The following is a 144,179-nucleotide window of genomic DNA, read 5'->3' as shown; positions in this document are numbered from 1 at the left end:
ATGGATAAATTCATATCTGGAAACTTGAAATCATTCAGTAGTCCCACCCTCCAGTTTTATTTAAGTCACCCACAGTTAAATACAGTTTTTAAATGCTAAGAATGATAAGAGAGACACAGCACAGCCACTTTAACAAATAACTTTAATTAAAATGTTTCTATAATGTTCTATTTTATTACTTGTCATGTTGTTTATCTCTTATGATGCCTAATTTACAAATTAAAATTTATCATAGGTATATATAGGAAAATATGTAAAATGTATAATACACCAGATTTTCTGCCATTAACGACCTTCACTGAAGGTCTTGGAACATTATCTCTGACAGGTAAGGTTAACTATTCTCTGTCTTCTTATAAGTCTGGTTGTGCTGTGTTCATTTTAGTCCTTTAAAAACTGTTTCCACTTTATCAAGACTAGACAGTTGTTTAGTCAGAATCAAGAGGTCACATCTAATAGAAGTAGCTCATTCTCTACCTCTTTGTCCACCAAGAATGATTTGGAAAAGGGCTTTGACTGGAAACTCCAAGACAGTGGGTCTCACCTCCTTTGAGAAGTAGAAATGAGTCTATCGTAGCTGGGTAAATGATCTTCCAGCATTTATCTAGTACTTTGAGTCTTGGGTTTCTCATCTGAAATATATAAAAGAGGGGCCTTGGGAAGAGGCTTGAGGATAGTTGAAGCTCTGGGTTTGATCCCCTTTACAGAACCACTAGGTGATGGGGGTGGGGTATGAGAGAGAGATAAAGAGAGTGAGACTAATGCAAAGGGACAGGAATAAATAGACTGCAAAGAAGCAGTAATTATTTAAAAACTTAAAGGTGTCATTAAAAACTTTCTCCGAGCAGCAGGGCTGGAGCAATAGCACAGTGGGTAGGGTGTTTGCCTTGCACACAGCCAACCCAGCTTCAATTCCTGGCATCCCATATGGTCTCCCGAGAACCGCCAGGAGTGATTCCTGAGTGCAGAGCCAGGAGTAACCCCTGTGCATCGCTGGGTGTGACACAAAAAGAAAAAAAATTCTCCCAGGGGCACATTAACTGTGTTTTTCATTCCGTTTATCAAATGTAAACTAGAACATTTTTATACTTTAATTGTTCTTTCTTAATACAGGAAATTCTGCTCAGTTTGCATATACCAAGCTCAGCAACTGATTCCAGTCTTCTCTCTGTCACTCTTTCAAACCTGAGCTGGTTAAATTCTCACCTGCCTCGAGGAGAGGGAGAATTTCAGGGTAATACACTGGGAAGCAGTGAAGCTGAGGCTGTCTCTTCCACTCCCATAGCTCCCCCACTCACACCCACCAGTCCACTTTCCTTCCAGCCAGTCCATGCAGGGAGGTATGATTATCTGGGAGATTTTGAAATCACTGTTTACTGTCTTGTCAGCTACAAGGCTAGAATTATCCCAATCAATATATATGCTAAAGTGAAAAATTGTCACAGGTGGTACCAGCCTAACAGATGAGAAAGGACTGAATTCCTTTCATTGTTTGTTGTTACCTCAAAAAAACAGGGAAACAGACTTTCCCAGACTATTTCCCTATAATCCTGTGAATTGTTTTTCCACCAATTAACTTTTTCAACAGCCTCCCTCCACATCATGGTGGGGAATGATGACCAAAATGGGTTTAAATGGTATGGAATTCAAGATCTCTCTCTCTCTCTCTGCTTGTGCCCTGAAGTGCTTGGTGGTGAGGAAATGAAAGAATCTAGTGCACTGACTTTCTAGCAAAGTTTTAGAAGGGGGTTCAGTGCCACATAATGAAATCTAGAATTCATAACCAAATGACAATCTTAGAACGGAGCAATATTTTTGTTTGGTTTCTGGGTCACACCTGGCAGATCTTAGTCCTGGCTCTGCATTTAGAAATAACTCCTGGTGAGGCTTTGAGGGACTAACTGGGATGCTGAGGATTAAACCCGAGTCAACTGTATGCAAGGCAAATGCCCTGCCCAGTGTACTATCTCTCCAGCCCCCCAAACAGAAGAGTCTTCCGAAGCCATCTTTGAACTTACAGACACTAAGTATCTCTTGCCTCACTGATTAGAACCTGAGAAATAACCTTGTAGGGTTCAAAAATCAAGAATAAGTCAACTAGGGTTCTCACATCTCTCTGAGGTGGCTACTCTGCTATAAATATCATAGTGGTGGTCACATGCAAACCAAGAATATGCACATTTCTGGCTTTTGGTAGAAAGTGCCATTTTACAGAGCTCTCCAGCATATTTCAAAAGCAGATACAGTTACAGAATGCTTAGAGAGTGAGTATGACCAATAGCTCGTCAGATAGCCACTTCGAGCAGTTAAAATAAGTGAGAGAAATGGAAATGTTAGCCGTCAGCAGCCGGTACTATCCTCCTTCAGGCCACCGATATGAGTTATGATCAAAGGGAAGGCAATTTAAATTTGTTGGGCAGAAATTTTCCCCTCAGCCTATGGGCAAGACTGTTTTATTTGCTTGACCCTCTCTAGTCCTAAAACTATTTATGGTCAGATATTACCAAACGTGTGAAGAGCCACAGAACAAAATTACATTTCTTTTAACCAAGGGTAGGGGAAGGAAGTTCATTTCATGCTATTTCTTGAGGTCAGATAACAAAATGCACTTACCGCAGGAAGAGGAATCACAGGCATTTCTTCACAAGACAGTGCGACCTGAAAGCGAGAGTGCCATGAGCCGCATGCGGTTGGCTCGGTGGTTTGGTGACTCAGAGTGGGCTGTCAGGGGATTCAGCCCCCAGTGGTGCCAGTTGGGCTGTTTCCAGCACAACCCTGCTGGTGTGGCTCCTTCCTTGCATGACCCTGAGGGATGCCCCTGATGATGGTCATTTTTACTTCAAATGAAATCAGGACAGAAAGCAGATGGTCATCACCTCCCAGGTCACTGAACAGATGCTCTCAAACTTGAGTGAACACCAGAATCAGAAGGAGAACCTGTTAACACAGGTTACTGGTCCCTACTCCCAGAGTCCCTGATCCAGAAGTTCTTGGGTACAGCTGTGACATTTGCATTTTGAACAAGTCCCACATATGCAGCTGCTGGTCTGGGGCTCCCACCTGGAGAAGCACTGCCTTAGTCAAGAGTAGGAGGGTGTAGGGGAAAAGACAAATACGCCCCTCTATTTCCTACTGACTTGTGATGGCATAGGTAGTACTGATTGGCACCAACCATTAGTCCTACCGATAGCTCCTGCTCAGAGATCATCATGGATCAATGTTTTGAGAGGCTTGGATAGCCACAGAAAATTATGGCTCAAGAAAGGAAATGCAGGAGGGCAGAAACATTGTACCTGAGATGATGATTTTTAGAGAAAAGTTTGCGCCCTTTATTTTCAGAAAATACCAGGGCCATTCTGATGATCACAAACTGAAATTACTTAATTGCTGACCCTAAAGTCAGAGGCCAAAATCAAACAGTCCTTACAGATATCTCTGAAGTCCGATTCTGGGACAAAGCATCCAACATGTGGTGTGACTTTTAAGTCATAGCCCCAGTCAGGCCATTTGTTCTGAATGATCCCTTGACCAAGGGCCAGTGCTTTATGGATAATCCCCCAAATAATCAAGCCCTTGTTTTTGTGATGCTATAGAGCCTTAATAAGATTTACCCATGGGCTGGGTTAGAGAAGGTGGAAAATACCTGGCTTAGTAATCTTCCCATGCATTGCCAATTATCCTAATTCTGCCAATATAGGAGCCTCATTCCCATTTCACAGATAAGGACATGGACATTGGTGAGGTTTCCCCAAGAGTCCAGACCAAGTCACATACCTGATACCACACTGCCTCTCACAGGCTATGGCACAACTATACAGTCACCTCACAAGATTGAGGACAATGACCCACAAATCCTTCAGGTCAAGTCAGGGGACACTAAAAGAAAAGGGCTAACTGTTGGGCCAAAAAATGACAAAGAAACAAATAAAATAGAATGCTATTGGATTTTTTAAAAAGAGACCTCAAGTGATTTCATAATAACAAACTAAGACATTCCCCTGAGAACATACTTTTAAGGTTCTTACATTAACTATCCCGAGGAACCCTCATGGAAATATTTTCATCCTCAAATTTGTATTAAGTTTTGGATTTTCCAGAAAGAATCATTACTCAAGGAACTGAAACTGCTTTGTTAGAGATGGTCAATTTTCAAAAGCTAGTGATGTTGAGACAGTTTTAAATATGTATTCATGAAGATGCACTTTCACATAAGCTCCTTCTCCTCCTAGCTTCTTATCTCTCTCATGTCCTGGGTCAGAGCTAGCCCTAAGCAACACTAACAAATAGAAGTTTATATTCAATATCACCACCTCATCCCTAATCTCCACTCTTCCCCTCTTCCTATAAAACCCCAGGAACTTCTTCCTACCTCCCTTTGCCCAAGGATGCATTTTTTTTCCTTCCCAATAAAAATCTTCCCTTCAAAAAAAAAATAAGACCAAGTTTCACACTCTTAGTACCGACAGTTTAATTTTAATTACCGTCAGTTTAAAGAGTATTAAAAATACTCTTCCCCCGCGACATATACTAAGGTCTGGACAATGGAACTCATTTTCATATTTAAAAACAAACCCCCCAAAACACCTTCAAAGTGGTTCTATGAAGCCAGGGTTGAGAATCTCTGTCTACGTAGCCAGGGTTGGGAATCTCTGTCTATGCATTAACAGGAAGGATTATGATATTATCTTTTGTAGACATAGTCTTTTGTAGATAAATTATCTTGTAGATATATTTTATAACACATCAGTGTTGTTGCAGAAATGGAATTTTCAAGCAGGCTGTGATGTTGAGCAAGAGTTGGAGGGAGAGAGAAAACAGCCCTGTGATGACTCTGTCCTCTGTTCAGTGGGTATCCAGTGCTTGTAATCTCTACTAATAAACTTCATAGGACTCGTAAGTGGGTCTTTGGACACGTACTTTGGGCTCAGAGTTACTATGTCTACTGGTTTGCCTCTCATACACTTGACCCTTTACTGGGGGTTATGTTCATGCACTTGAATCCTTTAGTTTTAATTTATATGCTGCCACAGTACTTTCCTTTTTAGACCTGATTTAAACACCTGTTCATGATTTCCAACGTTCAATGAAGGGGCACTACTGACTAACGACTACTATCCTTCATATTGTAAAATCTGTGGCAACAGTACCCAGATCTTTCTGGAAAGAGATGAACTGAAACCGGCTGTCCCTTTCAAGACAAACTTAAGGGTGACAACTTGATGAGACCGTGAATAAAGTAGGGTCTTTGCTCTGTGGGTTCTGCATCGGTGTTATCACATCACCTGAGAGTGATCAGGCCTACTCATACCTGAAAGGTTCCAGAGAAGTAGAGACCAAGGCTGAGGTCTATTTATTGGGGGCATACCCAGGCGAACTTCATGGATCTCTAAAGAGATCCGTGAAGTTCCTCCCAAAGTGGGACTGCACCTTATAGGGCAGTTTGCCAGGGGAGAAAGGGTAGAATGAAATGAGGAAGTCGGAGCTTCTGTGCAAGATGTTGCCAGAGACAAGAGTCTGTGCAAGTTCCCAGAAAGGAGCTTCTGTGCAAGTTTCAGGAATTCCAATGGGATGAAAAAAATCTTCAGATGGTTTCATGAGCCCCAACTGCAGGTGCTCACCTGTGTTTCAAGGTCCCTTCTACCCTGAGCCCCCTGGGCCGACCCCAAAAATAACTAATCCACCAACAAGTTGCATCAAACATTTTCATGTTTCTTGGGAAAAAAAAAAGATGGCCAAATGGATTGCTTCTGTTGACTAGACTATCTCCTAGTTTAGGAAATTAAGTCAAATTCAAGAACATTCTTAATGATAATAATGACAGAGCAAAGGTGTCTAACATAGAAGGGAATCTGCAAAATCCTCCCTGAAATTCCATCTGCACATCTAGAGACCCAGAGACGCCTGCATTTTAGCTATATCCAGTGCTTCTCCTGGCCTTTGAAGAAGAGTTGCTTCTCTGAGCTTAAAACCTATCAGTTTCCTGATTGAGGTGACAATGCCAGAAAGAATTAATGATCTCATGTTTTTGTTAATCTCTTCAACCAGAAAGGTAGTTCTTAAAATTTTCCATACACTATACTCACCTGGAAGCTCTAAACTAGTATTTCTCAGTTAAGGTTCCAGAATATTCTAAGGACCCACTCATGCCAATGAGTGCTAAGGCTCCAGACTAAGAAGGCAATCCAGTAGGATGCAGGGCATGGGGAGGAGCATCCACAGGAAGGAAAGAAAATCTAAAGACAGCTATGATCCGAACAGCTTGAGAGACACTGATCTAAACTTGATTCCTTATACGCTAGGCCACACCACAATCAGTTAGGTGTGGGTGTGAGAACCCTTGCATGCATCTATTAGGAGTTCTACAAATACCATAGAACTGTGTGGCAGTGTTTCTGTTTGAACTGTCCAAGGTAATTCTGAAGAAAAGCTAAGTTTGTGAATCACTGCTCTCTATCTGTGAAACCAATTAGCAGGCACATCATCAGATTTGCCCCATTCCCTTTTTCTGTCTGCTGTCCTGTGTAGGAGGATTTTAGACAAGGGAAGTTTACATATAATATATATATGTAATTATTTTATTTTTGTTAATTGAATCACAGTGAGATACAGTTACAAAGTTGTTCATGATTGGGTTTCAGTCATATAATGTTCCAACAACTATCCCCTTCACCAGTGTACATTTCCCAGCACCAGTGACCTCAGTTTCCCTCCATCCCCCAGCCTGCCTCTATGGCAGGCACTTTTTATTCTTCTCTCTCTCTCTCTCTCTCTCTCTCTCTCTCTCTCTCTCTCTCTCTCCCTCCCTCCCTCCCTCCCTCTCTCTCTCTCTCCCTATCTCCTTTTGGGTCTTATGGATTGCGATACAGATACTGAAAATTTATCAGGTATATCCTTTTACCTACTTTCAACACTCAGTTCCTGTTCAAAACGACCATTTCCAGGAAGCTTATATTTTTATAGACATGCCCAGCACTGAAGGAGCCTTTGCATTGTCACAAGGGTGCCAGGGTGGAGGCTCTAAGTTTGACCCAAAGCATTGCATGTTCCCGAGTACTAAGTCACTCCCCTCTCCTCCAAAGACTGCAAAGAACTCATTTCAGACACCTTTGTCAGCTCCCAGCAGCTAGGATATTGACTTAAGACATACATTTTAGGCTTCAACTTTTAATTTTGTGGGCTTAGAGATATAGCATAGCAGATAGGGTTCTTGTCTTGCATGAGTCTGACCCACCAGGTTTGGATCCCTAGCACTGAGTTCCCTACCAGGAGTGATCTCCTGAGCTCAGAGCCAGGAGTAAACCCTGAGAATCGGCCAGGAGTGGCCACAAAACAAAAACAAACAAAACAAATTTTTAAATTTGAATCTTGTAACACATAAGGGAAAAGTTGAACAAATGGATATGAATGCTTATTTCTGTAAGTTGTGGTTAAGAGTGTGGGGTCGAAAAGATACAATTGTGCTCATGGCTGTATGTAGTACTGTGGCCAGAGAGACAACAGAGCAGGCAGAGCAACCTGGGATCAATCCTACCAGGAGTGATCCCTGAGCATGGAGTTAAGCGTAAGTACTGAGCACCACTAATTGTATTCCCTGCCCCCTATAAAGAGAAATATGTAATTTTTAATTCCTTTTCTTATTTCCCAATTGTCCAATAATATATATTTTTATAATTCTTAACATATGCCCCAAAGTATAAAATTAAATACATTAAGTGAAATCACAGTGCCTAAGTCACCTGTATATCACATAGTCTTTCTTTTGTTTCTTAAAAACTACAGAAACAGAAACATTAATATTAGCAATTGCTTATGTGCTTTCAAAAAGCTCAATCTTCACTGTTACCATTGTAAGATTCATCTATTATCTTTCATTCCTGTGCACTTTCTTTTTCTAGTTATATCTTATTTTGAAGCTTATGATTTAATCAGTTATATTTTAATCACGAGTGCTTTTAAATCAATTTACTGTCACAGCTGAGAAAACAAAAGGAACACAATGGCTGAACATCGATCTATTCCATACAAAAGCTTCACTAAAAATCTTGTAAAGAAACAGGAGACTTGGAGGTAATTAACTAAAATTTCTACCATAACCACAAGAAGTCAGTAAGGACGACATTTTTAGTTATTTTGGAAATACCAACAACTGTTATATTTTGAGAATCAAGTCAGGATGAACATCATCATATAGACGGCTATTCATATCAAGAAATTAAATTATAGGGGAAAAACCAACATCTCCTGCTAATACATAGTTTTATACAGCAAGAAACATTTAAATTGTAAATGTGCTTTGTCAAGCCTTTAAATTTCAAAAGAGGAGGAGGATGGATGGATCTCATGTACTTACTAATCTGTAAATAGAGTACCAGGCCAGGAATCAATTCTGAAATGCAGCATCAATTGCACAGGCTTCCCACTTAGTTTTAGTTGAATAAAAGCCGTACTAGATACGCAAATAATATCAAACTTGCCAGATTAAAGAGAGGCCCCTCATACTCTAAATCATGATTGTCAATCATCACCCAGGATTAAGGGATATATTTTAAAAACCTAAAAGCAAGCGCTTCCTTTTAACTTCTGCCTACTGCACATTTTGGATTATCGCCCAGAAAAAGTATTACTTGAAACAAGACTGCCTCCCTCCTACCATCCATGCGAAGTGCATTGTTACCATCTGCTGTTGTCTGTGGAATAAAACTCAGTGAGGCCGGCAGTCTAATGTTCAGAGCCCTTCAGCAGACTGCTTGTATTTAGAATACAGCTTCACATTTAAATGGATCTGATTTTCGGGTTAGCCTTTTCTCAGTATTGCTATCCTCCTTGCCAGAAAAAAAGCAAATTAGTCTAAGAACTAAGACGATCACAACAATGTCACATTGTAAAGTGGAAACTTCCTTTAAATACTGCAGTGAGCAGCAAAGCTTTGCTTGTAAACTCTCCAGCTTTATTCAAGTGAATAATTTTCTCATTTGTATTTTCTCATTAGCATTATCCTCTTCAGGCATTCATATTACTTTCCCTATTAGAAAATATTCTCTTAAAATGCAGGTGTACTTAGTGAATAAAACCTTAAAATATAATTATTGAAGGGGAAATGTATGTGTATACATACATATGTGTGTATAATGTATATTTCTAAAAGTTGCATTAGCTCTACCAAGCAACATAATTTTCATGAGAGATGTGCAAATAATATTGCTAATGTATATTCATGTAACTAATGTCAGGTGTCTCCAATTGGGCTAGGAAAGATATTTACTCATATTTTTTCTGTTTCTTATTTTAACATAAAAATGTGTTTCTTTAATATTTTGCGACCTATAGTGTCATTTTTTAAAACTTATGAAAAAGAAAGAAAATATATACTGGTTCTTTAAATTTAAAATAAAATCATATTCCAGAACTAATCTTATCAAGAAATAACCTTTTAATAAGATTATTAAAACAAAGTGTTAATTTATGAAAAGTTTAGCATTCTATTAAATTGCTAACAAAACACTGAATTACAACCCAACAGGTTGCTTCTTTGAATTCATTCATCCACTCCTGGCAAAGACATTCCAAATTTGAACTTAATTAATATTCCTTCTCCTGGTTTCCATAGTTTCTTTTTAAACATGAGTACCAGCAGAAACTGGCAGTAACTTTACCCATATTCTCAATAATAACCCCCTCTGGCTGTCAATATGTATGAAAAGAACATTTTTTCCATACCCAGAAGCGCTGCCGTTTTTTGTCTTTTGTTTAAAAAAATATATGCTGGTAACATATATTTCTTCCTCTTTCTTATTTTGTGATTCTATTAACCATTAACTCTTTCTCTGTCTGTGGTTCACACAATGCTGAGTTGAAAAGTGAATACTGGAAATTAGTATTGTTCTGATCCAAATATCTCCCATTCTACTTTCTGACCTCCAAACAGCAGTGCTGTATGAAACCAGGACATGGCACTTAAATGTTCTCTCATGGTTAGAAATTTAGCCAGGTCCAGAAGATTCTCTTTTTTTCTATTCTAACACTTGAATAAAGATCTCCTTAGACATTTCTAAACAAAATAAGGAATGATAGAGAATTCTACCTACCTGAGTGCCATTGAGTAAATAGCTTGTGGATCCATACAAGTGGACACACTAATTCATTGTATTACACATTTTCTTTAGAGCCAGCAATGTTGCAGCTCAAGGCAAACAAGCCATTTCAGACCATGTAATGCACCTACTCTCTCAGCCTTAGCTTCTCTTGGGTGCTTGCTTTCTTTTCTGGGCAGATAGTCTTCTGTGAGCTACAAGGCTCTACCAGCTTTAGAATTGACTGCAGTAGCCTGTACACCAAATAGTGTCCATTTCACTCTAATCTAGAATGTCTACCTCTTCTTGCTATGATGCTGTCACTATTTTCTATTTTGTTTTTATGCTACACCCGGCAGTGCTCAGGATTTACTCCTGGCTCTGCACTCAGAGATCACTCCTGGTAGGGCTTGGGGGATCATATGGTATGCTGGGGATTGAACCTGGGTCAGTCATGTGCAAAGCAAGTACCTTACCCACTGTATTATTGATTCAGTCCTGCCATCATTATTTTCTCTAATTTTTTCTTTTAATTATTATTCAGTCACTTGACCTGTGTGCATTGGCATATTCTAAGTCGCATGTGGAAAATACTTCTGTGGACTAAATGTGCTATGGTTTGCAATATGATTTACAGTTCTGTTGACCAGGGAAAGAGTCCCATTTCTCTCAGTTTGCATAAATCAAGCCTGGACCACACATCCTATCAGTCCCTGTGATCTCTGCTTAGGTTGTTCTCGGCATTCAGTTCTAACTTATCATCAGTGTCAAAGGCACAAATGTGGACTCTACCCAAAAGGCCACAAGGTCAGTGACCTCTCTAGCTCTTTGTCTTTCTTTGGTCTTATTGACAACACGGTTCTCCCAACATGCAACTACACAGGGGAGTCTTTTCTCATGGGCATCAGAGGCAAGAGTCTTGCCCACTGCTACTCTTAACCTGAAGACTCACTGATCCCTCTGTTTAAGCTTTAATGAAATTATTTATGCAATTGCAATGAATCTGAATGATAATAACTTGTAAGCAAATGACTGCCAAACTATAACATACCAGGAAAGAAAAGATTTCTTTGTTTTTTCAAAATAGATTACTTTGTTTATTCAGAATATTCTTTTGCTTCTGAGCAAAATATAATGCCCAACCGAAATGCATCTGGACTGTGTATTTAACTATGGTGCTATGCTGCCCTGGAAGGGGAAAAGTGTCTGTTCCTCTGCCTGTCCCCCTTTGCGGTGGCGGCACGGTGACCTGCATCTTTTAGAGCCTAATTAACAGTCAGGTATGAGACTGCATTGACGAGGCACATGTAGCTTCATGGGATGGGGGGGTGGAATCAGCCCTGCTCCCTGCCATGACAATGCTCTGGGTTCCCACCCTCAAATGCCTCCTCTGGCTTCTATCTGACCATGAACCCAGAGCCACACATACCAATCTTGGAACCCAGAGGCTTCTGGCAGCAATTCCTCTAGGTTTATTACTAAAATATCAGAAATCCAAATTCGTGTGGTCGCTATTGTGGCCACATGACATCATATGCTCTTCATAATCAGCAATAGAAAACAAATTATCTAATGATGTCTTTGTGGCAGGTCTGAATGTTGGGGAAAAATCCAAATAACAATGTTGAGTCTTTTGTCCTAATATTGAATGTGATCAATGTAGAGAGAAAGAGAGAGAGAGGGGAGAGAGAGAGAGAGAGAGAGAGAGAGAGAGAGAGAGAGAGAGAGAGAGAGAGAGAGAGAGAGAGAGAGGAAACTGCCACACAGGCGGGGGTGGGTGGGAGGGGGGGGTTATACTAGGGTTCTTGGTGGTGGAAACTGTGCACTGGTGAAGGTATGCATTTTTGATCATTGTATGACCAGCAGAGAATTGAACTGAAAGACTTTGTGACTGTTCTTACAGTGATTCAATAAATAAATAAATAAATAATTCTTTTGTAAGGTAAAAAAGCAAATGCAAAGTTTTAATATACATATGTGCCTTGGGCCTGAGAGATATAGGAGTTAAGACACTTGCCTTGCTTGTGGCCAGCTCCCATTTGGTACTTCATGGTTCCCTGAGCACTACCTGGAACCACCCCCAAACACAGAGGTAGGAGTTAAGTCTCAAAGGGGTGTGCTTAAGCCCCTTCAGCCATCCCTTCCACCTCCCCAACAAACAAAGAAAAAACTAAGTGCCTTGCTTTGAAGCTTGAAACTAGTATTTCCCTGAAAGGTCCTTGGAGTAAATTTAAAAATCTTTCAAATTTTCAACTTTGTAAACCACAGTGTTTATATATAAAAGGTAAGTGGAAAACTTACATATGTAGGCCTTAGCTATTCCATGTAGACTTCAAAATATATTAACACAGAATTGCTTTAAAAATATTATTAGTGGGGCTGGAGTGATAGCACAGCAGGTAGGGCATTTGCCTTGCACAAGACCGACCAGGGTTTGATTCCCAGCATCCCATATGGCCCCCTGAGCACCGCACGGTTAATTCCTGAATGCAAAGCCAGGAATGACCCCTGAGCATCGCCAGGTGTGACCCAAAAAGCAAAAAAAAAAATGTTATTAGTGACAGATGAGACATGATTATTACCACAATGAGATCCAAGTATAAAATTTAGAATTTTTAAATTAATTTTTAAATTGTATCACAGTGATAGATCAAAATTGTTCGTGATTGGGTTTCAGTCATATAACGTTCCAACATCCATCCCTTCAGCAGTGTGCATTTTCCACCAATATAAAATAAAATTTAGATTCTAGAGTTGAAAGTGTACATATGTAAATGAGAATAGGCATTCTATTATATTTGTATTACATGGTATTAATTTTTTAACATAGGTCGAAATCATATAATAATGATTAATGGGTTCCTACTGATTTATTTCTGTTCATTCTATTTGCCAGTTTTCAAAGTTTTGTTGAAATAAGCACTATAAAATAAATTTGTTAAATGCTGAAGGGCACAGGTTGAGATTGGGAAGGTAACTGGGGATACTGGTGGAGGGAAGGTCACACTCGTTGTGTTGGAACACTAAATAATTGAAACAACTGTATAATGAACTAATTTGTAAACCATGGTGTTTTTAATATAAATTGCTTTTTAAAATATTCAAATTTATATAAAAAGTAAATATGCCAAGCCTAAATAAAAAACACCTATTTAGCATCACTGAATACACAAAATACACTCGAGAAGCATAACATCTTGGCTGGAAATAATAATATTATTAAAAGCCAGTTCTCCCCAAAAATAATTTGCCAGAGCAAAGTAGTGTTGTTAGACTATCAATACACTGGGCAAACTAGCAAGCATATCTTCTCTACTAAAACACACACTCCATCATCCCATCAGACTTCACTTAAAAAAAAAAACAAACTCAAGTTGGGGGTATGGTGCCGCCAGCAGGTCAATCTGTACCTGTGAGGCGATTGCATCAGCAGCCTGATGGCACCTCAGACTTCAGATACCCCAAAATCACTGCTGTGCCTTTGGCCAGACCCCAAAATGTTGGGGCAAAGTTTACCAAGAAAGTAAATGGCCAAAAGTTAGGTATGTGGGAGACACACCCACAAACTACCTTCGGCATGGCCTCTCTGGTTCCTGATCAAACTGCTTAATGACCATGATCCCAGAGACTCAGAAACAAATCTTGAAACCCAATGGCTTTTGGCAGAAATACGTACAATTCCTGCAGTAAGTTACTGGCGCTGGGCCACCCCAGATGGGAATAGGTTTCGTGCCTTGGCTTGTTTCCCCTGGTGGCCCGGTGGCCGCCAATCTAGAGGCCACTGTCAGGTTTGGGCCCACAGTGACGATATACGCATAGGGCCTCATGAGATGGGGGTGGATCCGGCCCTTTCCTCCCCACCCCAACGAGACCCCACATCCTCGCTCACACCGCTCTCTGGCTCCTGATCAAGCTGCTTAATGGCCATGATCCAAGAGATTCAGGAACAAATCTCGGAACCCAGCAGGTTTTGGCAGAAATCCCTCCAGATTTAATTGTTAAAATTTTGGAATTCCAAAATCGCGTAGCCACTACTGAAGCTGTGTGACATCAGATGCTATTCATAACCAGCAATAGAAAACAAATTGTCTACTGTTGTCTTTTCACCAGATCTGAGTGTTGGGGTAAAATTCCAAATAATAATGGTGGGTCTGGTGTCAAAATATTGAATGTAATCAAAGTAGAGAGAGAGTAATGTGGAAATTATCTGTCCCACAGGTAGGGGGAGGGTGTGAGATGGGGGTTACTAGGGTTTTTGGTGGTGGAGAATGGGCACTGGTGAAGGTACGGGTGCTTCATTGTATGGCTGAGACTTAAACCCAAAAGCTTTGTAACTGCTCTCATGGTGATTCAATAAATAAAATTATAAAAAATGAAAAAAACCCTCAAGTTTTAAAAAAATATTAAGTTCAGAGATAAGATTATTAAAAATTTTCAGGTTGGGATAGGAAATAGGTCAAGTGGTAAAACACACTGAGTTCCATCCCCTGAACACCACTGGGTGTAGCTCTGACAGACTCCTTGGACACCATTGCCAAGAGTACTGAGCTGTCAGGCCCACTCTGCTGTGGGGTTGAACATTTTCCAGGAGTTCCCCTGGATTCCCTAAACACAGCTGGATGTTGTCTGTAACACACACACACACACACACACACACACACACACACACACACTCATCAGCAACAAAAGAATTTCAAGATGATATCAGCAGAACATTAAACCAAGTATAGGCCCATGTACAGGTTATTCAAAAAGCAAGCTGACCCTGTTCCCATCATGCCCACCACATTTTAACGGGAAACGCTCCCCTGCCCTTTTCCCTCTAATATTCTGATCTGTTTCCCCCAAAGCACTGGCCACTTTCTAATGTTTTGTGAAATTTAATATTGTCTTCTGCGGTGAGGATGTAAACTCAGTAACATTTGGGTCTTTGTTCTTTGATGTAGTCCAGGCACATTTCATGTACTCCTTGGATGATTCTGAGGTACAATGTTGGTGGTCAGTAAATATTTATTCAATTCACAGAAAAAAAAAACCCACCAAATCTTTGAACACTGACAGGGCCTCTATTCTAGGCTAAATAAAGCACTGAGGGAGTTTAGTGGTGGTTCCTAACTGGAAAGGTTGACCCCTGAACTTTGGGCACTCTTCCATGAAAAACTTCTAAAGAAGATATTTCAGGCCCCTCCACTCACACTTGTTTTCCTGCTTATTTTTTGGCTTTCTTTTGGGTAGTGTAATTTTAAAGTAGGCCCAATTTTTCTGCATTGCCCACTCTGGATATGGGACTGAGATTGATCTAGATCAATATTTAGCTAACACCATTCTTCTCTGGGCTTGAATTCTTCTCCACTTGCTTTAAATAACAAAAGGAAAGATTCATCCCTAAACTTCTCAGGTTTGTCCATATGCTTATAATCTATGTTCTTGCTATGAAGGGCAACAGCAAGGCTCAATTTGCTGCATAAATATGTGTAAAATTATGGATTTTGTAATAGTTTGAGAAGCTAAGCCTCGTCAAAATTCATGGCATGGTCCTTACCAAGAGTTGAGCTCTGAAAGGCACGATTATTGGGGCTTTTTTCACTTTTTAAATGTCATAGTTTGCTTTGTGACATAATCTGCCTTTGGAGGTTGTAAGATAGTTTGTTTTCCTGGTGATACATCCACTTTATTCTGAGATATAACTTTGGGAAAACCTAATAGGTTCCTTTGTTTTTAAAGGGTTGCTATTGGAGAAACAAGAGCACCAAAAATTCAAATACAGCTGTTATAATCAGAGGAACTGATTTTTCAATAAATACAGCATGGTGGTTAACCATGTATTACTGCCCACATTCAATCATGGCTCCATCTTTTTCTATCTGGTGGATTTGCATTAGATTTCTCCATACCTTGACATTTCCATGGATAAGACATTGATGATAATATCCTTCAAGGATAATATCCAGGATTATAAAACTATTCATGGATTTTTTTTGTAGACTGAAAAAAATCATTGAAACAATGTTTAGCACAAAATACTGCTGTGTTAATTATCATCATTAGAGAGTGACAGCTGTACATTAGAGAGTGAGTTTTTGAAGCCTTGGAGAAATGTTTTCCTATACACAGATTTTTAGATAGGAATCTTGTGTTTTTATGTAATGTTTTTAAAATAAGCCATATTGGGCTTTGAGATACACACTCTATTGTGACTGGTCTTCTACTGCCTTTCCCACTCATTTTAAAGCAGAAAAATGAATGAACCTTGAAATAAGGGTGCGGGAGATGGGAAAGGAAAAGTGTTTGGATATGAAGCATGAAAGTTCTTGGTAAGGTTTGTTGGTGAGCATTAAATTGGCCTCAATATCTGGAAATATTGGGGCTGGAGCAATAGCACAGCGGGTAGGGCGTTTGCCTTGCATGCAGTCGACCTAGGTTCAATTCCCAGCATCCCATATGGTCCCCCAAACATCGCCAGGAGTAATTCCTGAGTGAACCAGGACTAACTCCTGTGCATTGCCGGGTGTGATCCAAAAAGCAAAACAAAACAAAACAAAACAAAAAAATCTGGGAGTCTCAGAGAAACTTCACAAGGTCCCTGAGAGTTGTATTTGGGGTTCGTGATTCTGAGAAAAGTCACTGATTTAGGTGGAGCAAATAACTTTTTGAGTTATTCTCTGGATATGCCCCAACATGCTATAAAGTTTTATTAACGACTATGACCTTAGGCTTGGGAAAAATTCAAGATGTTGAAATGGAGTTGTTAGAATTTTAATACTTTAAAATATTTTTTTAAATTGTAGACTAAGTCAGCATAGCAGGAGGATATTGTATATTTCTGGTAATACTACACTGTATATTTCTGAAATCTTTGCAGTATTTATAGTCTGTATACTATAAATTACTTTACAAAAAGAAAAATATACATATAACTATCTTATTATTACAAGAATAGCAAGTGCAAGTATAGTCTGAGGTGAGATGTTAATAAACAAGCCTGGATTACAGACCAAGAAAGTTCTAGAAAATATGCCTCTGGATTCTGTATTTTTTAAAAATGTATGATTAATGACTATGAACCAAACTTTAATTTTATAAATTTAATTACTTTTAAAAATGAACTTTTTATTAGAATGTAACTTAAATTTATAAAAGTGCACATTATAGGCTGGAAATAGTACAGTGGGTAGGGTACTTGCCTTGCCTTATATGCAATGGATCCGACACTTTAGCTAATCCCCCAAACCTGCCAGGAGTATTTCCTGAGTGCAGAGTTAAGAGTAACTCCTGAGTGAGCACCCCTGGGTGTGGCCTCCAAATAAACCTAAATTGTGCATATTATAAAAGCACTTTATTTTATGGAAAAATAACTTTCTATAAGTTATTATGTGATGCCACACCAGTAAATAAAACTCCTCAGAAATTACCCTCTTATCACACACCTCTCTTCAGAGATGATTTTTCTTTTGTTACTCTTCAAAAGGAAATTCAAAATTGCTGGACTAGCAAATGCAGAAAAAACTAGCAAATAGTCATCCAAATAACTCTATCCTTTTTCATGGATGTCTTAAATTTTTCCTATTGAAATATAGGACAAAGATATTTTTGTGATACCAACTTGAAAACAAATGCCAATGATCATCTAGAAGACTTATCTTTCACATTAGGGTGTATAATTCATGATTTTTGTGTATGGAATTTAGCAGGAGTCAAAATGCAATTATTTCTTTGATATTGTATATATATTATTCCTTAGCAGCAGTATTATCTTAAAGAACTGTCAGTCCATTTCAAACCATCTATTTTGCTTTATTGGTATATTTTCTATCCTTTTGTCATCATCACTCTTAATTACTATAACTAAAATAAATGTTATCTAGGGCAAGAGAGCTCAATGGGCTGGGCACGTTTTGCAGGCAGAAGACTCAGGCTTGATCCCTGATATTGCATGATACCTTAAGGCCCACAGGGACCAACACTCTACACCAAGCAAAAAATAGCTTTTGAGTATCACCTCGTATGGCCCAAAAGTCATAAATAAATATTGGTTATCACGTAGTTAAGATTTACCAACCTCTTCACTAAAAATATCTTGGGAGCCAAAAAGATAGTACTGGAGCTAAGGTTGTTGCCTTGCTTTAGTGCCTGTCACCATCAAGCACTCCCAGGTGTCTCCTGTGCCCCATACCAACAAAAATAATATCTGCACAATTACTGGATGTTTGCATTTCTTATGAATATCATAATGCTTTTCCAAATTCTCAACAAACCACTAGAGATTTCTAAATAACTTCTTAACTATTAATCATACAGTTTGCATCCCGTTAAAAAGTTATTTTCAGTTGGGTTCAGACTTTTACTTTATTTCTGAAATCACTAAACATTCTTAACGTCTCTGAAGTCTGACATTTAGAATTGTAGGATTTTAGTCCTAATAGTGATTTTAGACATCAAAACAAGTAATGAGTTCAGTAATTTGCTTGCACATAGCCTCCTATTCAAAGTTATCATGTATTAAATTCAATCCAGATAAACTCCATTCACACAGGACAATGATCTTGCTTACACTTAATATTTTTTGGCCTACAAAAAACAGCAATTTATGATCATCTTTCTTTGTTAGATTTTCATTCACACAATGTTTCTCTGCTGTACTCATTAGCAACTCCTCAACTAAATAAGATCTATTAATAGAAAAATACATGGTATGAATCTCAAACTTAACTCCTTCAAAGTATAGTTCTGAGTTTCGAGCAACATGCTCGGCTCTTAATTCTAAAATTAAGACTCTTAGTTCTAAATTTGCTCACCATAGTAAAAAAATATCAAAATATAGTTGCTCCTGAATGAAACTATAATTTTTATTTAAATTTTTAAATCTTTACATGTTACATACATATAATGACCATTTTCATTCCCACTATTTTATCCTTAAGTATTTGGTGACTGAAGAACTCCTCCTGAATCAGGGAGAAGCATCCAATAGAGAGTGAAGAGCTCAAGTGGGGTAAAAAGGATGTCACAGAGGGAAACAGTATTTGTGTGCCAATTTAGATATAGCTTAATGTGTTGTGCTCATTCTTTGTAAGTGGGAGTTCCAGGCTTGATTCCCAGCATGGCATGGTTCCTGAGCACACCAGCCATAATTTCTGATGCTGTCAGGTGTGAACCCCAAAGTAATAAATACATGAATACACCCTTTCACCCCATTCACTGGCAAGGATGAGAACAATGACATCCCAAACATTGTAAACACATCTCATGCATACTTTATGATTTCTAAAATAAGGGTATGCTTAAACGATGGGAAAATGTCAAAAGAATACAGAAGTCAATCCGAAGAGACTCCCATTGGCCAAATTTGAGATAGTATGATTCAAAGTAACATAATCTGTTGACTAGAAAATTGTAATCTATAATACACTGACTAAAACTTATTTTTAGTTTCCAAAACTTTTTAGTTTAGCTTTACTATACTGATAGCAAAAATTAAAATTTTGATAAAGCTCAAAATGCATTAACTTCAAAGTAGTTGCATAAAATACTTATAAAGGGAAACCACACAATACCTCTAACTTCAGTGATAGTACCTTGAACTTATGTGGGGCAAAATGAAACTATTCATTTCCTGACAGAATAGTCATTTCTGAGTATTCCTGCCAAAGAAACAAAACCAGGGGTTGTAGAGATAGTACAGTAGGAAGGGTTCTTGCTTTGCATGCAGGTGACCTGGGTTCATTCCCTGGCATACTGTATGACCCCCAAGCCCTACCAGAAGTGATCTCTGAGTGTAGAGCCAGGCAGTAAGCCCTAGGCAAAGCTGGGTGTGGCCCCAAACCCAAAACAAACCAACCAAATGAGGAAAACCAAAGTCTAGACTTGAGGGAACAATACACCGAAATTCAGGAATGCATTACAAAATAATTGGTCTATAATCTACATCATGCCAACTTAAGTCAAGGAAAGAGTGCATGAAAGAAACAGGGTAGGGAAACAGCTCAAAGCATTGTAGTCATGTCTGATACTTACAAATCCTCTGGTTTGGTCTCCAACACTGCAAGCTCCTACAGCATCACCAAGTCAAGTACTGCAGTGTATGGTGCTGGGCTCCCCAGCACTCCTGAGGATGACCCATCTTCCCCAACCTTTCCCCAAAACACAGGCTATCATAAGCTATACTCAGCTATGCTCAGGCCTTAGATGTGAATAGTGTATCGATTTTAATTTACTAACATTATGTTTTGAGAATGTAATATAAATATTTTAGAAATGCAAAAGTACTTGAGGGGGCATCATGATGGGAACTTACTCTGAGTAAAAATATTTGTACAGCGTTTTGTTTAAAAACTTTAAAATATATAAAAGGCTAGAGCCATGTAGTACAGCAGGTAGGGTGTTTGCTTTGCATGCACCTGAGCCCTCCAGGAGTGATCACTGACTGCAGAGCCAGGAATAAGCCCTGAGCAACGCCGTGATGCAAAAAGTAGAAATAAGATGCAGAATGATTGCACTTATTTGCAGGACATAAATACAATAGGAAAAAAATGCCCCCAAACAATAGGCAAAACAAAAGGCAGGAGAACTGCATTCAGTAGAAAACTTGCCACAGTGAAGGTTAGGACAGGCAAGGGACCACTGTGACAATGATAGAGGAAGTGGTCACTCTGGATGAGAACTGGGTGCTAAAAGGAGGTAATGATATAAAGAAAGTGATATGCCCTTTCAGGAACAGTAATTTGCATTATTCATAATATATATGTATATAAAGTAATGTAGCACTGTCGTCCTGTTGTTCATCGATTTGCTTGAGCGGGCACCAGTAATGTCTCCATCACGAGACTTATTGTTACTGTTTTTGGCATTTTAAATATTCCAAGGACAGCTTGCCAGGCTCTGCCTGGTGGGTTGGATACTCTCAGTAGCTTGCCAGGCTCTGAGAAGAATGGAGAAATTGAACCCGGGTCAGCCACGTGCAAGGCAAACACTCTACCCACTGTGCTATTCAGCCCAGCAATATATATATATATATATATATATATATATATATATATATATATATAAAGCAAGCTGAAGGGTGTGCCCTCACCCTTCAGTGGTAGACACTGAAGACAGTGGTAGAGAGAAGGGAATACTGGTCGAGGGGCTGGTGCTCAACATACTCCTGAAACTCAACCATAAATAACTTTGCAACTCATGGTGATTCAAACGTCAAGAAAATAAAATAGTAAAATGCAGAATGCAGAAAATGAGTTGATTCTTATTAAAAGTTTGATAAAGTTCAGTGAAATATGTCTCTAAAATTTAATTATGGTTCAGTTCTTATGTCTATACATGTTTTTTTTAAAACTGGTTTAATTTTATTAATTTCCCCTAGGAACGTACTCACTTTCTGACTTTAAGTACACGTAGGCACACAATCCTCCTAATTAGAACAGTGACATGCTCATTGGTGTTGTTCTCTCCTGTAGAGTTCTGCTTTTAAAACAAAATTAAAATGTAAATATTCCTATGAAAATAACTTCTCCCTCTTGTGGCAAAAATTAAAAATACATTCTACTGGAGAATCTCGTGGAGAGTCACTTAAAATTTCCTATATTTTTACATAATTTCCTGTGAACCTCCCATGTTATTCTCTAAATAGTACACAGTATTTGCAAACAATATACTGAGAGGAAGTTTCACAATTTGTTTTGGTTTGGGGGCCACACCTGGCTATGCTCAGGGCGTACTCCTCTCTCTAGCTCTCAGGAATCAACTCCTGATGGGTTCAGGGTGCTAAACTGGGTTCCAGTGATTGAACCCAGGTTGGCTGCAAGCAAGGCCAATTGCCCCAACCTCTGTACTCTCCCTGGCACCAGTTTCAGTTTTAAAGGTAGCACTATCCAGACTCTATTTGGATAATATTCTCTGTAGCAAAAATTGCAGATTTAGCAGAATTGCCATATGAAACACCAGAGTTCAAATCAAATTTACGCACAGTATAGATTAAACATATCTAACAAGCAAATAAACAAACAGCTTCATTCAAGGCACCTGACTACTTAGTGTAGGAATTTCAGCAGGGCTTCCTACCTCTCAAGGTTAATCTAAAAGAACTGGAAGTACACCATTGGAGATAAATTCCTGAAAGCTGGTTCTGTTCAACCCAAGATTTATTCAATATTTATGAAAAGACACAGGAAGGAATAAAACATTTTTCTTCATTTGAGATTGCCAGTGGCAAAAACAAAAAAAAATCACTCATTTGAGGATAAACATGAACTTACTCATTTCTGATACTTAAAACCTCCTTATTTTGCCCTATTAAACTACCAGTCACAGATAATTCTGTATTTCACTAACCTTCCATTGACTATACAGTAATTTAAGAGTTTTGAAAGTAAACTTAATTCCTGTTTGAGACTTTTAAATTAAAAGTGGCCCAGTTGGATACTGTCTCTTAAACACAGTAATATAAATATTAGTATCTTGGTTAAAATGAATTATTGACAATTTAAATACATGTTGCACAGTACATATTAATATAGAAAACTACATGTTATCAGCAGCATAATGTTGACAATGTTCTAATCCATTCCACCTGCTCAAATATTGGTGCAAATAATTATATATTTGTAATGCACCACTGCTGTCTAACACAAATCTATGTCATGTGAATAAATGACTTTTCTCTGAGGCTGTTTGCTATTTGGAGTATAATGTGATATAGTCATATTAAATTGGCTTTGTATGGCGAGGCACAATGTAACCTTCTAAAGCACTTAGAAAATGAGCAAGTACGGGCAATTACTTGTCTTTTCCCCCAGAAGTAGATATTAATCACAAGAACTAAATTTTACAAGTCCTTCCTAAATAACAGTAATAAGTATACAGAGTTTAACTATAAAATATAAGTATTGTTAAGCCCAGGGTTATTTGTCTACCTGCTCTAGATGACCAACTAAAAATCTTTTTCTCTGATGTGCCAGCTTTCTCCTCCAAAAAAAAAAAAAAATACGAGGGGCTGTTTCAGCACTAAATTTGAAAAGACGAAGGGATTTTCAGTGGTAGGAATAAAAATAAAGAGTTAAAGCATTTTTGAAAGGCTAAACACGTAGCGTCTAATTACATTATAATAACCTCTGAATCACTGGGTAAATTTTTTTCTCCATACATTTTCACTCTAGCAATAGCTATTTAAAACAGTTTAAAGCACTAAGAATTAATAGAACTGGCAAGGTATGGCACTTAATATAATCAGTTTTTGAAGATAGGAATACTGGCTTCTTCATCTCTGCCAAGCTAGGGCTTTACTACCTTTATTTCCATATTTCAAAATATGGTACAAAGTAGCCAGACTCTTGCTACTATAAGAATTAAAAAGCAGAGCATTACATGAAATAGTACTAAGGATAACGTTCCTGATAGCAAGATTTCTATTAGGTGCAAATTTAGTATTCAGCAAAAATGTCATATTCACCTGTAAATCAAATACAGAGTCTGATCACACACTGGACACACACACACACACACACACACACACACACACACGCACACACACACACAGTATATTAGATACTCTCTGTATATAAACTTTGTAATCTTTAAGTTTACAAAGAGAACCAAACATTGAGAACTAAACATTAGATAAAATTGGATTAAATGACCCTTTCCAACTAAAGACCTATTTAATATTACATAAAGAGAATAGTGTATAGTATATAAAAGCAAGCAAGAAAGTTATCAGTTTTTAAACTGGCTGGGGATCTTGTGCAAGTATACTCAATCTTTTTTTATCTTAGGTTTTCATGTGTCAAATGAAAACACTGCACAACAATTAGGATTGCTTTGGAATCAAACAATATGTGCAAAAAAAAATACAGTGCAGGGGAATAAGTCAATATACTGTCATATTATCTTTATTTTACATTAAAAGATCCTTTCTAACTTCATATGGAATTAGTCTAAAAGTATGAACTAATCTGGTTTTAATCCCCAGCACCATTCATGATCCCCTGAGCAACACAAGAAATGACTCTGTAATGCTAAACCCTGAGCACTGCTGGGTGTCACCCCCAAATAAAAACAAACACTAAGTAAAAGGATAAACTGGTCTTTTCCTCCACAGTACACAATATAATTCAGGACCAACATTTTCAGGTAGGTAAGTGGTACAAAAACAGGAGAACATAAACTGCATGGATGAGAGTAAAGCTTTGAATGTCAAATTCCCCACTAGAAATTAGGAGCATTCACCATGCTTACAGAGATATCTCAGGGTCTGAAGTCAATGGCAATATATGAGTAACATGCAGAATATTTTTACTTTTTTTAATAAAAAAGTTAAATTCCAGATGTAACCTTTTTGAGGTAATTCACAAATGAACCGAACCTCATTTAGACTGACAATTTAAAATAAACTCTAAGCACTTAAATATGACTTCCCCTTAAGGGGTTGTGGCATTTCAGAAACCAAATGTTTAATTGAATACTTAAAATATTTCCCATTACAGATAAGAAAAAAAGCTCTTTAAGTCAGCAGTAAATTCTTCTGTTACTCAGTCAAACAATCAGCTGGTTATTTCACTGAGTAAGAAGGTTGATGTTAATAAAACAAAAGGAAAAATTGGTCTAAAATACATAATAAATTAACCTACTTCAGGCATTTCATTGTAAAACAAGAAAAATTCTAGGGACGTGCAACTCAAAAGGAGGCTAATAATTATTTTGGAAAAGCAGATAATCAGCTAATGATCCACTTACTTCTTAATTCTTCCTAAGGACTACTCATCTACATTGGTCTGCTGTCACTTTTTTAATTTACAGAAACTAGATTTCCTTCTTAAATGTATTTTATTTCACTTTCTATAACATTTTATGTAGACATGCCCAAATTTCATAATTTGTTTTCATAAATTAGTAATGTTTTAGAAGATATTTTCAACCTTTAAATATAATGCTAGCTCATGTGGAATAGTGGAGCATTTTGAGACCCCAATCACTACAACTTTCTTATACATCTGAGCATGTATACGAAAAAAAATTTTTTCCCCACACACCCACCCCCCGCTTGTATTGAAAATTTTACTGATAATCTGACATAAATTTTGGGCAAAATTCTGCAGTGGCAAGAAATGTAAAAAATACTTTAAAAATCATAATAAAGAATGCATGTGATTTTATAAATTAAGTTTTATATTTGTTATTGTTCTGCTGCCACTCTAGCAGTGCTTGGCCTGGAAATGCTATGAGGCCATAAGGATCATATGCTTAGGGTACCAATAGTACCCTATCATCTGAATTTGTATCACTTGAGCCACACATCCCCGGGACAAAATTTTATTTCTTAGAGAAAGACAATCTACTTAAGCCAAATTTCTAATCTTGGATTTGTAGTCAAGTACTTTTCTGAAAAAACATGGAACTGAGAAAGAATACTTACCTACAACTATGTAAAATTAGGAACATCTTAAAATTTCAATAAATATATAAAATTCAACATAGATATCCTTAGAATGTAAAAATAGAGTGAAATAAAAAACAACTACAGGGAATTTGTTTATTGAGCAATATGTTAACACTTCTAAATTAAGTATTTACTCATGAATTTTGTCACTGCTCTGTCAATGGACATAATAGAAAATATTGCACAGACTCAAGCAAGGAAAAAGTAATTAACAAAATATCTAAGCAACATTAATTTTTCACATGTAAAGAATTAATTCAAACAAAATAATTTGAATCGCTTCTCTGATTTGAGGTCGTCAAGTGTTCTCTCATATTTATTTGAGATTTTTTTCCTTTTTTTTTTTTTTTTTACAAATTGACACCATGTACAAAGAGTTCAAATGGCCAGTAAAACTACTGCCTAAAAATTGTTGGCTTTAAGTAACAGAGGTATAATTTGAATTCACATCAGAGCTTTCTAAAATAACAAAAGTACAAGCATATGACTTTTTCTTAGTATCCAAAACTTGTTCTGGCTCTCCCTTACCTAAGGAATAGAAAACTAGACAGCCTTTAGAGCTGCCACAATTTCCACAAATGCTTTGATAAAAGTTGGCATACTTCATTTCTCTTGCTTAACTTGATTAACACTGGGTTAAACAGAAAATGAAGAATATTCAGTCAACTGTAAGTTAAATAATAGCTAGCTCTGGAGTTGGAACTTTTGGTAAAGTTGATGACCACTCAGAAACATACACTTAAAAGTAGGCTGAAAAGCCACTTTAAAGAAAAAAAAATTTACAAGTTTATCTGTTGCTAGAAGACTATGAACATCAATATGGAATTTGCAATGCAACATATTATGAATGCATTCTTGCAGAGCAAGTTTATAGATTAATGGCCTTTCTGAATTTCCACAATGTTCTAAGTTTTATGTGATTTATTACATCACGATATTAAGTCAATTTACATTCATTGGAATAACTTCAGAAATGTTTTAGAAAACAATGACAGAAGTAATAGTTTTGGAAAGCAGTCTTAGCAAAAATCATCCTATATTTAGAACATATAATGTTATCTGTGAATTCCCAGACCCTCTTAAAATAGAAGCTACCTGCATGTTTAGCCATCCCATATTTAAGTTTAGCATTAACAATAAAATCTTAAAAGAATTGCATCGTTGCTAAACATTGTCAATATTCTCATATGCACCATTTAGACTATACTTCAAATTTCCACTTCCTTTATAATATTAAAATAATGAATAAATATGGTCCTTTAGTTACATTTCTCCACCTTCTCTTAAATGAAATATAAAATAAGGTAGTTTCATTAATTTCTTGCTAGCATTGGTTTAAAATCTGTTTACTAAATAATAATAAACTTTCTCATTTTTTTTCTCCAGAAAGCAGATCTATTCTGACCTACTTCTATAACTACATAAAATATTTAATCAATTTTAGTTTATAACATTTTTTTCCTGGAACAGTGTTATTTTAGTGTTATTTTATTTCAGAAATATCCAATCAACCAACTACAGAAATGATGTTGAATTGTTAAACAACCTTCTGGAAAAAGGCTAAATGTTCTCTAGGAAACCTAAAATAATTGATTAGTAATGACCAGTGCTGGAAAGAGAAATAGAAATTGATAAATAATAAATACATTTTTGCTGTATTTTATCATTAATGGAAAAACAGGATGGTGAAATATTCCAAAGGAACATATTAGAATAGAACTTGGAACACTGAAAATGACCCCATTTTCCTTCTGACACCAACATTTTCTAGATGAATCAGTAACATGTATTTTCACGGATTTCAAAATTTATAAGTTCAGAATGGAACAATTCTGAACATAAGTTCAGAATTCAACATCAGGGTAAAAAAGAAAAATATGGCTAGTAGTGTCCAAATTTCAAATAAATACTCAGCTTTAAGTATGGCTGCTGTTTTTTCTAAACAGTCATTTATTTCCCCCCCCTAAAATGTTGGCTGTGTTGTAAGAAATCTCCTGTGCTTTCTATCAACCAAGGCCTGTTAATACAGCTCATTTTCCTGGTAAATTCAACCTCAGCTGAAATGTCGAGCAAGGCGAGCAGATCTATAGTCAGCACGAAGTTGTACGAAGGAGTGAAGAATGTTCTTGTCCAGATTAGCAAGTTGCTCTCCTGAACAGACTTGCTTTAAATTATCTGGGGCAACTACCAGAAGATTGCAAAGTGCATGCAGAGTATCAAAAAGCTGTAATACCAGTGGAATCTAAATTGAGATAAGAGAAAGAAAAAATGTAATATTGAAACAAAATAATTTCTAGTTTTACAATTACTCCATTTAAATTATTTTGCTAGCTATTACAAAAGTCAGGACTTACAAATTTAAAGCATTTGATATATTTGAATTTTTTAAAGTTCCTTAAGTGTTAACATTCAAATACTTCAGATGTTACATAAACTTGTCACAATCTTTCTGAAAAGATTTATGATTGTATAAATATTCTTAAAAAGTAACAATTATTTTTACTTTTTTAGTCTAAAGCTACTTATCACTACTTTAGCACATTATTTAGCAAATTAATTTAATATTTAATAAGCAATTTAAACTTTATAAAGAAAACTTATTTCAGAGTGTACATTAAGAAAGAACATGCTTATGTGTGACATAAGCTGTGTTAGTTAAAGAGTAAGGTTATTTGGTCTACAAACCTGAAATATAGCTTTATTTAAAATAAAATTCAAGTCAATTTGTTACTAATGAAAATAAAAAGTTTTTGAAGGAGGAAATGTTAGATCCATCTCACTACAACATCAACAAAGTTATAAACTTTCTAGTAATGACTTAGTACAATTTTTTTTTATTTTTAAAAATTATTATTTTGGTTTTGGGGCCACAGCCCACGATGCTCAGGGGTTACTCCGGACTCTGCACTCATATATTACTCCTGGTGGTGCTAAGGTTATCATATGGGTTTCTGGGGATGGAAACCAGGTTGACTGTGTGCAAAACAAATGCCCTATCCCCTGTACTATTCTCTAGAGCCTGCAGGTACAAGTTTTGAATGGTCTAACATATTCTTTAGGTTATTTATAATACAATTATCTGTGTATACATACCTTGAAGTCTTTGGCACACTTCCTATATTCAGCAACATCACAAATTGCTAACATGCCACCCATACAGCTGTAGGAATATTGTTGAAGATGCTCAAAAATAAGTCGATGAAAACGTACTCCAAGTTCCATCAGAACTGTATCCACATTCTTCCCATCCATGGAATTTTTAATCTTCTCTACTTGCTTTCTTACATAAGCACAGACTTTAACACAGGCCTGTAAAATTATTTCTGCATTTATTATATAGAAATGTGTATACAACTTAAATTCCAGTTTCTCATTAATCTCTAAGAAAGAGAAAAAGAAAGCATCCAGAAAGATGCACCAATGAAAATGTTAACAAAAGTAGTAACAAGGCAGATATTCTTACTAGTAAATTGAATCATTTTACTTACATTAGTATATTGAATCAGAACATTGTTTTCATCTTCTGGCTTAAAGTCTGTTTTCTTTTGTTCTGCAGCTAAGATATGCTTCATCTGTCCAATCATACAATTTAATGTCCTACAGAATGGAAAATACAATCTACTTGATCCATTAAGTCTGTTTACATTTTTACATTTGTACCAAATTAACAAACCATTTTGCTACCATGTATCTTTGATTTTAGAAAAAAGTTAATTCCAGGTCCTGTTGTCAGAGAGCTATTGGGTTTTATTGTTTCCCTTCAAATAAAAAGGCAAAAATTAATTTGTCTAAAATCTATTTGAAGAAAATCTTATTTATGGGACCCTCTCTTTTCCTTGCTCCTCAGACTCCCTTAAAAGAACAATGTGGGGGTTGGAGCGATAGCACAGCGGGTAAGGTGTTTGCCTTGCACGCGGCCAACCCAGGTTCAATTCCCAGCATCCCATATGGTCCCCTGAGCACCACCAGGAGTAATTACTGAGTGCAGAGCCAGGAGTAACCCCTGTGCATTGCCGGGTGTGACCCAAAAAGCAAAAAAAAAAAAAAAGTGAAACACACACACACACACACACACACACACACACACACACACACCAGCCCCACCTCCCCCCCACTCCCCAATGTAAGATACAAAACTCAAGATTACTAAGTAAGCAATAGAGGAGGACGTGGAAGAGTGTGAGGAGGCAAGAAAAGGCAGACTAAAGAGGTGACACAGGAATAGTGTTAACAGGGTCCTGACACCTTTGGTGGTGGTGTAGCACTGTGGCACTGTCCTCTTGTTGTTCATCGATTTTCTCGAGCAGGCACCGGTAACGTCTCCATTGTGAGACTTGTTACTGTTTTTGGCATATGGAATACGCCACAGGGAGCTTGCCAGGCTCTGCCTTGCGGGCAGGACACTCTCAGTAGCTTGCTGGGCTCTCTGAGAGGGACAGAGGAATCGAATCTGGGTCAGCCGCATACAAGACAAATGTCCTACCTGCAGTGCTTGGTGGTGGTGAGGTGTAGTAAACGTACATCGGAACCATAACAGTATTTTAACTATGTTGTCTAAATTATAATAGAAATTTTTAATAAGAAAGAAAGCTACATGGAGAGATGCTTAAAAAGGAGGGCAGGAGGGCAGGCTTATAAAAAAAATACCAGGGTTTGGAGAACTGGAGTGATAGTATAGCAAGTAAGGTGTTTACTTTGCACATGGCAGACCCAGGTTCAATTCCTGGCATCCCATGTGGTAGCCCCAAGCACCAATAGGAGTAATTCCTGAGCCCAGAGCCAGGAGACTCCTGAGTATCGCTGAATGAGGCCCCAAAACAAACAAGCAAACAATTTTCAAATGCCAAGGTTTGGAAGAATAATTGAGTTTCCCAAATTTAACCTTTCAGTCTCAGCACAAGCAGGAGGCTGGGACAAGCAGTACCAAAGACCCTACTGAGATATAAGAGCAAGAGATTATAATAGCATCACTTATGTTTAAGTAATCTAACAGTAATTGGCCACCCAGTTAAGGGAATCACAGTCACGGTCCTCCCGTTGTTCATCGATTTGCTCGAGCGGGCCCAGTAACATTGTGAGACTTGTTACTGTGTTTGGCATAACGAATACGTCATGGGTAGCTTGCCAGACTCTGCCGTGTGGGCGGGATACTCTCGGTAGCTTGCCGGGCTCTCAGAGAGGGGCGGAGGAATCGAACTCAGGTCGGCCATGTTGGCTGCGTGCAAGGCAAACGCCCTACCCGCTATGCTATCGCTCCAGCCCAGTTAAGGGAATAAGAGACTATAATGAGGCCTGACATACATATGACCCTGGGTTCAAACCGCACATCATGTGGTCTCCATTACACAATTTTGGTAGCCTTAGTGGTCCCCAGCATACCTGCAGAGCCCTACTCTGATCCTACAAAAAAATAGAGAAACTATAATGAATCAGAGTTTAGAAATGGTAATAAAATGGATTTTAGGACAATTATGAGGGGCTATTCAAGGCATGGAATTAATAATCTAAGCATAAAGATGAATAGGAAAAGCAGGAAAAGGTAACAGATTGACAAATGATGAAGACGCTAAGGTCTAGAATTTCTGCTGAGATCAGAAAACGGCATACAGAATGGAAACAAGGTTGTAAGCACCAAGCAGGATCTTTATGTTCAAAGATTTTTGTTTTCAATGTAAAAAAAGTCCAGTCAGATACAGGAGTAAGTGGCTAGAGGTGATCAAGAAAACAAACCAATCACACACATATACAACAGTAGAAAAAAAAAAATAAATGCTCCATGAATGAATGGTCTGATATAAAGGATTGAGCAACAAGAGCAATAACGGAAGATGATGAATGTGAGCTATAAAGGCCACAGAGTTTTGGCCTAACAGTAGATGGTTAATAGTTTGAAAACAGAAGCAGGGAAACAGATAAATGCTTAGTTTACCTTTTACCCCAATGAACAGTAGTAGATGATGATTACAAATTCAAGAAATCACTATAGACAACTGTCATTTTCAGTTAATCAAGAAATTTAAAGACTTGGAAATAGATTTAAACTAAAATACAAAATTAATATATATTAAGATAGTAAAAAAAATGTATATTAATGTAGTTCTAAAGGTCTAATGTATCCAATCTCACCCTCAGGCCCCTTGCCAAAATCATTTTCAAATATTCTAAGCAAAACTATCTTAGTTTTTGTTTGATTATTTTTGGGCCAGACTTGCTGTGCTTAGGGCTTACTCCCAGCTCTGTGCTCTGGGATCCCTCCTGACTAGGCTCAGGGATCCATATATAGTGTCACAGATAGAATGTGGGTTGGACACACACATGTCCTACGTAGTATACTATATCTCTTCAGCCCCAAAGTTATCTTACATTTACGTCAGAAATTTAGATTAGGAAAATAAACTTTTGAAAGTGATAAATATAATGTGATTGTATTACACAGGATAACATTTAATGAAGTTCAATATATGCAAAATGTTAAAAAAAAACTAAAAACTAAAAACAAAAGGAAAGAATGCACTTTAAGTTTCTTAAAAAGAAGCCAATTATTCAGCAAACTAATATGAGTAATATTATAAATATCTCTATTTTTCCAGCTTTATTCTTCAATTTTATTTTTCCTTATCATATACTCTGGTTGTTCTTGATCTTGTGAGAAAACAACTGGGAGGTGAATTTCAAGTAATTTATTGTTATAGTTCAATGAAAGTTCTTTTCATAAATTTTACTGAATTTCAGATATTCTTACAACAGCATATATACAATATGCATTCTAATATGTTTCCTTGAATAGAATTACAGTAAAGACAAACCCAAACCAAGTAGCATGGGCTTTAGAATGAGTACTACCTTAAAATGTGTGATGCTGAACAAATTATATCATTAAGTCTCTGTCCTTCATCTGTAAAATGGAAATACTTCCTACCTAAAATGTGAAATAATATAGCTATAGTATCTGACTCTTGAACTATGCTTTATAAACGATAGCTGTTATAATCATCAGCAAAATATATTCCTACCACCGTCTCAAAAAAAGCAGCAACCCTTCTTTTTAGAATTATAAGCAATTAACTAATAGGTGCATGGCAGAGCCTGGCAAGCTACCCGGGGTGTATTCGATAAGCCACAAACAGTAACAATAACAGGTCTCATTCCCCTGACCCTGAAAAGAGCGTCCAATATGGCAGCATAGGGAAAGACGAGTAAGGAGAGGCTGCTAAAATCTCAGGGCTGGGATGAATAGAGATGTTACTGGTGCCTGCTCAAGTAAATCAATGATCAACAGGATAACAGTGATACAGTACTAACTAAGAAGCAATTAAAAAATTTATAGTAGAATTTACAAATTCACTTACTAGGAATTATTTTTAAAATTTGGTGTATTTATTGAAAACATTTCAAATACAAGTCTGGAAACTGTAAATAAAAATACAGATCTTTTTGGGGCTGAAGTGATAGTACAGTGGGTAGGGCGTTTGCCTTGCATGTGGCCGACCTGGGTTCGATTCCCAGCATCCCATATGGTCCCCTGAGCACCGCCAGGAGTAATTCCTGAGTGCATGAGCCAGGAGTAAGCCCTGTGCATCGCCAGGTGTGACCCAAAAAGCAAAAAAAAAAAAAAAAATATATATATATATAGATCTTTATATCATATTTCTGACTCATTTTGGGGGGACATACAGGGCAAACTCAGGGCTCACTCCTAGAAGTGCTCAGGAATGATATGGAGTGCCAGGGATTGAATCCAGATCAGACATGTGTAAGGCAAGGGCCCTGCTCAGCATACTATCTCTCTGGACTCCATACCATTTTTTAGTTTGTATGTGCATGTGTACAAAGGAGGAGGGAACTGACTAAAATGGTTATAAATTAAATCTTGATGTTAAAGTAAATACAATATAATAACTTCGAGAAATAACTAAGCAATCCAATAAAAACAACATTCCAATACATATTAAGATAATAAACCATTTTTATGCTCCTTTAATGGTATTTCTACAATTTAAAAAAAAAAGGTGAAACCAGTAACTTGCCTATCAATGCCAGTATCCAGTTTCATCTCCATTTGTTCAATTATTTCTTTTTTCTTCTGAAGGCATTCAGATAATTTTGGAGAAGAGCTATCAAATGTTTAGAAAAAAATCATTATTAATAACCATACAATTCTGTTTTTCCATACACTGGAATAACATATATTGTTACATACACTTATAAATATTCAATACAAAAACATACTATATTAATTTGCTCACAAACCCAAGAAGGATATGAATGGCAAAGTAGTTAATTAGCATTCACTTTGTCCAATACATTATAATTATCACTAAGAAAAATTAACAAGTTAAAAGGTTTAGATTTGTTTTTATGTCCTAAGAGACATCTGTAAGAATATGAACATGATTTTTAAAATTCTGAATGATTTGGGAATTTGAAATTGTTTTAAATTAAACATGTGATATAAAAAAAATCCACAAGGTAAAACCAGAGTATTAAGAATATAGTTAATCTTTAAATACTTATTAGATTTCAAGATTAACAGTCAATGCAATTATATTTAGTTTTCCTGCATTAAAATAACAAATTGTTAATCATAGTTGCGTTTTAAATGTTGCTTTCTAAAACACTGAAAATATTAAGGAATGTACAATCCAAATAAATGCAAACTCTTTTTGCATTTGCACAGCGGGTAGGGAGTTTGCCTTGCACGTGACCAACCTGGGTCGCCCAGGTTCGATTTCTCTGCCCCTCTCAGAGAGCCCGGCAAGCTACTGAGAATCTCTCACCCGCATGGTAGAGCCTGGCAAGCTACCTGTGGTGTATACGATATGCCAGAAACAGTAATAAGTCTCACAATGGAGACATTACTGGTGCTGACTCAAGCAAATCGATGAACAACAGGAGGACAGTGCTACAGCTCTTAAAATTTCCAAGGCCAAGGGAACTCAGCTGCTAAAAACACAGAGGCCATGCAAGCATGCAGCTATGAGTTCCATCCCCAGTGCTGCCCTCTGCTCCTAACCACACCTCCCGCAGGCCCCTGCACCACACCCAACTTCCCCAGTGGTCCTGGCATGGTCCTGGTAGCCCTGCTGTCTGGGATTGCTGGCAAATAACAGGGTGTGCAACCTCCAGCACACAGATATATGAGAAGAAACAAAAATTAAAAAATTATGATTCCAGTAAGCTCAACAACTACAGATATGCAGCACTACTATCAGGAATGCAACCTCTGGTAAACACATGTGTGATTTTACAGAGATTTCCAGAGGACTACAACCATTAATGTGTATAAGCAGTACAATCAGAGGAATATTACCTTTGCAGCACCTGCAGCCAAGTGTGTAGGCATCGCAACCAGATCTGTAACCTCTGGTGAGCATAGTAACCAAATATGTGCAACCAGCATCATTGTAAGAAGAAAAAAAATGGTGTGTGTGGTGGAAAGGTAGTGTTGAGAAGAGATATAAAGTTTCTTCTCAAAGATCACAAGTTAACATTAAGAATGTTTCTAGATTAGTAGTTTTGGGGGTTTTGGGGTTATACCCAGCTCAAAGGTTTACTCCTGGCTCTGCACTCAAGAAATCACTCCTGGTGGGGCCTGGGAGACTATATGCGTTACTGAAGATTGAGCCTGGTTCAATCACATGCAGAGCAGGAGTTCTATACAATCTACTAGCTCTCTCGTCCCTAACTAATTTCTTAACACATTTTATTACATGTAAATTTCATAAAGTATGCTCATGACACACTAATTCTTACATGCTTTAAAATTCCCATAAATTGACATTAGGATATCAGACAAATGTTAATACCTCATCAAAATCCGTTCCATATAACTTTTATTGTCTTTACACTGTGGAACATGTGTAAAAGTAGAGTGCCTAGTAGATATTCTAAAAAAGATCAAACTTTATGACTGTCACAGAGCTCCTCTTTGGCATATTTAGGTTTACAACAGATTCAGCCTTTACAAATGATAATACCACAGACAAAGATAAACAGAAACGTGAAGAAGCAAAATTTCTTTTACTTTTTAATTTCATACAGGACAGATATACTGTCCTGTATACCTTTTTGTAAGCATGCATTACTTTTAAAATTTAACAAGATAAGCATATTATAATATCATGTAAGTATTGATGAAAATAAGATGTGACTAACCTTATTAGTGGCATAAGGTGATCATTAAACTGCTTGTCAAAAAGATGAAAAACTGTATTGGCCTGTTGCACAACATCCAAAAAATACAGATTTGCATTCCTAGAATCTGAAGAAGGAATTCCTAAAATACGGAAGTATACAAAAGAATTAAATTTTAAATAATCAATTATTTTTATAAATAGAAGAGTAAATTTAAGCTTGATTGAGATTAATGAAATATATCCAAAATTATTCCGGGGGATGGGGAGACAGAAAAACAGGTATGGCTTCTGTATACATGCAGTTGACTCAGGCTTGATCCCCAGCATCCCATACTGTCACCTGAGTGCAGAGCAAGGAGTAAAATCCTGAGCACAGCCAGGTGTGATTTAAGCCCTAAGTACCACGTGGTGCGGCCCAAAAAACAATAATAATTCTTGTTATGTCCAATTTTCACTGCCTTCATTATTTGAGATAAACTGAAAAATAAATTAATAAATGAATCAAACTAGACTGTATCTTCTCCATCTCTTTCTAACTCAAGCCTAATAATTTGCATGAATCATGAAGAAATTTTCCCACTTTTCTTATAACTAGGCCTGCTTATCTGATAAAACAATTTTCTTAATGGTTTCTTGATAACATATTTTCATTTTGTCATACATCGTTGCCATAATAACGCATGTAAACTTACACATTTCACTCACTATACTCTTTTCATTATTTCCTTGAAGTTATTCAAAGGGTCAGGGAGATAGCAGAGCAGTTAAGGTGCCTGTCTTGCACACAGCTAATCCCCAGCACCATATATTGTCACCCAAGTGCCACCAGAAGTGATCTCTGGGGGCAGAGTTAGTAGTTAGCTTGGGCACAGCAGTGAGGCCTCCCCAAAAACAAAAAATAAAATAAATTATATTGGGGGCTGAGCAATAGTACAGCGGGATAAGGGTTTGTCTTGCACAAGGCTGACCCAGGTTCAATTCTCAGTCCCCCAGACCCCACCCCATTGCTCCCAGAGCCTACCAGGAGTGATCTCTGAATGTAGAGACTAGAGTTAAGACCTAAACACTGTTGGATGAGGCCATAAATAAATAAATAAATAAATAAATAAATTCTCCTCCTAAAGAATACTAATTATCAGCATAGTGTTCAAGTCACTTCACATTCTGTCTCCAAAAGAGAAAGCTGATCTCAGAGAATTTATCCGTCATTTTTCTGTTTTTATTAAAATACATAAATGATAAAAATTATTCATAGGAACAAAATGAATGTTTAATACTTACATTTCTTTACAGATAAGGATTTTTGATGTTTAAAAGAGACAAAATCAACAATAAGTATAAAAATTAAAGACACCAGGAGAAATGAGAAAAATGTTAGTACATATTCACTGTTACTGTCCTCCCATTGTTCATCGATTTGCCCCAGCGGGTACCAGTAACGTCTCCATTGTGAGACTTGTTGTTATTCTTTTTGGCATATCAAATAATATGCCATGGGTAGCTTGCCAGGCTTTGCTGTGCGGGCCAGATACTCTTGGTAGCGTGCTGGGCTCTCTGAGAGGGGTGGAAGAATTGAACCCTCATTGGTCACGTGCAAGGCAAAGGCCCTACCTGCTGTGCTCCAGCCTGGCCCCAAAACTAGTAATAATAATTCAGAATAAAAACTCACCAAGCATTGTTATGTACATTTTAGTATTATTTACATTATTAAATTCCTATAAAGAAACAAGATAGCTTACTATAAGTGATGGGTAAACTTGTATATGCATAATAGAATTATAAGCAATCCTTTGAAATTATTGCAATATAAAGTTAATAGCTGTAAGTTGTCATCCTACCAGGAATATTCCTAAACCTTTCCAAATTGATAGTACTGCTATTAATGAAAATGCAATATAAATTACTCAATAAAAATTACTTTACACTTTATTTTTAAATTCAAGTCATTTTTCATTTATTTACTTTTTTGTTTTATGGCCACACATGGCTGTGCTCAGGGCTTACTCCTGGCTCTGCTCAGGGACCACTCCTGGCAAGCTTAGGGGAACCATATGGACTGTTGGGGAGTGAACCAGGCAGGCCAACTGCAAAGCAAATGTCTAACCTGCTATACTATCTCTCCAGCCATACTTTTCATATCTTTATAAATATTATTTCAAAACAAATGAAAAATTTGAGAAAGCAAGTTTTAAATACTGAGGTTAGAAGCACACTGTAAGTTGAAAAAAAACAAAGCAGGGTATAACACTTATCTAGATTATGAAAAACTATGTAAAGAATAGGTAAGATCAGTTATTGTTACTGCATTATGGATAATACATTTTATGGTTAAAAACTTATTGACTGTCTGAATATTAAAAAAAACCCTTATGGAATGATGGTTTTATATAGTCGCTAAGGAAATTTTAAGTATCTGTCCTTTCTAGGTGTTAGACTGTAAGAGAATAAAACAAGTTAGCATCCTAGTCATAAAAACTTAAACTACTGTTTTCATCTCAGAGACACTTTCTCCCTATATTCAGTTTACTCCCTCACTTCATGCAGCTCAGTTTTGTTTATCACCTCAGAGAACTTCTTCTGTAATCATCTTTTCTTAGAAAGTCCTCTGTCCCTAATCTACCCACACCACTTCATCATTACTCTCTTCACTGTGCTTCTTTACCATTTGTCTATCTTTTCCTCAGGAATATAAGCAACAGCAGCACAGAAGCAAGCACTCAGTGTGTGCTGAATACATTTATTTAGATGAAGAGGCAGATATTAACAGATGAAAAATTCACTCTGAAAAGTGATATGAAAAAAGCCATTTAGTGATGAAACACTAAATGGCTATGCTGGGAAAGGTCTATTTCAGCTAGAATGATAATAAAGGCTTCTCTGAAAAGGTGGTATCTTAGTTGAGATGTGAAGACTCAAAAAAAAGTCTATCTGAGAACAAAAAAGGACTTTTAAGATAGAGAAAAAACAAAGGTAAAAAGCCTGAACAAGTCATAATCACAATAGTCAAGGACAGTCATAGTCAGGATAGTAAAGGATCCTCTCTCCCCCTCCTCCTATTCTTCTGGGAGCCTGGCAGTCACACCCATGAACTGCCTCCGGTGCCATATAAACTTATTAACTGGCCATGATTCAGACATTCACAAATAAATCTCGAAAGAGATCAACAAGATGCAGAGATGCTTCCAGACCCCAAAGTCACCATCCAGTTAAAATTTTAACTTCAGGGCTGGAACGATAGTACAGCAGGTAGAGCGTTTCCCTTGCATGAGCTCTACCTGGGTTTGATTACCTGCATCCCATGTGGTCCCTCAAGCACCGCCAGGAGTAATTCCCGAGTGCAAATTCCTGTGCAAAGCCAGGAGTAACCCCTGTGTATCACCAGGTGTGACCCAAAAAGCAAAAACAAAACAAAACAAAAAAAAACCCTTCAATTGTAACACCCTATTCAAAATTTTAGAATTTCTGGAGCATGCAGCCATGTGACATCTCATACTCTGTATCACTGCAATATAACCAGGAGTAGTACACCACATTAGAGGGGATGTAAAGTAGAAGGCAACCAATCTCAATCAAGAAAATATTAACACACAGGCTTAACCTGTAACATAAGTGTTAGTAACTTCTTATATAAGGGCCTAGTTGTTCCAGGGTTAGATACAAGAATCTTCACACACTTTATTGTAAGGAAACCTTTTTTTTTGGACAATTTTTAGTGAAATACTCATAATAAATAATACAAAATAAATTATTTAGGGCATGCTATTGGGGCAGACTTAGGTGGTAGTTGGGGAAACTGGAAACAATGGTGTTGGAATATTTTATGCAATAAATCATTGTGAACAACTTTATTCAATTAATTTTTTAAAAAGAGTCTGAGCAAGTAAAAGAAATGGATGCAGGTCAGAATGACTGAGGCAGTGAGAAACGTACAAGATGGTGAGTGAGGGCAGTATACGATGAAGATGACTACATCAGGAATAATCCACACCTACATATGTTGGTAGTGGCCCCAACATAGGTAGGTGTGGTCCCCAAATACAAACCAAACCAAAGCCAGGCTTTATAAAATGTCTGTTTTTCTTTAAGAAGAAAAGGAAATCACTGAAGGGTCTTCATGAAAACTTTAATCAATCTATTATGTGGAGGAAGATATACAGAGGAAGAAATGTACACAGGAAAATAAGATACGAATGTTCGGAAATAAGATATGAACAGATGGTGTTTAATTTGGGAGGCATCAACACAGACAAAAAAAGTAAGATGTATTTGAGTTTTATTGAAAATATACTAAAAGGATCTGCTGAAAGACTATTGGGTTGATGGAAAAGGAGAATTAGGGTAATTCCTGAATTTGGGACTTCAAATAAACAGCAATTCCTTTGAAAGATATGTTAAGGAATGGATGAAACTAGGTTTAGGTGAAAGATGGAAGTTTCATTTCAGATGTCAAATTTAAAATGTAACATACTGATAGGCAGGTTGGTTATGAGGACAATTAGATTACTGAGAGGAGAATTTAAGGAATAAAACATTATTATACTATTCCGGTATAAAAGACCAAAGGAAAAAACATTTAAAACAATTTTAAATTTACTCCTTATAGACTTAATTTGGAATATTTCCCCCCTCTATACTTATATTACTCAAGTCCTTTAATTATTAACTACTATCACTTTGTTTCCTTAATATTTTATAACTTATAGCACTGTACTATACTCTGCTATTCAACTGAAGGACTTAAGTAGTTTATCCCTGCCCTGCTAAATATAAGTAATATGAAGAGATCATTTTACAGCTTTTTAGTACCTGAAAAATCCTGGCATTATAGAACCTCAAAAAGAACTGTTCATTACACTGCTGAATTTACAGTATATGAGATAAAATATGCTTTAAAAATTGTACATATAAATTTAATCAAATGGGATCAAAGGAGTTAACACAAATATACTTACCAGCAAGACCTGTCTCCAAAGCATAATCAATATGCTCAATACATAAAAATTCCACAAGAATGGTAAAAATTCTAAAGGCATTCCTTGGTAAATCAGAAGGATCAGAGAGCTTTCAAAAACAAACAAAAAATATTACTGAAGTCTACCTTTTAAAAACCAACATTTTAAAAGCAATCAACTTCGTATAAGCAGTCAGAAATTCCAAATATCAATCAAAATGGTAATTTATATCTCCTCCTCCCCACTCCAATAGCTCTCCTCACATACACACACGTTTAGTTACAATGTTCTCCAATCTGTCTACAGCTCTTCAGCTTCTGCTATTCAAAATTCTTTTCAAATTTGTAACTGTACCCATTATAGCTGGAGCGATAGCACAGCAGTAGGGAATTTGCCTTGCACAATTCCTCCACCTCTCTCAGAGAGCCCGGCAAGCTACTGGGCCTGCATGGCAAAGCCTGGCAAGCCACCTGTGACGTATTGGATAAGCCAAACACAGTAACAACAAATCTCCCAATGGAGACGTTACTGGGCCCGCTCGAGCATATCAATGAACAATGGGAGGACAGTGCTACAGTGCTACCCATTAGTGGACTACTAGAAAGAGAAGAAAATCGATAGAAAATATATATAAATATATATACAACAAAAACAAGTTTAGTTCCATAAAATGCAATCCACTAAACAAACATCACACACACACACACACATACACACACACACACACACACACAAAGCATGCACACATACATGTAGAAGCTGTCGTGTAAAATACAGTTCTCATTTCAAAGATTCTTAAAAGTCATTAACTAAATAAGAGCTACTCTAGCAACTCTGACCAAGAGTTTGGGGATATGACTGAGTGGCAGAGATCATGCCTTCTTTATGTGAGGTCCTGGGCACCATCCCTAGTACCTTGCAAAAATGAAAAAAAAAAAAAGAAAGAAAAAGAAAACCCTACAGCTTACTCTTCAAGTTCATGTTCTCCCTTGAATACGTATCTTGCTTGCTTGTCTATGTTTCTTTGATTACCTATACCCACTGTGGAAAAAGCCTGTGTTCTTTCTTGAACACACACTTCTCCCTTTCTCTCCCCTTATATCTTTCTAAATAAGATTCAATAAAAACTTTCTTGCTTCACAAAGAAAAAAGAAAGGAAAAGGAAGAGGGTAAAGAAAAAGGAGAAGGAAGGAAGGAAGGAAGGAAGGAAGGAAGGAAGGAAGGAAGGAAGAGAAGCAGGGAGGGAGGGAGGGAGGGAAGGAGGGAGGAAGAAAACCGCACAAAATCTGGATGAAAAGGTTCTTCTATGGCAAAGTTAAAATAGTAAAATTAGTAACAGATGCACTATAAAAATAGAGCAAGCTCGAATCCCAGATTGATTATTTCCTGTCTGGGTGAACCCTCGACATGATACTCTGCCCTATCAAATCTCAACTTCATAAGGCAGAAATATATCTTCAGCTATATATAACATCCTAACATTCTTAGCACAGTTTGCCATGTAATAAACTTACAGTAAGAAATGTCATTTTCATGTTGATGCTGCTGAGGACTTGTTATGCTGAAAAAAATGTGAGAAACCAGAAACCAAAGCTTAATAGTACAGGGGGTATGACGTTTGCCTTGCACATACCTGATCTGGGTCTGACAGCTAGCATACCAAGTACTGGCAGAAATGATTCTGAACGGAGAGTCAGAAGTAACCCCTGAGCACTGCAAGGTATGACCCCAAAACAAAACAAAATAAAAAACTACCTCTCAATTTTTTTTATAACTGCTACCTAATTACCAATTGATGTCTGCCTATTTACTGTCTCCATTCACGCACCTTCTCATAAGAATTCTTAATTATTGATGTGTAGAGTTAGGAGTTGATGAAATCCAGTTATTTTATATACCCTCTAAACCTTGATTATAAATACTGATTTGATATTACCCATTTCCCTTCCTGGTCTTAAAATTGTGCAGTATTTGTTCCTCATCAGTCTATTGTAACATTCACATTCCTTTTATTTGCTCACTTATATTCATTAAAATTGTGCAAACAATACAAATTTCACCCTCCTCCTGTTCACAAATATCCGTGAATAGCTAGTAAGAGGACAAAGAATTTCTAAGTATACAGACGCCTTAAACAATCTTCTAATTCACTAAGCAATATAATTTCACTAATGAATTCTATAAAACATGTAAGGAAGAAATAAAATAAAATTTACAAACAGAAAATTAAAGATTAAAGGATATTTTTCAACTCATTCTATGAGGCCAAAGATTCTATTAAATACCCTAAAACTAAATTTAAATAGAATTTCTTAAAATATTATGTTCGTACTATGGGATGCAGCGAAAGCCATATTAAGGGGAAAATTTATAGCTCTGCATATCTTAGAACTGTAGGAAGGATGCACATAAACAACTTAACCTCACAGCTGAAGACCTTAGAAAAGGATCAACAGAAAGAGCCTAAATCAGGCAGAAGAAAAGAGATCATAAAACTTAGAGCAGAAATCAATGACATGGAAACCAAAGAAACAATCTGAAAAATCAATGAAACCAAGAGCTGGTTCCTCAAGAAAATAAACAAGATAGATAAACCACTAGCAACACTCACAAAGAAACAGAGAGAGAGAACCCTAATAAACCGAATCAGAAATGAGAAGGGGGATATCACAACAGAAACCAAAAAAGTCCCGAATATCATCAGAAACTACTCTGAAAGTCTGTATGCCACGAAACAAGAGAACCTAGAAGAAATGGATAAATTCCTGGATTCCTATAATCTCCCAAAGCTGAATCAAGATACAGAGTACCTGAATAGACCTATTAACATCAAGGAAATTGAAACTAATCAAAAGTCTTTCCAAAAACAAAAGCCCAGGTCCAGATGGATTCTCTAGCGAATTTTTCCAACCATTTAAAGAGGACCTACTGCCAGTCCTTCTCAAGCTTTTCCAGGAAATTGAAAAATCAGGAACTCTCCCAAACAGTTTCTATGAAGCCCATATCTCTCTAATATCAAAAGGAAACAAAGACACCACAAGAAAAGAAAACTAGGGGCTGGAGAGATAGCACAGTGGGTAGGGCGTTTGCCTTGCACGCGGCCGACCTGGGTTTGATTCCCAGCATCCCATATGGTCCCCTGAGCACTGCCAGGGGTAACTCCTGAGTGCAGAGCCAGGAGTAACCCCTGTGCATCGCCGGGTGTGACCCAAAAAGCAAAAAAAAAAAAAAAAAAGAAAGAAAAAAAGAAAACTACAGGACGATATCCCTGAAGAACACAGATGCGAAGATTCTCAACAAAATACTAGCAAATATAATTCAACAACTCATCAAGAAGATCATACACCATGACCAAGTGGGATTCATCCCGGGGATGCAAGGATGGTATAACATTCAGAAATCGATCAACATAATCCATCATATCAACAAAAGCAAAGGTAGAAACCATATGATCATATCAATAGACGGAGAAAAAGCATTTGACAAGATCCAGCACCTGTTTATGATGAAAACCCTCATCAAAATGGGGACAGAGGGGACTTTCCTTAATATAGTTAAAGCCATCTACCACAAGCCTACTGGTAGGGGCTGGAGCGATAGCACAGCGGGAGGGCGTTTGCCTTGCACGCAGCCAACATGGCCGACCAGAGTTCGATTCCTTCGCCCCTCTCGGAGAGCCCGGCAAGCTACCGAGAGTATCTCGCCCGCACGGCAGAGCCTGGCAAGCTCCCCGTGATGTATTCGATATGCCAGACACAGTAACAACAAAGTCTCCAATGGAGACATTACTGGGCCCGCTCGAGCAAATCGATGATCAATGGGAGGGCCTTTACTTTACTTTACTTACCACAAGCCTACAGCAAGCATTATCCTCAATGGGGAAACACTGAGAGCCTTCCCCCTAAGATCAGGGACGAGACAAGGATGTCCACTCTCTCCACTGCTGTTCAATATAGTACTGGAAGTACTTACAACAGCGATTAGGCAAGAAACAGACATTAAGGGCATCCAGGTAAGAAAGGAAGAAATCAAGCTCTCATATTTGCAGATGATATGATATTATACTTAGAGAACCCTAAAACCTCTACCAAGAAACTCCTAGAAACAACAGACTTGTATAGTAAAGTCGCAGAATATAAAATCAATACCCAAAAGTCCATGGCTTTCCTATACGCAAATAGTGAAAGAGAAGAAAGTGACATGAAGAAAACAATCCCGTTCACAATTGTGCCCCAGAAAATCAAGTACCTAGGAATCAACTTGACTAAGGAAGTAAAGGACCTGTACAAAGAAAACTACAAAACGCTACTTCAGGAAATAAAAGAGGACATGAGGAAATGGAAAAATACCCCCTGTTCATGGATCAGGAGAATTAACATTGTTAAAATGGCATTACTTCCAAAAGTACTGTACAAATTCAACGCAATCCCTATTAGGATACCCATGACATTCTTCAAAGAAATGGAGCAAACACTCCTGAAATTTATCATAAATCACAAATCATCCTGTTATTCGTCGACTGCCTCGAGCAGGCCCCAGTAACGTCTCCTTCATCCTAGCCCCGAGATTATATTCAAGGCTCTTTAGGAGAATGAGACCCATCATTGTTACTGGTATTTGGCATATTGGGTACGCCACAGGGAGTTTGCCAGACTATGCCGTGTTGTGTAAAAAGAAAAAAAAAAAGACCCGAAATTTATATGGAACAAATAAGACCCCACGAATAGCTAAAGCAATTCTTGGGAAAAAGAAAATGGGAGGAATCAACCTCCCTAACTTCAAACTCTACTACAAAGCAGTAATAATAAAACAGCATGGTACTGGAACAAAGGCAGAGCTGTAGACCAATGGAACAGGGTTGAATTTACTGACATCTCTCCCCAAGCATACGACCATCTAATCTTTGATAAGGGGGCAAGAAAAGTGAAGTGGAGCAAGGAAAGCCTCTTTAACAAACTGTGCTGGCAAAACTGGATGGCTACATGCAAAGAATTGGGCTCAGATCTCTGCCTAACACCACGTACAAAAGGAAGATTAAAGTGGATTAAAGACCTCAACATCAGACCGGAATCCATAAGGTACATTGAAGAAAAAGTTTGTAAAACCCTCCATGACATTGAAGCTAATGGTATCTTCAAAGATGTCACACCACTGGCCAACCAAGTGAAAACAGAGATAGATAAATGGGACTATCTTAAACTAAGAAGTTTCTGCACCTCAAAAGAAACAGTGACCAAAATACAAAGACAGTCTACAGAACGGGAAAGGATCTTTGCCGAATACACATCTGACAAGGGGTTGATATCAAGGATATACAAAGTACTAGTTGAACTCCACAAGAAGAAAACATCCAACCCCATCAAAAAATGGGGCGATGAAATGAACAGAAACTTTCTCAAAGAAGAAATCCGAATGTCTAAAAGGCACATGAGAAAATGCTCCACATCATTAATCATCAGGGAGATGCAGATCAAAACCACAATGAGATATCATTTCATACCACAGAAACAGGCCCACATCCACAAGAACAAAAGCAACCAGTGCTGGCGCGGATGTGGCGAGAAAGGGACACTCCTTCACTGTTGGTGGGAATGCCGACTAGTTAAGCCCTTTTGGAATACAGTATGGATGATTCTCAAAAAATTAGAAATTGAGCTCCCATCTGACCCAGCAATATCACTCCTGGGAATATATCCCAGAGAGGCAAAAAAGTATAGTCGAAGTGACATCTGCACTTGTTTGTTCATTGCAGCACTCTTTACAGTAGCCAGAATCTGGAAAAAACCTGAGTGCCCGAGAATAGATGACTGGTTAAAGAAACTTTGGTACATTTACACAATGGAGTACTATGTAGCTGTTAGAAAAGATGAAGTCATGAAATTTACATACAAGTGGTACTACATGGAAAGTTATCATGTTAATAAAATGACTCAGAAAGAGAGGAACAGACATAGAAAGATTGCATTCATCTGGGGAACATAAAGTAACAAAATAGGAGACTAACACCCAAGAATGGCCGAGATTAGTACCAGGAATTTTACTCCATGGCTTCGAGGCCAGCCACACATGCCAGGGAAAAAGGGAGCTCAGATAGAGAAGGGAACACCAAATAAAGAGAAGCATGCTGAAAGTAGACTAAAGACCAAATATGATTGCCACCCATTGCCTCTTTTGCAAACCACAGCACCTAATAGGAGAGAACAAAAGGGAATGCTCTGCCACAGAGGAGGGATGGGGGGTATGGGGGGTGGGAAGGATACTGGGATCCACAGTGGTGGGAAATGGGCACTGGTGGAGGGATGGGTATTTGATCGTTGTATAATTGTATAATTGAAACCCAAGCACAAAAATTTGTAAGTCTACAAGTGTTATCTCATGGTGTCTCACTAATAAAAATTAAAAAAAAAAATTACGTTCATTTCCTTCATGAACACAAACATTTTTAAAAGTTTTTTGGCAACATCCAGTGGTGCTCAGGTCTTACTTCTGGCTCTGCACTTAGGAATCACTTCTGGTGGGGCTGGGGGATCATATGAGGGGTGGCAATCAAAACGGGTTGGCTGCCTGCAAAGAAAGCACCTGACCTGCTATACTATCTCTCTAGCCCACAAATACAAATTTTTTATAAACATTTAGCAAGCCTAACAACATATAAAACGAATAATACAAAATGACCAAGTGGAGATTATCCAGTATGAGCAAGGTTAACATTGGAAATCAATGTAATTCACCACATAAATGAAGCATTTGACAAATCCAACATCAAAACCTCATACAAACAACTTAAAAAACAAATTATAAAAGAATTTTCTAAATCTAAATCTCATAGTGTATCTTTAAAAATCCCACAGTAAACGCTCAATTAATGAAAAAAAAAAACTGAATTTTTTACTCAAGATCAAAAATGATGCAAGTTAGTCTGGAAAGAAAGATGGCGGCCGCACGGGAGCCTTGTGGAAAGCGGGTTTGAGCCGGGCTCGGGGGAGCGGCGGGGACCTCATGGGAAGGGGGGCTTTGTGGGCCGTCCCCCACGTCCCACCGAGGTCGCCAGCTGCCCCCCACGAGCGGCTCTCCGGCACGGCCACGGCCCCGGAGGCACAAGGACTTAGCACAGAGAACCAGCCGCTTGGAGCAGAAAAGCAAATGGACTTGTGTTGATCCGCGCCACCAAGCCTGCCCGGAGGGGGAAGGGCGTTGACCAGCCCGCCCGCTCCTCTCTGGAAAGAAAGATGGCGGCCGCACGGGAGCCTTGTGGAAAGCGGGTTTGAGCCGGGCTCGGGGGAGCGGCGGGGACCTCATGGGAAGGGGGGCTTTGTGGGCCGTCCCCCACGCCCCACCGAGGTCGCCAGCTGCCCCCCACGAGCGGCTCTCCGGCACGGCCACGACTCCAGGGCACAGAAACCAATCTCTTAACTAGCTAACTTTTAATAGAAATTCTTCCAGGGTCAATAAGTAAAATAGCAGAAATTCAAAACCACGCGGCCGCGATAGCTGCCGCGCGACATCATTTTATTCTTAAACCAAGTTGTAGAAAGCAAATCATTTCACAACGCTGTTTCAGCATGTCTGATTGGGGGAGGGGTGGGTCGTAAACTCTAAACAATAATTGTGCATCTTCTATCGAAATAATCTATCTAGTCAAAGTAGATAGAGTATTAACTAGAACTCATCTGCCTCACAAAGAATTGGGAGGGGTGGGAGGTGGGGGTCTATTGGGGTTCGGGGTTAAAAATGAGTATTGGTAAAGGGAAATGTGTTTGGTATCTACATGACTGAGACCTAAACCTGAAAGCTCTGTAACTTTTCCCACAGTGATTCAATAAATAAATAAATTATAAAAAAAAACAAAAAAACAAAAAAAACAAAAATGATGCAAGTTATTTTTCTCACTACTTTTATTCAACTGATTCATCTACAGAAGTACTGAAAAATCTGACAAGGGAAGAGAACAAAATAAGGCATCTACACTGAAAAGAAGTAAAAACTTTAAAAAAAAAAAAAGGGCAATATGCTGTAGATATGCCTCTGGACCCTGTGCCAGGCTGTCTCTTCTGGGGCAACCCAAAGAGAAGTGGGTGAGTTCCCCTTCTTGCCCTGACATATGAAAACCTCCAGAATTCAATTAATGCCATGTTCATGTCTGATCTCCATAGGCTCAGATGAGCCTCATCCATGAGTGAATCTGCTGAAAAACCCAGGTATGCGGGACTTGTGAATGAAATCCCCAGGCTGGCATGGAGTCGGAAACAAGTTACCTCCCCCATTTACGTGTGCTTTCGGTAGCTTGGCTGTCATACGCACGAACTGCCTCCAGCACCATCTAAACTATAACAACCATAATCCAGAGACTCACAAATAAATCGCTCAGAAGAGAGCAACACATTGCAGAGATGACTCTGGACCCCAAAGTCACCATCAAGTTTTAAAAAATTTTTTTAAATTACTCTTAGCTGTATAGTTAAAATTTTAGAATTCCTGGAGCACCTGGCCACGAATGTGGTTGTATTAACATCTCATAATGTACACCACAGATGTACCAAGACTAGAACACCACATTTGATGGGGTGTAAAGTAGAAAGCAACTAATAGTGGGGAGGAAAAATGCGTCTATACACACACATGCGCACACAAACACACAAAACACACACACAAGCACACAAGGCTCAACCTTTAACAACATGTTAGTAATCTCTTATACAAGGGCTTAATGGCTCCAGGATGAAATACAACGATCTTCACACACTTTCTTCTGAGGAAACTTTTTTGGTTTTTTTTTTTTATTTTTAGCTGATTATTTGTAACAAGCAATACAAAATAAAATATTTAGGGGGCAGACCCCCAAACCCTGCTTTGGGGGCAGGGTTTGGGGGTCTGGGTGGAAACACTCAAAATATGATGGTAAAAAGGTGTACTGTGGTGGGATTGGAATATTAAATGTAATAAAGTTGTGAACAACTTTATAAAAATTAAATTTTAAAAAATTAAAAGATAATATATAAACCCTGGGCTCATCTGTTCCCTTATTTTTTGAACATTACCCAAAATGGCATACAGTAGTTCACTGGTTCCTTGAAGACAGATATGGAGGTTTATAAAGGCAAGACGAGGCTTTTGGAATGTGTATTATCTGTTCACTGTCTTGACATCAGTTATAGCTTCACAAATGTGTACATATACCATAAATATCAAACTGTACTGTTTGCCACAGTTTACTGAAGGTCAATTAATTGTTATCTTTGAAAAAGGGGAAAAACTACCCACCATTACACGGTCCTCTTTAATATCTTTTAACATTTGCATTATTATCTTTGACCTCTTCTCATTACTTTTCAAACTCTTCTCTTACTATTCTTCCCATGAACTGAGGCACTTTATGCTGAATGACTGATCTTTGTATATGCCTATGCCTTTATATGCCTATGCCTTTGTTCACTTACTGCTCTCTATGCCTAAAATCAGAGAACAGAAAGCCTACCTTACCTAAGCCTACCAGCTAAGCCTACCAGAATAATCATCTTAAAAATACCCAAATCTTCTAAGATTCAGGCCTCAATGCCATTCTTTTGAAAATACTTCCTGATAAATAGTATGCTCCAATTCCCTAACCACTCAATGAGTTGTTTTTTCATGGTTCAAGCAGTATATACCTACCTTGAACTAATTATTTATAGGTGTTCCTACTTGAAAAGGTCCATGTATTATATTTACATCCTCAGTATTTAACACAAAAGATGGTTTGAAGTAAACACATAGTAATACTTGTTGGAATAGACTGCAGTGAATCTAACCAAATTTCAATATTGTAATTTTCTAGACAGGTCCTTTCCAGACAGGACAATCTTGTAAGTAACCAGATAGCTAATTGCTATGACTAATAATGCTGAAAACTTAATGTTTGATGATTTCAGGCTTATAAAATTGTTTAACACTCCCACTATTCAAAAAAAAAAAAAAGCGAAGGTATTGATCAAATACTCATTACCCACCTAGATGTGTCATATCTTTTTTTTTTTTTTTGCTTTTTTGGGTCACACCCAACGATGCACAGGAGTTACTCCTGGTTCATGCACTCAGGAATTACTCCTGGCGGTGCTCAGGGGACCATATGGGATGCTGGGAATCAAACCTAGGTCAGCTGCGTGCAAGGCAAACACCGTACCCGCTGCGCTATTGCTCCAGCCTTAGATGTGTCATATCTTAACATTTTTCCAAATGTACTGATTTTTCTACTTTATTAAAGTGTGTGAGTGGAGGAGTCCAATATAAATATGGCTCAAATAGCTTGGGAACATGTCCCTCATCCCTCAAGGCCATCTCTAGTCTTAATGTATTTCGAATGTAATATTATAAAGTATTCACTGCCACTGTCCTCCCGTTGTTCATCGATTTGCTCAAGCGGGCCCAGTAACATTGTGAGACTTGTTACTGTGTTTGACATATCGAATACATCACGGGTAGCTTGCCAGGCTTTGCCATGCGGGTGAGATACTCTCGATAGCTTGCCAGGCTCTCCAACAGGGGCAGAGGAATCGAATTCAGGTTGGCCACGTTGGTTTTGTGCAAGGCAAACGTCCTACCCGCTGTGCTATCGCTCCAGCCCAATATAAAGTATTATTTTACTTTATTATAGAGTGGTATTATACTGAACATATCTTTCCATCAGCTTGCTAATAATGTATTTTTGAGATTAATATCGTCACATGTAACTCTACTTTAGCCATTTAAAATTCCCTCAGCAGGGCCAAAAGGACTGCTGAATGATTAGAAGCCTGCCTCATGAGCTAGGGGAGAAGGCAGTTGGCATAAAGAAAGGATCACTAAGTCAATCATGGTTGGAGGGATTGCTCAGAATGGGAGATGTGTGCTGAAAGTAGACTAAGGACCAAACATGATGGCCTCTCTGTATCTGTATTGCAAACCATAATGCGCAAAAGAGAGAGAGAGAGAGAGAGAGAGATAGAGAGAGAGAGAGAGAGAGAGAAATTATCTGCCATAGAGGCAAGGGGTGGGTGGTGGATGGGGTGATAGGAGGGACACTGGGGACGCTGGTGGTGCAAAATGTACTAATTGACTGAAATTCAATAATAAAAGCTTTGTGACTATATTGCATGGTGATTCAATATAAATAAAAATAAACTTATCTGTTTTCTAGTGTACAATTAATGTTATGAATATGATCATCAATTCTAGAAACACACCAGGTATGCTTGTAAATTTTCACTCTGACAATCTAAGGAGTTTCCAAATTACTCTCAAAATTAACTATACCATTTTTTCTCTTTCTCTGGCATTAGATTTCTATTGTTCCACATCTCTGACACCTGTTTACCCTTAAACCTTAATTTCTGCCAACCCAATGAAAAAGACAATTTTTCCCTTTTCTGAATTTAATTTCCCTTAATAATTTAGATTGCATGTAAGTACACAGTTCAAAATTTATTGATTTATATGCTTAATGTAAATACCTATTATCCATCAATATAAGAAATACTAGTCCATCAACTCTCAACTCCACTACTTAAGAACTATATTTTCTACTTCTTCAACTATTAAAATGGAATAAATCCAACTTCACAAAATTGTTACAATGTTATATAACTGCAGCACAGTCCTGTTGTTCACTGATTTGCTCCAGTGGGCACTAGTAATGTCTCCATTGTTAGACTTGTTACTGTTTTTGGCATATCCAATATGCCACAGGGAGCTTGCCAGGCTCTTGTCGCACGGACGGGACACTCTCGGTAGCTTGCCAGGCTCTCCGAGAGGGGCGGAGGAATCGAACCCAGGTTGGCCACATACAAGGTGAACATCCTATCGCTGTGCTATCGCTCTAGCCACTTAGTAATTAAAAAAAAAAAATCTTGTGGGAACAAAGCAATAATATAGGAGGTAGGGCATTTGCCTTGTATGCTACTGACCTGGGTTCAATTCCTCGAACCCAAAACGGTCTCCTGTGTTAGCCAAGAATAATTTCTGAGTGTAGAGCCAAGAGCAACTTCTGAGTACTTCTGGGTATGACCCCAAAGCCAAAAGATTTAAAAACTAGTAATAAAAATCTTGCTTCAAAAACAAAAATCCTATTCTATTTTTGGGGGGAGAGGTTTCCCTGTGGTTCTCAGATGACCATGTGATGCTAGAAATCAAACCCAGGAATTCACATATTTAAGACATGTGCCAATCTCCAGGTGCCATCTCAGCGCACTGGACAGCCTTGAACCTGAGACTCAGCAATGAATCCCAGAAGACAGCAGCTCACCAGAGCTCTCTCCAGACAGTACCAAGCCAATTCCACTGGGGCACCTCAGATGGAGTGGGTGTTCCTTCTCCGCCCACTCCAGATGAACTTTTGGTGGCCACATGCTTCCAGAAGAAAAACCCAAGTATGCGGGATAAGGGACTAAGACTCCAAGCCACATGGTGGCAGCGGGGATGGGCTGTCCTTTCCTGTCTCCCAACTGCTTGGGATCCTGGCTGTCATGCCCACAAACTGCCTCTGGGCACCATCTCAGCACGTTAATGGCCCTGATCCAGAGACTCACAAATGAATCTCAAAAATGGATTAGCTCCCTACAGAGATGTCTCTGCAGCTCAATCATTTACAATTTTCGAATCCAGAGGCGATCTCTCATGATATTCATAATAAGGAATAGAAAATAAATTATCTAATGTCTGCCCTGGCAGGCAGGTTGAATAGCGAGGGAAAAATTTGAAATAATGGTGGTGGGAAGGTGTGATGCTGGGTGGTATTGGTGTTGAAATATTGAATGTAATCACTGTTAACAACCTTATGAAAATAAAAGTTTTTAAAAAAGGAAAAATAAAAAGACATGTGCCACACTCGACTCATATTCCTATCTCAAAATCTGATCCAAATCTAATTAACAAGAAATAACTATTCTTAGCCAGAGAGCAGATTTTTATCTTAGTATAACCAAGACAATATATAAAACAAATTTTATATAATTCTTACCCTATGACATCTTTCAAAGGCTTGTTTGGTTTCTTGTAAAAGATTAACCGCCACTTCTTGGGATAGGAAAGTTTCCCCATGAGTATCAATACTTGGTCCCAGTGGTAAATTGGTACGTTGTCTAATTCTCTCTTTCAAATCTTGAATACTAGTGCATCATATTGACAAAGGGGCGGGGGAGAGAGATTACATAGATTTCAATCAAATACTCTTAAATTTAGTACATTACAGATCAATTAAAAAAATCAATTTTTTCTTAAATTAGTTTAAGAAAATCCATGAGACTCTAACTTTCTAATTCCAATATATTAGTTCTGTGAAGTAAAGCAAACATTTCTAAAAGAAGACTCTTCTGAAAAAATAAGTGCATCTGCAATTATCTTTAAGTTCTACAATTCTGAATCAGTAGACAAAAACTAATTGCTTGGTTACCTGAAAAAGTGAGACACCCTAGTTTAGCTCATATTCATAATAATGAAATGATTCTGCTTAAAATAATACTGACAAATTTTAAATGTCTATAATTATACTGAATCGCTTAAAACATTTACACATTTCTCCATTATTATTAAACAAGATATATTAACCATGGGGCTAGAGAGAGAATACAGCAGGTAAGGCACTTGCCTTGCATGTAGCTAACCCAGATTCTCAGTACCCCTTTTGGTATCCCGAACCCTGCCAGAAGTGATCTTTGACACAAAGCCAGGAGTAAGTTCTGAGAACTGTGAAGCATGGTTCCAAATACCAAAATAAGGGGAAATAAAAGCGGGGGCAAGACGGTGAGATATTAAACATAATTTAGCTTTTCTTAATGACTAACAGTTAAATGGTCACTGAGTATCTGATGCAGGTATTCTATGAAAGTCAGCTTTTTTTGTTTGCTTCTAGAATATATAGATTTGATTTGTTAACGAAGTTCTTAACTATTCCTGTTTTCTTTTCTTTCACAAGTTATTTATAATTTTTAATTATATCCTCCCCCATCACTAAGAAGACAAATTGAGGACACACACAAAGAAGTCTATTGCCTAGCAAGTAGCTGAATTCGATCTCCGGTACCACATATGATACCATAGGCAATATCAATAGTGACTCACTGAGCACAGAGCCAGCATTGCTGGGTGTTAACTCAAAAACAATAAAATACAAAATACAAAAAATATGAATTTATATATATGTATATATATACACACACACATACACAAATTGAGAAACTGGTTTGAATGTGCATACATATTTGTGTAACCTACAGTCTGAATGTATAGCACACATTAGGATAAAGTCATTTTGCTTCATCCTAGACTCAAGTGAGTTCCAGATAATTGAGATTTTGAAAACTAGAATGCCAACAACTTTTATAGAAAGCAATTTTCCAGTATGAGATTAATTATAGGCTTTAATGTATTGGTCAAAAAAAAAATCTTATGACCAGAGATATATACAGTGGAATGGTTAATGCCTTGATTGAAGTTAAACGGGGCTTGCACCCTCGCACCACATATGGTCCCTGGAGATCTGCCAGGAGTAATCCCTGAATACAGAGTCAAGAGTAAGACCTGAGCACAGCCAGGTGTGGCTCCCACCAAAAGAAAAAAAAATGTTTGATACCCCAAAATCTAAGCATACCTAAACTGTCAACTATTTGCTCAGTTTTCTTAACATACCAACACCAACAAAAAATTATGTACTTTCCTACTTCCCATTTAATAATGTGAAAAAATTTACTGTTTAAAACTACACAACTCTACATAGTACTTGTCTACTTTATATTTTAATCCTATCAGGTAATTTCATTTTATATGTTTAGTTCAAGAAAACAGAATTTTACCAATAGTATAAACAAGTTCTTAACATTTTAATGACTATCATATTTGACAAATAAGTTTGTCCAGTATATTAAAGTTTTTACCTTTCTAACATTATATAAAAAAACTCACCCTCCTGTGCCAATCGATCTCTTCTGATGGTTTTTTGATTCATAATAGCGTTGCAGAATCAAAGCACTTCTGCTTTTCAAATATCCAGTCTCCACTTCAATATAGTTCTCCAAATAGGAAATGAAAATGGATTTGATAAGCTTAGACAAGAAAGTCTGTTTATCAGTACCTAAATTAAACTCCATCAATTTGCTGGAAAGATTGGAGGTTCTTTTTATGAAAAAGAGGAAAAAAGATTAATACACATTTTAGATAAGTAAAGAATACTAAAGATCATGTGTGTGTGTGTGAGTGTGTGTGTGTGTGTGTGTGTACACACACAGTGTAACTTTAACTGTATTCGAACCTTGAGAAGAACTTTTTAGGATAGGCAAAGCAGTCATAGGTTCATTTAAAGGAGAATATCTAATACTAACAATATAGAATACTTCTATAAACTCCCAGGGATGACTGAGGAAGAAAGTGACACAATAAACCAGTCTAGATATAGCAACCATGGCAGTGTGACTTCAATATGCTCAATGCCATTCAAGAGTCGGTACTCAAGTAAAGAACTGACAGGCATGTAATTACTCTCTGATCATGCTGTTTTGTCTTCATCTATTTGAACTTTCCTATAACTTTTTGTATCACACTGCTGAAGAAAAATCACTACCAATACTGCTGAGATGGACTTTCTAACAATGACTACTTTTCAAAGCCCTCCTTCAAAATTATGCATATCCCCAACCACAGGCAATTTTATTTCTCAAACTGAATCGCCATGAGACATACAGTTACCAAGTTGTTCATGATGGCAGAGAACAGGAAAAAAGGTTGGAAAAGCACTCTAATACAAAGCTTCTGATAAAGTATTTCTAAATGTAACACTGCCATTTACAAAAAGTCAAATTTTTACATCAAAATTCAAGATAGAACCCATTTGTTAGAATTTCTGTCACTTTCTTTTTCAATATCTAAAGTGATAACTGCAAATAGACGCAATTATACTAGCTTTTAGGAAACAAAGAATAGAGAACTACTTCAGAAGTAAAATCAGACACAAAATTCCTCAAGATTTTATTATACATAATATAAAGCATAATTCTAAACTCTTAAAGTGGGCATGCTACTCATATATATGCATTTAATGCTTAAAGATATAATGCTAAAAATATTATTTAAAAGTAACTAATCACACTTCCATTTCCTATTTAAAAATAAGAAAATCTGAGAAGTTACTATTTTCAAACAATTGAAAATATACCTTGTATATAGATCATAAAGATTTTTGAGATACTGTTCTGCATCAGACTTCCTACATTCTTCTAATTGGTCTTTCACAAAACTCTAAAAAAGAAAAAGTCATCTGTCAATAAAGTCAGTATTAATTTATACAGTCCAAAATATGTATACACTTAGAAGCTGCTGGTGGGGGATACTTATTACTATCTCTTCAGAAACTATTAAACATAGATGCACAGGGTATAATTTTGGAGTACAGATAAGTATGCCCACAATCCAAGAGTAAAACATTCATATTTGGCATGATTCGGTAGATTATTTTCTGAGTCTAAAATTGCTCAATAATTTTTCCATATAAATTAATAACATTAGCATTCCTGGGCCAAAAGGATGACCTGTTTAGTGATAACAAAATGGGAATATTTTATTTTTGAGCAATGAAGGAAATCTGTATATTCTCTCACAAGAAATGAATCCTTAAGTTCAGTGAAACATGTACAAGAATATTCACAAAGAACTGGTTTTGTAATAGCTTAAATCAGAAACCACTGAGAAGCTACCATTAGTAGTAAAATAGATAAAAAAAATTGTTATTATATAGAGGAATTCAAAACAAAATTAAAATCTGTAATCTACAGCTATTAGCAAAAGCAATTATGAATTTCACAGAAATACTGATTAGAGAGTGTCAATAAGCTCTTTAAAAGAAGTACATATATGATTTATTCTATATGAAATATCAAAAGTGAAACTATTCAATATCATTAGAGTTCAAGATAGTGGCTAACCCCAGGAACAAGAGAGAACAGACTGGAGCAGAAAAAAAGGTGAACTTCTAGGATGCTGAACACATTTTGTTTCTGACTAGTTTCTAGTTGTACAGCTAGTTTTGCGGTGTAAAAATTCTTGTATATCTCTGCTCATGAAAAATATTTTCATGTAATAATGAAATGCTTAGAAAATCTCCCATATAATAGTAATAACATTCATAGGTCAAAAGAATGATCTACTTAGTGATAAAAAATGGGATTATTTCATTTTTGAATAGTGGAGGAAACCTGTATATCCTCACAAGAATACATGTGTAACCTTATGTGTATAAATGAATACACTTAACAATTTAAGATGTTATAATGAAAATATTAGTCAAGGATTTTTTCTCTAAAATTATTTTTGATTGTACAATCTTAAACTCCAATAAAAAGGGCAACATACAGAAAATAGACCTTTAATAAAAATAGAAATATTTCTAAGTTTTACTGCTTCTAATATTTAACTACAGAAATAACTCAGACTTGACATTAAAGAATATCAAAATATCTCCTTCTGAAACTTATCCTGTCTTGCGAAGTATATTTAAAAAGGAAAAAAAAAACAAAGAGACCAAGGCAATCTCAAAAGGCTAGAGCAAATGCTTTGCATAACGGGGTGTGATCCCTGGCACTAACTCTGAGTATCACCAGCAGTCACTGCTGAATAATGCACTGGAGTAGCTTGGGAGCACTGCTGGGTGTGGTCTAAAAGCTGAAACAAAACAAATCAAATCCTGGGGTAGAACCAAAAGAGTCAGTTCCTTAAAACACCATTTCCCAATCATTAGTGTCCCTTAAGACAGTTACAGGCAATACCATAAAATTGGGAAATTGTATCCTGCTTTAGAATCATAACATATATCCATATTTTTAAACACCTTTACAAGCCCTGCATTGTGTTCTAAAAATAAACATTTAATGTTGCTTAGTGACAAAGACAGTTTAGGAAATGTAGTCTTAAAAAACAGTACCACACAAAAATAAGTAAGTGCTAAAAGATATGATTTTTCTTTGTTACAAAATTATCTTACTATGAAACATGAAGTATTAAACAATGACCTTTAATAAATAGCCTGAAGAGGCTATAAATAGGAAAATAAGTCATTTAGAATTATAATTTTCAAACACTACTGTTGCAAAAATAAATGTTAAAAATATATGCACTATTTCCTGAAAGGTGCTTTCTGAAATAAATCAGTGAGATTTATAACCAAAAAAAAAAAAAAATAGTACCACAAAGCATTGGAGAATAGCATGGCAGGTCACACAGCTGACACAGGTTTGAACCGCTTATGGTCCATTAGGTGTGGCAGGAGTGATTCCTTAGCTCAGAGCCAGAAGCAAGCCCTGAGAACAAATGGGTGTTGCCCCCAAACAAACAAAAAATTGGTGCCACAGGGGAACTGGAGAGAGAACAGCGGGTAAGGTGCTTCCCTTGTGTGCAGCCTACCCAGGTTCAATACCCAATACAGTTCCCTGAGCACCGCCACGTGTGCCATCCTCCTCCCTCCAATCCCATCTTCATACCCCTAAACAAATAACAAAAATGAAAAAATGTGGATGTCAAGATTGTAAGTGAGATACGTGGGATTTTTCTTTCTCTTCTGGTGCTGGGTATTAAAGCCAGTGCACCTCATATATGCAAAAATGTGCTCTACCTGTGTTTTTCTTTTCATGTTGGTAACAATTCACTGAACTTTCAACAGAAAGCACTTGTAATTCCTATTTAATTTCATATATATCATCCTGGACAAGGCAAACCTAATTAAAAAAAAATCCAAGGCTACCCTAATTAAAATTTATTACTACCACTACTGCTACTGCAACAAAACAAAACCTATCTTCAAACAAATGACCTGATAACAGGTTCTGGACTTTCTCTGGAAAAACAATTTTAAAGCATGATATTATCATTCCTTTCTCTTTTATTATTATTCCCCAAAATGTTATCTGAATAAACTATATTTTTAAAAAATTTTTTTATTAGTGAAACACCATGAGGTACAGTTATAGACTTATAAATTTTTGTGCTTGGGTTTCAGTTATAAAATGATCAAGTACCCATCCCTCCACCAGTGCCCATCCTCCACCACCACGGGTCCCAGCATCCCTCCCACCCCCCATCTTCCCCGTCCCACCCTGCCTCTGTGGCAGGGCATTCCCCCTTGTTCTCTCTCTCTTCTTTTGGGTCCTGTGTTTTGCAAGAGAGGCATTGAGTGGCAATCATGTTTGGTCTATAGACTACTTTTAGCATGCTTCTCCCACCCTGGGAGGGTCCTCACAACACCCTTTATTTGGTACTATCTTCTCTATCTGAGCTTCCTTTTCACCTGTGGCTGGCCTTGAAGTCATGGAGCAAAATTCCTGGTATAATCTCAGCCATTCCTGGGTGTTAATTTCCCGTTTTGTTGCTTTATGTTCCCCAGATGAATGCAACCTTTCTGTGTCTATCCCGCTCTTTCTGACTCATTTCGCTCAACATGATACTTTCCAAGTAGTACCACCTGTATGTAAATTTCATAACTTCATCTTTTCTAACAGCTACATAGTACTTCACTGTGTAAATGTACCAAAGTTTCTTTAACCAGTCATCTGTTCTCGGGCACTCAGGTTTTTTCCAGATTCTGGCTATTGTAAAGAGTGCTGCAATGAACAAACAATTGCAGATGTCACTTCCACTATACCTTTTTGCCTCTCTGGGATATTTTACTCAGATGCAAAACTTGAAGCCAATAGATAGAACATAAGTCAAATCTCTAGATGGAAAACTGAAGAAATATACTGTACTTATACTTTAGGCCTATTCCATCTCCAAAAAAAAAATTATATAATAAAAGAAATACTCAGAACCAGAGACAGTTTGGGGGTGAAAGTTATTATCTTGCTTTTAGCTGACCCCTGTTCAATCCTGGGCACTGGGAAATCTCCCCAAGTAGACTTACAGTAATGCCTAAGGAATTGCCAGATGTGACCCAAATACCACCCCTGGCCCTGCCCTTCAAAAATAATCTCACTGTCATAAGAACTAGGCAAATTATTTATAATTTTAATCACCAGTTATTTAAAATTACCTGTAGTTTGATTTCAAATACATTTTGAATAAGTTTGGCCAGCACTGTTTCTGGATTACTAAAGATATCTCCAACTTGTTTGTTCACCCGTTGACAGAGTATTGCAGCATCTTCAAATATATCATTTCTCAAGTAAGCACCCTAAAAAAGAAGTATTTTACGTAGTAAGTCTATAACTATGTATAATTTTAAAATAGCTTTTAAAATACAAATGAGAAAAAAATCCAATAAATTAATGTAGTTATGTTACCTCCTGGCACTGCTTTATATAGACATCTACACAATGGGAATAACCCTGTGAAGAAGAAATAAATACATAATTACTCTTCTTGTTCAACAAAAATAATAATCAAAAAAAGTATTATATGTAAAAATGAAATAAGTTTGCCAGTAAGTGGTCAATAGTAATAATAACTATCAAACTTCAAACTGTGATCCAAAACTTCATACACATATCTTTACTTTGGCATATTTCATCTTTAATAGACATATCTGACTTCATAACATATTGATCTAGACTAGTCAATCTTGCACTTTTTCTATAGTATTTACCTTGAAATGAAGTAAAACTGCTGCTACTTCTCTCATTCTGGAGATTTCACCTCTTCTTTGAGCATTTGTAAATTCCTGAATCAACTGACATTCTAAATCATGGTATTTACCTAAAAACAATAAAGTCATTCAGAGAGCCAAATCTAAATTATTAACAGCATATGAGTAATAAATGACTAAGGATTTGCCAACTTTTGAAAGTATAAACATATTATGGGGTCACAGTAGATCTAGTCTCTATAAGGTACTGTGGTATATATATATTTCTATTTTCAAGACACAAAAATCTTCCAAACCAGAAAATAGATGGGATTCCCAAAGGCGGCCATTTTCCATTGTTATTTTAAAAAGCTCTTGCTGGAAAAAAAAAATCTTCTGGATGTTATTTCTGAAATTAACAGATGGAAAAAACATAAGCCTGAAGTTATGGAAAATAGGAAGAGAATCATAGAACTCTACTAGAATAAAAGTCTACAGCACCAAAATTTCATCTTAAAATTTTATGTGAAGGGTCAGGGATGTGCTCTGTGCTCAGTGTTACCAGCAGAATGAGACATGGATCTCAGCCCTGGCACAAAATAAAATAAAATAAAGTAATGAAAAATAAATGACAATATGTGATACTTAATTCACTACATTCTTAAAATTATTGTGATTCTGAATTGGAATTCTGGATTATGCTGTGGTGATCAAAAAACACTGTCAAGAGGTCCAACTATACATAGAATCCTTTTTCAAATACTTGTGGACAATAGGTAGTTCTTTCTACTTCTTTGTAATCTTTTATTACAATTGCCTCCCAAACAGCAGCCCAAGCTACAATGAAGTCTGAAAATAATAGCTTTTTCAAAAAACCTAAAATGATCTGTCTAAAATACACTTCAAAGATTGGCAAACACCAATCATAAAAACAAATTAGGAGTAAAACATTTATCTGACCTTAAGATTTAAAAAAAAACCTGAAAGTTTATATTAGAAAAATATTTGTGGACACAAAACATTCCATAAGACTTATTATTAGTTGAAAAAATACAAGGTATAAAAGGTATTTGTATAGTGTGCTACCATTATTTTTAAATAAGGGTGATAATAGAAATTACATTATATACACATATGCATATATACAAATCACATACTTGTGATAACAGAAGTTACATTACATATACACATATGCATTATATAGCACAGCGGTAGGGCGTTTGCCTTGCACGCAGCCAACATGGCCGACACGAGTTCGATTCCTCTGCCCCTCTCGGAGAGCCCGGCAAGCTACCAAGAGTATATCGCCCGCACGGCAGAGCCTGGCAAGCTCCCCGTGACGTATTCGATATGCCAAACACAGTAACAACAAAGTCTCCAATGGAGACATTACTGGGCCCGCTCGAGCAAATCGATGAACAACGGGAGGGACTTTACCTTACCTTTACCATTATATACACACATGCATCTATGTATATAATGATTTATGATTTGCATATGACTTATATCCTATACTTGTATATACAAAGAATACCCAAGAAAATTGGTAATGACTATGTAAAGGAAGAGGAATCAAGTCAGGGACAGAGTAAGAGGATTTTAGTCACATTATTGCTCCTTTTAATGTTAGTTTGTTTTTTTTCTTTGAAACTAGTAGTTTTACTAGTACCTACACAAAACAGTTAAATAAGCAGAACCCCACTTACTTGCAATTTTGGACTTTACTTCTGAAAATCTGAAAATTAAAAACCAATAATGAGGTTTATTAGATGTTTCAAAAATACCATAGAAACCTAAGATGTTAATAAAAAGGAAAATAAGTTTGGGTATATATGGGACTACTATATGAGGGGAGGAAGTTATGGAAATTCATTATTCCTCATTTTTTGAAAAATAACACCCCAAGTTTGAATATACACTTATTGTCTACCTTTATAAACTTCTAGGTATTAAAAAAAAAGAAAACTGTATATAGGATGAAGCGATAACTAGAGCTATGACATTAAGATTTTATTAAGCAATAAGATTCTGTGGGCTAATGGAAATCCTTAAAAAATTCTTGGGTGGATGACGTTGAAGCTAATGGTACCTTCAAAGATGTCACGCCACTAGCCAAGCAAGTGAAAACAGAGATAGATAAATGAGACTATCTTAAACTAAGAAGCTTCTGCACCTCCAAAGAAACAGTGACCAAAATACAAAGACAGTCTACAGAATGGGAAAGGATATTCGCCGAATACACATCTGACAATGGGTTGATATCAAGGATATGTAAAGTACTGGTTGAACTCCACAAGAAGAAAACATCCAACCCCATCAAAAAATGGGGCAATGAAATGAACAGAAACTTTCTCAAAGAAGAAATCCAAATGGCAAAAAAGCACATGAGAAAATGCTCTACATCATTAATCATCAGGGAGATGCAGATCAAAACCACAATGAGATACCACCTCACACCTCAGATACTGGCCCACATCCACAAGAACAAAAGCAACCAGTGCTGGCGCAGATGTGGCGAGAAAGGGACACTCCTTCACTGTTGGTGGGAATGCCGACTGGTTCAGTCATTTTGGAAAACAGTATGGACCATTCTCAAAAAATTAGAAATTGAGCTCCCATTTGACCCAGCTATACCACTCCTGGGAATATATCCCAGAGAGGCAAAAATGTATAGTCGAAGTGACATCTGCACTTGTTTGTTCATTGCAGCACTCTTTACAATAGCCAGAATCTGGAAAAAACCTGAGTGCCCGCGAACAGATGATTAGTTAAAGAAACTTTGGTATATCTACACAATGGAGTACTATGTAGCTCTTAGAAAAGATGAAGTCATGAATTTTACATACAAGTGGTACTACATGGAAAGTATCATGCTAAGCGAAATGAGTCAAAAAGAGAGGGATAGACATAAAAAGATTGCATTCATCTGGAGGACATAAAGTAACAAAATAGGAGATTAATACCCAAGAATAGCCAAGATCAGTACCAGGAGGATTACTCCATGGCTAAGAGGCCAGCGGGCATTCTAGGGGAAAGGGCAGCTCGGATAGAGAAGGGAGCACCAAAAAAAGGGTGTTTGGAGGATCCTCCCAGGAGGGGAGATGCATGTTGAAAGTAGACTATGGACTGAACATGACTGCCACTCAATGCCTCTCTTGCAGACCACAACACCCAAAAGGAGAGAGAGAACAAAAGGGAATGCCCTGCCACAGAGGCAGGGTGGGATGGGTGGGATGGGTGTGGGAGGGATACTGGGATCCATGGTGGTGGAAAATGGGCACTGGTGGAGGGATGGGTACTTGATCATTGTATAATCAAAACCCAAGCACAAAAATTTGTAAATCTACAAATGTACTTCATGGTGTTTCACTAATAAAAAATAAAAATAAAAAAAATTTTAAAAAATTAAAAAAAAAATTCTCGGGTGGGCTGGGAATACCCCAGTGGACTGGAGTCTAGGCTTTCCATAAAGGAGGCCTGGGTTTGATCCTGGTACTACCTGAACCACTGAACACCCCTGTGTCTGGCCTCTCAAACAACAGAAATAAAAATCAGTGGGCAAAGATTTGCCTCCTAGGTCAAACATGGCTGACTGTAAGAGGCTGTTGGAGGCCTGAACAGGATGAAGTGAGAAAAGCCAACCAACTCCCTGGATGGTGGGAGTGCGGCCTAGCTTCATGGATCAGATGTAGATCATAAGATCTTCCATCTGGAATTCCATACCCAATAATTAACCAGATCATAATCCAGTTTTCCATTTAACTGCCTCTTGGAAGAAAATGTACGGTTCGGGGCTGGAGCGATAGCACAGCGGGTAGGACGTTTGCCTTGCACGCAGCCAACATGGCCGACACAGGTTCGATTCCCAGCATCCCATATAGTCCCCCGAGTACCGCCAGGAGTGATTCCTGAGTGCATGAGCCAGGAGTAACCCCTGAGCATCGCCGGGTGTGACCCAAAAAGCAAAAAAAAAAAAAAGTACGGTTCATGCTGATGTAGGTGCTTTACTCTGCAGAGTAAAACTTAAACGGTTTAACAAAATAATAAAATGGCTGGTTTAAAAAAGATCCTCTTGAGGGAAAAGAAATAGCTCAAAGATCTAGAGCATGTGCTTTGCATTCAAGAGCCTCAGTTCAATCTCTGCCATGGCATGATGCTAAGCACCACTGGGAATAACCCCCAAGCAACACCTGGTATGGCCAAAAATAAAAAATAACATTTTTCCCAGTAAAGGTTCTTTGAAAAACATTTACTGAAGTGGGGGATGAGGGTGAGGGTGACAAATACACTTGGCAATGCACAGGTGCTATTACTGACTCTGTGCTCAGGAATGACCACTGGAGACGCTCAGGGGGACCACTATGTGGTGCCAGGGATTCGAACCAAGGTCATAATCAATGTGGCTATATGAAGGAAAGTGTGTTACCGCCTCGATATTTTCTCCAGTACTCCCCCTACCCCCACAGCTATTATTAAAATAAAACCATTAATATATCTTATTTAGTAATGGCCTCAGGATTTTCCATCAAAAGAAGATTTTTTTTAAAAACTTTAAGTCTATAAAGATGTCTGAGGGCAAAAGAATTGAAAGTGCTATACAACTGTATACAACAATTTATAGGTCTGAGTATTTAACTAGTATTGCTTTTTGAGGTGTCTCAGATCCTAAAATTTTATAAACTTTAATCTAGGTAAGAAAAATCAACTAAATGGTCCCATGTTTAAACTCTTCCCATCACTCCCATTTAGGTTTTAGCAACAAAGTTGAAAAAAGAAATTAAGAAATCTTACTTTAATCAATTTCAAAATTCATCATTTTTTTCCAAAACAAAAAAACCTGAAATTATTTCAATGTATAACATTAAATTTAGATTATTAGACCATCTTTCTTCAATTAATTATTGTATACTGTATCTTGTACAAAGGAGATAATTTATATTCTTAATAAATTTATAAGCAAAATTATACAAGGAAAAATAAAATTTTATTCCACAAATGCCATATGCAAATAAATGAAAAACAAACTTGCCTATCAAATGGTAACTCCTGGGCAATTAGGTGCAATTTCTGAATAATGTCGGCAGCCTCCTTTATCTATTAAAAAATAAATAAAAGCAGTTAACCCTAATCAAGTATATATTAAATCTTATTTTGATAATGCTAATAATGCCCTATCTATGCCCACAGATCTTCACCCAAACATTTCTCTAGAACCTACCACAACAAACAAAATCTTGTGAACTATAGGAATATATCTGAGGTATCACCAATAATGAGTCAATGAAACATTTATACTGAAATCTTGATCTATGCAAAGAGTAAAAAAATTATTAAGATGCAGATATTTGGCATTTTTATACTAATATTTAGAAAGTGATTTAATGTTTCTCATGTTAAATTTACATATAATCTATTCTTTAAATTTCCAATTACTACTGAGTTTTATTTTGGTATATATTTAATAATTCGTTTTATGATCATTCACTTTTTGATTGTTTAGGGGCCACACTTGGTGATGCTGAGGGGTTACTCCTGGCTCTGCACTCAGGAATCACTCCTGGTGATGCTGGGGGACCATATGGGATACTGAGCATTGAACCTGGTTCAGCTGCAAGCAAGACAAGCACCTCAACCACCATAGCATCTCTCGCACCCCTATAATCACTAACTTTGACAAGAAGACTACTACGAAAAAGAAGAGCTAGGATTATTATAGATCTTTAAAAATCTACCGTAAGATTTTCTGACAATACAGATTTAGTCCTTTTCTTCACTCAAGTCTGACATGCTCTAGGGGGTTGAACACTATCACAATGGCTAAATAATAGTGAAATTCATCTTTCTGTGTCTCATCTAGTCAATATGTCACCATCACTCTCAATAACCACACATTCACTCTGTGCTGTTGCACATCAACACAGGTATCAACTCCAGTATCATTTTCCTTTTTCAGTGTTTTTTGGGCCACACCCAGTACTCAGTTCTTACTCTTCGCAGAGCCCGGGGACCATATGGGTGCTGGGAATCAAACTCAAGTCAGCGTCCTGCAAGGCAAGCACCTTACCATTATACTATCTCTCCGATCCCTGCAGTATCATTTTTCACCATGTCACCTAGTTGTATAGCAATGTCCCTCCTGTTCTCAGAATAAAGCTACCTAGTACAAAGCCAGCTCCATGCTATCAAGTAAAGTAAGTAAAGTAAAGGCGCTCCCATTGATCATCGATTTGCTCGAGCGGGCCCAGTAACGTCTCCATTGGAGACTTTGTTGTTACTGTGTCTGGCATATTGAATGCTCTCGGTAGCTTGCTGGGCTCTCCGAGAGGGGCGGAGGAATCGAACTCGGGTCGGCCATGTTGGCTGTGTGCAAGGCAACCGCCCTACCGCTGTGCTAGCTAAGGCAGACCAATTTCCAGGTTTATTCTTATTCATTTAAGAAATGGAAATTCCAAAGTATACTGTTTGCAAATTGGTTAAGGTAGCAAAGATCGCAGCAATAAGCTGCTACTAGAGTTCCCACAGGTATCCTTTTGTATAACTGTTTAAAGCACTACCTTTGAAAGCCATCAATTAAAACATACCATTGGGGTTGGGAGATGGTACAGTGGTTAGGGCACAAGTCCAGTATTTGTCTGACCCTTTCGGTACCCTCAGCACTGCTAGGAGCATTCCTGGAGGACAGGGCTGGAAGTTACATTGGTGCTCCGGCCCTTGCACTGAACCACTGGCCTGACGGCCCAGAATCACCAGAATCACCCCATCAGAAAAAAAAAAAAAAAAAAAAAAAAAAAATATATATATATATATATATACATACGCACACACAATAGTAAATACAGAAGTTGCCAAAATTAGTAATTTGTGTATATCTGTCATTGATACTAGAGTGAGATGAGTAACCTAAAATACTAAAAATGCTAAAGATCACTAGAGTCAGGTCTGAGTAATAACTGCAACAAGGGATGTTACCCCTGGTGAGCACTGTAATTCAAAGGAAGCATGAGCACTACAGAAATATGACCTCTGGTGAGTACTTGGATGATCACCACAACCATAACTTCTGCACCTTAATGAAGACTGCTGACCCTGGCAAGCATGAGTACAAGCACCACAACTTAAGGAGTGCAAAACTTAACAAGGACCATGATGAAGTATGTGAATAACACAACCTGATTTGCAACCCCCAACAAGCACCACAGCTAAGAATATGTAAACATTGCAGTCAGGAATGCGTACATCACTCACCTGTAGCAATGATAACAGAAACAACAGTAAAGGCAAAGAGGAAGAGAGAAGGAAATTTTTTTTAATCTATTTTTTTTTATTTTATTTTTTTTTTCCCATGAAGGGAAGTGAGATTCTTTTGTATTTGGAGAACAGTCAATACCATGCACCCTTAGACCAGTATTGGGGCTGGAGCAGCAGTGCAGCGGGTGGGCACTTTTCTTGCACATGGCTGTCCTGGAGTCAATCCCTAGCATCCCATACGATCCCCCAAGCACTTCCAGGACTAATTCCTGAGTGCAGAGCCAGGAGTAACGGCCATGCATCACCAAGTGTGGCCCATAGACCAGTATTAAATAACCTACGCTCTGAAGGGGATTAGCAATTAACTCCAGGTACGAGAAAGATCTTAACTACCGGACACATGTAGGAGGCCCAGGGCTCAATCTCCACTACCACATGATACCCTGAGCACATCTGGAAGTGACCTCCAAGCACAGAGCCAGGTGTTGTTCTGAGTGTCTAGTCGCCACAAAAAAACAACCAAATAAAAAGGTCAATTAGTTAAGATTTTCCAATTTTCCTTGGTCAAAACTATGCTTACCCTTTTATAAAAACTTTGTTCGAGTAATAAATACTAAAAGCTCTCAATTCCTTATACACATAAGTATTTCCTTAACAAAAAAAGCTTATAAAACAGGTTGAACAACCTCCTCACTCAAAAGAATACAACTACTCAAAACAACAGAAATTATATTACTATTACAAGTCAGTACAGGGGCCAACAGATACTTGCCTTGCATGCAGCCGACCCGGGTTGGATCCCCAGCAACCTATATGGCCCCCAGAGGATGGCCAGGAGTGATCCCTGAGCACAGAGCCAGGAGAAATCCCTAAGCACCACTGGGTGTGGCCCAAAAAACCAAATAAATAAATGAATAAAGTCAGTTATAAAAAAGAAGCAATTACGAATAGAATTATCTCAGTACTTCTAAGCCACTGAAATCTGAAATTTCATGAACAAATATGCCAGGCAATCCAGTGGGATTGGGGTAGGGTGAGGGCAAAGGAATCTGGGGTGAGGGGAAGAAAGAGCTCAAGGGGCAGAATGCATGCCTTGCATGTTCTATGTCTCAAATTCTATTCCCAACACTGCATGACCCCACAAACATTTCAGGAGGCAGTAGACTGAGTGGTTCCTGAGAACTGTGAGTGTGGCCCTGGGAACCTCAAATACAGTCAGGATAACCCTTGTGGCGCCTGAGCTGAGTGTAGTTATCATCAATTTCAAGCACTAAACCATCAAATCTAAACGCTGGTCTGAGTATGACCAAGAATAGTTCCTAGACACTCTCTCAAAAGAAAAAATTGCAATCTTGCAATCTGTGGGTAAGTATTCTAATCTCAGAACAATGTACTTCATAACAACAAAAACTTTTTAAGGGTAGTATTTTAATGGTTTGAATTTAGTCTGTGAAAAAGTCATAACAACAATTCATAATTAGGGTGTTATTAATATTATGTTTTTAACCCTTCTAACAGTGCTTACCTTCTCAGAATTTGTAAAAACATCAGATCTCAATTCTCCATCTAAAAACTCATTGAAGTATTTCATCAATTTCTGAGCCTCTACTGCCCGTTGTCTGGGTGTGTTTACCCCTTCCAACTGGTCTCCAAGGTGACAGACTTTGGTTGCTACATAACTGATGTGTTCATCAAGTTCTTGGAAATGTTGAAAGGCAACCTAAGAAAAAATGTGTACATAAGCATAAAATGCAACCTGTAAACTCAGTTTAAAGGTTAGTAAATATGAAAACTATAACTACTTCTAATCTGTAATTTAAGTGTCTAAAAATAACTGTGGCCTGGAGAGAGAACACAATGAACAAGGTGCTTGCCTTGCACAAAGCTGAGGTTCCATCCTTGGCACCAAATGCTCCCCCTGCACTGCTAGGGGTGATCCCTGAGGACAGAGGCAGGAATAAGACCTGAACACCATCAGGTGTGGCACCAAATCAAAAAAAAAAAACAACAAAACCAACAAAACATAACAAAAAAAAATTCTATTTTATGGATGAAAAACCTGAGACGCAGAGAGATTAGACTGCCTGATAATAGACAACTAAAAAGTAGCAGAACAGAAGACACTAGCATGTTAGATGAATTGTCAATTTCATTTTGAGTATTTGAAATCTACCTCTTAAAATAATAATCTTTTTAAAAACTATCTTTGTAAATTAGACTTTGTTATTAAATATTTCCTGTCGTATATGCGTAAAGGATCATTTTTTAAAAAGCAAGCAGAAATCTACTTATTAATATATAACATTTATGAACAAACATTCTGGGGAAGTAGCAGAACTAAACAATGTTCCTTAAGTGCTCTTATAAAGAACAATCAAGTTACAGATTACACCCAGACTGAAAGAGGTTCAGGAATTTCACATTAATTTTAGGGCGTAAAAAGGGCTTACGTCTGGCTTAGTTAGCCCTAGAACCTGTTTCATTATTATTTTATTCTAAAATAAACTGAGGGAATATTCTGCATCTACTTTTCCTAATTATACTTTGCTTCTCACTGGAGCATATAGACTCATGACTACTGAAACTTCCCAGACTAGCTTTCCACTAAAAAGATGATGGAGTGAAACAGTTGGTACGGTATTTGTTTTATGATTAAACAAAAATGAAAATGACTATGTTATTATCAACACTAATAATGATGATGATGATGATAATGATAAAGAGCACCTAAAAATAAGTCTGCTGAGCTATCATTTTCAAAGTCTGCACTATTAGAAAGGAAGCAAGGACCACACTATACTGGATATAATCCAATTCTAAGAAAGTACTGTTATGATTTCAAACTAACATTCATTAGCAAGCCAGTGTCAAGAGTGCTCATGAGGAATTCATTAATATTTTATCCCATGGGATAGGCACGCTAGAGAGAAACCTTACAATTATTTTCATTTAACACTTTTTTAAAGAACTTAAACAGGAAAGAAATAAAAATCGCCTATTCACTGCTTAACTTAAAGTTTACCTGATTGCTTTTCTGGAGCTCTTGAACCTTCTTGGCAAATTCCTTGGATTCTTTCTGACACTGTTGCTCTAGTTTCTCTACTTTCCTTTGAATCCTTTCATCCATTTTCTGAAGTTCGTGAATATGATTTATAAATTCTTCTAATAATCTAATAAGAAATTAGAATATATATAAATCCATCTATGACTAATCACAAGAAATTGGCCAGTTCACTTACAATTGCAAATATTTTGGAAGTGGGGAGTTTGGGCCACACCTAGAGGTGTTTATGAGCTAATCCTGGTTCTATGCTCAAGGGATACTTCTAGTGATGCTCAGAGAATCATATGTGGTGCCAGGGTCAGGCACCTGCAAGGCAAGTGCCTTATCCCACATATTCTCTCTCTGATTCCTGTAATAATATCTTAATATGCATTCTTAAATTAGTGACAATAATTTACTCTTAATGTGTTAATCAAAAATTTCTTCAGTCTGGGTCACAGTTGTAACACAAATGGCAGAGCACATGTCTAGCATGTATGAGGCCCTGGGGTTGATTCCTGGCACAGTAAGGGTCTTCCTTAACCACCAGGTATGGTGCTGGTGGACTCTAAGTACCACTTAGCAGGCCCTCCCCAATACCCCAAAAAGAATTTTTACAGTCAATAACACCAAGTCTCTGTGATTTCATGACTTCTTCATAGCTTTGTAGAGACCACAACACTTTACAATAAATAAAAATACAGCTTATTTTTAATTAGTTTATTTTTTATTTAATCACCGTGAGATAGTTACAAAGCTTTCATGATTGAGTTTCAGTCATACAAAGTTCCACCATTTCCTCCAACAGTGTACACTTCCCACCATCAATATCCCCCGTATCCCTCCTGCCAATCTCCCCACCCCACCCACAGTCTGCCTCTATGGCAAGCTCACTCTAGCCATTACTCCCGCCCTCCCCTTCCTCCTTCTCCTCCTCTCCCTCTCTCTCTCCTTTTGGGCATTATGGTTTGCAATATAGACACTGAGAGGCCATCATGTTTAGTCGTTTGCCCATTTTCAGCACACATGTCCAATCCAGAGCAATCCCCTTCAACCATTATTGTCATAATGTTCCCATCTCCGTCCCAACTACCCTCACCCCCAGTCCTTGAGGCAGGCTTTCAATCATGGACCATTTGTCCTGACTCTTGCTCAAAATGGAAATTTGGCAAGGGGAGATTATTAAATCATTTCATCAACTTTACAGTCACTTTTTCCTTTTCCTATATTTGTCACTTGTCAATACAAAGTCTGCATAGAAATTCTTAAAGGAATACTCCTAAAATTGGGGCTGGAGCGATAGCACAGTAGGTAGGTCATTTGCCTTGCACGCGGCCGACCCAGGTTCGATTCCCAGAATCCCATATGGTCCCCTGAGCACCGCCATGGGTAATTCCTGAGTGCAGAACCAGGAGTAGCCCCTGTGCATCGCCGGGTATGACCCAAAAAAGCAAAAAAAATAAAATAAAATAAAATTTTAAAAAAATACTCCTAAAATCCCAACAATAATTTTCTTCTCTTTGTCTCCATAGTAGACCTTGGATCTATGTAGCTGGGAAATCTAACAATTCATTGGTTTTGAATTTTTGCAGCTCTTAAATTGATGTTTAATTGTTATACACTTTTTACTTGTTTCAGAAGTATAATACAATAATCTGCTATTTGTAGTCCTTAGCTACTTTGATATAATTTCATTTTGTTCTTAGATGTCGTTATGAGAAAAGTTAAAAAATACTGGAAAAATACTTAGGGTCTTAGTAGAAATTTCTGATCAGTGGCAAACCACATACATGTCCCTAGTATAGTATCGTGTTTCTACTTCATTTCACTGAGGAATGACCTTACTCTGAACATTAATATTCGCATTCTGTTAAATAAGTGGTTTGCTTTGGGAAAAAAGGGACCAGATGTTTTCTTCTAGATACTGAAATATAATTCTGCCAGGGAGTTTTAAAGATTCAAGTATGATACTTCAAAGGAATAACTCTCTTGGAGTAGAATGGTATAGGAAATGTCAAATACGCATCTGGTACCTTGTGGCAGTGAGGGTTTACACACATATGAGTAATAGAGAAATAACCCCCACCCTCTTGATCTAAAAAATAACCAAACAAACAAAAATACCACAATAAATTTAGAAAAAAAATTTTTTTGGTTCTGTACTGGGGCCATACTCAGTGGTACTTAGTGTTTACCTGGCTCTGTGCTCAGGTATCACTCTTGGCAGGGCTATGGGACTACATGAGGAGTCAAGCCCAAGTCTGCTGATGCTGAATAAAGCAAGAGACTTATTCATTGTACTATTACCCTGACCTCTGAAATCATTTTTATCTCCGGCAAAATCAGACTGGAGACAGGCAGTTTAGGCCTCACACAGTAACTTCATGATATATCAAGGAGAAACTTCTAACTACAGACTTTTAAATGGCCTCTCTGATGTAAATATAAACCTCACCTAGAATCTCCATTAACCCCAGAATAAAAATCAATTACAGCTAAAAAAAATTATGAAAAGTATTGTGCATGTGCTTTATATACCAAAGGTCAAGATGATTCCCATCACCACAAAGTCCTATGCACTAAGCTAGGAGTAGTTTTTGTACATTGTTTTTATATAGGCAAAAACCAAAACAAAATATTTAACTCTGACAGTTTAATAAAATCCGTCATTCAAACCAGTTAAATAATCTTTAAAATAAGATGATTAACATGAAAAAAAATCATAAACTCCTAATGCTTACATCCTTCATTGGCCATGTGCTAACTAAAATTTTTTTTAGCTAAATATTAAAAGCACATTTCTACTCCATACAGAAATTTGCACTACAGATTGAGTCTATGGAAAAAAGCATTATTTTTACTTCACCTTTTTGGATCAAATGCTTCAGGGCCCCCTCTGGAGCCTCCTCCTGGGGTTCGCCATACAAGACGTTCGATATACTCATCGGCCACAAAAGGTTCCTGGTTTATAAAATAAATATTACTTTAAAGTTTCACAGAAGATAAAAAGTAAAAAAGCTTCTCATGCTAAAAGTAGTCTATAGACCAAACATGATTGCCACTCAATGCCTCTCTTGCAAAACACAGTACCCAAAAGAAGGGAGAGAGAACAAGGGGGAATGCCCTGCCACAGAGGCAGGGTGGGGGGTGGGGGGGGGAGATGGTGGGACCCGTGGTGGTGGAGGATGGGCACTGGTGGAGGGATGGGTACTTGATCACTGTATAACTGAAACCCAAGCACAAAAATTTATAAATCTATAACTGTACCTCATGGTGTTTCACTAATAAAAAAAATTTTTAAAAAAAGCTTCTAATATGTGAGAACTTAAAAGTGAATTAAGTAATTACTTAAGTACATGTATTATCAAAATTGCAAAAACTTTTTTCAATTAAAAATCTTAATGAAAATTAAGATTAAATTTTTAGAATGGCAATAAAGTCGGAGCATCCCAATGAAAAATTTAGCAAAGGGCATGGAGGTATGGTGTCACCAGCAGATCAACTGTAGCTGCAGGGCGAGTGCATCAGCAGCCTGATGTGCCTTCAGGTTTCCTAATATCCCAAACTCAAAGCTGGTGCCTCTGGCCAGATCCCAACAACTCAGGACCAAGTTCCCCGAGAAATTATATAGCCAAAAGTTAGGTATGTGAAGTCATGCCCACAAAATACCTCCGGCTCAGCTACACAAGTTCATTTATCAGTCTTGCTTCAGAGACCCATAAATAAATCTTTCAAGAGATCAACAGTCTCAGTTAATCTCAAACCCGCTCAAGGTTGAATAGAACAGGAGGGGGGAGTGGAGGGGTGGGGTGGGTGGGGTGTCAACCTGGTGCCACACAAGCAGAGTCCTGGCGGCCACGTGCTCCCACAATCCAAAATCGCCACCATGCCCCCCAAGCCAGACTCCACCAACCTGGGCCAGACCTCACAGAGATATAATCTGCTAAAATAGCAAGCATGCAGACTTTGTGTCCGAAATCTCCAGACTTTCTCAGGGTTGGGAGGGGCGCCCTCCCCTGACTTCCCTGTACTTTCCAGAAGCCTCGGGAATCATGTCAATACCCCAAAGTTGCCACCAAATTTAAAAAGCTACTCTAGCCTTACCTTCCCAATAAAAATACTGAACATCCTGAACAAAGATGACCTCTTAGTAAAATCATAACATGAGAAATCGTAATGCACAAAAGGAGAGAAAGAAGAAAAGTGCTTGCCATAGAGGTAGGTGGGGTGGGAGGGGGAGTGTAGGAAGGAAACAGGGGACATTGGTAGTGGGAAATGTACAATGGTGGAGGGATGGGTGTTGGATCATTGTATGAAACCCAATCTTGAACAGCTTTGTAATGGTCTATCTCATGGACAGTCAATACAAACAAACACTGTTCTCCCGTTGTTCATCAATTTTGCTCGAGCGGGCCCAGTAACATCTCCATTTTGAGACTTGTTGGTACTGTGTTTGGCATATCGAATATGTCATAGGTAGTTTGTCAGGCTTTGCCGTGCGGGCGAGATACTCTTGATAGCTTGCTGGGCTCTCTGAGAGGGGCGGAGAAATCGAAGCCGGCTCGGCGGGCTGGCTGCACGCAACGCAAACGGCCTACTGCAGTCAATAGAAAACTTTTTTTAAAAAAAAACATAAGCAAAGGACATAATTTATCCAATACAAATGACCAAGAATGAGTAAATTAAAAAATGTGATCTCACTAGTAAGCACATGAGATCAAGTTATCATTTTTTTAAACCTCACAATGCAAAAAATTACAATACACCATATTGAAGAGGGTAAACTGAAATTCACACTCATTCACATCACGATCATCCCGTTGTTCATCGATTTCCTCGAGCAGGCACCAGTAACGTCTCCTTTTTCCTAGCCCTGAGACTTTACAAGAGCCATTTCAATGCTCTTTCAGTATTAGGAGAATGAGACCCATCATTGTTACTGGTATTTGGCATACTGAATACAACACGGGAAATTTGCGAGACTCTGCCATTTGGGCAGGATACTTTTGGTAGCCTGCCAGGTTCTCCAAAGGAAAAATAAGATAATAACCCGGGAGCTGGATTTTATAGTCTCTGCGTCTTGGCTGTTGATGGGACCAACCTGGCATTGGTGACAGCTAGTGGGTATGACGCCTACCTACTGGAAGATGGGGGGGGTCTGGTTGGAGAAGGCCCAGCCCCAATCCAAGTAGGCTTGGAGACCTCAGCCCCAGGACCCGCATGCCTGGGTTCCTCTGCCAGTTCTTTCATGCATGAGGCCCATCCGGATGTGTGGAGAGTGGTCCCAGCATGGCCGTGGCTGGCTCCAGAGGTTCTCAGCTGCTGGGGCTCTGCTCAGGGCAGGGGGGCGGGGGAGAGAAACTCAACCCTCCCCCCTCCAATGGGCCCCGGTGAGGACAGCCAGGTGCGGGGGCAGGAGACTCTGTTGTCAGTTTAATATCTCACACTCATTATTTTCAGAAATATTAACACACATAATATTGGAAGCCAATAAGTAACAATTTAGTAACATCAACACTGTTACAAGTGTTTATAATCCAAGCCCTATAATTCTTTCACAATTCTAAGGATAATGTATACATCAATACAAATATTTTTGAAGACTGCAATATAAATGGCACTAAAAAAATTAAGTATGTAGTGCATATGTAGTCAAATTAACATTCAATAAAATTACTACTGAAAATTTATGCTAGTAAGTCTAAATTTATATTAAAAACTATTCATGTTAAAATTATGTAGTAAAAAAATTAGTAAAATGAGAAAACTGCTCAAATACAATAAATACCTGATAAAAATTGAAGCGTACAAAACGTTATAAATTTTCGGGGCTGGAGCAATAGCACAGCAGGTAGGGCATTTGCCTTGCACACGGTCGACCTGGGTCCGATTCCCAGCATCCCATATGGTCCCCTGAGCACCACCAGGGGTAAATCCTGAGTGCAGAGCCAGGAGTAACCCCTGAGCATCGCTGGGTGTGATCCAAAAATTTAAAAAAAAATTTTTTTTTAAGTTATAAATTTTCTCTAGGAAAAATCGCATTTTTTTTTATAGAGATGAACTCTTTGGGCCTTACAGATAGGACAGTGAGCAGGAAAACACTGTTCAATAACCAGCACCCTTATAGGGTCCCAAGGAGAGATCCCTGAGCAGAGCCATGAATACACTCTGAGCACTGCCAGGTGTGACCCAAAAACAGAGAGAGAGAGAAAGAAAGAGAGAGAGAGAGAGAGAGAGAGAGAGAGAGAGAGAGAGAGAGAGAAATGAACTCTACCTTTTGCTACACTCTGGATAGAGTTACAGTGATGTTATATTAAGTGAAATAAGTCAGAGGGAGAAAAACAAATCAAGATCATCTCACTCATATATAATGTATTAGGAAACAATGCAAACAATGCAGTAAAGGATATCAAAGTGTATCTTTGGACTTCGAATCCAAAATTGAGGTTATTCTTGTTGGTAGGGCATGAAAAGCAAGTGCACTAGCAGTGACACGAAAAGTGTGGTAGGTGGTCTTGGACACATTGATGGTGACATAGGGATATTACTTTGCACATGGTAAGTATAAAAGCAAACATTATTGTGACCATGCTATCCTGGCTACAAATAAAAAAATTAAAAAATTTAAGAACATTTGAATTAAAAAGCCAAATCAAGAAGAAAACATTGTGCCAGAGAGATAATATATCGTGGATACAGTGTTTGCCCTGCATAGGGGCGACCCAGGTTTGATCCCAGCATCATATACAGTCCCCCTGAGCACCACCAGAAGTGATCCCTGAGCAAAGCCAGGAGTAAGTTCTGAGCCACCACCAAGAGTGACCCAAAAACCAAAAAAAAAAAAAAAAAAATTGCAAAGAAAATAAACAATGAGGACCAGGAATATAATTCAGCAAGAACCAGGATATGATTCCCAACATTACAAGCCCTACTCCCAGCAGCACCAGGTGCAGCCCTGGAAACCCCCAGGTAACATCAGAATCACCTAAACATCCCTAGGCTCAATCACTGACATACTACCTTTAGCACAAACTATCCAACTTGGTCGACTAAGACAGCACCAGTGTAGCCTCCAGGTTTTTAGACCACTGCTTAGAACACCCAGAAAATGAAATGAGAAAATAAGAAAACAGTGGGCCCAGAATAACTCAACGGCACAGCACCTGCATTGAAGGAATAAGGGAGTGTTTATGCATTCCAGGCAGCTCTGCTTTGAGATCCCTGGCACCCAATGAAAAAGTGAGTTGTGGCTGCAAGCACCACAACTACGTGCTGAATCCCAGTCATAATAACAGAAGGAAAAATAGCACTGTAGCACTGTCCTCCCGTTGTTCATCGATTTCCTTGAGCAGGCACCAGTAATGTCTCCATTGTGAGACTTGTTACTGTTTTTGGTATATCGAATACACCATGGGGAGCTTGCCAGGCTCTGCCATGCAGGCGGGATATTCTCAGAAGCTTGCTGGGCTCTCTGATAGGGATGGAGGAATCGAACCAGGGTTGGCTGCGTGCAAGGCACATGCCCTACCCGCTGTGCTATTGCTCCAGAAGGAAAAGTAAAGGGAAGTAAAAGGGAAATAAAATTATATAAATACATATATCCTCGATTAAAATGACAAGAACAATTATCTTGTTTTTTTAATCATCATTATACCACACTGAAACATGAGTGAATGATTAACAAGCCTAAAATGAAGAAAAATAGAAGGAATAATCAAAATAAGAATAATCATGCTAGAGCAAAAGTATAGCAGATAGGGTGTTTGCCTTTCACATGGCCAATTCAGGTGCAATTCCAGCACCATACGGCCCCCTGAGCCCAGCCAGCAGTGATCCCTAAGCACCAAGTAAGGAGTAAGCTCTGAGCAATGCTGATTGTGGCCCCCAAACACACAAAAAGCAAAAAAATTAATAATCATAAGAACAGGAAAAAGCAACAAAAAAGTCTCACATAAACACCTTATATGTATTATCTCATTTAGTAAGTACTCTCAAAGAGATCAACAGAGATCCTGTTTTATCCCTATATTATTGAGCACACCAAGATCTGGTTAATTATTTGCTCAAGATAATACAAAGCAGAGCTGAGATTTAAATCACTCTGCTCCATTATTGCTATGTAAAATTAAATGGCAAGTTTGGGAAACTGTAAGCAGTTCACTGTGTCTAAATTTTACGGAAGATAAGAGGTGAGGTTTGGGGAGATGTTTTAGGAGTTAGTCTGCAGAACTTGCACATATAGGACCCTTATTTATTCCCAGCAGCACCTGACCCCTAGAGGTCCTCAAGTACTACTGGATGTACTCCTGGTGAGCCCTAGAAGTACCTCATTCTTCTGGCCTCACGACTGGCCTAGCTGGCTGTTAAGTCACTGTAAGTACTTCCCACATAGCCCTGAGCTCCACTTGGGAGCCCTCCTCCTACATCCCAAACAAAAAGGTAACAGGTAAAGCTTAAAAGATGAAAACTGTCACTGAAGGGACATTACCCTTTATCTTTTAAATTTTCTACTTATATCCTTTAACATTCCATTCATATGATACATCAATACTGAAAATTAAAGATTTTATCAAATAACTGACAGTCACCTTTCTGTACATAAAATTCATTATCAATTTACAAAGTAGAACACAAAATAATGCAAACTGATGGCTGAAAATGTTTATTCTGATTTCTTGTTGGTTTAGCCCAGTTGTGCTCCGGGCTTATTTCTGGCTTTGTGTTCAGGGATCACTTTTGGCAGACTTGGGAAATTATGGAGAGCCAAAGATTGAATCCGGGTCAGCCTCCTGACCCGGATTCAAGTAACCTACTATTGCTGACTCAGCAAAATGTTTAAAAACTTTATACATTTCAGTATAAAAAGTACTTTCATAACTGTCAAGTTAAGTCAAAAGAAACAGTTACAATAATATAGTTCTCCTGGTAAGATTTCTTTTTTGGGAAGCCATTTATTCAAGTAAAGATTGCTAGTGCTTAAAAAAAAAATCTCATTTATTTATGAGTGTATTTCAGAATGAAGTCCTAGGGATAAATTAGATACGCTGCAAAACAGTTTTTTTTTACATGTGTAGCCTTTGAAATCTGAACAGTACAGAGGGTAGGGCACTTGCCTTGCATGCAGCTGACTGCATTTGATCCTGATATTCCATAAGGTCTTCAGAGCCTACCAGGAGTGATCCCTGAGTGCAGTCAAGAGAAAGACGCGAGCACCAAAATAAATAAATAAATAAATAAAAAACAAAAGTGTAGCTTTTTAAAATATAACCTATCTAGCAAATATCATTGAAATTGTCATGTCTACCTCGTTCTTACAAGATAAAAGAACTGATGCATGTACGATAATTTTTCATTAACAAATATGGGGAACAGTAACTCAAGATAAATTTGTGTTTTCAAACTTTAGAAACTGAGCTACTTGAAAACCTAACACACACAAAATTCTTCTAAATAACTATAAGATAGTGGTGAGCATTTTTTAAAAGGGCTTACTCTAAGCCAAGCCTATGCTCAGCACTGTACAAACTTGATCTCATTTAATACTCTTAAGTCTATTAGTATTGACTCATTCTTTACCTGTGAAACTGTGTGATTAAAAAAAATTACTTAATCCACATTCACACAGACTTACCTGATTTCAAATGCCCAAATCTTCACCAAAAAAAAAAAAAAGTCAAAAACAAATTTTAAAAGAAACTAATTTAGGAAATAGCTCTTCCAAAAGTTGACAATACTTCCTTTAAATAAGAGCGATAGCACAGCGGTAGGGCATTTGCCTTACAAGCGGCCAACATGGCCGACCCGAGTTCGATTCCTCTGCCCCTCTCGGAGAGCCCGGCAAGCTACCGAGAGTATCTCGTCCACACAGCAGAGCCTAGCAAGCTCCCCGTGACGTATTCGATATGCCAGACACAGTAACAACAAAGTCTCCAATGGAGACGTTACTGGGCCCGCTCGAGCTCGCTCGAGCAACTTGGTACTGTAATTGTGCTCTTTTACTTGTCATTTTTTGGGGGATATGCTCGATAAAAAAATAGTCATCTTAGTTCTAATTCTATTATTAATTTTATTGATTCAGTAATGGCACTTTTAAACAGATCATATTGTTCAAAATTCTAATGTGTCAGTTTTATCAAATGATGCATTCTCAAGAACAAAATCAAAATGTCATTCATGAAATTTTTTATAAAAACAAACGTTTTTCAGATCATTTTCACTGTAGCACTGTCCTCCTGTTGTTCATCAATTTGCTCCAGCGGGCACCAACAATGTCTCCATTTGAGACTTGTTACTGTTTTTAGCATATCAGATACACCACGGGAAGTTTGCCAGGCTCTGCCATGCAGACGGGATACTCTCGGTAGCTTGCCGGGCTCTCTGAGAGGGAGGGAGGAATCAAACCCGGGCTGGCCACGTGCAAGGCAAACACCCTAACCGCTATGCTATTGCTCCAGCCCCAGATGACTTTCAATTCTCAAAAATTACAGTATTTTTTCTTTCAACATTTTCAATTTCAATATTTTTAGAGCCTAGCAAATACTAGAAACTACCCTAAATACCCATGAAAGGGGCTGGGGATGTGACTCAGTGATGGAGTACTTCTTGCCTTTGACATGTGGGTTTGATCTCCAGCAATGTTATCATCCTCCAAGTACTAATGGGAGCAACCCCAAGCACTACTGAGCGTGATTCACAAGGAGTGACACTATAGTAACTTCCAATTCACACTTGTTATTCCTGCAACTTTAGATCGATAGGATTAGAGGTCTTGACAACTGAAGTGTTACTGGTATTTGGCATATTGGGTACGCCACGGGGAGTTTGCCAGTCTCTGCCGTGTGGGCAGGCTACATTCGGTAGACTGCCAGTTTGTCCAAAGTAGGAGTGAGATAATAAGATGTCATAATAAGATGTCGGTAACCGGGAGCTGGTTTTTATAGTCTCTGAGTGTTGGCCGTTGATGGGATTACATGGCGCCAGGGGGCCAGTTGGTGGGTGAAAGAGACGTTACTGGGGCCTGCTTGAGGCAATCAACAAATAACAGGATGATTTGTGATTGACAACTGAAGTGGGAACTTTTGCCTAACAGCCACAAAAAATGTTAACTACACGTGCGTGGTGCTTGAGAATTTAATTACTTGTATCCAGGGAATAATAGGCAAGAAAAGGAATAACCTTCAAGTCAACCTAATCTGCATCTTCCGCCCACCCACCCCCAATATACTTCACTGTCTAGCCTTATTAACTAAACTATAATAAAAACATTTTTGGAAGGAAAGAAAAGAGTGGCCACCTTTGGCAGAGACCACTGTCCCTGATCATTAGAAGGCAGGTGTACTACACAGTGAGATGGAGGGGTAAAGGAGGACAGAGTAGGGGTATAGAATACAACATCCAAATCTTTTCAGGATCACCTGACCAATTCTGTAAATACATTAACAAGTGTAGCAATCCTGGTCTAAAAAAGGTATAGTAATACTCAAATCAGCAAGAGCACCAGAGGTTCTAGCTGAAAAGTGGTAAGGAGTCAGTATGAGTTGGAATATACTGAAGAGTAGGGGACAATGAGTTCAACTGCAACCCCAAACCAGCAGGAGCAGAAGTGGTCGTAATTCACACGAAAGCATCTTCTAATTTTTCTCCAGGATAAGAACCCTAATCAAAATACTAGAAGGGCTGTTTTTCAGATGTTCATATAGAAGCAGAGTCACAAGGTGGTCTGTGGTGGACATAAGATCTCACTTTAAGGGTCTGTAGATAGTACTGTGAACAAAATGTTTGCTTTGCACATGTGGCCAACCAGAGTTTGATCCTCAGGGTGCTTTAGAGCCCCTGTACCCTAAGCAGTAGTGATTCCTGAACACTGCCAAGTGTGCTTCTTCTGCCCACCAAATGATCTCATTAGAATTGCCCCAGCTGCTAGCAGAGAACTATCACCTGGCAGCATTTGTTTAGTTTAGGTGCCACACGTGGTAGTGCTCTGAATACTCCTGGCTCAGTGCTCAAAGGCAACTCCTGGCAGTACTCAGAGGACTGTGAGATGCCAGGGACCAAATGCAGGCCTCCTTCAAAGCATGTAGCTCCAGCCCACAGAGCTCGAGCTCACTCTCCAGACTCTGGTGGTATTTTAAGGATCCGTTCAGCTACACAGAATTCACTCAGTAACATTCTTTTGTTAGCATCTATAACCAAAGATTAAGACTAACTACAGATTAGCCCAAAAGACAATTCCAACAGATCATTTAGTTACAGGGGAAGTGAAGGAAGCAAGTGCCTCGATATATATACTACCTGAATGGTACATGTAAGAGTAATTCTGATTGGACTTTATCTAGGTGATCTGGTTGTTTTTGTGTAACAAATCAGAATGATCGGTTTCCAAACCCTTGCTAATATTTGGCATAATCAGATTACAGGAATAAGGGATACTTAAACACAGGTTAAAGTTGCTGGAAATTGCACAATACAGAAGAGAAATAAGCTTCTGCAGGAAGCTGCTGCTGTGAAAGGGAGTCACTGGGGCCACTTTCCTAAACAGAGGCTGTCGTTAATCTCTCCTGAGCTGATCTTTGGACCATGCATGGCTAGAGTTTATTACTGTGGTCGTTCATGGTACTGGAGATTAAATCTGGGTAGACCACAAGCAAACCAAGCCCCTTACCCACAGTATTAATTCTGCAGCCCTGTCCCCATTATTTCATAGACAAGTCACTGAACCTTGGAAAAGTTAGGTCAGGGTCACAAATGCAGAGTGACTAAATCACATTTTAAAATTGGTATTAACAAAAGGAGGGAGAAAGGAAACAATGAAGAAACACAGAGAGGGAGAGGTGAGAGAGGAGGAAAGTACCTGTGAAGACTGGGGTAAGAGGGTGGGGGCAGGAGGGAAACTGGGGACACTGATGGTGGGATATGTACACTGCTGAAGGGGCAGTATTGAAACACTGGATGGCTGAAACCCAATCATGGACAACTTTGTTAACTGTGTATCCCACAGTGATTCGACTAAACAAGAAAAAATATTTTAGAGCAGTATCAAAAAAATTAAAATCATGAAAAATAAACAAAATCAACACTGGGGCTAAAGCAATAGTGCAATGGCTGGGGCATTTGTCTAGCATGTGGCTGACCTGGGTCCAATTCTGGGCACCATCTAGAGGTTTCTCTTATCTAAAATTATAGCAATCGTATCATTTAGTATCACCATTAATTTATGCAGAATTTAATTTTTTGCTTGCCTTCTAATATGCAAATTATAAAGCACTGCTTCCTTTTAATATGCAATTCTAAAGTTTATTGGACATAAAGTTTCTTAACATTTATTGGACATAAAGTTTCTTTATGTCATCTACCTTTTTTGTTCTTCTTCCTCTTTTTGGGGGGTAGGGAGGTTGGGGAAACTGTCAGAAGTAAACCCTGGTGATTAAAGCACAGTCAGTAGCATACAAATGCCTTGACTCCTGTACTACCTCTCCAAGCCTAGCCCTTCAAAAATTTTTTTTTGCTACCAGTCGAAATTTCTCTGCCACCCAAAATGAATAGCAAAACTATCATCTTATCCCAGCCTTTTCTGCAACTCTATTTTAAATCTGCTTTTCCTTGTGGCCAGGTAATTCATTCCCTCTGTCCTCTTAATAGTTGAAACATCTCTATACCATTACAAAAAGTCCAGCTCAACCGAACACTACCTGAATGGTACATGAAAGACTGAGTACATGAGTCACTCAATGCCTCTATTGCAAACCACAACACCCTAAAAGAAAGAAAGAGCAAAAGGGAATGCCCTGCCATAGAGGTGGGATAGGGTTGGGGATGGGAGGGCTACTGGGTTCATTGGTGGTGGAGAATGGGCACTGGTGGAGGGATGGGTACTTGATCATTGTACAACTGAAACTCAAACATGAAAATATGTAAATCTACAACTGTACCTCATGGTGTTTCACTAATAAAAAAAAGTCCAGCTCAATTCCCATTTCCTCCTTTACAGAATCCTTCAATAAGCACATCTAGTAATTTTCTGCACTTGCAAAGCCTTAATAAGGCTTAACAATAAAAATTCAAACACAAAAATATTATCAATTGTCAGTTTTCATTTATCATTTCCTAATGACTTTTTACAAGTTTTACCCTTCTTTACACAAAAAAGTGAAAAAGAAGAGTATAATTGTCATGATTTCATTCTTTACAGTTGTGGTCAACAGAACAATAAGGCGAAACATTTATTTGGAAAAAGGCCAAGTCCATGTGGAGGAAAACCAGTCTTAATCCATATTCAAAAATAAAATGGATGGACTACTATACCACAAGTCAGAGAAAGGCACTGGTATCCTGAAAGGGATTTACCTAAAGAGGAAGAAGAGGAGAAGGAGAAGAGGAAGAGGAGACAGCATCTTATGGTGTGATAAAAATCCAAGATTCTAACAGAAACTAAATATGGCACTGAAATCTGATGAATTTTACTTTATCTAGTGTTCCCTTTTAAATCCCATTGATTTGGTTTACATGAGACTGTTTCATGGTGGATTAATTTATTGAGCACCAATTACTTTTATTTTTCTCGGTTTCATATTTTTTCCCAACAAAATGGCCCCCTCTTTTTCTTGGTTTTATTTTTTTTCTTCAACTAACAAAATGAAATTCATTCTACTAATGGGAAGGTAAAGCAATTCAAAACCCAATCAAGGCAAACTTTGAAAAAAACATGTTTGAAAACTACATATAACATGAAGAAATGAATAATTTTACTGTTTAAGATGAAATTTAATCATGGGAGCTGAGAAAGATATCTCCCTCTGAGCACACCTTTGCATGCCCTGCATGGAGACCCAGGTTTGATCTCTCACATGACTAAGAGTAGGACCTAGCGCTACCAGGTTTGATCCCGGCATTCCATATGATCCCCTGAGCACTGCCAGGAGTAATTCCTGAGTGCAGAGCCAGGAATAACAACTGAGCATCACCAGTGTGACCCCAAAACCAAAAGCAACAACAAAGACAGTGATCAGCTCATATTCCAGTTATCTATTGAAGTGGCTGTTATATCACTTGAATAGACCAGTGACTCACAATATTGATAAACATTATTTTGCTCATAAATCTATAATTTAGATAGAATTTAGAAGGTAAATCTAGTCTCTGCCCCATATGACATTAGGTAGTGCAGTTCAACTTGGGGCAGAACACCTACTTGCCTCATGTCGTGCTGATGCTAACCACTGAATGGGAGTTCAGCCAGTGCTGAAAGCCATGGTTTTCTCAAAGAGCTCATTGACACAGCTGTTCGGGCCAAGAAATTAGAGGTATCACAGATTATCTTTTCTGACCTAACCTTACAAATCAAATAGCATCAATTACATTGTAGTTGAGGCCAGCCCAAGTTCAAGAAGGGAGCACAGACCCTATCTGTCCGCATCACATTGTAGGATGGCAAATCTCATGGCCATCCTGGAAAACAAAACCTGTCACAGCTACTTTTTAAATATCTCCTACTATAACCTCTTAACCTTTGTTTTGGGGCCACACCCAGAAATGTTCAGGGATTACTACTGACTCTGCAAACCAGGAATTATACCCGGTTGTGCTTGGGGAATAGAACCTATGTATATATAAGGCAAGTCCCCATGTACAATTAATCCAGCCCCATATAACTTCTTCCCTCTTAAGATGATTTTCTTTAAATTTCTGCTTTCTTCCTTGTAGAGCCCCAATCTAGTCCTTTTCTCACTCCACCATTGCTCTGTCCTGTAGTAGCACTGTCCTTCTGTTATTCATGGATTGGCTCGAATGGGCATCATTAACGTCTCCATTGTGAGACTTGTTGCTGTTTTTTGGCATATCGAATACGTCATGGGTAGCTTGCCAGGCTTTGCCGTGCGGGCGAAATACTCTTGGTAGCTTGCCAGGCTCTCCGAGAGGGGCAGAGGAATTGAACCCAGGTTAGGCGCATGCAAGGCAAATGCCCTACACACTATGCTATCGCTCTGGCCCCACTCCACTATTACCAATATTAATTTTAAAAGGCCAGAGCCATTCATGGTTGGGTTTTAGTCATACAATGTAATATTTTAATATCTAAAATCATTTCCCTCATTTACAGAGAAGAAAATAGCACCAAAAAGTCTAGTAATTTGGGCCAGAACAATAGTCCAATGGACAGGGTGCTTGCCTTACACAGGGTTTGCCTAGGTTTAATACTTGACACCCAATATGGTCCTGAACCCACCAGAACCTACCAGGAGTGATCCCTGAGCACAGAGCCAGCAGTTAGTCTTAAGCTTCACCAAGTCACAAGTTAAGTAATTTATCCAAGTTCATATAATTAGTAAAGGGCAGAGCTGAGATCAATAACACAGCGGTTGGGCATTTGCCTTGCGCGCAGTTGGCCCAGCTGAGCCGGGTTCGATTTCTCCATCCCTCTTGGAGAGCCCAGCAAGCTACTGAGAGTACCTCGCCCACACAGCAAAGCCTGGCAAGCTACCCGTGATGTATTCAATATGCCAAACACAGTAACAACAATGGAGACGTTACTGGGCCCGCTTGAGCAAATCGATGAACAATGGGAGGACAGTGCTACAGTACAAAATCAAATTAATCCTAGCAATTAATTAAATCGCTGCTGATATTCAGATAACTTTCATGAAGTCAAAATACAACCTCCAGCTATGACCTGTTTATGAATTGTAGCACTGTCCTCTCATTGTTTTCTCGATTTGTTGAGTGGGCACCAGTAACATGTCCATTGTGGGACTTATTGTTACTGTTTTTGGCATATTGAATAAACCATGGGGAGCTTATGAATTAGTTTATGAATTACTAATTCATATTTCTCACTGCCCTGTTAATCACCAGGATGCCATGCTGAAAACTCAAAATGTAATTAAAAACAAACAAACAAAAAAACACATATTTACTTCCTCCCCCTGAAAGGGTCATTCCTATTTTTGCTGTTGTAGGTAATGAGTCACCACACACCCACTTTCAGTATCCAAAATCTTTCTATTTCTTTCTATTTTACAGTGACAGTACAGCACACGGAAGTTATTTGGCTTACATGAAGAACCAGGTTTTATCCCTGGTACCACATACGGTTCCCTAAATCCACCACGAGTGATTCCAGAACAAGGAAGCAGGAGTGAGCACAGAGCACAGTTGATGTGGCCCAAAAAACAAACAAAACCAATAAAAATAATCTTTCAAATTTTTGTATCTTTTCTTTCTTCACCAAATTAGACTCAGGATATCACAGGCCTAGAATAATCGATGAACAGACCATTCCAGAACACATATTACTTCCAGTTTGTCTATGACCCATTTTCCAAATAAACTCTCACTGAAATTCTTTTATCACTGTTTATCTTTCCTCACCCACAAAAAGCTAAAACACAAAAAGTCAGGCTTTAGTATACAAAGCTTTCTCAAAGTTTCCCCCAAACTGTTTCTGTAGTGTCAATGGCTTATTATGAGCTACCATTATCAATGCCTAAAACACAGCATACTTCATTTCCTCAACACACTTCACCTTATTAGAATCATTTGTCTCTACCTTAAATGCTCACCTACAGCTAGAAAAGTTTCCATTCATCTATCAACATTCAATTTATGTCATACAATATGCAATCTCTTATTATTCCAGAATAAGATTCCTCTGCACTGAATTTTTTATAACATCTGTGATACTATGAAAAGAAACATGTTTGGTCTTTGTACTCAGTTCCTGGTCTTATCTCCTAAAGCCATTCTTATTTCCAGTGATAAAAGTATTAACACACACTTTTCTTTTAATATTGGTCTCTGATCCTGGATTCTAATCCAGAACTCCTAAATTCCTTGGACTTCTCTGGGACATAGGAGCAACTTTTGTTCTACTTAAGTGCGTACAGATGGGCTCCTAGATGGGGCTGATCATCAGAATGAAGAAGCACTGATTAAGAGCCTGGAACTTTTATCTCATACCCTACTCTGGGAAACAGACCAGGTCTAAAGATTGAGTTAATAATTGATGGTCCTTATGTGATTAAAGCCTACACACACACACACACACACACACACACACACACACACACACACACACACCCCTAAACTATGGGGTTCTGGGAGTTTCCTGATTCTAAACACACTAAGGTGCCAGGACTATGACATACATAAGAAACAAACTACACTCCTTCTCTTCTTCTTTGAACTACACATCTCTTCCACCTTGCTACTCCTGAATTTTTATTCTTTTAAAAATAAGCCCATAATATAATTTAGTAAACTGTTTCCTCTCCATCTTCTAAGCCGGTTTAGCAATTACAAACCTGAGAGAAAAAGGTTATAAGAACCTCTAGTCCATAGCTGGTCAGTGAAAAGAACAGGTGGCAACCTGAATTTACAATTAGTATCCTGAAAGGGAATTCAAATCAGTCTGAATCTTTAATCCATGTGATCTGATATTTACTCCAAATATATGACAGAATTCAATACATAAAGTCTGCTGAAAAATGGAACTGAATTGTGTGGGAAATCCTCATACATCTGATGTCAGAGTATTGAGAGTAGTAGTAGAGTAAGAAAGAGTTCTTTTCCTTTAATTCCATCTAGATCCTTAACTCAAAACCATCTTTTAGCTTCAATATTTTGAATGAGTTCTAAGGGTAAGATATTCAATAAGTATTTGTTAAATAAATACATTTTCTTATTAAAAGCAATATTATGATGGCCAGGTCTGAAAAACATTTTACAGTAAATACAGCTAAAACAGGAAGCACTTCCACTTCTGGAAGGTAATGGGGTCATACTCATTTCATTAACATACATTTAGTTAACCAAATAAGAGACGGTTTCAACAAGTTTTATTGCTTCTGTAACTTAAGTTTGAAAATCTAAAAGACATAAACGTGAGAAAGTGTGCTTGTGGCTTTTCAAATTATAGTGTGAAAGTCAAGTGGTTAATATCACCAAATTATCAAGGTATTATATTTACAAAAAAAGTCAAATTCCTAGTTTTGGTATCTAAGAATTCCATAATTAATTTCCAATTTACTTTCATGCCACTCCTCTTCATGCATGCTCTGCTCCAGTCAAAATCAACCCTTACATTGATTCCAGCCTCTATATTTAAACCTTCTTTAATTTTCAATTTTATTGAGAAGTTCTTATACCTAGTTAAACAAATTAAAACCTAACTTCTCTCTTTTTTTTATTGAGTCACCATGAAATACAGTTACAAAATTGTTCCTGACTAGATTTCAGCCATAAAATTCTCCAACACCTGTCCCTGCACCACTGTACATTTCCCACCACCATGTCCACAGTTCCCACCACCCAAATCACCAGCCTGTCTCTTCAGCAGGCACTTTTCTCTCTCTGTCTTTCCTTTTGGGCATTATGGTTTGCAATGCAGGTACTGAAAGGTTATCATGTATATGCCTTTACCTTTCAGCACTCAGTTCTTGTTCAGAGTGATCTTTTTCATTTATCATTGTCATGGTGGTCCCTTCTCTGTCCTAAATGCCCTTCCCCACCCCCACTTGTGGCAAGCTTAAAACCATGGACCATCCTTCTGGCTCTCGTTCCTAATGTCTCATAGTATGGTGTCCCACAAACGAGTGCAATCAGTCTCTGACTGTCCCTTCTCTGATTCATTTCACTCAGCATGATGCTCTCCTTTTTCATCCACTTATAACTTTATTTCATGATTTCACTTTTCCTGACAGCTGTGTAGTATTTCATTGTGTAGATGTAGCATAGTTCCTTTAGCCAGTCCTCTGTTCCCAGGCACTTGGTTTGTTTCCTGATTCTGGTTATTGTGAATAGTGTTGCAATGAACATGAGTGCAGATGGATTTTCTGCATTGTTTTTTGACCCCTTTGGCATATTCCCAGAAGTGATATTGCTAGGTCACATGGAAGCTCAATTTCTAGTTTTTTTGATGAATGTTCATAGTGTTTTCCAAAAAGGCTGCTCAGTCGGCATGCCCACCAACAATGAAGGGGAGAGTCCCTTTCTCCCTGCATCCACGCCAGAAGTTCATTTTGGTGTACATCAGTCTCTATTGCATGAGATTGTTTCTCATTGTTGTTCTAATTTGTATCTCCCTGATGATTAGTGATACACAGCATTTTTTCATGTACCTTTCAAATACCAGTGGTATTTCTACCACTGCCTTATATATCTTTCATATTAACCACTTATCAGGTGGGTATTGGGTAAATAATTTTTCCCATTTCAGAAGCTGTCTTTGTGTCCTAGTCTCTGTTTCTTTTGAGGTGCAGAAGCTTTATAGTTTAACGTAGTCCCATTTGTTAATATTTGCTTCCACTTGCTTGGTCAGTGGTGTTTCATCTTTGAAGATGCCTTCAGCTTCGAAGTCAGAGGGGATTCTGTCTATGTTTTCTTCCATGTACCTTATGGATTCAGGTGTTGAGGTCTTTAATTCATTTTGATCTGACTTTTGAGCATGGTGAAAAATCTAACCTATCTTTCACAGAATATTCATATAATATCTCAATATTTTTCTTCAGGTTATCTTCCTATCCTTTCTACTTCGAAAGATTTTATCTAGACCTCTTTTACTATACTTATTTCAAAATTATGTAGTTTTTAATCGGTAAGGTCACCTTCTCCCCCCAAGTTTAATAACAAGGAAAAGTTCTATATATAATTCAAGATTTTCAAAGATTTTCCTTAGAATTGACAAACCGAATAAGTAGAAAACATAACAGCCTCATGGGTCAAAAATATTTGGGAAGTGAACTTCTCAGGTTCTTTTATGTACTAAATTTTGCAAATCTCTAATGAAATAAGGCATGCCCATTTCTAAAACTTAACTGGTCTCGGAATCATTTTTTTATTGTATCCTTCAATTAGGATTAATATTTCTCTGGCATACAGCATCTGTATTAATCATAGAACCTTATTTTGAATAACAAATTACAAATAATAGTTGAATACATAAAAATTTAACTTCTTTAATAGTATAGTAAAAGAAGAATTGCCACAACAGAAAAATAATTTATTACTTCATAATTTTTTATATGTAGAGGCATTATGTGGAATCAAAGGTACATAGAAATTCCTGCTCAGAATATCCATCCTGAGGTGATGATAGAAATACTACCAGAAGATCCTTTTAAAACATCTGTCAACAACAGTTTGAAACTAAGAACGTATTCTGGTCAACTTCCATGCTAAACACAATTAAAACAACTGAATCATTTATTACTAAGGAAATTTATCGTAAGTTGCTTTGGTTGATTAAAGGTGTTTATATTTGAAAGGGGAAGTCTCAGAACCAACAAATTTTTCTGGTATGCAGTTTATACTTACAAGATTTCATAAGATCAATGTTTAGTAACTTTGCATTAATTTAACTTATTTTTTCTGAGTGAACAATGAAAGGTAAACAGTGCCTTAAAACCAAATAAAAGTGAAATATCCACAACTGTTTCTTGATGTTTCCCAGTTCTTCAGTTGTAACCAAGAAAGGAAATAAGAGGAAAAGAAACTTCCTGACGTGTCATATAACCTAGATCTTATGGAAGCAGAAACAGGAAATGGGAGCAACAGAATAAAGATTGGTTTGTTTTCTACTCGGCTCTAAACATATCAACTCTTCACTTGAAAATTTATTCAAGAATAAGGTAGGGATGAAAAGATGAACCTGTTTCTTAAACATTACTTTGAATTCATATGAAGTAGAACCAGAGAGATAGTAAGCAGGTAAGGCATTTTTGCCCTGCACCAGACTGACTCCAGGTTCAATAGTCAATAACACAAGGAGAGATCCCTGAGCACAGAGTCAGGAGTCACAATCACAATCACAACCATCCTGTTATTTGTCCATTGCCTCGAGCAGGCCTCAGTAACGCCTCTTCGTCGTAGCCCTGAGATTTTTGTTTTAAAAAGTGCCATATTCAAGGCTCTTTCAGAGTTAAGAGAATGAGACCCTTCATTGTTACTGGGATTTGGCATATTGGGTACGCCACGGGGAGTTTGCCAGACTCTGCCATGTGGGCAGGTTATATTCGGTAGCCTGCCAGTTTGTCTGAGTCAGGAGTAAGGCTGAACAAAGTCAGGGTAAGCCCTGAGCACAGCCAGTATGGCTTAAAAACAATAAATAAATAAATAAATAAATAAAATTCTGATGAAATGGTAAACTCACCAGAGTTTGGAAAGATATGTAAAGAGAAAGTTCCAAGATCAGTAATGCGTATGCTTGAGGTTGCCTTATGAGTCCCTATGCCACAGGGCTTTTCTCTGGTAAGTGAAAAATTACCTGCTACCTGCTAAATAGAATCTGAGAGTTGGTTACATTTAAGTCCTAATTCTCTTTATCTGCTTTATTAACTGATAAGACCACTGAAAGCAAAACATGTATTTCTCTTCTTCCCTCCCCTGCAGATGGAGGTAGTAGGTCAGATCAAAGTCAAATCTATTTTTAAACTACTTTTGTGGACTAATGTGATCAAACATTTAAAGAAAAAGAGACACAATGAGCTTCAAGACACAACTGAGAATGTCCAGCTGTAATTGTATGGCAAATAATAATTTCCTATTAATAAATGGCGAGTCCTTGAATTCATTCAGGTTCAAAAACCTGTTCAAAAGGTGAAACAAAACTTTTGACCTTAAAAAGATGTTAAAAAAAAAAAAAAGTTGATTCCCCAGTAGCTCAGGGCCAGAGCAATAGTACAGCAGGGAGGGCATTTGCCTTGTATGCAGCTGACCCGGGTTCAATCCCCAGCATCCCATATGATACCACAAGCACCACCAGGAGTAATTCCTGAGTGCAAAGCCAGGAATAACCCCTGAGCATCTGCGAGGTGTGACCCAAAAAGCAAAAAATTAATTTTTAAATTTTTTTTAAAAATAAAAAATGAAGAACTACATATTGAACTAGTCTCTTGCCCATAGTCAGAAGCAATCGGCTGGCAACAAAATGTCTCCCGAGTTACTTACTGAACAGAAGACAAGATTTTGAAACCTGGGATGTCAATGCAACATATCGCACAGCAAGCAGATCTGTGGAAACTCAATCAAGCGTATGTTGCCATTAACAATCCTTAATTCACAACTTTTATATGAGATGCTTTTTCCCCCCCAAAAGCAACACTCAGCAAGCGGCCAGGATCCCCAGATACAGCAACAGTACCGTAAACCACGAAAGCAGCTGCAATTGGAACTGAAGAGGGATCCAATTTCTACTTGTGGAGAACTCATGGTTAACTCCAGCTGACTAGCAATGAGTTTCCTCATCCCACCCCAGGATGCGAGTTTTCATTTCACAGGAGATTTTCTCTCCAAACGTTCGTTGTTGGATGCTCTAATTAGACAATCCCTTCCCACCTCCCAGCCCCTCTGCCCCCCACCCCGCCCCCATTCTCTCCATTAGCCTCTAGCACCGGCATGCATTTAACTCGGCGTTAACTTTCAGAGCCGGAAAACGTTCCAAGACAACCCGGGAAACGCCCGGGGCATTTCAGCAGGCGATCGGGCCGGCCCTCGCCGCCCTCCAAGACCCAAGAGCCGGTGTTCTCCGCCAGAAGTCAGTCAGGGAGCCGCCTCCCGCGGCCCTGCCCGCAACCCCCTCTCCCCCCTCCCTGTCGGAAGGACCCGGTAGGCCTTGATGGTCCTAAAACATCCACCACCGAGGGCAGCTCATAACGATTGTCCCGCCACCCCTCCACCCCCTAGCCTGATAGAAAATTCCCCAGGTGTTGCAAGTGGGAGGCAACCCCCAGGCCGGACTGGCCCGACGCGGGGTTCCGCGCTCGCGCTTCGGCGCCCCGTGTCAGCTCCGCCGGGTCTCCCAGCAGCCGAGAGCCCCAACCTCCGAGTCTCCCCGCCCAGCCCCGCGGAGAGGTTCCCCCTACCCCACCTTTCTCCTCTCAGACTCGGGGCTCCGGGCCCTGACGGCCTCCCACCCTGCTCCCGCGACCCTCCTCCTCCCCCGGCTCCGCTCCGCCCCGGAGCCGGACACCGGAGCCGCCCCCCACCCGGTGGCAGGGCGCACCCCGCAGCTGTGCCCGCCTCCCTCGCGGCCCGCCCCGGTGCACCCCGCGCCGGGCCTGCCACTTCCCCGGGCGAGCCGCCGGGACCTACCTCGAACAGCTCGGCCGTCGTAGCCATCCCGGCCGGCTGAGAGGCTCGCCGCGCGCTGCCTGCCGTCTCCTCTTTACATGCTGCGCCTCAGCGGCGCCGCACCCAGGTCCCCCGCTCGCCACGCCAGCTCGGGCTCCGGGCCGCCGCGGGCTCTCCCACTGCCACCCGAGCCCAGGCGGGGCGGCAGAGCGGCCATGAAGCGAAGTCGTAGACGCCTGTCAGCTGCCTCCCGGCGCCGCCCGCGCCGCTCCCATTGTCACCGCCTCGCACGCCGGAAGTGAAGCTGCGCGCGCCCGGGAGGCTGTCGGGAGGGGAGGGCGAGGGAAGCGCGCCGCTGGCGAACCGCAGCCAAGTTCGCCGCTCCGCTGAGCGAGGAAGCGTGAGCCTTGCGGGCCACCATCCCGGAAGTAATCTGGCGAGGAAGAAAGTCTCTGGGTTGCTGGGATGCTAGGTGCGGCTTCCCCGAATCTGGCGCGGGGGAGGGGGTGGGTGCAGAGGTGGGGGTGGGGTGGCAAGCGTTGGCTTGAAGATATAATTTAGTCACTCCTCCTGCCGGCGCTGTACGTCTGCCGCAGCCGACGTGTTGGTGAGGAGCCGAAGGTGACTCAGATTAAGTGCGCCGAGGGACTTTGCGAAGAGTCCATCTGAGGAAGCGGGACCGCGCTCTTCCTTCCAGGCTACCTAAGGGATGAACTGATGCTTTAGTGGTTTATCATGGCCCAGCGGGCAGTGTGGCTCATAAGCCACGATCCAGGAACGCCACTCGGTGGCACCGTCCGATTCTCCAGGTAATTATCTGCATCCAAGTGAATGCTGGAAAGGAAGATGGATGGTTTGTGTGGCAGTGCATCCCCCAGGTCCGCCACAGTGGGCAAATTACTTAGCCTGTGTTTCATTCCCTTTATCTCATCAGAGTGAAGGAGAATTTTTCTGTAATTCTGCCTCACGGTGTTGTGAGGATTGAGAGCTCCCTGGATATTGTATTTCCTTATATTGAGTTTCCTTAAACTTGATTTCACCTGCTTCATTTGGAGCTGATGAAAAGAAAGGGAAAAAATTGTGGAGCTCACATGCAAGGGCACTAGAAATTTTAGGTTCTAACCCCAACACACACACACACCACGTCGAATTGTTTAAGATTTCTCTTTGTAGAGGGAAATTGAAAGCTATTTTGAGAAGTATTAACTTTTTTCTTATATAGTATGCATTGATCTATTTCTTTGCCACTTTCTGTCCAAATAGTTTAGTGGAGAGTTTAGCAAATAGTTTAGAAAAATAACGCATCGTACACTGGGGGTGTGATTCAGGGATAGAGCACTTGAAAGTTTACCTGTGACGTCCTGAATTCAGTTCCTGTGATCGCTTAAAAAAACATGTGGCAATTGAGTAATCTAATTTCTCAATTTTTTTCTAGGGTCTATTGAGTATTATTTTTTACCACGATTTTATTCCCAGGGTAAAGCTCTACAGTGAGGTAGCAAGTAACTCTTTAAGTTGTGATTGAGATAAAAATGAGTGTAATTCTAAATGAAAGTGGCTGGTAGTGGAAAAATTTTTCTGTGCAAACAGATTGTGCTAGTGAAAGCATCATAATTGGATTTAAATATTCTTGGGGTTACATTTCACATTTGTTATTGGTGTATCCCAAGTAAGAACAAAAATAGCATCAACTTAATTGTCCCATACCAGCTACTCAATTTTATGTTTTTTAGGAATCTGTTTTTTACTCTTCCACTCTGCCTCTCAGGGTAACTCTTATGTATTTGATGCTATCCTTTTATTTGTTTGTATGTACACTTTTGAAATTACAGAATCAAGAATAAAGTGAACATCATTCTCATTAAATTTGTTAACTTTTTGAGTACATTTCAAAGAAGCATATATTTTACTTTGTTTCTCTAGAGCAGCACTTTCCATTGGAATTTTCTGCAGTTTTGGAAATGGGCAGTGTTCTAAATCTATGCTAATATTGTAACCACTAGCCACGTGTGTAAAGAAATTTTTGAAATGTGGCTATTGTAGCTATAGAACTGTTTCTTAAATTAACATAGCTAATTTAGATAGCTACATCTGTATAGTGGCTATTGGAGCATATTTAGACTATCACTTCTTGATTGCCATGGTTTTTTTTGTCCTAGCATTTTACCCTACTCCTTCCCTATGTTATCGGCTCCCAGGTTGCCTCCTATTCAGCCATCAGGACAGTCCTCAAACAGCTCCAGAGGACAAATAATTAGCTTCTCAGAATGCTTTCGCCAGTGTACACACTCACCTTCAGTGAAGGGAGCATTCCTATATCTTCATTTTTTACTGAGACTTGTTCCAGTTTTTGCCAGAATTGGTGTAAAGGCTATTTTGATTTCATTAGCATTTCTCAATAGACCAGTGATTGTAAACCTTTTGGCATGACTTCTCAGATCCTTTACATGGTCATTTGTTAATTTATTCTTTGGCAGTTGTTTTCTCCCCCCGCCTTCTTGCTGATTTGCAGAATTTATTGTATATTCTTACAATATATCTTGCAGAGTTAATTTTATATTCTATGTCATTTTAGCTGTTAAGATTTTCTAATCATTATTGTCAATTTGCTTTATGCTCCCCTTGCTTGAATAAAAATTACTAATTTTATTGCAGAGTGTTATCATTTGGGAACATTTGTTTAAATCTTCTTCTACTCGTATTTTTCAATGATAGCTTCCCAAGTTATCTTCTCTTAATCATCTTATTTATTGTATTTAGATATTTAATTCATCTTTACATCTTTGCATGTAATATTAAATAAATCATGGACCACTTTCACTGTGCTATTAAAAATCATAGACCAGTTTTCAAATATTACCTTATAAGTAAGGTAAGGTAAAGATAAGGTAAAGGCCCTCCCGTTGATCGTCGATTTGCTCGAGTGGGCCCAGTAACGTCTCCATTGGAGACTTTGTTGTTACTGTGTTTGGCATATCGAATACTCTCGGTAGCTTGCCGGGCTTTCCGAGAGGGGCGGAGGAATCGAACTCGGGTCGGCCATGTTGGCCTCTTGTAAGGCGAATGCCTTACCCGCTGTGCTATCGCTCCAGCTCTCGGAGAGCCTGGCAAGCTACCGAGAGTATTCGATATGCCAGACACAGTAACAACAAAGTCTCCAATGGAGACGTTACTGGGCCCGCTCGAGCAAATCGATGATCAACGGGAGGGCCTTTACTTTACTTACTTTACTTACCTTATAAGTAGTGGGGCTGGAAGATAGCACTTATAAGTAGAATATATTTTCTTCATTGATGATTTGTGAGACTGTTGATGTTTACTTTGTCTTGGATATAATCATTGGTACTGTTACTTTATTCTAGTACCAATACCATACTGTCATATGTCTGTGACCTTGTTGGTAAAAGAGACTTAGGAAAATTAGTTTATTTACACAGAAGTTAATAGCTAGAGGCCAGAGAGATAGTGCATCAGGTAGGACACTTACCTTACATGTGACAGACCCAAGTTCCATCCCCAGTACTCGGTGTGGTCCAAAAACAAACAAAAAAGTTAATGGATAACTATCCTGGCCTTTTTATTAGAGAAGGAATACAGAAAAAAACTTCTTAAAAAAATTTGAGGTACTGTGATTTACAGTACTATTAAGGATAGAGTTCCAACACCACACCCCCTCCATAGTGTCATTTCCTCTCCCAACCTCCACCCCAAAATCTACCCCCATTTTGTCCTTCCACCAAGGTAAGTTCAAATCTGATAACCAGTTCTCAGGTTCTGTTGCCTTTGGTTGTTGTTCCCTTACTAAGAACATACCTTTCTTTTTAACTAAGAAGTGATCTAACATTTAAGGAGTGAAATTATCTTCTATTGTACTTCACAAAAAACCAACTAGTGGGGCTGGAAGATAGCACAGCAGGTAGGGCGTTTGCCTTACATGTGGCTGACCCGGGTTCGATTTCCAGTATCCCATATGGTCGGTCCTGAGCACCGCCAGAAGTGATTCCTGAGTGCAGAGCCAGGAGTAACCCCAGTGCATCGCCGGGTGTGATCCAAAAAGAAAAAAAAACGAACTAATTGGTAGCTTACCATTTGGCCTAGAGTATGCAAACCTGAAGTAATCTTTGACACGTTTTTGTAGGAATTCAGGGTAATTTACTATTTCTTGAGTAAAATACAACATATCTCTTAAATTTGTATCATCTCAACTAAGGAATTCAAAATTGTGGATTAAACAAACCATTTTTTATGATCCTCCTCTACTAAGGTGTAATCAGAGAAAAAAATATCCTTATTGAAGCCTGGTATGTATTTCTTGCTTACCAAAATTAGGATTTTGGATTAGAAGTGTATACTCTCCCTGTTTTAAAAAATTAATGGAATTAAGTACTTTCAGAAACAACCATAAGAGTTGATATACCAAGTATAGAATAGTGACTATGTTAGGTCTTAATATGTAAAATACTTTTGTGTGTCTTTTGTAAATCTCTATATTTATTTTGTATTTATTATTGTTATTATTTTGCATAGGGTCTTGCTTTTTGGTTTTCTATTCTTCATTTTTGTTTTACTTAATGAAACACTAGTGACTTTTTTTTTCCATAATATAGACGGTATCCAACAGTTGAAAAACGAGCCAGAGTCTTCAATGGAGCAAATTACGTGCCTATTCCCGAAGATGGTCCCTTTCTTAAGGCATTACTCTTCGAACTTCGATTACTGGATGATGATAAGGACTTTGTGGAAAGTCGAGATAGTTGTTGTCGCATCAATAAAACATCCATCTATGGACTGCCAGTAGGAGGTGAAGAACTCTGGCCAGTGGTTGGTTTTGTGAAGAATGGCATGGTATATGCTTGTGTTCCATTAGTTGAACAGACATTATTCCCTCGCCCACCGTTAATTAGCATCAGTGGAATTTCCCAAGGCTTTGAATTGCTTTTTGGGATACAGGATTTTCTGTACTCGGGTCAGAAAAATGACATAGAACTCAATACAAAATTGAGCCAATTGGCTGACTTGGTTCTACAGGCTTGCCCATTTGGCACTTTGTTAGATGCCAACTTACAGAATTCATTAGCTAGTATTAGTTTTGCTTCTGTGACCCAACCACAAAAACAGCCAGCCTGGAAACCTGGAACATACAAAGGAAAACCACAGGTTTCTATTTCTATCACGGAAAAGGTAACATCTATGCAGTATGATAAACAGGATATAGCAGATACATGGCAAGTTGTTGGAGCTGTCACCTGCAAGGTAAATTTTTCTCTGGTATTTTGTCATAATATGTAACCTCTATGGAGAATAGTAAAATTTGCTGCTGTTTTACATTATTAAATGATGTTATTATCACAGATTGTTATCACAGATATCATTAGATTTGAGACTATTGAAACCTGCTACATTTTGTAATTCTTTACTGAATCTTATATATTGCTGTGTAATGAATTTTCTATTACCCTAATAGTAGACTTTTGTTATCTTCACTTTTCTGAGTCAGGACTTCAAGTACAATTTAATTGGTACTTCTAGTATGTCTCTCATGAGGTAGCTGTCATAATTTCAGTTGGACTATAGTCATCAGGAAATTTTTTTGATGACCTGAAGCTAGATGGTCTATTTGCAAAATAACTCACTCATATGACCAGCAAGTTGGTGACATTTGATGGTGGAAATCCTGCCTTTATGGCAGGCACCTCTATATTCTCTCTCTCTCTCTCTCTCTCTCTCTCTCTCTCTCTCTCTCTCTCTCTCTCTCTCTCTTTCTCTGTCTCTCCCCCTCCCTCTCTCTCTTCCTCCCTCCCTCCCTCCTCATATTTTAGGCATTATGATTTGCAGTATAGATGCTGAAAGGTTGTCATGTACATTGCTTTACCTACTTTCAACACTAAGTTCTTGTCCAGAGCGATCATTTCCAACTATTGTTGTCGTACTGGACCCTCTATCTTAACTGCCTTCCACCCCAAACACTTGTGGTAATTTCCAAACATTGACCAGTACTCCTGGCCCCTATTTTTCATGATCTTGGATAATAGTCTCATACTATTTTCATATCCTACAAATGAATGCAGTCATTTTATATATTTCCATCTCCTTCTGAGTCATTTCACTCAGCATGTCCATTCATTTATTGGAAAATTTCGTGACTTCATTTTAACTAATTGTTGTATAGTATTCCATTGTGTAGATGTTCCATAGTTTCCGTATCCAGTCTTCTGTTCTCAGGCACTCAGGTTGTTTCCAGATTCTGGCTGTTGTGAATAGTGCTGCAATGAACATAGAAGTGCAGGTGGTGTTTCTGTTGTGTTTTTGGACCCCCAGGGTATATTCCCAGAAGTGGTATTGCTGGGTCAAATAGGAGCTCAATTTCTTGTTTTTTGAGGACTGTCCATACTGTTTTTCAGAATTGCTGGACTAGTCGGCATTCCCAGTAGTGACGAATGAGAGTCCCTTTCTTCCCACATCTGAGCTTGCAGTGGTTGCTCTTGTTCTTTTGGATTTGTGCCAGTCTCTATGGTTTTAGATGATACCTCATTGTTATTTTGATCTGACTTTTGTGCATGGCTTTAGATAGGGGTCAGAGTTAAAGGTAAAGGTAAAGGCCCTCCCGTTGATCATCTATTTGCTCGAGCGGCCCCAGTAACGTCTCCATCGGAGACTTTGTTGTTACTGTGTTTGGCATACCGAATACGTCACGGGGAGCTTGCCAGGCCCTGCCGTGTGGGCGAGATACTCTCGGTAGCTTGCCGGGCTCTCCGAGAGGGGCGGAGGAATCGAACTCGGGTCGGCCATGTTGGCTGCGTGCAAGGCAAACGCCCTACCACTGTGCTAGAGTTAGTTTTTTTTTTCCTATGGGTAGCTGTTCAGTTTTCCCAGCACCACTTTGTTAAAGAGGCTTTCCTCTACATATTTCTTGCTCCTTTATCAAAGATTAAGTGGTCATATATTTTAGGGACGCTCAATTCTATTTCATTGGTGTGTGGGTCTGTATTTGTTCCAATACCATGCTGTTTTAATTACTACCGCTTTGTAGTACAGTTTGAGATTGGGAAAAGTGATGCCTCCCATCTTCTTTTTCCCAAGGATTGCTTTAGCTATTCTCAGAGGTTACTCCCGGTTCTGCACTCAGGAATTACTCCTGGCGGTGTTTGGGGGACCATATGGGACTCCGGGGATCGAACCCAGGTTGGCCAGCGTGTGCAAGGCAAACGCCCTACCCACTGTACTATTGCTCTGGCCCCCTTTTTTAATTCTTGAAGTAGCATTTTGTAGTTTTCTTTGTACAGGTCTTTTACCTCCTTAGTTAAGCTGATTCCAAGGTATTGTTTTGAGTTTTTTGGTGGTTTTGTTTTTTTGCCTCAGTTTCTTTTTACAAGAAAATCCTCAAAGTGGCTTGCCTCATATCCTTGAAATGGGAAAGGAGGAGGGGAAAGGGAAGGGGAAGGAGAAGAGGAGGGGAGGGAAAGGGGAGGGAGAGGGTGAAAGAAAGGGAGGGGGATGAGGAGGGAGGGGAGGGGGGTAGGGGCAAGGGCAGGAACAGGAGAGGGAGAAATATGACAGTAAAAAAGGGGGAGTATGCTACAAAGAAAGAGAAATTATGCATTCTGAGCTGAGATTTGTGTGCCCTTATTCTGGTATTTTATTTTTTGGGGGAAGTAGGGTGAAGGCTGCAGGGAGTCACACCCTGCAGTGCTCAATGGTTATTCCTGGTTATGCATTTTGGAATAACTCCTGGCAGTACTCAGGGACCGAATGATAGGGATTGAACCTGGGTCTGCCACTTGCAGGACAAGGCCCTACCCGCTGTGCCCCAGTCCCCCTTGATATAGTTTAAATGAATCATTTAAGTGAATAATTATTGGTGGTTTCCATAATGTTGTGATTTTTCTGGTTTTCTTAAGAATATTATACTGCAAGATGTTAATGAGCATAAACATTTTTAAAATTTAATAGTTTTTGCTCATTTTATTGTCACCATATCTGTCAAAATAAAACAGTTTTTTAAGAAATTCTTTTATTGATTGAAGTTCTGTGATTTACTATACCATTAATGATGGTTTCCCACTTACAAAATTTCAATACCACATCCATCACCAGTGTACCCACCTTGATACCCCCAAGGGCCCCAGTGCCCCTCTTTTTCAACCTCCCTCCCCCAAGTTAAGCTGTGTGGATCAGTTGTCCCATTGTGTTGCCTTTGGCTCTTTGTTTTTGCTGTGTATCCTAATGCCTCACATATGAAAAAGGTGATTCTGTTTCTTCCTTCTTACTGGCTTCACTTACCATGATATCCTCTAGTTCTGTCCATATCACAGCAAATTGAATCATTTTTTTCTTTCTTAGAGCTGCATAGTATTCCATTGTGTGTGTATATTGAGCACAACTTCTTTTTTTTTTAATTTTATTGAATCGCCATGAGATAGTTACAAGCTTTCATGTTTGGGTTAAAATCACACTATGATCAAACACCCATCCCTCCACCAGTGCACATTCCCCACCACCAATATCCCCGGTATACTCCCCCTTTCCCATCCTCCCCCTGCCTCCATGGCAGACAATATTCCCCATACTCTCTACTTTTGGGCATTATGGTTTGCAATACAGACCATGAGAGGTTATCATGTTTGGTCCTTTATCTGCTTTCTACACACATCTCCCATCCCAGCTGGTTCCTCAAGCCACCATTTTCTTAGTGATCCCATTTCTATTCCAGCTGCCTTCTTCCCTTTGCTCGTGAGGCAGGCTTCCAGCTATGGAGTAATCTTCCTGCCCTGCGTATCTACTATCCTTAGGTGTCCAGCCTCATATTATGTTGTTTTATGCTCCACAAATGAGTGCAGTCCTTCTATATCTGTCCCTCTCTTTCTGACTCATTTCACTGAGCATGATACTCTCCATGTCTATCCATTTATAAGCAAAGTTCATGACTTCATCTCTCCTGACAGCTGCATAGTATTCCATTGTGTAGATGTACCAAAGTTTCTTTAACCAGTCATCTGTTCTAGGGTACTTGGGTTGTTTCCAGATTTTGGCTATTGTGAACAGTGCTGCAGTGAATATATAGGTACAGATGTCATTTCTACTGTGAGCATAATTTCTTGATGCATTCATTCATAGTTGGGCATTTGGGTTGTTTCCATTTCTTGACTTTTGTACAAGAGTTGTATTAACATAGGTGTTCATTTATCCTCTCAAGTTAATGTTTTGTGTTTGGGGGTACAGTTGTATAAGAGTTATGTTTGAGTTGTATGAGAGTTCTATTGCTGTTTCTTGGATAGATTTCTGTGTTTTCCATAGAGGCTAAACCAGATGATACCACCACCAACAGTAAATGAGGGTTCCTTTCTAACCACAACCCACCAACACTTCCTGTTTTCAGACTTTGATATATGTCATATTCACTGGAATGAGCTGGTACCTCAGTGTTGTTTTTATTTACACTTCCCTAATCATGAGTGACAGTGAGCACTTTTTCATATGCCTATTGGCCATCCATATGTCTTTGAGAACGTGTTGTTCAGCTCCCTGCCCCATTTGTAGATGACGTTGCTGAATTTTTTTGGTTTTGAGTTTTGTGAGTGCTTGATAGATCTTGGATATTAGCCCTTTACCTGATGTATTATTTGCAAAAATTTCCTCCCGTTTAGTAGGGTGTCCTTTTATTATAGCTTGAGTTTCATTTGCTCTGCAGAAGGTTTTTTGATATTGTTTTTGTTTTGTTGTTTTTTGCCTCTGTGGCTGTCTTGTTAGGAATCACCACAAATATACCTATATATACATATATACCTCTATATTTATACCTATAAATATACGCAGATATACCTACATATAACCATAGGTGTTTAATATACATCTGCAGGAAAAACCCAACTTTTTAAAATTCTTGTGAATTGAGACTGAAGACATACAGCCTGCAGTAGTAGATGTTCTAAGATAAAAACATAAAATATTAAAAAATTTTATGACAAGTATAAACTTATTTGGCATTTTTTGTTTTCATCTTAAATAGGCATTATTGCAACTGTCACTAAAAGACCTTCGTTTGCCTGCTCTCTGTTTATAGTAATAGCAGATAGATTCACGTGTTAGCCAACCAATAGATAAAAATATTTCACATTAGGGTTGAAAATATAAGTAGGGTCCATAATATAAAGGATACCATTAAAGAAACATTCTTTTTTAAAGTGTCTTCTGATATAGCACACTATTGGACACTAGAGATATGAAGAAAATAAAGTCCTGCTTTCAAAGATCTTAAAGCCTCAAGATGGAAATAAACAGGAACACAGACTAACCTTTAATAGGTTGGCAGTGGTTGTATAAAGCAGGCTGTATATGGCAGTGAAAATAGCTGTTAGTTTTTGAAGCTCAGCACGACACTTTCAGTCCTGCTACTCTTAAAAAATTTTGTAGGTCTGAGCAAAAGAAAAATTTTTTTCTTTTTTCTGGCCACACCTGGCAGTGTAGAGGATAGAGTTGGGAAATGTGGGGAGGGAATATGGCATTAGGGATCCAAACCTTGGACTTCAGACATAGAAGGCATATGCTCTTACCTCTTCAGGCACATCTCCAACCCAAATAATAAGTCTTATATGATTCAATTAACTAGTCTTTTATCTTGGGTTTGTTTTGTTTTGTATTGTTTTTTGTTTGTTTGTTGGGGAGAGGGGTGGGGGAGGAGTGCTGGGCATTTAGCCCAGGGTATCTGTCACACATGCAAAGCAAGAGCTCCACTGCCAAGCAATATCCTCAGCTCTAAACTGGCTATTAATTGGGTATTATAACAGAGGTAAATGTCAAATTAGAGTTTGGGCACAAAGGAAGAACCTGAGTTACCCCTCCTACCGCTTCTCACCCACGCAACAGCTAAGGTGTACATTCTGTTTCATTAAAAGAGCTACATGATTTATGGGAATAAGGGTATTTAATATAGGAATTAGGGCTTACTATCTATAAGAAGAGCTGAAAGTATAAAAACCTCTGCTTCTCTGACTGCAGCTTTCCAGAAGCAATTACTGATAACTTTATTGTGGGGCTTAGAAATAGTCTCTGAGAAGCCAGCATGTCTTTAACAATCTGAAAACAGGAATCATGGAAGGTGCTGCATCTGGCCACCTCAGTCTTTGAATGGGAGTTCAGAGAGAAGTCTGTGAAACTGTCATATCTGGCTTCTGTAACTTTCCAAAAATTCTGGTTTCCCTTTTCCCTTTACCTTTCAAATCTCCTTAGAAGTACTTTTGCCGTTAGCAAAGTAACCAGACTGAACAGGGAAGAAGATCGAGGAGAAGGTACAATAAAACTTCAAAAGAAAATATTAAAAGATCTACATTTATAAGGGGAAAAGACTGGGTGGAAGATCACATAAAAAAGCATAAAGGTATAATTAAAATTATGATTTATTTAGAAATGGGAAATTAAGATGAATTATATCTATGACATAAATTGCAGGTTAGAAAATGATTAAAGAGCAAGTTGGAAGCCAATGAAAGTCTTTAAAAAAGTAATACAAAACACAGATGAAACTATTGAAAAATTTTGAGCATAGGTATAATCAAATTAGAATTAGAGAAAAACAAATCTAGATACGTGTAGAAGGCTGACAGATTTGAAGTTTCTCTGCCACTGTGTTTGTGACCAGAACAGAGAAGAGTCAGTGAATTAAAATAACCTTTTCAAGGATTTTAAACTTTTCAAGGATTTTAAACTTTTCAGGGATTTTAAACTTAAGCCCTGGAGTGATAGCACAGCAGTAGGGCATTTGCCTTGCACGCAGCGGGCCCGGCCGAACTGGGTTCGATTCTTCCACTGTTCTCAGAGAGCCTGGCAAACTACCGAGAGTATTTCGCCTGCACGGCAAAGCCTGGCAAGCTACCCGTGAGGTATTCGATATGCCAAACACAGTAACAACAAGTCTCACGATAGAGACGTTCTGGGCCTGCTCGAGCAAGTCGATGGATAACGGGACCGTTAATTTAAACTTAAGTGGAGGGCTGTAGGAAGGCTGTCCCTGTCTGTGGCATGACAGAAATATTAACAGGAACACAGAAAATAAGAAAACAGTATCTTGAGAGAATAGTAGGCTCAGTTCTGGAAGATGAGTCAGATACAATCAGAAAAGCTTCACCCAGAAGATGTATATTTTTAAGATGTTAATAATACCTCTTTCTGTTTGTATTACAGTGTGATTTAGAAGGAATCATGCCAAATGTTACCATCAGCTTGAGTCTCCCCACCAATGGATCTCCACTTCAAGATATTCTAGTTCATCCTTGTGTGACTTCTCTTGACTCTGCCTTTCTTACTTCCAGTAGCATAGATGCAATGGATGATTCTGCATTTAGTGGACCTTACAAATTCCCCTTCACTCCACCTTTAGAGTCATTCAGCTTATGCTTCTACACATCCCAGGTAAATGGCTCAAGAGAATTGGAGATTTTGCTAGTCTTTGTGTCTCTGAATTATCTCACATACAATTCATTCATGTATTTAGTTCAAATAAGAACTTGTCACTTGTTACTAACAATTATTAATCAACAAATGTGAAGATTCAGTTATTTGAACTTAGGCCTCGTTTCTAATGTATGTGATAGTAATGAATGGTTTGCAGATATTGGTGTTCCAGAGAGGTAGTATAGGAGTTAAGGCACTTTCCTTGTACACAGCTAATCATAGTTCTATCATCAGCACTACATATGATCCCCTGAGCACTACAAGGGGTCACTTCTAATCAGAGCTAGGGGTACACTCTGAACAACATCAGTTGTGACCCCAAAACAAATCAGTGTCATGGTGATTTTTAATATTCCCCAGTGTGGAATCCATGGTCATGGGTTAGATCATGGCATGATTAAGGCATGACTTGATTCCTGGACATAAAATATTTCTAAATTCAAGACAAGTATAGTTACGAGGTTATTATGTTATGTATTAATAGCTATTTACTGTGTATTGCATAACTGCTGCATCAGATAGCTTTATTCACTTTACATTTATTTTCTCTAGTATTTTTTAAATCCTTAATGTAGATATAATTAGCCCCATTTTTTAACAGATAATTGGAGTCCCAGAAAACTTATTCTTTGCACAAGATCATATAACTTATAAGAAGGCCTGGACTTGAATCCAAATCTTCTAAACTCCAAAAACCAACCTTTTTTCTACTATACTGTTTTTCTCTTGTCCTGATTGTGAATCAGTAGTTTAGAAAAATCTTCTCCATCTAGCTTAGTAAAGGGAATTTATTTTGAGAACATGAGTAACAATCTCATTGGCCATACTGAGATGAGTCAGAAATAAAAATCAGAATCAGATTATTCAGATTTACCCTGTCCATCTCAGTTCTTCTACCTCATTTTCATTTAACTGGCATTCTTTGCACGTGACCTTATAGCTCTAGGGCTTATGTTGTGTAAGTTGAGTCTGTCTCTTCAAATACACCAGACAACTGATTGGCCCATCCTGACCTACTACTGGTTGTTTTCCTTTTGGTCACTTATTCAAGATGAATTGAGTAAGCTACACTTGAGCTGGGGGATTGGGGTGAGGTGGGGGGGGTGTGGGGGGTGGAATACAAGATAGCAAAAATTTGTTACATTATCACTGAGTTAATATGTCTAGCACAAGTCCTGTAGTGCAGATTATAGAGAATCTAGAGGAGAGAAAGTTAATGGACAGATTTGGAAAAGTAATGCACTATAAGTCTACTTAGGCACCTTTCTTCTCCCTAGAAAGAGACAGAAAAATATTTTCCCTTTAAATTCAATCATCTATTGCATGAGTGTGCAATACTGTATATTTACCTAGTATATGACTACACCACCTCTTATCAAAACAACATGGAATAATATACAGATGTTGATTATAATGATGTTCTCCTGAAACCTATATAATGTTACAAGTCAATATTAACTTCAATTAAATTGTAAAATTAGGAGTTTTTACAACTGTAACCCATTAGTCATTAAAAGCATATCTCTCTATCATTGTGTTTTCACATTCACCAATTTAGATATTTTATTCCTATTAACCTTGAGAAGGATATAAAAAATATGTTTGTTTGTTTCTAGGTCCCTGTCCCGCCAATTTTGGGTTTTTATCAAATGAAAGAGGAAGATGTACAACTAAAAATAACAGTTAATTTAAAACTTCATGAAAGTGTGAAAAATAATTTTGAATTCTGTGAAGTTCATATACCTTTTTTCAATAGGTACGAATAATATAAAACCATGATTTCTGCCTTATTTAGTATATTCTTACTGCCCTATATTTTTTATAACTTTTTTTAAGATGTAAGTTTTGTTATTCAAATGACAGCTGATTCTGAAGTAAAATAGAAATGATATATTTACTTTATGTCATTCTGTGGTTAAAATCAGAAAACTAAGCATCAAAATAACTTTATGATTATTTCACTCATAACTATTTCCTTTTTTTCAAGTCACATTTTTACTTTTTTGATTTTGTTTTGAGGCCAAACCTGGCTGTTCTCTGAGTTTATGGCTCTGTACTCAGGGATTCTTCCTGACAGTGCTCAGGGCACTATATGTTGGACCAGGGACAAAAGTTGGTTCAGATTTGTATAAGGTAATTTTCTCTCTGTCTGTCCAGTTAACTACTTAATAACTAAGGTAGTTTGTATTATAAGCTTACTTCCTCATCTTTTTTTTTTCAAAAGTTTGTACAATAGCATAGTTCTTTTCAGATGATATCTCAGTATATGGAAAAGTCATATTGTAAATGTTACATCAATCCATGTATCTTTGAAATAGTTTACATGATATATGAAATATATATATGTATTCTGTATGATAAAAATGCATTTATCGTCAAAAATGTTTCTGGCTGTATATTTATTTATTTATAAATATTTGTTCTATTCTGTAAATTTTACGCCATTTTTATATTAACCGTAACAAAGTTGATTCACATCTCCTAATGCTGTTAAGTCTGTTATCCTTTTCCTTTTTTTCTATCTTTTCTTTATGTAAGAGGTCCAATCACACATGTGGAGTATGACGTTAGTTTTGGCCAGATAGAAGTATTTCGAGAGAAAAGCTTACTGATCTGGAATATTGGTGAGCTAACTTTTTTTTTTTACCTTTTGTGGCAAAATCTATTTAATTTAGAATTTTTGATTAGTATGTGTGTACTTCTAGGACAGAAGTTTCCAAAGTCACTGAAAATTAGTCTTTCTGGAACAGTAACCTTTGGAGCCAAGAATCATGAGAAACAGCCATTTGATCAAGTTTGCATCGGAGGTACAGCATATGTAAAGGTATATCAATGTAGAAATATATCTCGCTACATCAGAAATCCTTTCATTGTTTCTAAATCACATGTATGTTAGTTGATTTTTAATGTTTCTGGCTATTTTGTGAGAGAATTCTGTTCATTTTGTCAGATACTATATTTTTCAGATATTTGTGAGATCCATTTACATATTAGTCACATTTTATTTAATACTTAAAATATTTTAATGTAAAACACCAAAGTATAATCAAAAAATCCAAAAATAACCTATTCTACCCAGCTTTCCATCACACTCAAGAGTTGTATATACTAAGCCAGAATAATAATGGGATTAAGGCACTTGCTTTGCATGCTGGTGACCCAGCACCAAATATGAATCCCTGAGCATCACCGGAGGTCACTGCAGAGCACAAAGCCAGAAGTAGCACCTGAGCTGGGTATGGATCCAGGCACCACCCCATTGGAATAAATTTAAATTTAAAAAATTTTATATAGAAATATGAAATGTAAACTATGCCTTCTCAGAATATTTTAGTGATACATGTCAATATTTGATCAGTGCTGGCTGCTTTTGATATTGTAAGGAAGAATGATCACTTTTGACCAAAGTGATCAAAGAAAACTGTAAAATTGGAGTTTGAGCAAAACTCCTAGGATCAGAGAAGCACGAATATGAAGACGTAAGAGTGACTAACACTTATATATGGTAAACGTAATTAAGAATAAATGGTACACTTAGAATTCAGTGTTAGAAACAATAATACACATAAGACTGGGTAAGTCAATTAAAAATAGTTTTTGTAGAATTTGAATATTACTTAGAGCCAGAGGTATGCCCTAAGCTTAGTCAGGTGTAAATCATATGCCTTTCATGTGTAAGGCCCTTGGTTCAGTTCCCAACACCACTAAAATATGTCACTGTCACTGTCCTCCCGTTGTTCATCAGTTTGTTCGAGCGGGCCCAGTAACGTCTTCATTGTGAGACTCATTGTTACTGTGTTTGGCATATTGAATACACCGTTGGTAGCTTGCCAGGCTCTGCCGTGCAGGCGAGATACTCTTGGTAGCTTGCCGGACTCTCCGAGAGGGGTGGAGGAATCGAACTCGGGTCGGCCATGTTGGCTGCGTGCAAGGCAAACGCCCTACCGCTGTGCTATGGCCGAGTGGTCTAAGGCACCAGACCACTAAACTAAATAAACAAAAATAAAAAGAAACTCTTTTAGCTTGATCTTTATTTAAATATAGAAATAAAATTACTTTCGTAAGCAAGGGGAGTCCTTGCAATGCTTCAGAGGCCCATGCAATGCCTAGAATAGCAATATGTCTTACCACTTGAGCTATCTATCCAAAAAAAAAAGAGTTTTCAATCAAACATGATATTTTTCTGTTTTCTTATCGGCCAGCACATAAATTTTATTTATTTGTGGTTCAGCACAGCAGGTAGGGTGTTTGTCTTGCACACTGCCGACCCGGGTTCAATTTCTCCGCCCCTCTCGGAGAGCCCAGCAAGCTACCAAGTGTATCCTGCCCACATAGCAAAGCCTGGCAAGCTACTCGTGACATATTCAGTATGCCAAAAACAGTAACAAGTTATTGATTGGAGATGTTACTGGTGCCCGCTCAAGCAAATCGATGAACAGCGGGAGGACAGTACTATAGTGCTAATGTTATGAGTATACTTAGAAGCAAGTATTGATACAAAGAAAGTTGGAAAGAAGTGGGCTTTGTATCCTTTGTGTTACTGGTAGTAGCCATGCAGGTAACTGGATAGTTAAAAATCTAAAGCTTTTATTCTTAAAACGAGAACTCAATTTTATGTATATAGAGAGTTTCCTCACTGGGAAGAATTAGTTGAGGCAGTGAAAAGTGAAAATGAGTAAGAGCAGAAAAATTACAGGTTTTTTTTTGGTTTTTGGGTTTTTTTTTTTTTTTTTTGAGTACAGTATATGAGTACAAAAACAATACAAGGCAAGCAATGGTGAGACCTCAGCTATGTTCAGCTTTTTGGAAGATGATTATTGATTCTACTTAGAGGATCAATAGAACCAAGATTTTTTTTTTTTTTTTTTTTTTACTTTTTGGGTCACACCCGCGATGTTCAGAGGTTACTCCTGGCTCTGCACTCAGTAATCTACTCCTAGTGGTGTTCAGGGGACCATTTGGGATGCTGGGGATTGAATTCAGATAGGCCGCATACAAGGCAAACGCCTGCCGTGCTCTGGCCTCAGGAATTTTTTTTTAATGTGAGATTTCTTTCATATTCTTTTCCTTTCAAATATAGGGATTATGACTTTTCTATCACCTAGCCAGTTATAATGTCATTGAAAGCATGTAATACAGATTTGGATTCACTAAATAGACTGAATAATTTTTATATTATCTAGTTATTTGAAAGTCTACCTTGTCATAATTCCCAGCATCTAAAATTATACCAAACAGGCAAGCAAAATCCCTTTCCTATTAGAAATAATTTGAGTTGCAACAAGAAAAATAATCACTGGCATCTGAAAATTATATTCAATGTGTAGAGTCAGTCTAGCAATAAAAAGGAAAAAGAAAATGGGAGAAATCTGGAGAAAATAGAAATGGAAGAAGTACAGAAAAATCAAAAGCAAGCAGAGAAACCAAGGCAAAAGGAGACTGGAGCTCCTAAAGGTTTAATTCGTAATGTTATTTTAGTTCATATGAATAAGGTTGTGACTCAGAGTTACCCTGCACTTGCATTCAGAGAAATTACTAATGGCCGCTCTATTATAACACAATGTAAAATTGGCATTTAATACTGATGTACCACATTATCAGTTAAATCCAGATATGATGGATTATATTTTAGAAAGGTTTTATGGGTGAGAAAATAAGGTGATTTGTTTGTTTTTTGGGCCACACCCTCCTGGCTCTGCACTCAGAGATCACTCCAGGCCAGCTGGGGGATGCCAGGGATCAAACTTGCAAGCTCCCTACCTGCCATACTCTCAATCCAAAGTGAGTAATTTTTAAGCTTACATTGGTAAAAATTTACCTGTTTTCTGAAAAATGAAGTAGAGTATCTCATCCCCTCCAAACACCAGTTTAACTGGTTTCTTTATTAGTGATTGATTTGTAAAACTATTATAACAATAGAAGCTTCAAAAGAGAAATCACAGAAAACCAAACACCACAGGTGAAAGAACACCAACTTTTGTGGTCATGCAGGTGGCACTTAAACAACCTCTACTTGCACACAGTATTTACACACATCCTAGTTGCTTTTTATCTCCAGAACTTCACTTCCCTTGTTGCTTACCAAATACAGATATAGTCAGGCACTGCTTCCCTGAAAGTCTAGAGCTGTCCTTCCTGAATTCGTGCTTCCCTCCCCGATCAGTCCTGCTTTTTATCCAAAGAAAAAACAGGGAAGGGGGCATCAACTGACCTATACTCAAATGAAAGTAAAGTAAAATGAAATAAGGATTCCTTGCATGAATTTAGTCTCATATTGGTGATACCTGGTATTTGTTCAGGTGTCCATTGAGCATTTCATTATAGCATCTTTATAAACAAATAATTTTAATGCAAAAGTTGTCCATATATTACATATATACAATATTCAGATTTAATATTCATGATGTTTGTTTTGTGAATTCTGTAGGTAAATTCCTAAAATTTTATTGAGGGTAAAGGGTGACAATTCTTTTTATCAAATAATTCAATTCAACTTTTATATTTCCTTTTCTAGCTTCATTTTAGGATCTTAGATTACACTCTCACTGGATGTTACGCAGATCAGCATTCAGTTCAAGTTTTTGCATCAGGGAAACCAAAAATAAGTACACGTAAGTTTTATGGACTCACACTAACTTGATGACATTTAAGTGCTAATTTATTACCTAAAGTCAAGCTTAATGTAACACAAAGAGATCAGAATATTCCAGTTTGTGAAAATTCTTACCTAATCTCATCCTCTACTACGAAAAAGATATTATTTATTTCTTCTGTTTATGATTTAGACGAGCAAGAATTGGAAGAGAGGTTAACTTTAGTATAGAGTTATGTTATTTTGTTCTGATTTTAATTATACTTTTATTGTTCTCAGAGGCTTGGTGCTAGACAAACAAGGGTTTTGAATATGACTTTTTGGATAAATGTACTTCTCAACATTTTGGTTTCCTCATCTATAAGCTTTTTTATTGGGTTTAAATAAAATTCTATCACAGTGTGGCCAGAGAAATAGTTCAATCAGCTGAGCATATGTTTTGTACACAAGAGACCCAGGTTCAATACCAGACAACAAATAGTCCTCCAAGCACCATTGGATGTGGCCCAGAAACAAACTATTTAGCATACTATACAGTATGAATGGATTCATGTTAGATAGGATTATTTCTATTTTTTAATTTTCAGCAAATGTTACCACCAAAGAACATTATTTAGCACCTCTCCTTTTTTTTTTTTTTTTTTTTTTAGTGAAATACTATGAGGTACAGTTGTAGACTTACAAACTTTCGTGCTAGGGTTTCAGTTATACAATGATCGAGTACCCATTCCTCCACCAGTGCCCATTCTCCACCACAAATGATCCCAGTAGCCCTCTCACCCTCCCACCCCATCCTCTCTGTGGCAAAGCATTCCCTTTCGCTCTCTCTTTCCTTTAGGTTGTTGTGGTTTACAGTAGAGGTATTGAGTGGCCATCGTTTTCAGTCTATAGTCTACTTTCATCATGTATCTTGTATCCCGAGTGAATCCTCTAAACATCCTTTACTTGGTGTTCCCTTCTCTATCTGAGCTGCCTTTTCCCCCAGCATGTGCTGCCGACTTAAAGCGGTGAAGCAGACCTCCTGATAGTTATCTCAACTATTCTTGGGTATTCATCTCCCATTCTGTTACTTTATATTCCCCAGATGAGTGCAGTCTATCTCTGTCCCTGTCTTTCTGGCTCATTTCACTTAGCATGATTATTTCCATATAGAACCACTTGTATGTAAATTTCATGACTTAATCTTTTCTGACAGCTGCATAGTATTCCATTGTGTACATGTACCAAAATTTCTTTAACCTGTCATCTGTTCTCGGGCACTCGGTTTTTTTCCAAATTTTGGCTATTGTGAATAGTGCAACAATGAACATACAAGTGAAGATGTCATTTCAACTGTACTTTTTTTTGCCTCTCCAGGATATATTCCCAGGAGTGGTATTGCTGGGTCAAATGGGAGCTCAATTTCTAATTTTTTGACAATCGTCCATACAGTTTTCCAAAAGGGCTGAACCAGTCGGCATTCCCACCAGCAGTGAAGGAGGGTCTCTTTCTCACCACATCCACGCCAACACCGGTTGCTTTTGTTCTTTTGGATGTGGCCCAGTCTCTGCACCCTCCCTTTTTTACCAATAGATGGGCAATAGGATGGTTTCCTACTTTCAGTGAGTTTTTCACTTGTGAAAATATATATTTGCTATTTATGAAAATATAGGGATATAACTCATTAAATAATACAGAATTATATAGATTGTTACATATACACAGTTTAGAATAGAAAAGTAGATAGAATGAATTCGAGTTAGCTAAATGTAAACAGAAGCCTTTTATATAGTAAGGGAAATAACGTTACTATATTTAGATAAGTACTTTGTAAGCTGTGATAGTGAATGTAAAGTGGCAAACCTTTAAAATCTTTCAAGGGATAGATCTCTGTAATGTTAAAATATTTGAACGTCTCATTAATATTGCACATACTATCATAATTTTCAGAGAGCATACTACAAGATGGAACATTTTAGTTATATAGTGCTTCTCCGCCATCTTGGTTTTATGACCACACCCAGCTGTGCTCAATATCTTACTCCTGATTCTGTTCTGGGAATCACTCCTGATAGTACTAAGGGGACCGTACATGGTGCTTGGGATCTAACTCAGTCATCTGCATGCTAGGCAAGTCCTTACCTGCTTTTATTATAAATTAGCCTTCTAGACCTTTATTTCTAATGTGACAAAAGTTATGATAATGCCCTAATAAAATAGAACTATGAATTATTTATAATTATTTAAACTATGAATTATAATAAAATAGAACTGTGAATTATTTCCAGGTCAGGAATATAGCTCAGCAGTATGGCATATGGAGGCCCTGGGTTTCTTTTGGTACCACAAAAGGAAAAGAGAAAAGAATATTTTTTTTATTTTATAAAGTAGTTCACAATATTTGATTACATTTATTGTTCAAGCACCAATCCCACCACCATTACACCTTCCTACCACCATATTTTGTATGTTTCCATCCTGAACCCCAACCCCTGCCCCAAAGCAGAACCAAAATAATATATTTTGTATTGTTTGTTATGAAGAACCACTGAAAATGCTACAATAAGCTTCCTTAAAGGAAAGAGCGTGAAGATTGTTGTATTTCACCCAGGGGCCATTAAGCCCTTCTATCACTAACATGTTGTTAACGGTTGAGCCTTGTGTGCTTTATATATATATATATATCTGTTAAAAAAAAATACCCTCTAAGGTTGGTTGCCTCCTACTTTGAACCCCATCAGATGTGGTGCAGTAGTCTTGGAGTATGGGTAGGATGTGTGGTATGAAGTGTCACGCTGCCACATTTGCAGCCGTGCAGTCCAGGAATAGTTTCAGTCATGGGTGAGGCTGGGCCCAAGCATGTGGAAAGCAGCTGTGAGCATGGCGGCGGTTGAATTCTGGAGGTTTTTAGCTGCCAGGCTGGATCCCTTGTGGCAGGGAGGGGGATCTTACCCACCCACATCTGGGGTGCCCCAGGTGAAACAGCCTGGCCTGGGGGTCTGGCGGCATAGTTATGGCGAGGTCATGTTATGCTCCCTTCTAGGAGAAAAGGACATGCAATTCTAGATGGTGACTGATGACGAGATTCGAAAAGAATATATTATTAAAGTGTTGCTTTTGTTGAAGTGATCGTGTTCTATCCACAGTTTTAAAAAATCTTGACTTTGGGGACTAAGGCATATAAGTAGGTCAGTAGTAGAGGCATATTTTACTTACATGTGAGACCCTAGTTTCAATCCCCAGTATTACACACATACCACACACACAAACACACACACACACGCACACACAGAAAAAAAAAACTTATGACTTTGTTTTCCTTCACTGAATCTTTGTTAAAGAAAATGTTGTTTTCTTTCTTTTTAGACCGGAAACTAATTTCCTCTGACTATTACATCTGGAATTCTAAAGCCCCAGCGCCTGTAACATATGGATCATTATTATTGTAATTGTTTTGTGTGTAAGTGGGATTTATACAATAGTAACATAAAGGAAATCAGTCTTTTTTTTAAGAATGTGTGCATATAAAATTTAATTCATACAATGAGTTAAAAGTCAAATGAATGAGTAATTTTTTAAAGTTCTTGTTTAATATGTTAGTGTGATTTAAAACATTTTAAATACTGATGTCTCCAATTTTATTACCTTTTGATTTTATTCAAATTAGATTTAGAGCATGAAATAATAATGACTCATTTAAGGCTTAGTAGGCCTTGATCACTGCTACCTGTCCTTGTTGCAGACAGAACTAATCAGTCACAGCATTTTTTCTCCCCTGGGCCTTCTTACATAGGACTCGTGCTGCCTTTTAGCACAGAGCTGTAGTGAGTGTCTGACATACCACATCAAAAATGAAATTAAATTTATTCGCTCTCCCAACCTAAATACTTAAGCTCCTTGTACACTGTATTTTGTATACCTGACACCACATTAAAAGCAACTTTGTCAGGGCTTTGGAACTGAGTGGTAGAAGGGTTGCTTATCTTATAAGACCCTCGATTCAATCCCTGGCTCATAAAGAAGAAAAGAAGGGAGATTGTAATTATTTCAGTGGTGCTCAGAGGGCTGGAGCACATGTTTTGCATGTAGAAGCCCAGGGTTGGATTCCTGTATAGCATACTGTCCTGAGCACTGCACTGGGAGTAGCATCCTACCAACCTAAAAATCAAAAACCTAAATATAAAACAGTCTGAAAAATGACTGGTGTAGAAAACTTGCTAAATAGAAACCTACTTTTAATCAGAACTATCCTATTGACTAATAAACAGTGCATGATTCTAGTTAAAGTGATTTATCTCTGTTCTAGAGATACTTTTCAAGCTTATCAAATCTGCTGTTTTGCTTAGGTTGTCAGTAAGCATATTAAAATGCTAGACATAGTTTTTTTGGTGACTGAATTGTCTGCTGCCAAATTTTAAGATAAATTTAACATTTTCTTCATATATTTATCAAGAAAATAGACCTATTTATTTCTTGATTGCTGTATAAAAATTCACTAAAGAATAAATTCAGGTTAAAGGCAAAAGCCATTCTATGAGTGGAGAAATGTCATTTAAATCTTATTTCAGTCTCATGTAGCATATTCTAAATTTGTTTTTGTTGCTTTCCTATGAACCTTTTCTTGACTTCATTGGGAAACATCATCGTATTCTTTATTCACTGCTTGCTGTTATTGCATGTCACATTCTGTTTTTGAAGTAGTTCGTTGTCCAGTTGAAGTTAGGTGACTATTTAGGAAAGAGTGAAATCTTGATTGTTAAATCTTGGTCCATGTTGGGTTTTTTTAACAGAACAGAATTAAAAATATTTCTCAATATGCATTACATACTAGTAAAATTGATGAACAACGGGAGGACAGAACTATTACATACTAGTATGCAATTATATCAGTCTGGTTTTTTTGTTTGTTTGTTTTGCTTTTTGGGTCACACCCGGTGATGCACAGGGGTCACTCCTGGCTCTGCACTCAGGAATCACCCCTGACAGTGCTCAGGGGACCATATGGGATGCTGAGAATCAAACCCAGGTTGGTCGTGTGCAAGGCAAACGCCCTACCCGCTGTGCTATTGCTCCAGCCCCTTAATCTGTATTTTTTAAGAAGAGTATGAGAAGAACTTAGAAAAAGCTAACTCTTGAAAGAATCATAGTATCTTGAAGATACATTGTATAGAAATTAAAATCAGAAATAATGATTTTTTTAAAAAACTTTTGGGCCATACCTGGCAGTGCTCATTCAGGAATCACTCCCAGCAGTGCTCAGGGACCATTTCAGGTGCCAGGAATCGAACCTGGGTCAGCTGTGTGCAAGGTAAGCAGCCCATCTGCTGTAATATCTTTCTGGCCCCTGAAATAATGTTTCTTAAATTTAGGTCAACTTAACTCACAGTAAACTCTTATTTTCTGCAAAGCATTATCATGGCACCCAGATTATTCCATGTAGCAGAGAAAATAGAATAACTGCCTTAACAGGACTTTAATTTGTTATTCTAGTTCATTCAGCAGTTTAAACTTTCCTTTCAGAAGCAAAAGAAAAAAAAGAGTTATTTGACCTTTCTTATAAACTCAAGGAAAGTATTAATGGAACCATTTAGCTATCTTGACTGTATGGATGTTCAGCAGAATACACTAAGTAGGCCAGAAGCATTTGTCTAGTGAGTAGGCAGAGATTCAGAATAATCCCCTAGGCAAAACTTCTTTATAAGCAATCAGAAAACTAGTGATTCTTCAATTCGACATTTCTAGAAATCTGAGAAAAACCTAGGGAGTACTGGAGAAGAGTAGGGCCAGCGAAGAACCTGATACCATCTGTTGCCATCTCATCTAATGTAACGCTATAGAGCTAAAACCAACTCTTGTGTTCATCCCATTGAGATCAGCTGGGCACAATGTGATGCTTTTTGATTTTGTCTAGAAACCTGTCACTTCAGGATAATTTCTGAAGACAAAGTCTGTTTTCCGTTTGGTAGGTGACCTGTTTAATGTTTTCCCTGTGTCTGGGAACTCCTTAGTGTAATTAGCGACCTTTGAACTCCACAACTAATCCTGAGCTATTTTGTATTCCTTACTCATCTTTAAGGCTGGACCTTTCTTTTCTTCAGAGTCTGCTGCCACAATTAAAGAAGAAACAGCTGCATTTCAAAGGGATTCCGATTCCAGAAGCTTAATCGTGATTGACATGTTCTTATTCTAAGCTATAAGACACTCTAAGAGTCCTTTCTTGGGTTAAAACTTCAATCATTTTCTAAAAAATTATCTCACTATGGATTTTATTCATTTTCTTTGATAACTATTCTTTGCATTTTTCAACTTGAAAGATGCTTTGCATTTGCAGTGAATATGAGCACCTACTTCCAGTTAAAGATTTGGATAGCATCAGACCTACTCTGGATAGAGAATTGCTATATTCTCTTTTAGTGCCAAAATATGATTATGAAATCTTTGTCTATCTGGTGGATAATTATTCTTTGATAGACCCAAAAGACACAAGCAGTGTTAAATATTTGCAAATATATTCCAGAAAAAATGGTTTGTGATTTTGATAAAACTCTTTATTTCATTTTTCCCTAATTAACATTTTAAACTTTTTTAAGCCAGCAAATACCCATACCATGAAAGGCAGCGCCACTATCTTGGTGGATATTTTTCACTTTTTAAATTATTGATTCAAGCATCAGGTTTGGAATAAATAGTCTAACCAGCAATTCTTAAAAGCATTGTTTTTTAAATTTTTTACTGATTAAATATTAACTTGTCTCAAAACTTATTGTCTTTACAACTCATTCTTTCTGAGATAAAATTATTGTGACTTTGTGTATTCAGTCCTTCCAAAGCACAATTTTGTACATGTTATCTGCTGCTAATGGTTTTCTTGTAGTTTTTATTATAGTTGTACACTGTATAGACATTCATCGACTTTGACACCACCCCTGGAGGTAGGTGTGTCAAGTTATCATCCAGAGTCTCTGAAGAGCCTGCAGCCACAGCAGAACAGTTGTTTCTAAGACAAAGGTCAGAAAAGGGATGTTAATAAAACAGTCCTCAGGTTTAAGGGACTTTTTTAGGATTACATCTTAAATTCCAACAAATCAGATTTAGAGTTACTGAAAGTGAAATTGATCCATCCCTCATCCAAACTTTGCAATACTTTCCTGTTCTGACATCATTTAGATAGTTAGCTGTATTATCAGATTAGAAACCATTGTACCAGGCTGCTGAAAGGAAAAGGAGGCAAAAAGCTAAACATGGGATGAATTCTGAACCTTTTAACCTGGCTGAAGTACGTTAGTCCCTGTTATGCAAATACTTTCAATCCTCTGCTAAGTTCAGTGGAAATAATTTTCTTGAATGACAGGTTTATTCAGCAAGGATTCAGTTGGTGATTAATCCCCCTTTGATCTAGGGTATTTCACTTAACTACCAGTTACCTCGTTCTGACAAAGTGCAACTGAGATCAGGGAGATCACTAGAACACTACCAGGGTGTGCGTTTATTCTCTGTAACCTTTTAAAGCAAGGGCCAAGAATGCAATTTATTTTCAGTATTTGAAGATGTAAAGTCCTGTCTGCTAAGTTAGAAAGTCAATTGAATACCAAATGAAGTTTATTTCTTACGTAATAGAGCAAACATTTCTTTTGGCTTTGCCTAACAGTGATTTGAAGAAAGTCTTTGAAGAAAGAAGAAACAAAGACTACATTCTAAACACATCTTCTAGTTTTGTTTCATGTACTAGAGTATATACTTACTGGCCCCGAGATAACCCCCAAATCAAAAAACATTGACTACAACGTAGGCTGAGAAAATACGTGTACCTTAAAAAACTACTAGTTTCTTCCTGTCTTCCCTCGATAAAGATACTGTGTTAAAGAATAATACAACTAGGGAAAATATATAAAGATACTGTCTTAAAGAATAATACAATTGGGGAGAACATACTGTATGTAATACACATCTTAAAACTTCTGATTTCAAAGCTTTATAACTTGGTTCTTTCAGGAAGGAGTTTATATAGTCCCATGATAAGAGTAATAACATTCATTTTCAGAATGCAGATTTTTTTTCAAAAAGGCAAATGAAATGATACCATTACAGAATTGTTACACAAAGTAATTGCTTTAAATTATCAAAATATCCATATGTAGAATATTATCTTCTATTTCTTTATTCCCTATTCTTATAACTGTATATTTCCTTTTTTTTTTTTTTTTTTTTTTTTTGCTTTTTGGGTTACACCTGGCAATGCTCAGGGGTTACTCCTGGCTCTGCATTCAGGAATTCCTCCCAGCTGTGCTCAGGGAACCATATGGGATGCTGGGAATCGAACCCGGGTTGGCCGCGTGGAAGGCAAACGCCCTTTCTGCTGTGCTGTCACTCCAGCCCCATAACTGCGTACTTTTACTTCTGTAATTTTCAGACTTAGAAATCCTCTATGGAATTGTGCATAATATTTTAGGGGTAAGATTTTAAGGGATGTTCTGTGCTAGGTTTCTTAAATAGTTTACTTTTTTTTTTGTTTGGGGGCCATCGCTGGCTAAGCTCAAAGCTTACTCTTGGCTCTTCACTCGGATCACTCCTGGCAGTTCTCAGGGAATCACATGGAATGCCTGAGATTGAACCTGAATCAGCCACTATACAAGGCAAATGCCTTATCCTCTCTACTATTGCTCTAGTCTCAAGAATTTACTTTTTAGGGACTGGAGCAATAGCCCAGCAGGTAGGGCGTTTGCCTTGCATGTGGCCAACCCGGGTTCGATTCCCAGCATCCCTATGGTCCCCTGAGCACCACCAGAATTCCTGAGTGCAGAGCCAGGAGTAACTCCTGTGCATCGCCGGGCGTGACCCAAAAAGAAAAAAAAATTACTTTTTAAAGTTTCTGTGAATTTTCTGTAAATTCATAGTGCCTAAGTAAAATGATGGAAAAGCATCAGTCACATTATTTTGCATGATACCAAGTGATTTAATCTGCAAATATATTTTACAACTCTTAAAAAGAAATAATACTTTGTAACATTTTTTAAATATTAACAGTATTATTAATGGCTAACACTATTAAAGCACTTTTAATGCTTTCCAGTGATTTTTTTTGAGTTGTAATAGCTTTTAATACAATATTTCAGTTACTTTTATATATATCATTATTTTGTAGTGCTAGGGATAGCCCAAGACCTCACAAATAGCAAGGCACGTGTTCTATTATTGGGCCACATTCCCTGCCTCATACTTTAGCCTAGAAATTTTGTGAACCATTTTTTAAATATAAGTTTATACATATATAAACCCATATGTGTGCAAATATATACATATACACATGCATACATATGTACCTAAATTATGTTGGTGCCAGACCAACTTCTTAAAGTATCATGTCAGAGGAATAATATTTAAAGACAATTCCAGAACCTTCCCTCTAAACGCAATGTTAGTAATAAAGAGATTTATTATAATGAAAATGGTCATAATTCATGAGATTATGCTTACAAAATGATTGGAATTCTTATGAGAAGGTCAGGAGAGATAGCTAAATGTGCTGAGTGTTTGCTTTGCATACAGGAGAAAGAAGAATTCCCTTCCCAGAACTGAAAGTTCCCCCAGAACCTCCAGGTTGTCCTCTCCCACTTTGCCCCCCCCCACATACACACCCCTACCTTATAAGCTGAATTTCCAATCAACTTTAACAACTTTTATTGTCATATAGAATCAGTGCATATATGTAGTTTAATACCTTAAAAGCAACTTACTTTGTGATTTGGGTTGACTTTTTTAAGGTCTTGACAGATCAGTGGCAGTGTTGTTAATATATGATGTACATTATTTAGATATTAACAGATGCCCCTGGAATGGATCCTACCTGATGAGTTGTTTTTCCAGGGGGGCACATGGAAATTTATATATCTCTAGTATATTAAACATTTGAAGTAAAATTGTGTCTTCCTTAAATAACAGTTTCACTTTAAAAACTAGTGAATACATATTGCTAATGATAAAAGTGGAAAAATTCTAAATTATTCTTGAAATTTTTGCTTTTTCTTTTAAGGGACTTGAGTGCCCTCTGCAGGTTATAAAGAGTTCACGTTAAACCCCAAGGCTTTTTCCCAATTTGAAGCATATAGCTTGCGTGTGTGTTTTGCATTTTATTTGTACTCTTTGTTACTTTGCAGTTTGTTTTCACTACCAGGTATACAGTTGTATTTAGTCTGATTGTAGACCATTGGATTTTCAAATCACTTAGCTGGTTTCTTTAAATGTTAGAACTGTGTCCCTCACATAGCTGAGAAGTATTGAACTCCTTCAAGATTTACTTTCTAGGAAGAGTACTTCTACTTGAATAACAAAAGACACAGGTTTTAAATCTGAGTCACTCACTTGCATGTGCCCGTACATTCTGGACAGGTTAAAACATGTTTCTGTAGGATAATAGAAGTTTGTTTCATATGTGAAACTATAGAACTGGAGCACCGGTGGCACTTGTGATTCACTTAAAACTGCCAGGGAAGCTTAAGTATGATGAGAACAAGAGGAATGACGGAATCAAATTAATAAAAGTAGATCTTTTTGTTGCAAGCAACATAATGATCCTTATCATCAACCTTGAAAAGTAAATTAGAACAAGCAAATTGCTGTTGAAAAATTCTTTCAGTACTCTGCTGTTGCTACTCATCTAGTCATGGCTCAGCCAGAAGCAAGGAAAAAATGCACTAGTTTTGCATTAACAAAGGGAAGGTTATTAAAGTGAATGTTGACATTGTGTTTATTGAAGTGGTCAAAGAATATCTGTTGCGTCTCAAACAGCCTGCTTTCTCCAATTGTCACAGTGCATGAGTGATAACAAAAGTGATTCACATATATTTTAGACAGGATACTTAAGTATTTTGGTGCTGTAATATTGGATTATTCTTTCCACTCACATCCAAATGTTTTATATTAACTTTCCTCTCAAACTATAATGCATATAAGCAGAAAATAATAATGAAAACAATTGTGAAATTAATGAAGTGGGTAAATACATAAATATATTAACATACATAAGTAGTATGTATGTTGGAGAAATAGCTTGATTTCTTAAAAAACAACTGAGTTATGAGCTACACTGATGCTGATTTCATAAAAATTGAATATAGAATAGACAAGATGGCAGTTGAAAACAAGCATGCCAATCAGACATGTAAAATTTAGTAGCAGTATAAATAGGGAGAAAAGTAATTAGAAATAATTTTAACTTTCTCCCCTCTGATATGAGCAATTTAAATCTGATACTTTAGAAGTGGGCTGGAGCGATAGCACAGCGGGTAGGGCGTTTGCCTTGCATGCAGCAGACCCAGGTTCGATTCCTCTGCCCCTCTCACAGAGCCTGGAAAACTACCGAGAGTATCTCGCCTGCATGGCAAATCCTGGCAAGATACCCGTGATGTATTCAATATGCCAAAAACAGTAATAAGTCTCACAATTTGTTGTGAGAAGTTACTGGTGCCCACTCAAGCAAATCGATGAACAACAGGAGGACAGTGCTAAAATGCTACTTTAGAAGTGGGAGATGTGATATATTAACATGGATTAAAGTATATGGACAAACCTCTGAGCATTGCCTGGTGTAACCTCCCCCCCATAGATAGATAGATAGACAGACGGACAGACAGACAGGATGGGACGATAGTATAGCAGATTGAGCATTTGCCTTTTGCAAAGCTGACCCAGGTTCAATCCCCAGCATTCCATAAATTTCCCGGAGCACCACCAGGAGTAATTTCTAGGTACCGAGCTAGGAGTACTCCTGAGCACTGCTGGGTGTGACCCAAAAAGACCAAAAATAAATATAAAAATTTAAAAAGTAAAGTATATGGACATATAGCAGATATCATTGAATATAATATGGTATTCTATAATATCCTGGATTGACTAATTTCTTGGGCTGGAGCGATAGCACAGCGGTAGGGCATTTGCCTTGCACACAGCCAGCCCAGATGAGCCGGGTTTGATTCCTCCAACCCTCTCCGGCAAGCTACCGAGAGTGTCTTGCCCGCACAGCAAAGTCTGGCAAGCTACCCATGATGTATTCAATATCCCAAACACAGTAACAACAAGTGTCAAAATGGAGACGTCACTGGACCTGCTCGAGCAAATCGATGAACAACGGAAGGACAGTGATTGTTTGACTAATTTCTTGTGTGTTTGAAGTGAAGTACTTTGTTGTTTTTTAAGAAATTTACTTGAGACATGTGAGGGGAGAGAGAGGAGTACTTGTTCAGGAAGGAACACAGGCTTCTCCAGAGTAAAAATAGCCTGAATTGACTAACTTTTCATGAAGGATCTTTTTACATTCACCAAAAGGAAATTTATACATTTAACCTAGAATTCTCACCAGGTATAAGATTATTCACGATCATGATCATCCTGTTGTTCATCGATTGCCTCGAGCAGGCACCAATAACGTCTCCTTCGTCCTAGCCCTGAGATTTTAAAAAGTGCCATATTCAAGGCTCTTTCAAGGTTATGAGAATGAGCCCCATAATTGTTACTGGTATTTGGCATATAGGGTACGCCACGGGGAGTTTGCCATACTCTGCTGGAGCGATAGCACTGTGGTAGGGCGTTTGCCTTGCACGCAGCCAACATGGCATAAGATTATTAGCCAATTAAAAACCTCTTAACCAGACCCTTTATGTTACCATTTTTATAGCACTTAACTATAATGTATTTATATATTTAGCACTTTAAAATTCCGGAAAGAATTCATAAAAATTATTTTTAAGTTATGAATTAATTGGGGGCGGTAGGTGGGGGGCTCACATCAGGAATCTCAAGAACAGTTGCCAGACTTGAACCATAGAGCTGCCAGGATCACAAGGGACCCTGAGGATTTGAATTCATGATCTGCCTGTACATTTGCAAAGTTGCAAGACAGGCATTTGAAGCTACCATACTATGCTTCAGGCCCCACATGTTTAAGTGAATATTTTAACATTTTCCCCTCACAACTTCTGTATTCATAAACTTAAAAAAAAATGAACCTAAACTAAAGCAAATGCCAAGTTTCTAACTCACTTTAGCTAAGTGTATAACCAGAAGTAGTTTATAATACTTAGCTTGTTAACTAAGAGAGTACTTTGTAATTAAAGTGAATACTCTGACTTCATGCCTGTAATATGCATTTCCCTCATGCGTATTAAAATAGCACTTGTCATTTTATATATGTTAATACCCTAAAAACAGTTGACTATAAGGTATAACCTGAAATTTAAAATTAAAATTGCTAAGGGACTCAAATAATAGAGATAGCTTTTTTTAAAAAAATTAAGTTGTTTTTAAATTGGTCAGTTTTTTAAATTCCGTTTTTTTAAATTGGTCCATTTTTAGAAGGGTTATAGTTCTCTATTTTCACACACCCACTTTCCCCTTTCATCTCCCCTCCTCCTGCCATTCTGATACTATACACTTAGAAGAAAACCTTATGAGGCCAGGAGATGACTCAAACTGCTACAAGATACACTTTGCATGTCAGAGACCTGGGTTTAATCCCTGATTGTGGCACCACATGGTCCCCTAAGCACCTCCAGGTGTGTCTTCAAAACCAGAAAAGGGGAAAAAAATCCTCATAACTAATGTTAACCTTTCACTGTTGTCCTCCTAGACCAAGGTGAAAAAAGCTAATTCTAATTTTTTTCCAGTGGTGCATAAAAACTCTTACAGTATATTATCATTGTAATACAAAGGACTTGTTTGTACAAAAATTACACAAAGAGAAGGCTGGAGAGAAAACAACAGGTAAGGCCCTTGCCTTGTACACAGCCAACCTGGAATCGGTCTCTGACCTCCCGTATGATTCCCTGAGCACTGCCAGGAGTAACCCCTGAACAAAGCTGTTGTGGCCCCCAAAAATAAGGCTTAAAAAAAAATAGTTACACAGGGTTGATTGTTACAGTTCAACAGGCAAAGGAAAGAGGGGCCTCCCTCCCAGAGGTCTTTCTAGGTCTATTCTGGCAGACAATCCCAGAAACCTGAATTAAGTGATTTAGCTAGGCAGTAATTTTTGACTATAAATAAGTTTATAAGGAAAGTGTTCAATTTCTGATATACAAATGTGCAAACATTTCCAGCATATATGCATTTGGTCTCTACTTTCTACCGCCCTTTCTTGCTAATTTTGAATGCTTGTTCACATGTTCTAGTATGAATTTTGCCTCTCTTTTACCAGTGAAGAAGATATAATGATGTTTAAATTGGGTGATAGGAATAAACAATAGACAAAAGTGAAGAAAAACTAATATATTTAGCCAATTGCTATGCCTAAATTTTTTTTTTCTTTTGGGTCACACCCAGTGATTCTCAGGGGTTATTCCTGGCTTTGCACTCAGGAATTACTCCTGCCAGTGCTGGGGGACTATATGGAATGCCGGGGATCAAACCCAGGTCAGCCATTTGCAAGGCAGATGCTCTACCCGTTGTACTGTTGCCCTGGCCGGATATGCCTAAATATTTGTGTACAATGTATTACAGAATTTCAGTGTTGGAGTAAAGCCTTATTACTTTACCTATACATACATACAATAGGGCTGTGTGTGTGTGTGTGTGTGTGTGTGTGTGTGTATACAAGTAAATTAAGAAAAACGCAAGATCTAGAGCATAGGTCTCACTTGCAAGTTTTTTTCTCCCACCTCCCACACCAATATTTTGAAATTCTTGGTGACGGTGACATTCATCTTCACATTGCCAGTATTTCTAATGCCACCAGAAACATCAGCAAGGTATTAAATATGAAATGAAGCAGATTGTTCTTCCACCAACAGCGACAGTGATGTTTGATTGATTAGATCTTTACTATATGTGTAAAAATAAAGTCGATGAGCAAACTGGTTCAGTCCACACTGTGCCCGGTAACTGCCATCTCTAACACTAGTTAAAGAATTTATCACCATTCATGGCTGCTCTCCAGCCACATGGTACAGGTTTTGGCTCAGCCTGTTAGACTAGCAAGTGCTGAGGCCTGCATTGCTGCCATCATAGGACATTCCTTGTTCTTACACTCCAGTGAACCTTAAAGTATTTGGCACTCCTATCTTAGAAATTCCCTCCTGGAACTATACAACTGCTTTCTAAACTCCCTGCTACACCAGGGCAGTCTAGATTTTGTTCAATATTATATGACCCGAGATGCAGAGAATTCCTTTGCTCCATAGAGTCACAGGTTTCAGTGATTCCCAAACACCCAAAAGGTTGCCAGTATCCAAGAATTCCAAGTCATAATTTTGAACATTTCCATTATTCATAAAGGCAGAGAAAATAACAGTTTGCAGGCCTCCAGACCTGATTTTAAAAATAGCTCTGCCATTTACAAACTGGGTGGACCTGGATAAACTAATGTCTTTGTTCTTCACTTTCTGCCCAGCTTCATCTGAGTATTATACCAAATTCTACGTGCATAGATATTCAATGTTCATACCAAAAATTAAAAGAACTTTTTCATGCAGTTGTCTATAATTCATTTTCCATCAAAATTATATGAATTATAAAAATTATATGAATTGTCCATTTGACCTTGATGTTGACTTTTCAACTGCAGAGCACATTGCAGGAATGCTCCTCTTGATTAATTGGTTCCTTGGAGTTAAGAAAGGACTGAGTGCTGGAGCAATAGGAGCCTATCATAATACAGTGGGTAGGGCATTTGCCTTGCACACAGATGACCCGGGTTCAATCCTCAGCATTCCATATGGTCCCTCAAGCACTGCCAAAAGTAATTCCTGAGTGCAGAACCAGGAGTAAAGGAGTAACCCCTGAGCATCACTGGGTGTCACGCGAAAAGAAAAAAAAAGGGGGGGGGGGCTGAATGGAGACTTTTCAAAAAGTTAAAAATAAGTGCTCGCTTCTGGCTTGTAACAATGCAGGGAAAATTAGCATGGCTCCTTTGCAAGGATAGCACACAAATTCATGAGGCTTTCCATTTTTTTTAAGAGCTAAAAATAGAACTAACGTACGATCCCAGTTTCTCTGAGGTATCTATCTGTCCCAAGAACACAAAACACTAATTAGAAAAGATATGCATATGTTCATCGCAAAGTTACATTAGCCAAGATGTGGAAACAGCCCAAGTCCCCAACACAGATGAATAAATATATGTGGTACAAGGGCTAGGAAGGGCGCTCAAAGGACTGCAGCCAGGTTTTACTGGGAACCCCAGATTCAGTTCCTGGCACCCTGAAACAACCCCTAGTACCAAACCTGGAATAAACTTAGGGTAGCACTGAGTGTAACCCAAAGGCCAAAACTTTAAAGATGATGTGTTTATATGTACACACGCACACACGAATACTACTCAGCTCTAAGATGAAATTTTGCCTTTTGCTATAACAGATGAAATTGAAGAGCAACATACTAAGTAAAATATGGAAGAGAAATAAATACTGGGTGGTCTTACTTGGAGTACATAAACAAGGAATGAGGAAGCATCCAAGGAAAAGAAACCCCCAGACTCTGACCACAGAACTGAACTTTACAAGTGACAGGGAAAAGCAATAAATAAGCTGAATGTTAGCACTCTGGTGAGCGTAATGTGACATTGCAATTCCAAAACATAGAACAGTACTTCTTATAAACCAAATTACCTCATTAAAATGGAGGGACCAGTGAGATGGTACAGGAATTAAAATACTTGTCACCTCAGGCATACTGTGTTTCAACAACAAATCCTATCACCAGTATTGCCTTTCTTTCACCAGTGTCCCCCAAGTTCCCTTCTTGATAGGCATATTTTTAAGTCTGATTATTGTAGTTGGGTCTCATGGTATCAGTGTTTAGGCCTGAGTGGAACTACAGAACATCATGTTAAGTGGTCAGAAGAAGAAAAAATACTGCATCATCTCACTTATCTGTGGTATATAGATTTAGCAGGGTAGTAGAGCTGCAGAGGTAGCATAGTTGGCAGGGTACTTGCCTTGCACACATGTGAGTCAAGTTTGATTGCCTGCACCACATATGAAAACTCCATCAGTTACAGTCTCTGAACACAGAATAGAAGTAAGCCCTGAGCACCCAGGACGTGGCCCAAAATGCAAACAACAAAACAAATAACCAGAGAGTGCATGGTATCAAAGAGGAGGGGGAGAGATACCTAGATTACCCTGGGGTGTAGATTATAGAAATGAGAAGGACATGGAAAGAAATTGGGAATGAGGGTGGAGTAAGAGGAGGCATATTCTAGTTTATGAGGATCATGAGCCTTTGGGGCATTGATGGTGTAGATCTGTGTGTATATGTATATATCTAAAAAGCTAAAACACTGATACCATGAGATCTAAATACACTAATCAGACTTAAAAATATGCCTACCAAGAAGGGAACTTGGAGAACACTGGTGAAAGGAAGGCAATAGTGGTAATAGGATTGGTTGTTGAAACACTGTATGCCTGAAAATCAACTTTGATGAATAAATTATGTTGCCTTTTAAAAATTAATAAAATTTGCTAAAGATTAACAATGGAATGGAACCCACTAATATTTCACAAAGTTTGAGAAATATTCACATTGTGCTAAGTTAGACTGAATATAAAAATCAGAAATATTGAGCAAATGCAGTTAATAGCCACTAAATATTACTCAAGCTCAATTTCTGAAATTATGTTATCCAAATAACATATGTGCCATTCATAACTAATTGCTATATGTGAAAGTTATTTCTCCATAAGATAAACCACTGAGTTGGATTTCTAGTAACAAAATAAGTACATTCAGAATATTCTGTATATTTATTATGAACATACTGTACTAGGCACTAGGAAAAAATGTAAAGATTCAACAAACTGCTTTTTGAGATTTTAAAGTTACCGAAATACTGTGTGTTACACCCACCAACTGCCCCCGGCGCCGTATTATCCCATCAACGGCCAAGACCCAGAGACTATAAAACCCTGCTCCCCGGGGGACTGGAGCAATAGCACAGCGGGTAGGGCATTTGCCTTGCACGTGGCTTGGCAACCCGGGTTCAACTCCCAGCATCCCATATGATCCCCTAAGCACCGCCAGGAGTAATTCCTGAGTGCAGAGCCAGGAGTAACCCCTGCATATCGCTAGGTGTGACCCAAAAAGCAAAACAAACCAAAAAAAAGCACCCTGCTCCCGGAAGAGAACAGCGCAGAGTCTCCTGCTTCCGAGCCTGGGCCCCTTGGAGGAGGGTGGGTGGGTTGAGTTTTCCTCCCCACCCCACGGACTAAGACCTCCCTCCGGTTCCAGGCACATCCATGCTTAAGACCACTCTCCACACATTCGGATGAGCCTCAAACATGAAGGAACTGGCAGAGGAACCCAGGTGTGCTGGACCCGGGGCGTAGATCTCCAAGCCTACTCAGATTGGAACTGGGGCCTCCTCCACCCAGATCCCCCATCTTCCAGGCGTTACACCCACCAACTGCCCCTGGCGCTGTATAATCCCATCAACGGCCATTACCCAGAGACTATAAAACCCTGTTCCTGGAAGCATCTTATTATCTAGGTCTTACTCTGGAGAACCCGGCAGGCTACCAAAAGTATCTTGCCCACACGGCAAACTCCCTGTGGTGTATTTAATATGCCAAAAACCAGTAACAATCATGGGTCTCATTCTCCTGACCCTGAAAGAGCCTCAAATGTGGCACTTTTTAAAATCTCAGGGCTAGGATGAAGGAGACGTTACTGGGGCCTGCTCGAGGCAATCGATGACCAACAGTGATACAGAAATGCTATAAGAAGCATCTCTTGTCTTTTAGGTTCTTTCGAAGTATTTTTTCTAAACTTCTTAGAGATATGTCTATTTAATTGGCGTAATCTTTCTGTTTTGCTTTGGAACTACACCCAGTAGTGTCAGGGATCGAACCTGAACCTCCTGATCACAAAGCATATACTCCAGCCTAGTAAGTGATGCCCTGCTGCCCAACAGCAGACTTCTTTTATTTTTTCAGTGTCAAATTGACTGTAATATAGTGAAGCACGATGTGAGTTGTGTTTCCTAGAAATCTGATGTTTTGGAACAAGAACACTAATGTCTTAGCAACACTGAGAATGAGTGAAAATAATGTGTTCTCTTTTCATAGAATAGGGACAGTTTTGTTTTCTCCTAGAGCTGCATAAGGTCACCTCAGCTATAGCTTTCGATTACAAATGTTGGTGGGCATCTTTTCTGTGCTGTCTCTCCCATGATGCCAGTCTTCTCTGATATCTGAAAGTAGAGAAGGTGGCAGCATGGCCTGGGTATGACCCTCAGGAACTCCTGCTGAAAACTACACTTCGGCACCCATGGAGGACCCTCCTGACCTCCAGGTTCTGCACAGCAATTTTCCTCAGGATGCCTAGGTGCCTGAGAGCTTTCAAGGGTTTTGGGAACTCACCTCTGAGTACTTCCTCTTGATGTTTCGTTCCAGTGAATGCACTGGTGCTTTGTATTTAAGAAGGATTTAAGGTTCCCTCAAATTAAATTGGAAGATATAAATAATAGTTGAAATTCAAGCGAGTGCACCAACTCTATTTTGTACCAAAGGCCTTCATGAAAATCAAAGATTGGTACATGGAGAATTTGAAATAGGGACAACTTCATTATACTAGTTAAGAGATTTTCAGCAAAAGCCTTGCCAGGTGATAAGAAGCAGTGTAATCATGATTATATTCTGGCTTTGTGGTTAGTTAAAATGCTGTAACTTTTTAATTTGTTTTTTATTTTTCATCAGTTGCATTTTTGTTGGTTTTTAATTGAATCACAGTGAGATACAGTTACAAAGTTGTTCATGATTGGGGTTCAGTCATATAATGTTCCACCACACATCCCTTCACCAGTGTACATTTCCCACCACCAATGTCCTTAGTTTCTCTCTTTCCCTCCTCCCTGCCCACCACCCGCCTGCCTCTATGGCAGACACTTCCCCCCCGCCCCCGTCTCTGTCTTTCTCTCTGTCTTTCTCTGTCTTTCTCTGTCTCTGTCTCTCTCTGTCTCTCTGTCTCTGTCTCTCTCTCTCTCTCTCTCTCTCTCTCTCTCTCTCTCTCTCTCTCTCTCACCTTTAAGGATGAAAGGTTATCAGCTATATCCCTTTACCTGCTTTCAACACTCAGTTGGAAGCTTGCCACAAGAATGTCTGGGGGTTGAAAGAACCAGTATGACAATAATAGATGGAAATGATTGTGTTGGACAGAAACTGAGTGTTGAAAATACTGTAACTTTTTTAAAAGGACAAACTTGGACCCACAGTCCTTCATTTGTAAAATAGGAATCTTATTTGAGAATTATGTCACTTGAATTAAATGCTCGAGTGGGCTTAGTATAGGCAGAGTGAATACTACAATGATGAGGTTTGATTATTCCTTTTGCTTGCCCTCAAATGATATCAACTGTTAACGATTTTCTTAATTTAAGAACTAGAAATGGGTCACAATTATTTGCATGCCAAGCATGTTTGTAAAGTGCTGGAAAAATCAAGAAAAATGCAGTGCTAAATCCATCTTTTGAAGCACAGAAAAGTTAGGGTTTTGTGTTAATGCCAAAGTCAGATTTAGATTCCCATGTAGTCAAGCTAAGCAGCTATATTACTGAACAGGAGAAAGGAAGAAGGGAGAGAATAAGTCACAGAGAATGAAGGCACACACTTAGGTATTTTTTAATAGATCATTTTTCTAAGAAGCAGAGGACTGAATTTTGCTCTTTATTAAAGGCGTAAAGAGCTGTTTAATATACTCTTTTGGTTATTTGCATTGTACTCATTTTACTATTGTATATTTTCTCTTTGCCTCCATTTAGCTATTTTCCTATTGTATCCTATTATACTACCATATCCTATTTTTATTGATTCTTATAAGTGTTACATCATTTCCTCAAATAACTTTTGAAATAAGGTTGAGAATTATATTTGTCAAGTGGTGGTATTAATTTACCACTTGGAAATGTTCTAGACAAAAACTAAGATAACAAGATTGGAGAAAAATTAATATGATCCTGAAACTAATTATGCTGACTGTTCCTTGATGACTTCTAACTTTTAAACACTTCATTTTTGCTCAAATGTAGCTAATTCAGATATGCCAGTGATCATGACTTTACATTAGAATTCATCTAGGTATTTAAAAATACATAATAACTCTTCAATTAGTCTATTCAAATACATGTTGTCTTTAGAATCAATCCCATCTTGAAATGTTTCTAGCAAAGCTGTCCTAGCAAGAAAAATATTGAGGGAGCTTCTGTTTGCAAAAGCCAAAGCCCGTTTGACAAGCTGCCAAAGAAAAAGTGATTTTAAAATAAAAATTTAAAAATGATTTTAAAATAAAAATCATTTACTTTATTCCATGTCTTCTATTTGTGGGTCTCATTTTCAGAAATCAAGTATTTGGATGAAGATGCTATATAATCTGGAGATTATTCACACATGAAAAAGGAATTCCCAGAATTATTTGGCACACTGACAGAATCATTGAAATAAATGTGTGGTTACCCAAAGAGACTACTTTGAGGCTCAGTTGCAAGTTCTGGTGTGTTTGTTTTTAAATATATCTTAATAATAAGCACACCCCAGACAACATAATCCTACACATTTCAAGAAAGCCAAAATATTTTCAATATCAGGATTTATTTGGGTTCTATTTGTGCATAGCATAAAGATAAATTTTTAATAAAAATAATAATTTGGGAGTCTTTTATAGCAAAGATCTATTTTGACAGGAAAATTACAGCAATTGTACCTGTAGTGTATTCGAGACTGCTTAAAATGATGGAAAAATAAGTGAATTTGTGCATGTGTTTTCATATTCTAATTTTGATACTCTTTAACAGGAACTAAAAATTATGTCCCATAGGTCATTCTCATTCTTGTGACAATCTTGTGATTATTTGTATTTATAACATTGAATATTTCCTTACATTCTTACTTCAATTATTTTTAGCTATTCACCTACAAATACAGCAAGGCTGGCATAATTACCCCCTTTTAATTCACAAAAGACATGTATTTACCTATTTGTTATAAGGCTTTTTATGCTAGCATGCTGTTACTATGACAAGACTACTTTGAACACACAGTAGGTAAAATAATATCGTCTATTGCACAGCAACCCCAAAGGCAATGTTAATTTAACCAGTAAAGACAAAGTAATTACAATATAAGAATTCTTATCTTTTGAGAGAGTTAAAAATGGAGTTCAAATTGTTCTTATATAGCCTATTAGCATAGTAATTACTAAAAAAATTAAAGTGCAAGTATGTTTGCAAAGCTCTAACTAGTTACTAAATCTTAATAGAAGATCACACACAGTGTAGAGTCAGTGTAGATATGATGGATAAAACACTATCTGACACTCAGAATAACTACTTGTTAACACCCATCTGTTTGTCACAATGTTCAGACCTAATTATTTGTTTTGTTATATTTTTTATTTGCGTTTGAGGGGGCTGGTTTTGTTTGGTTTCAGTTTTGGGTTTGGAGCCATGCTAGGCAGTACTCAGGACTACTTCTGGCTCTTCACTCAGGGATCACTCCTAATGAGGCTTAGGGGATGACATGGGGTGTAATTGATAGAATCTGAGTTGGCCACATGTAAAACAAGCTCCCTACCTGCTGTGCATTTCTCTGACCCCTATGCAAACTCAACTTTACCAGTGCCAGAGAGTACATTGGGTAAGTGCATGGTGCCCACCCCCCAGGCATGTTGTTGCTTCCTCCAGTACTTGTGAGGAATACATATCTTCACCCCTCAGGCTTCTGCAGGCTCACCATCCAACACCAACCACCCACCTATCAAACCTATCAAGTGTTTATTTAACAAAGTCTCAGGAGTTCAGTACTGAGTACCCCTGAAACATTCTCTGGAGTTAAAAGGTAGGCAGAAAGTAGAACGGAAAACTCAGAGGTAGAAGTGGAATGCAATTTTTATGAAATATAACATAATTTTATGTTATAAAATCTGTGATATGTTATAAAATCTTTATAAATTATAAAAATTTATAATATCTGTCACAGAAAGGGGGAACAGGGATCAAAAGAACCATTTGGTTATGGTGAAAGAACAGGAAAGTCTGTGAAAAGCAGCAGCCCTACCACTCGGGAAAGCCAAGTCACAAGGAAAAGTGTCGTTGTGTAAGGTGCATAGTGACAGTGTCGTTGACAAGTAGATCTCCTTGGTAAACTCAGTCTTTTTGGTACGAATAAAATAACTGTATTTGTGGGGCTGGAGAGATAGCACAGCGGGTAGGGCATTTGCCTTGCACGCGGCCAACCCGGGTTCAACTCCCAGCATCCCAGATGGTCCCCTGAGCACCGCCAGGAGTAACTCCTGAGTGCAGAGCCAGAAGTAACCCCTGCACATCGCCGGGTGTGACCCCCCCCCCAAAAAAAGAAAAAAAAAACTCTATTTGTCATTTATTTTGAGGGTGCTTGGGGACCACATCCAGCAATGCTCAAGGGATCCAGGTTAAACTTTTGCAGGCAGAACTTGTACTCACTCCCTTTTGCTATCTCTGGCCTGCATTTTCTCTTCTAATCCTCCCAGTGAAATGTGAAAATTTGATGTCTCTCAAAAGAGGAGGAACATTAGTACTTAACCAGGTTAAGAGACTCTGGGGTCCAAGTGCTAGTACAATGGGTAGGGTTCAATTCCCGCTATCCCATATGTCTTCCAAATCCTACCAGGAATAATTCTTGAGTGCAGAGCCAGGAGTTACCCTAAGCATTGCCGGGTGTGATACAAAAAAACAAAAAGGGAGAGGGGCTTTGGGGGAAAGGGTGAGAGCACCAGGGCCTGTGGATATGTTATAAATGGACATGTGAGAAAGTGTGAGGTTCAATTCCTGACACTCATACAACCCACCCCCTTTCAAAGTGCCACAGAGCATGACCTGTGAGATAGAGGAAGCCAGAGTCTATGCACAGGGTAGTCCTATTTGGGAGCTGTCTTCTCACTCTAACAAAGAGCCTTCCAGGAGGCAATCCTGTTTCTTTGGCTGTGACAGGAAAAGGCTTCAAGTCTACCTCCACCACCCTCCACCCCTGCCCCATACACCCCTTGTCGCCTTTGCATAGGTAACACTGAAGCTAAGTTACACTTATTCGTTGTTTGTTTTCTCACAGTCCATCTTTTCCCTGATGAGGTTGGCAACTGTGCTTAGTAGTCATCTCTAAAATAAACTTTTCATTTTGAGTCTCTCCATTTCTACAAGCAAAGTGTTCACTCAATGTCATAGGCAAGAGGTGAGGAAAATGTATATGTGATTCTTTGAAATGTCTCCTTTGGGTTCAGGGAACAGAGAGGATTGTAAAGGCTAATTGTCAGAAAGTTTAATTGTTACTCTGCCACTTGCGCTTCCCTTGTGTGCTGGGGCACACCATAGGTGCTAATAGTGAGAAAATTTGACTCTCGCTCTCTTCATTAAGCTAATGGAACATTTTCCTCTCATTTTCTCCCTAGGGTGGCTGTAGGAGCACAACCTTATAATTGTTGCTCTTACTGTAATTGGAGGTAGTAGGAGTACATATAATCTTATTGTCTTTTCTACATGGTGCTGGTTTATTTATGACCTATTGATAATTTCTAGCCAGCGGCAGAAAACTCAGTAAGTATTACATTAGCATTCCCTCCTAGGAGAGTGAACACTAAACAATGACTATTATTAACCAGAAAAAAAAACCCCACATACTGGGGATGGGCCCATCATACCAAATACAAACTTCATTATTGTAAAGATACTCCTCTGAGTATCATAAGTAATTTCAGTTTTGTTGTTTTCTTACTAAAATGAGTGGTATTAATCTTTATCTATCTTTAGATATTTGAATTCAGCCTTATGAATCTTTTGGGAAGATTCTCAAAAGCCACCACACATCTTCAAAGTGATGAGATGACTTCTTTGGCCTTGGAAGTCCTGGGAGTGTAATGAACCAGAGGAAACCTGTCAAAACTGAGTATTCACCAGCTGATCCAGAGCCCTTGGGCTGTACTGAATTTAGTTTGTGATTAGCAAGTTGCCTCCAAACATATAGATATTAGGAGACTTTGGGAACTTACCCAAGTAAAAATTAAAAATTCTTCAGAAACCAAATAGCTGTTTTTCCAGATCTTGACCCCCTGAAACATAACTTTATTCTAGATCTTTTACTGTCTTTCATACAATCATATTCTTTAGCACTTGGAAAATTCACATTAACCTATATGCTGTATGTATTGTCTTTACTGAAGAATAACCAAATAGGGGCCGGAACAATAGTACAATGGGTAAGGCATGCGGTCAACCTGGGTTCAACCCTGGCATCCCATATGATCCCTTGAGCCTGCCCAGAGTGATTCCTGAGTACAGAGCCAGGAGTCACTCCTGAGCATTGCTGAATGTGGCCAAAAAAGAAAATTAAAAAATAAATAGTAACCAAATAAAATTTGCTTGTTGTCAGAGCCAGAGAGATAGTACACTGGACAGGGCACTTTCCTTGCATGTGACTGACCTGAATTTAATCCCCGGCATCCCATATGGTACCTCAAGCCCATCAGGAGTGACCTCTGAGTGCAGAGGAGGGAATAAGCCCTGAGCACTGCTAGGTGTGGCTCCCAAGCCAAAATAATAATTTAAATGAAAAAAAGAAGTTGCTTGTTGCCTATTTTGTTGTTTAAGCACTTCCATCTAAACACTGCCATTTATTTTTTTAAATATAAAGTCTCTTCTAAAGTTACTTTAAAGATTTCACAAATGTAAAAATTAGTCTGGCATCCATAAGAAAGTGGCAATATGTATTTCACCCCCAACTGGATATTAAAATCTAAGAATTTAATTTTGGAAGAGATGTGTCCACTGTCCACTGTCTCCTGTTGTTCATCCACTTGTTTGAGCTGGCACCAGTAATGTCGCACAAAACATTATGAGACTTGTTGTTACTGTTTTTGGCATATCGAATACGTCACAGGTAGCTTGCCAGTTTGCCATTCGGACGAGATACTCTCGGTAGCTTGCCGGGCTCTCCAAGCGGGACAGAGGGGAAGAGATGTGTAGTCAAAAAAATGAATTGTTAAAACCTACAAACTGCATGATCCAGAGTAACAGTACAGAAGTTAAGATGTTTTCCTTATATGTGGCAGACCCTGGTTTGATCCCTGTAACCACATAGTCCCCCAAACACCACAGGAGCAAACCCTGAGCACAGAGTTGAGTTTCAGCTCAAATATCCAGATTGTTGTCTGATAATAGCTCAAATACCAAAATTTAAAAATGTACAAACTGAAAATTGCTATTAGTCAAGTATTTATTACATGACATATACAATACTGAGAACCTTCACGGATACTATTTCATTGTATATTCCTATGTAGTCAAAATAATAACACCCAAAGAGGTCCATGTCCTAATCCTTTAAACTTGCTCATCATATTTCATGGTAAAAAGGGATCTTGTAGATGTAATTAAGTTTATGATCTCACATGGGCAGATTATCCTGGATGATCTGAGTGGTCCTCTGTGTAATCACAGGGTGGTTGGAAGAGGAAGGCGAAGGCCAAAGTTACAAAAGAAATTGACCACATTCAAGCAAAGACCACAGTCACGGCCTCTAAAACCCAGAAAAGACCATGAAATACACTCTCCTTCCAGAGACTCCAGAAGAAATACAGTCCTACAAACACATTTTGTACTGCTTACCTCTAGACTGGCTATTAAAAAAGAATTGCATTGTTTTATAGCGAAGTTTATGGCAATTTGTGGACCAAAATATAATACAAGGTTAAGGTGCTTATGGTGAACTCCAATTTGGTCCCCTGACACTGCATATGGTTCTCCTGAGCACCACCAGGAGTGATCCTTGAGCACAGAGCCAGGAGAAAGTCCTGGGCACTGCTGGGTGTAGCTCCAAACTCACAAAAGTTTAATGCAACTTGTTTTAACAACAATAGGACATGAATATAACGCCCAATAATTTTGCAAGCTACCATCTCCATTTCACAAGTGCAGAAACTGGCATTTCACAGGATTCAAAAAAACTTAGCTCACTGTGTTTTCACTCAGAACATGTAAGGTAGGGCTGCAGCGATAGCACAGCGGGTAGGGCGTTTGCCTTGCATGCGGCCAACACGAGTTTGATTCCCAGCATCCCATATGGTCCCCTGAGCACTGCCAAGAGTAATTTCTGAGTGCAGAGTCAGGAGTAACCCCTGTGTATCACTGGGTGTGACCCCAAAAAAATCTAAAAAGAAAAAAAAACCCTGTAAGGTGTGTCTAATTTTGAGTCACCTACATCTGCTCTTGAAGCAGTCCAGTTTTGGGGTTCTAAAAGCAAGATGCCGTATTGGGCCCCTCATATTTTGACTTTGCTCATCAGGTTGCTGAATGTTTTATTTTATACACATTTGGCAAGTTTGTGAAAATTAATTCATCAATTAGCAATGCAAGAGCTTTTTGTATTCCTTCTTTTTTCAGCAAATATTTTCTTTTAACTGACCGTTAAAGTATAAACTCTAAAACTCTTTAGATCAGAAAGGAATAAACAGTGAGGGGAAGGTACTCTGTGCATTTCCCGCTTGTGACAGAAACTGTAATTATGAAGTGTCTTAGAAAAAGCTGTCCTAGTTTAGTTTCACAGCCCACATAAGTAGAGAATACAGTTTCACATAGTTCATGGTCATTTTTCATGCCCCCAATTCTGTACTTTGCTGAGATTTGCAGCAGATCTGATACAAAGGTCTGAGCCACAGGGATTCTGATTTGTCTCCCAAGCATATTTGGCTCTGTGGTTTAAATACTCACTGCCCATCCCCCCTAGGTTGAGGGGCTATTCTCTGTGACAAAAGTAAGAGTGCTCTTCCCATCTCCCGGTAACCTGGACCTTCCCAATTAGAGGATTTTACTTTCTGACCACAGTGATTGGTTCAGGTTCAGTGGATATATAACCCAAAATGGTCTAGAATTCTTCTTGGGACTTCACTGCCAGAGAAGGAAAGATGTTTTTCTTCCTCCTTGGCAAGCCATCAGAATAATATAAACCTATGACTCATGCATCTTGTGGTCATTTTCCTGAACCTTGGGGGGCAGCCATCTGCTGCAATCAAGCATACAGCCAACACTTAAGAGCTGAGAGTTGAGAGTCAGAGACAGAGAACAAAGCAAGAAAGTTCTTATTCAGACAAGTCTTATCAGACTACCCTGTCCTTTTACTCTTTAAATATATAAGTCAGGAATCCCTCCCCTTCCCATCTTAGTCAGATTGGGTTAAAATAAAAAAATATAATTTCTACATCTAATATTTTAAAAAGATAGTATTATGCCTCAAGATAAAGGTATGTAGTGACAGCCTTCTTGTCCCATTTTCCCAGCTGTCATCCTAAGGCAGTTTTTAACTTTATAATGTAACATTTATATTCTACTCATGCAAAGACAAACAATATATATGCTATGTAATACACATTTTCCTTAATTTTGACACCCAACATATCATGTTGAGCTTATTGTTCCCTTATATATTGTGTTCACCAAACAATGTATCTCATAAGTGGTCTTCTATTTATTTTTGTTTGTTTTGAGCCACAGCAGGTAAGGCATTTGCCTTGCACGCAGCCGACACGAGTTCAATTCCTCCACCCCTCTCGCAGAGCCTGGCAAGCTACCGAGAGTATCTCCCCCACACGGCAAAGCCTGGCAAGCTCCCCGTGATGTATTCGATATGCCAAAAACAGTAACAACAAGTCTCACAATTTGTTGTGAGACGTTACTGGTACCCACTCGAGCAAATTGGTGAACAACGGGAGGACAGTACTACAGAGTTTTGGAGCCAAACTCGGTTATGAATAAGGATTATTCATGGCTCTGAACTCAGGAATTACTCCTGCTGGTACTCATCAGGCCATATGGGATGCTGGGGATTGATCCTGGGTTGGCTACATACAAGGCAAATGCCCTACCCACTACATTGCTCCAGTTCTATGGCTTTCTAATTATTATCCAGATAATTTCTTCACTCCATGATGCAGTTAGGTAGTACTACAGGATCCATTTTTTTAAGCATAAAACCTGGGAAAAGCAGGCTGATTTTGAGGATTGGGTTAACTCTGTATGAGAAAAGAGCATAGATACTTAATTTTGTGAATCTTCCTTTAATTTGCATTCTGCAGTATTTTAATACCTCTTTAAAGAAGTGCTTTCCCCCAAGACTATCTTAAACATGCTCAGAAGGAAATGTCATTGATTTTCTTCAGTCTAATGGTAAAAAACAAGAAGGAATATAATTACTATAGTGTACAGATGTCTCAGTACAAAGAGTACTTACATAAAAAGTTTTCTTATTCATGCTAACTGGCACAATTTTTATAACCGTCAGCTTTCTCTCCATCTTTAATTTGTCTCTTAATCATGGGGAAGTCAGAATTTTGTGTTATTCTGTGTTTCTCAAGGTTAATTCTAGATTTCAGGACAAAACCATGCTTGATAATGATTCAAATGCACCACCAATGAGAGCATCTTTGATTTCATTATTATTTCCAGAATAGTGCAGGGTAGGTTCTTAACAAAAGTGCATTGTCTTTCATCTAAAGATCACAGGTTAAACATATACATTTTCTGTGGCTGGAAAGACAGCATAAGAGCTAAGACATTTGCCTTACATCTGATTGATCCTGGTTTGATCTTTGTCACCACATAAGGTCTTCAGTGTAACTGTAGGAGTGATCTCTGAGCATAGCTAGGCTTGATCCAAACTCCTCCCCTTAAGAAAAA

General features: G+C 38.2%; 2 protein-coding genes and 1 pseudogene across 2 annotated transcripts; 2 read left to right on the top strand and 1 right to left on the bottom strand.

Annotated features, from left to right (window-relative positions):
* Positions 1–25,579: 25,579 nt before the first annotated feature.
* EXOC5 (exocyst complex component 5) lies at positions 25,580–95,814 on the bottom strand. Its single transcript, XM_056133841.1, has 18 exons — positions 95,509–95,814; positions 74,294–74,388; positions 71,407–71,554; positions 69,910–70,104; positions 66,166–66,230; positions 62,843–62,871; positions 61,158–61,267; positions 60,856–60,900; positions 60,606–60,746; positions 56,745–56,827; positions 55,499–55,708; positions 53,559–53,706; positions 40,589–40,697; positions 35,656–35,776; positions 33,528–33,614; positions 28,989–29,097; positions 28,594–28,809; positions 25,580–27,742 (listed from the first exon to the last, which is right to left on the bottom strand). The coding sequence occupies exons 1-18, from the start codon at positions 95,533–95,535 to the stop codon at positions 27,554–27,556; spliced, it is 2,127 nt and encodes a 708-aa protein (XP_055989816.1). The 5' UTR covers positions 95,536–95,814; the 3' UTR covers positions 25,580–27,553.
* Positions 95,815–96,081: 267 nt separating this feature from the next.
* AP5M1 (adaptor related protein complex 5 subunit mu 1) lies at positions 96,082–119,016 on the top strand. The gene is made up of 8 exons (XM_056133662.1): positions 96,082–96,296; positions 100,095–100,740; positions 107,665–107,892; positions 109,551–109,690; positions 110,473–110,558; positions 110,640–110,758; positions 114,449–114,545; positions 117,872–119,016. The coding sequence occupies exons 1-8, from the start codon at positions 96,223–96,225 to the stop codon at positions 117,952–117,954; spliced, it is 1,473 nt and encodes a 490-aa protein (XP_055989637.1). The 5' UTR covers positions 96,082–96,222; the 3' UTR covers positions 117,955–119,016.
* An 11,337-nt stretch (positions 119,017–130,353) lies between these two features.
* On the top strand, positions 130,354–130,443 carry LOC130042190 (uncharacterized; annotated as a pseudogene).
* Positions 130,444–144,179: the final 13,736 nt, after the last annotated feature.

Source organism: Sorex fumeus, unplaced genomic scaffold (genome assembly GCF_029834395.1).
Source record: "Sorex fumeus unplaced genomic scaffold, SorFum_2.1 ptg000098l, whole genome shotgun sequence".
Taxonomy (NCBI): Eukaryota; Metazoa; Chordata; class Mammalia; order Eulipotyphla; family Soricidae; genus Sorex; species Sorex fumeus.
Note: the sequence above shows the minus strand (reverse complement) of the source record. Positions and strands in the feature narration are given on the sequence as shown.

What these genes read in the sequence shown, in the direction of transcription:
- EXOC5 (XM_056133841.1), bottom strand. Translation starts at nt 95,535, where the DNA reads ATGGCTACGACGGCCGAGCTGTTCGAG. An exon ending in TATTTGAAATCAAACTACAG is followed by an intron (nt 56,828 to 60,605) that starts GTAATTTTAAAT and finishes TTTCTTTTTTAG; the next exon opens with AGTTTTGTGAAAGACCAATT. An exon ending in AGATCGATTGGCACAGGAGG is followed by an intron (nt 53,707 to 55,498) that starts GTGAGTTTTTTT and finishes ATGATGCACTAG; the next exon opens with TATTCAAGATTTGAAAGAGA.
- AP5M1 (XM_056133662.1), top strand. Translation starts at nt 96,223, where the DNA reads ATGGCCCAGCGGGCAGTGTGGCTCATAAGCCACGATCCAGGAACGCCA. An exon ending in TATGCTTCTACACATCCCAG is followed by an intron (nt 107,893 to 109,550) that starts GTAAATGGCTCA and finishes GTTTGTTTCTAG; the next exon opens with GTCCCTGTCCCGCCAATTTT. An exon ending in CATATACCTTTTTTCAATAG is followed by an intron (nt 109,691 to 110,472) that starts GTACGAATAATA and finishes TCTTTATGTAAG; the next exon opens with AGGTCCAATCACACATGTGG.